General features: G+C 43.3%; 1 protein-coding gene across 2 annotated transcripts; it reads right to left on the bottom strand.

Moving 5' to 3' along the window:
- Positions 1-4,439: 4,439 nt before the first annotated feature.
- Positions 4,440-85,176, bottom strand: PASD1 (PAS domain containing repressor 1). 2 transcript variants are annotated; one of them, XM_075573311.1, is made up of 21 exons: positions 84,704-85,176; positions 45,459-45,515; positions 42,873-42,929; positions 40,973-41,127; positions 40,767-40,858; positions 38,623-38,712; positions 37,298-37,418; positions 35,487-35,600; positions 32,656-32,774; positions 31,919-32,001; positions 24,716-24,822; positions 21,603-21,750; positions 19,287-19,368; positions 17,699-17,822; positions 16,473-16,579; positions 15,207-15,293; positions 14,296-14,454; positions 10,305-10,493; positions 8,317-8,609; positions 6,759-6,966; positions 4,440-5,360 (listed from the first exon to the last, which is right to left on the bottom strand). In XM_075573311.1, the coding sequence occupies exons 3-21, from the start codon at positions 42,902-42,904 to the stop codon at positions 5,205-5,207; spliced, it is 2,466 nt and encodes an 821-aa protein (XP_075429426.1). In that variant the 5' UTR covers positions 42,905-42,929; positions 45,459-45,515; positions 84,704-85,176; the 3' UTR covers positions 4,440-5,204. The 2 variants fall into 2 exon arrangements, with proteins under 2 accessions (XP_075429426.1, XP_075429428.1); XM_075573313.1 differs by lacking the exons at positions 40,767-40,858; positions 40,973-41,127; positions 42,873-42,929; positions 45,459-45,515; positions 84,704-85,176 and having other exon boundaries at positions 37,298-37,414.
- Positions 85,177-122,260: the final 37,084 nt, after the last annotated feature.

Genomic DNA, 122,260 nt, shown 5'->3' with positions numbered 1-122,260 from the left:
ATTTATAAATGCATCTTAATTTGACATCCTATAAAATAAACTACTTTTCATATATAACTCGAGATTTGTACATGGAATATATTACAATATTTACATGAAAACTCACTGGTTCCACCAGATGAACAAATAAGTCTAATATGTACAAATACTCTAAAAGTGCAAGGCCGTAGTAAAGCTTCATCAAACTCCAGGGGTTTAGGACAGCGATTTTTCTTTCTTTGTAAACAAAATGTAATGCCCTGAAAAATGAAGCAAGTGTTAAATAATTTGTAGTTTCTTAAAATTAGCTCTTGTTTTTTGGGCGGGTTAAGGTTCAAAATACAAGTACGTACCATGCCTGCAAAACCCCAAACTATGATAAATTTGAGATCTATTCTAGAGAATTATAAATACTGATTCTAGTCCTAAATCTTGTTGGGATATTAAAAATACCCCTTCATTTTGACCCCACCAAATGGCAGCTTCAGACTAATAGCCTAAACATATCATTCAAAATGATACAATTCAAACATAAGACAACACAACATTGCACAAGAGTGAAACAATCAAAAAATCAACCTGAAAACAATTCCGTTTTTTTTTTGTATTTGTTACGATTGTCAACGCTCGAAGGGGGAAATGTATCCAAAAGGTGCAGTTTGTTCCAAACCACAGAGCAAATATTTGTATAAATCTTTCTAGTTTTCTTCAATTGACTACAAATCTCAGGCACAGAGGTCAACGCCAACTGAGACCTGCCCGATTTAATAAGCGTGAAGAGAGAGGACAACTATGCCAGGTATAGGGGAAACCTTTGATCCATCTCGTTATAATATTGCACTGACCAGTCCCCCAGAATGCTTATGGTGCAAGTGGAACAAACAATGTAGCAAAGCGCCAGGACGCAGTCAGTGTTAAAATGACCCAATTTGCAACGGTGTTGGCGCAATGCCAGGGGTGGGCAACACCAGCCCGCAAGGGCCACCAACAGGTCAGGTTTTAATGATATCCCTGCTTCAGCACAGGTGGCTCAATCAGTGGCTCATTCGAAGACGGAGCAATCCATTTCTCTACAGCAAAGGGATGGGGTTTAAAATGCTTAGGAAATGTTTGATCTTTTGCAAAGCAAATGATCTTTTTCCACTAAAATCACTATTCCTAATTTTCGAAATATAAGATCCCTTTGTATGCTCCATATTTGGTCTCAAACTTTGGCTGCCATAATTCGGCAACAGCGATTTTGGATTTTTCTTTTTGAAAATTGAGAGTACATTGCATTTTCGTTGACACTGTTTCAGGTATATATTAACATATTACACGCAGTGTTGTATGTACCTTTGCTACACAATTCACTCATTAAATAGGTCTAGATTAGTTGCCATCTGTATTACAAGGAACCTGAATGACATTTTTAAAGCTGGCGGCCTATGTTTACTTAGCGGTGCTATTCCATAAGGCGCCTTGTCCCGGAGACATCAAATCGCGATCCTCTGTGTTGCGCTCAAACTGGCAATATGTGCCATTAACTTAAATGGCAGATATCGAAGACTAATGTGCAATACAGCGGATCATGCTTAGATATCGCTGGTGCCTTGAATTCAAGTGAATGGTCTGTAAGGGCTCATGGAAGGTGTTATATGCAATAGCACTGCTTACTAAACATGGGCGGTAGTGAGCACAAGCTTAAAAGACCTAACATATCTTCTTATTTATTGCATTAACTACTGTATACCTGTAGAAGAGATTTGTGAAGTTTCACAAGCTTATATATAATTAAACCTATAAATGCTACTTATGCTGGTCCAACAGAATGTATTCTATAACCAGCAACAAATCTACAACACAGGCGGATATTGGATTTCTGCACTTAATGTTGCAATTCCTGTTCGTTTATTAAAAAACAAACAAAAAAAAAACCACATTTTGGAAACGACATATTAGTGGAATTGTTTTCCTACATAAACAGAATCAAACCTACAGCAAACATATGGCTGTCTAGGTTTCTTCCTAAATTGTTCTGTCCGGATCTCTATTTTTTCCCCTGTATTTCTCCTTAACAATGAATTACAACATTACAATTTACAATAATTTAATCCAGGGGTGCTGAACTCCAGTCCTCAAGACACACCCCCCCCTCCCCCCGCCCCCCTCCAAACAGGTCAGGTTTTCAGGATATCCCTGCTTCAGCACAAGTGGCTAAATCAGTGGCTAAGTCGAAGATTGAGCCACCCGTGCTGAAGCAGGAACTGATTGGACCACCTGTACTGAAGTTGGGATATCCTTTAAACCAGACCTGTTGGGGGGGTCTTGAGGAGTGGAGTTGAGCCCCCCTGATCTAATCAAATGTGCAAGTTTAGATTAATAACTTACAATGTTAAAAGGCAAATATTCTCATAGTTCTCCAATGTAACTTTGTTTTCATTTTAAAAGTACTCACATTTTCCAAAGGCAGTTTGGTCTGAGACTTTCCTCTAATTATGTACGTGTGCAAGTCTCTTGTATTGTGTGCAGCGAGTGGAAAATGAATTGTGCAAAGGATTTTATGGCTAAATTGTCTTTCAGAGCAGAAAAATTTAAAACCTTTATAATTAGCTAGTTATTTTTTAACTTAACAAGAGCGTATCTTATTGTTCATATACAGTAGCCCTTTTCAATGAACTGGTATTGCTCTGTAATGCATAAGTGTACAGATCAATGCATTTTTTTGCATCTGCACTCTGAGCAGGGGTGTTCAACTCCAGTCCTCAAGAGCCGCTAACTGATCAGGTTTTAAGGATATCCCTGCTTCAGCACAGGTGGCTCAGTCAGAAACTGAGCCACTGATTGAGCCACCTGCACTGAAGCAGGGACTGATTGAGCCATCTGTGATGAAGCAGGGTTATCCTGAAAACCTGACCTGTTTGGGGGGGGGGGGAGGTCTTGAGAACTGGAGTTTAGTTTGGTGAAATGTCACAGTATTGCTTTGTGCGAAATTTCCCGAAAACAGCAAACTTCGCCAAAAATGTTCCACGTATTAAAAGTCAATGGGGCGGGATTCACTAAACGCCAAAGCGCGGAATCGCCAGATCCACTGGTTACGGTCTTTAACTTAAATGGCAGTGAACTCGGCATCGAGGGGCGACACCTGCGCTTAGCGGCACGAAAGCAGTATATGTTCCCTTTTACATTGGGCCATTTGGGCGAGATTCGGGGAAAAAAGGCGCAAACTTTCACGGTAGTCTGGTAACAACGTTGCACCCCCAAGTCTGTGTTTCGGGCCTCCCTGTGCAATGTGAACGGTCGCGAAACTTGTGGCGAAACCGCTAAGTCTAAGCGTCAACCGCAAAAAGAATGTCGCAAATGTGAACATTCGTCCAACTTCACTGCGCACTGCGTCGGACGGGAATCACCGCTACAAACTATCATTGTATCTGTCTTCTTGTCTCCCAAAGCTACCCCTCCATTACCGGAATTCGACATTTGGTTAGGCCATCTTGCCGCAGGCGTTTGGCCGCCGAGGGACCCTTCTCCGCGCCGGGGGTTTTAGGGTACCGGTAAGGTTCGGGGTTTACCTTGGTGGCGAAACAGCCGGCAGCGATATGTCACCGCAGTGTGGTGAGTGGCGGCTAAACGCCGGTGGCTACTCGGTCACGGCAAAAACGACCACGACCAAATGTCCCACGCAGCCCGTTACTCCCTGGCACCGATAATGAAGGAGCCACTTCCTTTGTTTAGAAACACAGGGGCATTTACTTGATGGATAAATGCTTCATAAATACAACGATCAAGTTTAGACGCTACGAATGAATGACCCCATGCTGCCACCTCTCGGTGTTAATCACCTCCGGCCGCACCATCTCAGCTGCCGGTTTCCGTGGCTGGGGAGAGATGCTAAACTGGCCAGGTTAGGGATGCCTGTCCAGATGTGCAGCTGCATCTGCCACGCGACAGACTCCAGTAATATCTCCCCAGTGGCACATAACATTGTCTGCAGCAGGGGCGGCCAACTCCAGGCCTCAAGGGCCACCAACAGGTCAGGTTTTCAGGATATCCCTGCTTCAGGTGGAACTTCAGCACAGGTGGCTCAATCAGTGGGCCATTGATTGTGCCACCTGTGCTGTCTTTTACTGAGCCACTGATTGTGCCACATGTGCTGTCTTTTACTGAGCCACTGATTGGGCCACCTGTGCTGTCTTTTACTGAGCCACTGATTGGGCCACCTGTGCTGAAGCAGGGATATCCTTAACCTGACCTGTTGGTGGCCCCTTGAGGACTGGCGTTGTCCCCGCCCCTGACCTGCCACTTCCATCTAAAAACAAATCGGCCCATTTGCTGAAATCATCATTTAGTTAAAAATAATAACGTAAAGAATTAAAATCAGAATGGACAGGTGCACGCGCGTTAACACCTTCACTGCCAGAGGTTTCTGCAACGCATGCAGCCTCTGACAAAGAAGGGATTTAACACTATTCCTTGCTATATTTTGGCATAAAACTCCTCGCTGCGCCAGCAACAAGTTAAACGGCGTTTTGGCGCTGGCAAATGTATTTCCGTTTTTTTGTTTTTTTTTAAAGGTTAATGCAGAACTTGTAATATTTCCGTGTAGACTTTTTGTTTTCCGCTCCAGGTTACAGAACCGTAGTGATTTAGAGGTTTCGTTAATGTGGGTCGTTTAACCCTTCATCGCCAGATAGGTCTGCAGTGCGCTTTCACGGGTAGCGGCCGCCTCAAAAACCGCGACGGCATCTGCAATGCCGCGGTACCTCTGGCAGTAAGTGCATATTAATTACATAGTCTTTAGTCACTAATTGGATGAGCTTTGGCAGTAAAGCCCAATAAACTTGTGACGTACACTTTGTGTATGTGTTTGTTAACACTATTATACACAGTAAGGTGGCTACTCGTTAAACTGCAATAGTGCCGATCGGGGAATTATCACACAACCCCCCCTTTTACGTATTATTTACGTCTTCTGACCTACTTAAAGGCCGTTGGGAATGTATCGTATGGTGAAGTGGTGGTTTTTTGGTCGCGCTCTGCTTCATTGAATTGTAACAGACAAGATGCAGCTGCAGTCCTCCTCGTTGGACGCTTTGTCTTCTCAATGTTCCCTTTTCACCTCCCGGTTTAGTCCCACGGGCTGGGCACGCTCTCTCTAGGCGGTGCCCTCCGGGAAGTCCATCCCTTTGTCATTCCATAACACACCTGCTGTGTCTAAAGTCTAACATTCTCTCCGGCCCGATCCATCACGGCAGTTGCATCTCCGGCAGGTCAGGCGCGTTCCCCGACGGGTTCTGTTGCTGAGGGTGTAGAAAATAGCCCAAGGAGTTTGGCTGTGGGATATGAGGCTGCTGGAACATGCGCTGAGACTGTCCTCCCTGCATTGACTCAGGTGCCGGCATCTGCAAATACACGAGATGAGGTATGAGAAACCCAAACAGCAAATGTGTCATTCCAGCTCCTAAAAACATGTTGCATTAACGTGTTAACATGCCTCTCTGTTCAATTCTCCATCCTATTCTACAGCTTGGGCAGAAAGAAAGAAAAATGTGTTAACATTGGTGGCACCTAAACAGCATTTACATGTTGAAGGCTGGTTCTTATACGTTGAAAGCTTCCATTGGTTTTGGGAGGAACGCTGCCCTTTCCCCCCCTCCCCCCTCCAGAAAATCTCGCACCCCCCAGTTTGCACACCCCTGGGTTAAGACACGGTCTTTGCATCTCATTATCCCTAATGAGTGTTACAGTTATTGCAATGTTCTTTACGGGAGAAAACTGGCCTTAATGTGACAGTATCGGCGTAGCAGATACGCAGTAAGGTTTAACCTGACGTTGCTTCTCTGAATGGTGCTTTGCAGATCTAGGCCTTGGAAAGCCAGGTATCAAACCCAAAATCCACGTCAAGCTAGAGCAGGGGAGGTCATCTCCTGTCCTCAAGGGCCACCAACAGGTCAGGTTCCAAGGATATCCCTGCTTCAGCGTTGACAGCCACCAGTGCTGAAGCAGGGATATCCTTAAAACATGACCTGTTGGTGGCCCTTGAGGACAGGAGTTTGCTTCCTCTGAGCAGGAGGAGTCAACAAAAGATGTTTGGAACATGTGTCTTTGCATCTAGGTACCAAAGTACTGTGCAATCATGCACAATTTCTAGACAAATCTACATAGAATTTTTCTCTAAATTAGTGTTGGGATAGTCGATTGCTAATAGTTGGGTTTTATAATAAACTTGACATGTAACCTGCTTAATTAGTTTTGCAGCCAGAGGGAACATGAGCTCAGCGGTGCAAATTCTTCTGAGAGTCGAGGGGTTAAGGCAGGGGTCCGCCAAAGCCTTCTGTGGGTCCCCGCGACTGACATTGTAAGGAGCTATGTTCTAGGTAAGGCATTTACAAGATAAGCCGAGACTCGTAGAATCTGCCATGTTTTACATCTCTGATTTAGATCTCTGCTCTTTTTTTTTTGATAAGGAGGGGGGGGGGAGATAAATTAATCTCAATCCAGAGATTCCATATTCCAACATAAACCACTAGAGGGCAGCACGTAACAAAATGTGAAGAGCCTCTTCTGCATCTGCTGGAGGGTACGACTCTGCTCTGGGGGAATCCCCCGCAAGGTAAGTTTGTATTGTGTGAGCGTGCAGGTGAGCGTGTGTGTTCATTGGTTGGTGCCCACCACTCTCTCCCGAACTCTCAAACGTTGGGGACCCCAGGGTTAAGGTTATGACCCTGTATGCGTCAAATAAATGATCTTCACCATGGTCACCTCAGACAGTTGGAAAAATGTGTTCCTCCGAGCGTTACCTGAAGATACAGCTGCTGTGGCTGGACTTGTTGCTGCTGACATTGCTGGAGATGAACCGTGGAAAGTGCCTGGTGCGGGGTGAAGCTGGGATGAGGGATCATTACAGGAGGACTAAAAACCATGGTAGGCGGAGCAGCTATCACTGTGCTGCATGCGATTGGTTGGATCTGTAATGAGGCTGGCCGCATTGGTCGCTCTTGGACAAATCTGTAAAGAAGAGAAATGAAAGACGCATTGGTAACAAGGACCATTATTAAAACATCAATGAATGCTTGGAGGTGAAGGCCGAGTGAGATCGTCTTATAATGGTTTTGTTTTTTGGGATGGGATATTTCCCATGGATGATGTTGTGTGGGAGTTTTGGGGCAATAAAGAAAAGTTTTACTTATCCACAAATCAGCTTTATGTTTTTGCTAGAATTATTATTTTATAGTGGTTTCCAACCTTTTTTTGTTAAGGAACCATAAATGAAATTCTGGAGGAACCCCAAACCTCTCTAATAGCGCGTCTGAGATCAGATGCACTGTAAGGAACCCCAACTTTCTCTAATAGCGCGTCTGAGATCAGATGCATTATAAGGAACCCCAACGCTCTCTAATAGCGCATCTGAGATCAGATGCATTGTAAGGAACCCCAACCCTCTCTAATAGCGCGTCTGAGATCAGATGCATTGTAAGGAACCCCAACCCTCTCTAATAGCGCGTCTGAGATCAGATGCATTGTAAGGAACCCCAACCCTCATCACATGACGTTGTGACATCGGAGAAAAGGTAAGGGGGAGTGGGATGGGGGGGAGTGGGATGGTGGGAGGTCGCAGACAGGGGGGCGCAGTCAAAACTAAAAAGTTTTCCTACCCCTGCCTTAAACCATGTACACTTAGCTACACATTATCAGATTAAACAGATCTGATGATGAGGAGCCAAGATCTCAACTAATCTTGTCAAAGTAACAGTACAAAGTAAGAACAAGCTTACATGGGTAAACACACAGATAGAACAGCACTAGACAGAGATAGCACCAATACAGGGCATATTTAGTAAGCAGTCTTCTGCCGTACCACGCTGGAAGACACGTTAAAGCCCACTCGTGTCACCAGGCTGTAAGAGGTGTCCCGGTGCAGGAAGGTCTCCCAGGGCAGAAGACTGCTTAGTGACTATGGACCATCATCTGAAAACACCGAAGGCTACAAAATGGTTTGAACTTGCACCCTGTCAAACACTTTCTGCACTTCGTCATTCCATAAAGCTTGTAGTCTCCTGGGGCGCGGGTCCCAAACCTTCATCACTGGCGAGTATAAACATGCAAACTGTCAAATGGACCAACCTGACGAAGGGCCCAGGAACGTAGCCATTTTTTTGTACACAGTATGCGATTCTATTTTGTGCCATACCATGCCCTGCGTTAAACCAACAATTCAACACGAGGAGCATGGAAGATTTTTTCACACGTGTCAGATTTGTAACCATAGGACAGTGTGCATGCTCAAATAAAAGCTGTCCTACATTACAGAGAAACATTATTTGGTCTCAATATGGCCACCAGGAACTCTTTTACTACCTTAAGTGCCTGTCTTGGCTGTAATCAGAAGACTGTTGGCGGTCACCAATCTCAGGAGGCATCCGTGAGGAACCAGTAGTGGGCTGAGTTTGGGAGAACATCATGGTGTTGCTATATAGAGGCATTGCAGTACTGCTGTGGGACTGGGCAGACAGAGGAGTTTGCTGTGCTTGATTTCCTCTCATTTGCCGCTGATGCCGCTGCTGATTCTGATGATGTAGCTGCTGCTGCTGCTGCTGTAGCTGTTGCTGCTGCAATTGCTGCTGGAGCTGCTGGAGCTGCTGCTGATGATTCTGTTTTATGCAAAGTAACATGTGACAGAGTCTTATAATGTGTCAACTCCACCAAATGTATGTATTGCGTGAGGAAAAGAAAGTGTGACATGTTGTGTACCTTAAACTGCAGAAAATGAAACAGAAACACCCTGTGTTACAATGTCCATGCAATGACCACAGATAACACACACTATTTCATCAATGCTACTTTTTATAAGTAGGGTTTTGGTTTATAAACATGAGAACGTAACCTCAGTAATGTAGCCCTGGCTTCCATCTGCTTGTTATTAAACTGTTGGATTTGTTGTCATGTTGGTCAAGCCAATAAATACATGTAAAATAGCATTTCCCTTTTGGAACTATATTTTATGCCTGGTGCTATTATCTCTCCCTGTGCATCATATTATCGCCTATATTGGCTGTGACGCATTAAGTTCTAATAAGGACTTCCCTCCCACCCCCCTTTCTCTGAGATATCATTAGATGATACAGTATGTCACTGGGGTTTTGTGTTTGCCGTCCTCTGGATCAGTATATTGTAAGTACAGATATAGGATAAAGTATCTGTCGTTTAAAGCTAGCATAGGATGAACTTGATGGAGGTATGTCATTTTTTAACCTCATCTACTATGTAACTACGTTATTATGTAGCTATGCAACTATGTTATTATGTAACTGTGTAACTTTGTACGTAAGGGGATATCATACTGTATCTATAGCTCTATCCTGCATTCACCGCCATTGACTTAGTGAATCCTGCACATATATATGCATATTTGCATGAAGTATTACAAAAACAAGTGGTGCTGTGCCCGATTTAAAAAACCTCAAACTCCCAGTCCAATGATACCAAAAAATATATTTTTTTTGGTGACCTACTGCTGTTTTCAGGAGACCCCCGGCAACATTAATTTCTCCTCAGTAGTTGTTTGTGGTTTAAACCTTAGTAGAATTTGGCAACGAAGCGAGTAATGAGGATTTATATTTAGGCTGATTTTTAAAAAAAAAATGATTCAGTCATCGGGACCCGTTTAGCGCTTAAACGCATGGTCGCGGGGAGATTTTTTGCCAGACGAGGGTTGGGGGATGTTTTATTTTGTATTATTTCCGCTCTGTTGGTCGCTTGGGATTCTGTTACGTGATGTCGCCAAGTTGAGTGCGGAATGTAAACAATGATTCTTGTGTGTGATTTTTTTTTTTCTTTAACCGCTTTATTAAACTAACAAATCACAATAGGTCAGTGAACCAGCCAGGGAGAGAGCCGTTTTTTTTTTTAATAAATTCCTTTTCTTGAAAAAATAGTGTTACTCCTGTTTTTTTTCTTCTTTTTAAAAAAATAAAAAGTACTGGTTCTCTGCAGCCATTGTGCTGTCATTTCAGCCACTGTTGTAGACATGGTTATCGCAAAGCTATTAAAAATCAACCCAAGATAATGTATATTATAGGAGGAAACAAGTTCTGCTTCAACTGCATCATTATTGGGAGAGGGAGAGGCTCAGCGAGTAAAGGCACTGTCTGGCACTGAGAGTTTGAAGCCTGGGGTCAATTCCTGGGGTCGGCTCCTTGTGACCTTGGACAAGTCACTTTATCTCCAAATACATAGATTGTAAGCTCCACGGGGCAGGGACCTGTGCCTGCAAAATGTCTCTGTAAAGCGCTACGTAAAACTAGCAGCGCTATACAAGAACATGCTATTATTATTATTGTTATTACCTGCGTCCCATACTGGTTCTCGGAGGAGTTCTGAGACCCGCAGAACCGTTTGGAACTCATCGTCGCCTGAGACTTCTTTCCCACATCCACACCTTGCCTGCTCACCCCACTGGGCTGAAGGGACGTCCTCCTCGGGTCCTGCTGCTGCACAGCATTAAAGGCCACAGGTCTCGGCTGCTGCATTATCATCTTCAAGAGAGAAAACATGTTATTATTTATTAAGTTCAGTGTTAATTGGACACACACACACACACACACACACACACACACACACACACACACACACGTGTGTCTTAGCCAGGTCTGCAACCCTTTTTTTCTCCATTATCACCTAGCATACAGTGCTTCCACTGTAGCAAGGGGTTCTGGGAAATGACATGAAAATGAGCACACAGTGCCACCTTTTGTCTCAAGTCCACATTGCATGGAAAACCCTTAAGCCAATGCATGCTGATTTAAACACAGCTTTTAAACGTAGCCTGGGATGAGATGCAAAGCCAATAAACCCACTCACACAAACATACATACTTTCATATACTATATATATATATATATATATATATATATATATATATATATATATATATATATATATATATATATATATATATAGCAACTGTAAATATTACTGTATGTTCATTTGCATGTCTTAGACAGGTCTGCAACCCTGCCTTTCCCCATTGTCACCCAGCATACAGCGCTTCCACTGCAGCAAGGGATTCTGGGAAATGACATGCAAATGAGCACTCAGTGCCACCTTTTGTCTCAAGCTTGTATTACACAAGCCAATCCTCAAGCCAATGCATGCATCCCAGCCTCTGTCTAAAAGCTGTGTTTAAAACAGCATGCATTGGCTGAGTGCTCATTTGCATGTCATTTCCCAGAATCCCTTGCTGCAGTGGAAGCGCTGTATGCTGGGTGACAATGGGGAAAGACAGGGTTGCAGACCTGTCTAAGACATGCAAATGAACATACAGTAATATTTACAGTTGCTTTATGCTTTACTGTGGAGGGTTTTTGTCACTTTTTTTTACCCACCATAACCTAAATGACAGAGTATATATATATATATATATATATATATATATATATATATATATATATATATATATATATATATATATATATATATATATTTATAATATAATATATATATATAGTATATATATATATATACTATATATATATACTATATATATATATATATATATACACTGAGTTAAGTTATGGTGAGTAAAAAAAGTGACAAAAACCCTCCACAGCAAAGCAAATATGCAAATGTAAATGCAACTGTATGCTCATCTGCATGTCTTAGGCAGGTCTGCAACCCCGCCTTTCCCCATTATCACCCAGCACACAGCACTTCCACTGCAGCAAGGGATTCTGGGAAATTACATGCAAATGAGCACACAGTGCCACTTTTTGCTTCAAAAACCATTTTTAACATGGTTCCCTATAGACTTAAGCTTGCTGCATGGTCACAGCTTTGAGCACAGCCAGGGTTAAGGTGCATACCCAGAAAACCACCCACAGACGGCTGTTTCGACCTTAATGGGTCTCATTAGTGTGGGGTTGATTAACTGGGTATGCAAAGAAGCTAAAGGATAGGCCAACCATAATACTGAGTTAAGTTATGGTGAGTAAAAAAAGTGACAAAAACCCTCCACAGCAAAGCAAATATGCAAATGTAAATACAACTGTATGCTCATCTGCATGTCTTAGGCAGGTCTGCAACCCCGCCTTTCCCCATTATCACCCAGCACACAGCACTTTGCATACCCAGTTAATCAACCCCACACTGATGAGACCCATTAAGGTCGAAACAGCTGTCTGTGGGTGGTTTTCTGGGTATGCACCTTAACCCTGGCTGTGCTCAAAGCTGTGACCATGCAGCAAGCTTAAGCCTATAGGGAACCATGTTAAAAATGTTTTTTGAAGCAAAAAGTGGCACTATGGGCTCATTTGCATGTCATTTCCCAGAATCCCTTGCTGCAGTGGAAGTGCTGTGTGCTGGGTGATGGTGATAATGGGGAAAGGCGGGGTTGCAGACCTGCCTAAGACATGCAGATGAGCATACAGTTGTATTTACATTGTGTGTATATATATATATATATATATTTGTAAATGTATATTTTTTTTTATTTTTTATTTTTTTTAAATAATAGGTATATTATTATTAAACAACTCATTTTTTTCATGCGCAGGATGTTGATCCAGGGAGAAATCTGATTGACAATATTTGGAGTCAGGAAGGAATTTATTTTTCCCCGTATGAGACGTCATTAGATGATATTTCACTGGGGTTTTTTGTTTGCCTTCCTCTGGATCAATATGCTGTAATGTAGAATAAAGTATCTGTCATCTAAATTTAGCATAGGCTGAACTTGATGGACACATGTCTTTTTTAACCTCATCTACTATGTAATTATTTAATTGTGGTTTATTACCAATCAATATTAGATGATGCCACGGGATGGTAAATACATATCTTCTGTCATTTGGTCAGATAAGTTGCTAAAATCTAAAAGTATAGTGACTTTTACTAATGTGACCAAATTTGCTATGAAAACGTTTCCTTTTTTTTACCACCCACAACGTTTTTGCTGAAGTTCACATTGCTCGGAATTTCACCAATTTTGCTAATATTTTGCCAGATTTCACCTCCTTTTGACAGAATTTAGCAGAAATGGCATTATATTAAGGGCAACGCGACCCTGATTGCATTGTGAGCTTCTTTGCAAACCTTTCCATTTTTGTAACTTTTTTCCTTAAAAAATGAAAGAAGAAAAAATTGCCGGATTCGCAAACGTCAATGAAAATGTTTCACATCTCTAGTGACTTTAAAGGTGCTCAGCTAAGGGGTAGGGGCGCCAGGCGTCCCGTATATATGGGATTGTCCCTTATTTCTTGGACTTGTCCCAGAAAGGTCTGTTGGGACGCATAATTATCCCGTATTGTTGCGCCTTGACGTGAAATGTCTGAACGTAAAATTATTGTAATGAAATCAGCCAGAAAAAGGTAATAGCTTTCTACTTGAGTGTAATATTTACTTTTTACGGTAGATGTCGTCTTACTAAAATAAAGTTAGGACACTGCCTGCTCATCCCATATTACCCTGACACCCACCCCTATAGGCGTTACTTTTATACCCTGACACCCACCCCTATAGGCGTTACTTTTATACCCTGGCACCCACCCCTATAGGTGTTACTTTTATACCCTGGCACCCACCCCTATAGGTGTTACTTTTATACCCTGGCACCCACACCTATAGGCGTTACTTTTATACCCTGACACCCACCCCTATAGGCGTTATTTTTATACCCTGACACCCATCCCTATAGGTGTTACTTTTATACCCTGACACCCACCCCTATAGGCGTTATTTTTATACCCTGACACCCATCCCTATAGGCGTTACTTTTATACCCTGGCACCCACCCCTACAGGCGTTACTTTTATACCCTGGCACCCACACCTATAGGCGTTACTTTTATACCCTGACACCCACCCCTATAGGCGTTACTTTTATACCATGACACCCACCGCTATAGGCGTTACTTTTATACCATGACACCCACCCCTATAGGTGTTACTTTTATACCATGACACCCGCCCCTATAGGTGTTACCTTTATACCATGACACCCACCCCTATAGGCGTTACATTTATACCATGACACCCACCCCTATATCCGTTACTTTTATACCATGACACCCACCCCTATAGGCGTTACCTTTATACCATGACACCCACCTCTATAGGCGTTACTTTTATACCATGATACCCACCGCTATAGGTGTTACTTTTATACCATGACACCCGCCCCTATAGGCATTACTTCTTCTCCCACCGCTACTTATTATCTCAGCGCGCGTCTCTCCCCGCCCGGCCAGGCGCATATTGGATTTCGGCGTCCCGTGTAATAAAAATGCAATGTAGGGACCCTACTAAAGGGCCCCAGAGGCTGAGAGAGAGAAAGCTCCGGTACCTGCATGTTGGAACCCTGCACCAGCTGTAGCTGCTCTTTAATGACGTGGAGCTCTTCCTGCTGCGTTTGGATGTCCGCTTGTAATATGCGGGTTCTTTCTTCCAGCTGCTCCTTGAAGTGGTTCACCATGTCTACTTGGGCAGGGTAGTGGTACGCAGGCTGCCGACCAAAACACAACCATCCAATCAGAACGTCACACAGGCAACACAGAGGACCAATCAACTGCTTATCCCGTTCCCCACCATGGGGCCTGCAGTTCGACGTGCCGTCAGCCTCTCTGGCATGGAATGGGTTAATACAGAAGGGCAATTTATGTATGGCATGGAAAATATTTGAGTATGCGTGGCGTTAAACGGTGTCGCATCACTAATTGTATCACCTGCCGTTTGTGTGCCATGTAACACACCTAGAATTAAGTTGGGATAGCCACGGTTCCACAGTAAGTGGTAGGAGTAGAATTGGGCCTGAGAGAATATCAGATTGGGTAGAAGTTAAGCAGATACGTACATGGACCAAAATGAGAGTGTTTCATTATTTAAATTCGTGTGCACAACTATTTTAACCTTCCTGGTCTCCCCACGTGGAATTCACTAACCAGGGGATCTCAACTCCGATCCTCAAGACCCCCTAACAGGTCAGTTTTTAAGGATATCCCTGCTTCTGCACAGGTGGCTCAATCAGTGGTTCAGTCGAAGACTGAGGGATATCCTGAAAACCTGATCTGCTGGGGGGTCTTGAGGACCGGCGTTGAACATCCCAGCGCTGCTAACAACAACAATTCATTTGTCAGCAGACATATTTAATATACTTTAAAATATATCTGCGGACAGTGAATGTCCAGAATCTTTACCGTGCCTGTCTCATGGATGTTTTCTTAAATAAGTGCACCTCGCGTATTTGCGAACACTTACCAAAAAGTTCTGCTGAGTTGAAATTGTTGTTTGCGGCACGTGATGCTTGGACAGATGTTCAGACGGAGTTTGAGGAGTTACTACAGGCTGGGGGGGGGGGGGGGGGGTGGTGGGAAACACAACAAATAAAGGGATTTACATCTCGTGCACTGTACAGCTGAGCATCCTAGTTCCAACCCAAGGCAAGGTACAAGGTTGCTGGACAGAATCTTTTGTCTGGAATCGGTTGTGCCTTTTAAACTTGAGATAACCCAACTTGAAGGGCACTTAACATGATGTAATGGATCCAGCAGTAATGTTTTGCTTCTATAAATAATTCATTTCTATGGAGTTCCAATACATTGTCGGTCTCTTTTCATTACTCCAGTGTTAATAAGACACATAATTACCTTCCTATTCAGTACTGGAGGGGTGTTCAGATCGAGGGCGTACGCTGCTAAGAAGTACAGCACTGACCGGGGTATACTTAGCATGGCAGTGTTTGGCTGTACAATGGACATGCTTTGCAGCACAGCACTACATTATATAGAAGTACAAAACAGACCTTGAATGAGCTAGCTGCTCTTTATAAGGCTCGCTTTATAATCTTAAAGGAGCCCGCCACTCAGCAATGAAAAATAAATAAAGGTGGCCTTAGAGGGTGCACCTAAGGGAAATAGGGAGAAAGCAGTGCATTCTTGCTCTTTATAAGGCTTCCCTATACAGTTCTTTGGGGCTATATTAGAAAGCGAAATAACCTTATAAAGAGAACCAAGCTCGTTTTTTGGAACTTTCCTTTCCTTGCTGACTGAACAGAGAAAACATGTTTTAAAGGAACAATTCATGCACATTTTTTATTTATTATTATTATTATTATTATTGTTTAACATAGGTTTGAAGCAGGGGGTCTCCAGAGATGAGCCCCATTAATTTGAGCTCAGGGGACCCCCTGCTTTCCAAGATACAGACATCCGTAGGGGTGCCAGGATCTTGGCAAAGTTTAAAGCTCCAGCGTATCACGGGCCAATAGGAAGCCGCTCCTGATTACGTGAACCCTGCTAGCCCAGCGGCTACTGGCACCCCCCACGGAGGTAAGTATCCCTGGAAGCAGGGGGTCAATGGAGCTGAAATTAATGGGGTTCTGCTCCAGAGACCCCCTGCTTTAATCGTATGTTAATCAAAAAAAAAACATTCACAATAAAACTCACCTGCTTAGATTGCCTCTAAATAGACATTATTAAAGGTAAAAAATAAATAAATAAAATGATATATATTGCATGAAGATACCTGGTTTGTGTTTGGTGGCATTCTCATTGGGGTTTTATCTGATTGGTTCACGGGCAGCGACGCCCTGGAAGGTGTGCTAGCTTTTGTAGGTCTCATAGATGATGCGGCTAGAAGTTAAAGTCACGTTAGGAATAACTGCGTAACAGAGCACACAGCAATCAGCAATACGGAGCGGTGTGAAGTACTGTCGCGGCCCCTTTTAATCTCCAACATCCCCGGAAAAAATTCGGGATGTTTTCCGTCTCTCACGGGCCTTGTCCGCGCGGCCCGAAATCGCCTGATAGCGGTAATAGCGCTAGACAATGAAAGCGCTTAGCGCTACACAACGAAAATGCCCGCAGGCGCCCAAAACTGCCGAAAACGGCCCACATCAGCCCGCGATTTGCCCGCGATTTTTAAAATCGTGTGGAAAGGCCGCAGGAGGCTAAAGGCGGCCGCCACTGTATGCAGAAAACATAGCAAAGCATTTAAAACTAAAAGCGCCTTTAAAGCAACTGTCTCCTTTTTTAAATGACTCGTTTATTTACATCTCTTTAATTACTGTAAGAGTCAGCAATGTATTTAAAATGTTCTCACTTTGTGGGAACACGTAAGCGCTATTGATGAGCTGATAATAAAGGCAATGTGCGTGTGACAACAGCAGTAAAAAGACAAATTAACGTACTATTAACAGACCCCTGTTTCAGAATAAAAACAAAACTGCAATGGTAGTCACTAATACAATGATAATATTTTTAATGCGCCTTCGAAAGCAGGTTCTTCCCACTTCATGTCAGCGTAATCATGGAAATCTGGATGTGCGCCAACGCATGGTGCGAATAATCATACTGCAATAAGCAATTAGCAAGTTGGGACACAGGGACGTAGACCCTGGGAATATGACATGAAGCCATTACGTGAAAAGGAGAAGACAGCTTCACACCATACATGGGTTAGTACGGGCGTCACGTACAGAACGTCAAACCAACGCATGCCACGACAACACATGCCACGACAACACATGCCACGACAACAAATGCCCATGTATTTAGGGGTTAATTCTATATGCTCCAAAGTGTCCGTTCTGGCATCAGAAAGTTGACTTGAAAACAGCCCCAATGACCTCAGAGAATATAGAATGTACCCCTTGGCATTAACAGCAGCCTGCGATGCTAATAGGTCAGGCTCTATTTACAGGACTGGTTAATGTATTGTTAATGTAACACATAAAGTCATGTTATACATACAGGCAGAGTCAGAGAGAGCCGTGTGGGAGGATTTACAGGAGCTATGTGATGAGACGGACATTCTTTCTCTGCTCGTCTCTTGGTTAGTTGTGCACAGTCTGGGGTCTAAGTAAGTGTTTTGGCTCTGTAAGAGAAGATGCGGAGAACAGAAGACAAGCAGCATGTTAGCGGTGGGATACAGAGAAGCAGGGATGGTGCCACACAGGGGAATGTGATAGCAGAGAACAGGGCATTTCCCATCACTATCTTCAGATCTTTTCTTCTTAACCACTTGCTACACACTTCCAACCCTTTTAACGGAGGACGGGCAAGTTTGCAGGTTCCACATCGGAATTTCGAGTGAAACTTCAGAACAAACATTCGAATTCAAGCAAGATTTGATCCAAAGCTCGAATAAAAAGGCTCGTCCGCAGATTCATTGTTTTTTATTTCCAGCAAAAGAAAAACACAACATTTTTTTTTTTTTAACCAAAACACTTGCAGGTCAGTAGGAAAATTTAATCATATCTGATACTGTACTAACTGCCACTCAGCTCGCTACAGGGACATCTCGCCACCGGTTGCTTCCCCACCAAGGTAAGCCCCTAACCTTAGCCCAAAAAAACCCTCAACCTAAAAAGCTTAGCCCTGGTCCCCTTACCCCCAAAACCCCTTACCCTAAAGTTATCCCCTAATACTAATAAATGACAATGCACGTAACTTAGCAGCAGCGGCGAGATGCCGGCGGGAAAGATGTCCCAATCAGTCCCTACACCACATTCCCAGATACCCCAGTGTCCTAGGTTACTGTATATAGGGTTTTCCAGGGGCAGGGATAGAACAGCATAGGGATTATTGCTGTTTCCCCCTCAGACACCACAACAGAAACTCAGAGGGATATTTATTAAAGTCTTCTGGCTGCAAACGTTTTGGGGAAAACAGTACAATTAATTTCTTTTCCTGTATAAATAGGGACCGGTTTTGCTGTACTTGTCTTGCTTTAGGTTGGCAGCTGGGAGACTATATAAACCTTTTATTGTGGTGAATAAATAATGTGTGTGATAGGGCAGCCTGAGCAGGGACCCCTGTATGTGTATATTGATGCGCATTAATATACAATATAACATGTCCCATATTTTCAGGAGAGGTGCACACATGCATGAAGCGCAGCTTTAAAGCACCAGTCCAAGCTGCCGGTTTTTTCCCCCTTTAATATGTGCATCAATACAATCCACACAATGATAAGTAATTAGCTAAATTGCCGGTTAATGAAAATTCAGCTCAGGGGTTCACTAAATGGCTGTCTGTGCAGCAGAAGAGGACCAAAGATGCAAAGTTCTGTGGGGAAGATCATGTGACCAGGCAGTCATTAGATACAATTGGTTCACTGCTGGAGAGAGGGCAGGGCTAAAAAAAGGGGTGTGCCAGAGCCTGTTTCAGAAGAGGAAGAGGGTATGACTTTGTAAAAGGTTGCTATAGAAACAAAACATGCTTGTTACATGCTACAAGTATTTTATCATAGTACAGAACTGATTTATTTAAAAAAACATAAATGTAGGCTATTGCTTGGGCTGCAGCTTTAAAGAAAATGTTGGCCATTGGGTTGTACCTTTATCGACGAATCGACCATTTCCAGTGACGTCTCTTCCAAACCGAGGTCACGCCGTCTCTCTGCTCGAACCTCGGCATAACTACAGAAACATTCAGCATATCAATGAAAACTTAATGTACAACCCTATGGAAATCATGTATCCTTCAAGATCCCATGAAATAAAAACACAGTCAAATATTGCTGATACGGGTGAGATTTACCGACCCGTTACTCCACATATCTCTCTGGGGACACAATTGGTGCATGATCCCAGAGGACCGTTCTGGGTTCTTCTAATATTTGAATCTCTATAGCAGAGATTAAGAAGATCAATAACAAGGCAATGTGTGGTTTACCATACAGCCCCTCAGCAGAGAAACCTTAAGGTAACCCCACTCTTCCAGTATGAACAGGAGGGACAGCGTAACTGACATTTTATTTGAAGATAAGGAAGACAACTTTACCGAGTGGGGTTAGTTTGTAACCTCGGTCTAAAATGCAAGGCATGAAATATTAGGCAGATGCCTCGCACATGTACGTGACAATCTGTAACTAATAATATTAAGGAGTGGCCAAGTCGGACGGACCTTTGTGTGTGTGTGTGTGTTTGTGTATGTGTATATATATATATATATATATATATATATATATATATATATATATATATATCAAAGATACACAAAGAATATATATATATTTCTCCTACTGGAGTAAGCCCTGGTAAGGGCAGGCGCCAGTAGTAATCATGGGTCCACCCCCCCCTCACCAAGCCCTGCCTTGAGTGATAGAGGTAGGTCCCTGACTCTGTGGCAGGCCTGAGACAGAGGGGAGGTCCTGCTGACATCATAAGGGGCAGGGCTGTATCTATTTAGTGGGCTTTCCTGTGTGTGTGTGTCTGGTTCAGTCTGTGGAGTTGGAGTGTCTGGCTGGTGTGTCAGAATCTGGAGAGCAGAGTGTCAGTTCTGTATGGTGACAGAAGAAGTCAGTCTGAGAGTTCGGTTGGAGCAGAGAGATAGAGATGTTCTGGGAGCTGAGGAGTGAAGTGCTGGTCTGAATTGGAGTAAGACCTAGCCGAGCGGAATGTCTGACCGGAGAAGCCAGGCTTAGAGTGAGAACGGTGCTTGGAAGAGATACTCAGAGCCCCTTTGAGTAGAGCGGACAGAACTATAGAGGTGGACTAATGCCCCTCACCCTGCTCAGGGGGTGAGGGGAAGAACATCCAGCCTCACCCAGAGGATATACTCTTTGGGTGGGTGCAAGGGGTATTGATGCCCCCCTACAGCCCATCCTGCTAGGGTACAACTTGGAGGAGAGGAGGGAAGACCCCTGTATACAATTGGAGTACACTGCTGATATATGAACTGCTGTGTGCCGCTGTGCATAAGTGCGTTGTGTCATTGCTAAAGGACAATAAAGACTTGCTGCTGTTTTATATAAGACTGTGTGAGATTGGAATCTCTCGCCCTGGGACCAGGCCTTTCTCTGGGAAGATTCCAACCTATCCCCTAGGTTTCGCCAGAGAATGGAGGCGCTGCACCACAACCACTAAAGAATGGAGGCATCTACCCCAGAAGCCTGGCCCTGTTATCCCCCACACCAACGCGGGAGACTCAGGCCCTCCTGTTCCAAGCAGGTATGCACCACCATACACATGTAGCCAGCCCTCAATACGCCATAGAGGCACGATCTGTGTCTGGGGGGGGGGGGGACATGGACTACATATGTATATTCGTGTGTATGTATGCATGTAATTCTTTATTTATATAGTCCCATCTATGTATATAGCACTTCACAGCATTAATACATGGACCATAATAGTATAACATAATGGGAATCAGCGCTTTAGACATAAAAGTAACATTAGGAAAAGGAGTCCCTGTCCCGAAGAGCTTACAATTAAAGTGTGAAAACCTAGTATAAGTGCAAAGTTTTTGGTCATCGTGGGCGCACCATCTTATTTACTTATGCACTAAAATATATATATATAAATGGTAAGCTGTGCAGGACAAGTTTTTCGTTGTTTCAGACGATTCCCTAAGTGAATAATATATCTGCTGCAATAAGAGCCCAAATATTACCACTAATAAAACTGAAAAGGATGCAATGTCTGAGCAATGCCACTAGAGGGAGCTATACACTGCAGATGGAAACTGCTATCTTCAAAGACAGAAATACCTTCAGGTTGCTTATTTAATAAAGTGCGACAGTGACTTACACGGCGCAAGCTGGACAGTCTAAGTGACTTGAATGGGACTTTCCGTGAGGTTGTGCTGAATTGTTGCGAACGTTACATCTAGAAAAGTATGTATAATATAATGGAATAGAAAGTATTACCTAACAACCGTGTGTGTGCACACAATGAACTCCGGCTTTGAATTCCACTGGTGATATGTGATATAGTAGTGAGTCTGGAGCCAGATCCACTGCTGGCCCTTGGTTAGGAATCTGTAATTGCAGGACTTTCCTTTCCCGTACTGCATCACTGAATTACAATAAAAACAAAAACAAGATGAATTATTTATTTATTTATTTATAAAATATTTTACCAGGAAGTAATACATTGAGAGTTACCTCTCGTTTTCAAGTATGTCCTGGGCACAGAGTTAAGACAAATAATACATGGTTACAAGTACAGTTACATAAATGAGCAGAGTATACATTATAGACAAGACATTGCGGGCACAGTTAACGATAATATATATTATGGGCGTATGAAACAGTTACAGACCAGATTAAAATGTGTGACAGCCTTAGATTTGAAAGAACTTAAACTGGTGGTGGATGTAAGAGTCTCTGGTAGGTTGTTCCAGTTTTGGGGTGCACGGTAAGAGAAGGAGGAGCGGCCGGATACTTTGTTGAGCCTTGGGACCATGAACAGTCTTTTGGAGTCTGATTTCAGGTGATAGGTGCTGCATGTGGTAGGGGTGAGGAGCTTGTTCAGATAGCTTGGTAGCTTGCCCATAAAGAATTGAAAGGCAAGACAGGAAAGGTGAACTTTGCGCCTAGACTCTAGTGATGACCAATCTAGTTCTTTGAGCGTTTCGCAGTGATGTGTGTTATAGTTGCATTGGAGAACAAAACGACAAATTGAATTGTAGAGGGTGTCAAGTTTGCTAAGGTGGGTTTGAGGTGCTGAGCCATATACTATGTCTCCATAGTCAATAATTGGCATTAGCATCTGATGTGCGATACGTTTTCTGACCAGGAGACTTAGGGAGGATTTGTTCCTGTAAAGTACCCCTAGTTTGGCATAGGTCTTGGTTGTCAGGGTATCAATGTGCATCCCGAATGTTAAGTGGGAGTCAAACCATATGCCCAGGTATTTAAAACTTGTAACAGGAGTTAGGGTGCTGTTAGTGTTGGTTCTAATCAGGAGCTCAGTCGCTGGAAGCTTTAAAAATTTAGTCTTGGTCCCAAACACCATTGTTACAGTCTTGTCAGTGTTTAAAAACAGTTTGTTTTGGGAAATCCAGTTTTCGAGTCTGAAAAAGTCAGAGAGGCTATGGCTGTGTGCATATAGGATTGTGTCGTCTGCATACATGTGTATTGAGGCTTCCTGACAAGCTGTGGGAAGATCATTGATGAACACTGAGAAGAGTAGGGGCCCCAGAACAGAGCCTTGCGGGACGCCACAGATGATATCCAGGGGTGTCAGACGCCTTAAAAAAAAAAGTAGCCCACAATACAGAAGTGTCCTGAAGAACCCCCGGTGTACCGGATTGGCAATATGCTGCCAACGCCACAATACTATGCTGCAGGCCCGCTGGTAATTAACAGGTTAAAGACTAATGTGGTGGTTACATTCTCATGGGAATTTCCTTGATTTCTTTTTATTGTGATGTTGCTTTAATTAGAGACGGGCGAATCCGCCCAAATCCGCTTGGCTGGATTTTCTCGCATTTTCAACCCGAAAATCCGTTCTGCGGTGTAAAATCCGCAAACGGATTTGGTCGGTTTTAATCCGCGCGGATTCATGAAAAAAACGCCATTGGACACAACCCGCGGACGGATTGGTAAAATCCAATCCGTGGATTCAGCAATTCCGTTAGCGTGGTTCTTAAGAAGTGGTAATAATAATTTAAAAATCTGCAAAACGCGAATCGCCCTTTTTGATAATGATCCGCTGAAATCCACGGAATCAAAGGAACTGACCGATCCGCTGCGGATTCAAATTCGCCCGCAAAAATTCGCCCACCTCTAGCTAAAAGTCCTAAAACATAGGGGCTTATGCAGAGAGGAGCGTGATTTGCTTTGAAAACGGCAATAACATAGCCACATATTTGGCATAAATTATGGCCGTATGCAGAAAGCGCATTTACCTTCTGTTAGCAGATAGTAGTAAAATTGCCAACGTTTTCTGGCGACCTGGAACACGCCATATTATAGGTCAGAATGGCGTGTTCCAGCGATTAGGTCCTCCTTGCATTGCACGCTATATTAGAATGGCGAGTTCCAGGTTCTCGCCATGAGTTTGGCGACTTTTACACCTCTGAAAAAATTTCTGGCCACTTTTAAAAATCGCGCCATTTTCTCCCGAGTTTAAGGATTTCTGGCTAGTTTTCTTCGCCAGAAGATGGCGCTATTTCCTTATCTATGCTCTCTGCATAAGCCCCATAATCTTTTTTTAAACTATTAGATTCATAATGAAGAACTTGACTCAAATGTGTGTCCAGCTGTTTGGGTTCAAGCTGGTGAGCGTCTGATGTGTAGAATAAGGACTTCTTAGACTGCGTATAATTGTCAGCTCCTCAGTAGGCTGGTAGCAATATAAATATTACCGACCGGTACGCATGAAATGTCTCCCACCCCCCTTTCATTTTTAAGGATAGGAAGGAATCGGGAGGTCCTCGAAGCTGAAATGTGCTATATTTGCAGCCAAAGCATTATGAGTCTGCTGCCACATCACGACATGACCAGTATGCAGGTCCTAAGGAAATCCTCAGTTACCTCTGCTGGAGGGAGAATGGTCCACTGGACCAGTCCTGCTCAGGAACATGAAAAAAAACAGCTACTTAAAAAGTGGGTGGGGGGAGGCTTATAATGCTTTGGCCAAAGGGTTTAACTAAATGACCCTTACTCATGAGAATACTAACATTGAAGTATTTAATTACTATGTATTTTGTCATATTGGATGTAGCATTGGGTATTTTTGTCTTTTGTTGTATACAATTAGATTGTAAGCTGGTTGTGCAAGGACTCGTACCTGCAAAATTCTGCAGGACGGAATACTGTGTAAGCAGCAATATGCTGCTCCGTGGAGAAGAGGCGTTACAATATATTGAGCCGAGACCTAAGTGCTGGATATTTACAGGGATACCCGGTTTCCTCTGTGTTTCCCCAAATCTATTCCCGAAAGGACTGAAGCTTTACTGAATACAATGTAAAAGTAGCACAATCTTATTTCTAAGTGAGTAATGGGGGGGGGGGGGGGGGGGGGAATGACTTACAGTGTACATGGCACCTCGCTAACAGCTCCAGGTCATCTGCATGGTAGTAATCATAACCTGATGTCCCAAGGACCTCAAAGGGTAAGTAGCCGATTATAGGTGGGGCCCTGGAACATAAAGGAGAAAGGTCAATGAACACAGCAGCTGTTCATAGCACTGCCTGGAACGTGGTGTTCACACGAAAAGAGACTGTTTCCAACGGAAAATATCAAAAGGGAAGTTCGGACGAACCGTCGAGCTGTTTTTAAAAATCCAAGCAGCTTTAAAATATATATATTTTGTTTGAGTATATGCGGCATTTCATTACCTTTATTGAAAATTAATTACCTATGCTGCCGATCGATTAGTTCTCCCGTGATCGATCAGCAAAGATCCTGTTTCTCAGGGTTCACTAAATGTCTGCCTTTCGGTGTCAATCAATCCTTCAGTCAGTGTAACTCAGCAGCAACAATGTATCCTTATATTACTATGGTGACATTATCTATTGTTACAGTTTGCAGATCAACTGCTGGGAATGTTGGCAACAAATTATCACAAACAGGAAAGTGTTACAAAGATCTTGCACTGCTGGGGAGGTGGGCAAAAACCTGCTGGCTGCTCAGTATAAAGACTCATTAAAAATGGCATTAAGAGTTCAATTTAAAAATTAAAAAAAGGTAGTAACTATATCTAATACTACAGAACTGATTTGTTTAAAAGAAAAAAGACACGTAGAATATTGCTTGCATTCCTCCTTTAAGCAAAGCAAGAAGAGACTGGTTGTCAGCACAATGGATGCTGTCCCGCAAGACAGAGGAAATGACTTCTTCTGATTAGCATCTCTTTGTATGTGCCACTTGAAATATTAAGATGGTTATTTACTGGAAGAAACATGATGTACCTCACAAGTCTACAAACTATTATGCATCAGCCGCTGAGGGAGAATACTGCATGATAAACGTGCCATGAAATCAATACCAACATCAATAGTCGGCTAATCCATCAAACGCACTCCCCAACCGCGAGGATACGTTTGAAGTGGACAGTGTTTTAAGCGCTGATAAAGTCTATCTAAACGAGATGCGGGGATTAGGGAAGCATCACATAATCCATCATTAGGTGATCTGACTTGCGCAGTGTGTCCATTCATTTTTAATGGATTACACCCGGTGTGAATGCCTAACTTCTATATACAGATGGAGCAGTCGTTACCGCTCCCGTTACCGATGGCGCTTTAGTTAAGAGTAGCACTGTTGAATACAGTGGTAAAAGAGATAACGCATGCGTTGTGAAACAGGTTATTCTGCTTGTTTTTTCGCCTTAAAGGAGCAATTCATGCAATATCCCACGTGTTTTTTAAATAAATCTGTTAAATAAATCTTAGTAATACATACTACATTTTATTATTATTATTGTTATTATTATTATTCAACTTAAGTTTTAATATTCTGAGCATCCTTTGATTTCTATAGCAGGAATTAGCACACCTCCCCAGCAGTGCAAGATCTTTGCAATACTTTTCTGTTTGTGATAATTTGTTGCTAATATTTCCAGCAGTTTGAGCAGCACACTGTAACAATAGATAATGTTATCGTAGTAATATAAGAATACATTGTAGCTGCTAAGTTACACTGACGGAAGGATTGGTGAAACTAAAGGCAGCCATTTATTGAAACCTGGGAAGCAGGATCTGTGCTGATCGATCGGCAGCTTAGGTAATTAGTTTTCAATAAGGGTAATCAAAGGCTGTACATATAAAAACAAAAAAATTTTTTTACTGCCTCTTGGATTGCTTCTTTAATGGAGGTCGTATCTGGATAACCGGCTATTTGGGGAAGATTTAGCAAGTGCAAAATCCACTAATAATCGTTAGCGCCCGGTCGTTTGAACGTCTAATTGTTAAAGCAGGTACAGTATCTGTACACAGCTGCTAAACAAAATGAAATAAAAATGAAAATGGGGCTTCAACTATTTTCTCCCAAGAGGTCAGGGGATTTGTTTTTAATCCTTCGCCTGCAACTAACGGCCCTTTTACCTCCTTTACCCACTAATTAACCGCCATATTTATTAAGGATTATTAAGGCTTAGGACAGGTTTGCATGGTAGCAGAAAGCAGGAGAATTATTAACAATTCACACAGGGGCAGCCAACTCCAGTCCTCAAGGACCACCAACAGGTCAGGTTTTCAGGATATCCCTGCTTCAGCACAGGTCTTTGACTGAGCCACTTGTGCTGAAGCTGGGATATCCTTAATACCTTGAGGACTGGAGTTGGCCACCTCTGCTCTAATTTTTCAAGTTTAAATGACGACACAACAAAGAGGTTCCGTTTGGTCATTTACATATGTATACATACATGTTATGTACAGGTTAAGGCTACATATGTATACATATATGTTATATACAGGCTATGGCTACATATGTATACATACATGTTACACACAGGTTAAGGCTACATATGTATGCATACATGTTATATACAGGTTATGGCTACATATGTATACATACATGTTACACACAGGTTAAGGCTACATATGTATACATACATGTTATATACAGGTTATGGCTACATATGTATACATACATGTTACACACAGGTTATGGCTACATATGTATACATACATGTTATATACAGGTTATGGCTACATATGTATACATACATGTTACACACAGGTTATGGCTACATATGTATACATACATGTTACACACAGGTTAAGGCTACATATGTATATATACATGTTACACACAGGTTAAGGCTACATATGTATACATACATGTTACACACAGGTTAAGGCTACATATGTATACATACATGTTATATACAGGTTAAGGCTACATATGTATACATACATGTTACACACAGGTTAAGGCTACATATGTATACATACATGTTATATACAGGTTATGGCTACATATGTATATATACATGTTACACACAGGTTAAGGCTACATATGTATACATACATGTTACACACAGGTTAAGGCTATATACAGGTTAAGGCTACATATGTATACATACATGTTCCACACAGGTTAAGGCTATATACAGGTTAAGGCTATATACAGGTTAAGGCTATAATTGACATTTTATTTTTTTAATTCGTGAAAAGTCAGGGAGCCTGTTTTGCCAGATTCCAGGTAGTGAAGAGGTTAATAAAATTGTGGCCTGCTGCCAATGCCAACTAAACAGACAGAAGGATGGTGAGCAGCGCTAATTATCATATGATAACAAGAATTATAGGCAGGGAACAGGAAGCGAAAAGTGATGAAATGTGTTTGGGGAATTTTTTTATTTGCTTATACGGAAGAAAATATCAAACACCAATAACGTGTAATTATGGCGCCCTTCCCGGGGTCTCTGTTATCAAAACACCCGCACTCGTAAAACGCCATCGGTTGGGTCAGTTTCCGCTCTTTATTTGGTTTTCGCAAAATATTGTTAAGCCCTTTGCTATCAGACATGTCTGCAGTGCTTTGAGAGGGGTGAGGGGGTGAGGGGTAAGAAGGGGGTGAGGGGTAAGGAGGAGGAGGTGAGGGGTAAGGAGGGGGTGAGGGGTAAGAGGGGGGGGGTCGAGGGGTAAGGAAGTGTGGGTGAGGGGTAAGGAGGGGATGAGAGGTAAGGAGGAGGGGGTGAGGGGTAAGGAGGAGGGGGTGAGGGGTAAGGAGGCGTGGGTGAGGGGTAAGGAGGCGGGGTGATGGGGTAAGGAGGGGGTGAGGGGTAAGGAGGGGCTGAGGGGTAAGGAGGAGGGGGTGGGGGCAAGGGGTAAGGAAGAGGAGGAGGTGAGGGGTAAGGAGGAGGGGTGAGGGGTAAGGAGGAGGGGGTGGGGGTGAGGAGGAGGTGAGGTGTAAGGAGGGGGTGAGGGGTAAGGAGGAGGGGGTGAGAGGTAAGGAGGGGGTGAGGGGTAAGGAGGAGGGGGTGAGGGGTAAGGAGGAGGAGGTGAGGGGTAAGGAGGAGGGGGTGAGGGTAAGGAGGGGGTGAGGGGTAAGGAGGAGGGGGTGAGGGGTAAGGAGGAGGGGGTGAGGGGTAAGGAGGCAGGGGTGAGGGGTAAGGAGGCAGGGGTGAGGGGTAAGGAGGAGGGGGTGAGGGGTAAGGAGGCAGGGGTGAGGGGTAAGGAGGCAGGGGTGAGGGGTAAGGAGGAGGGGGTGAGGGGTAAGGAGGAGGGGGTGAGGGGTAAGGAGGAGGGGGTGAGGGGTAAGGAGGCAGGGGTGAGGGGTAAGGAGGCAGGGGTGAGGGGTAAAGGAGGAGGGGGGTGAGGGTAAGGAGGCAGGGGTGAGGGGTAAGGAGGAGGAGGTGAGGGGTAAGGAGGCGGGGTAGGGTTATGGGTAATTCCAAAAGCCATTGTTCTCCAGCTGCCATCTATTTTTATTGACCAATACCTTTGCTCTGGCATTCTATACCAGACCCTTTCAGTGACAAAGAGGTCTGTAGTACTTTGCACAGCAAGGACCTGATAAGGGGGTTACTTTATAGGAGATTAGAATATAATCTAACCAAGAAATCAAAAGAGGAAGGGAGCAGAGTTCTAAGATCTGCAGGACACAAACCGAAACCCAAAGTTACACAACTCTAGTGAAACGCTTCTGCCAACAATATTTGGGATTTAGAACTTGGACAACCAATACTGTAATTGTTGATGAGGTCATGGAAATACTTTCCCCAAAACACAGTTTCTCCCATTAATAATATGGCTAGTGTTAGTGTATGTATATTTACATTCCATGAAGATATAGTCATATTAATACCGATATAATAATAATAATAATAATAATAATAATAATAATAATAATAATGCTGATTACCCCTCAATATGTATCCTTTGTTAAACAATGGTGTCAAGACACCATGGACCATATTTACTTAATGGGGCTCTGCCAAGATACCTTCTCTCCCGATATGTGAAGCGTGTACACGATATATATTTATTAAAATATATATATACTTCTTTTACTTTTTGGCAGCAAAAATTACTTTTGAAGCATTGCGTCAACAAATTTGCTGCAAAGCGAAGTCAATATTTAAAATGGGCTACCAGCTAAATTGTACTTTTTAGTTTTTTTTCTAATAATCAGTTTATTTGCTGTCTGAACCTTTTGTTCTTTTTCTTTGCAGTAATGATATGTTTACGTGGACATTACTCAGCGTGCCACGTGCCATTTTCTTTTATGGACAGACGGTGAGCCAATTATTTGTAGTGAGAGGCAATACCAGCATATCGCTCTGCATTGTGGGTGCTTCTGGCAGAGAATGGGTTAAACAGGGGTGCGCAAACAGGTGGCGTGAAATTTTCTGGGAGAGGGGTGGGCAACATGACGTTACATGACCCTTCTGCGTAATCTGACGCAGGAGCCGAGCAAGGGCGAAGGACGCCAGCAGGGGGCGAGAGCAGGCAGGGGGGCGCAAGGAGAAGAGTTTGAGCACCCCTGGGTTAAGGTAAATGGCGTAAAAGAACGTGTGAATGTAACAAAGCAAAGGTATTTGCAAATTACATATCAACTCTCAATGTTACATCTTCCTCAGAGAAAAAGACTTGCTGTCGGAGAAATCTGACAGGAGGTGGGCGAACCATGTGCAGACAAATAAATACCCATGAGGAAAATAAACCCAGCGTAGGTTTCACCTAATACATAGTGTCATTTCCAACAGTTTGACGGAAACCGACTGTAAAGCAAATGTATGGACAATAAAACCCCAAGAAATGGTTGGACGAAAAAGCAGGAATTCTTGAAAACAATCAACTTTCACATGTATGTAGGTGAGGGAACCGATGTAGGGGGTTTCAGACTGATGGTCCTCTGCAATGCCGAGTGAGGAGGTCGTCTGAGCCATTTACACCATTCAACATAATTAACCCTTTTGCAGTAAACGCAGAAAGCCCTCAATGGAGCATCCACAGAGATGGGTGAATCCACCCAAATCCATTTCTCCGGATTTTTTCGCATCTTAAACCCAAAATCCACTTCGCGGTGTAAAATCTGCAAACGGATTTGGTCGGGTTTTAATTCGTTCGGATTCATCCATTGGACACAACCCGTGGACGGACTTGGAGACCACGAATCATCCGCGGGCTGCGGAATCCACAGAGAGTATTGGTAATAATCATTAGAGAATCTGCAAACCGCGAATCGCCCCTTTTTGTGATTGATCCGCGGAAATCCGAGGAACAATGGAACCGGACGTTCCAACTCCGTCCAAAAATGCACCCCTCTCTACACAGGCGGCTCCCCCAGCTTATTGAAGTCTCACATCCTGCAGGTATCCAGATTGTGATTGTAAATATGCTCCTTACTGGTGGGGTCCTTCAACTACAACTTACTTTTATATTGGCACCTAGCAATGATAAAATAATACGGCAAACCTAAACTATATAGGAGTGCGTGAAAAACGGAATGCCGACGACCCAAACATCTTGGTCTGGGGTGGTGTACACCCCAAGACAACTGCAAATAGAACAGTGACAATGCTTAAAATAGGTAAAGCTAGTATCTGTTTATTATTGGAGAAGAAGTCCCACATGTTGGGGGAGCACGCTGATATTTAATTTCTAGAACAGGCTGTTCAACTTTTGTATGGTTTACACCAGGAGTGGCCAACTCCAGTCCTCAAGGGCTCACCAACAGGTCACGTTTCAAGGATATTCCTGCTTCAGCGCAGGTTGCTCAGTGATCTGAGCCACTGATTGAGCCACATGCGCTGAAGCAGAAATATCCTTGAAACCTGACCTGTTGGTGGCCCCTGAGGACTAGAGTTTGGCCTCGGTCCCAGTGTGAAGTGCTGCGCTCGCTACGGCGTGCCCTGCAGGAACAAGATCCGCCCCTCAGTGGGGGCGGTCCCCAGTAGCTGCCTGCAAGCGCATGTAGCGAACGCGATGCGCGACCAGATTTTCTGCCATCAAGATTTTTGTGTTTTCTTGTGGCGACAGAGCGCTGTCCACGTCACCGGCAGCGGTTCAGCCAATGAGGGCGAACCAGTCGCGTGACGTCATGGCCGCGCCCCCCCGCCACGCCCTCTTCTACGTTGGATCTGCTGCTCCTCACGGAAAGCTCAACCAGAGACCGCAGAGCGCGGCTTTCACACGTGCACGCGCCGCCAGCCCGCCATGCGCGCGTGCAGCAGCGTACACAGGGGCCACAGCCGTTGCCACCTCTGGCTTACACCATTTTCACTATATAGCATCAAAATGATGATGCACAAAAAAAATCCATACAAAATTATGTCAAATTTTACCTGTGATCCAAGAAGAGGAATTTCCATTCCAAACTGTGCCTGGATGTGAATTCTTCACAGGGTTCTTCAATATTGCACAGTTCCTGCAAACCAACCGAATGAGAGGTTTTGTAATGTAATTTCAAGAGGGAAACACTGTCCAATGTCTGTAGTTGGCGTTACCTTTTAAATATAACTAGGAGTCAAGTTTGGGTTCCAATGGGGCGGACAGCTTTTAAAATGCGCCTGGAAGACGCCTTTATTATTTTTTACACACTGCGCAGTATTTGAGAAGCCGCGGGATACAAGTCAAACTAATTCAACTGTACATTGGATGGGGAGGGGAATGAAGACTGTACAATGATTGTATGTTATATGTACAGTATCAGGGGCGGCCTGCATGAAAAAATGTGATGTAGAAAAGGGGTGGCCGACCCCAGTCCTCAATGGCCATCAACAGGTCAGGTTTTAAAGATATCGCTACTTCAGCAGAGATGGCTTAATCGGTGGCTCAGGCGAAGACTGAGCCACCTGTCCTGAAGCAGGGATATCCTTAAAACTTGACCTGTTGGTGGCCCTTGAGGACTGGGGTCGGACACCCTTATTCTACATCACCTTTTTTATGTTAATTTTAGCCCTGATAGGTGCTATTGCTAATCATGTTATGAGTACATGTTAACGTTAATGCTATTCCAGGTATTTGTAGGGGCTGTTATTTTACCGTATTATTATTATTATTTTAGTGTTGCTGCACTCACCTTTAGAAACTGCGGAGTAACCAGACGAACAGTGGCTACCAGGCATATCTGCTCCCCACTGGTTGTCCGGAATGCCCTTGCAACAGCCGACTCAAAGCCATTACATGAGGGTGAAGGCACTGCAACAGAAGACAGCAAAACTCCGACATCAGCACATCTTAAGATTCCGTGTTCTGATCATGATACAAATGTCCTTACCTCAGCACTGCAGGTACACACAGATCCATGCTCTGTGTGACCTTATCATGCTTCCACACTGCACCAAAGACAATTTCTTAAAGGGCCACTACACGTTCTGGTCAACTATTCCATGATGGGTAATGTCACTTCCTTGGAAACACCCCTCCTTGTGACCTTGGACAAGTCACTTTGTCTCCCTGTGCCTATGAGGTCTTTGGGATACTGTGCCCTGTAAAAGAACTGTGTACTGTACATTGTCACCGATATGGACGTGCGACTTCTAGTCTGACTGCTCATAACTGGTGCGTAGGATTTGGAAGTGAGCGATTTAAACACTCCATTAAAGTTTGGCTAACAAGATATTTTAATGCAGTTTGACTTGCTGTACGTCCGCCAACCAATAAAAGGTTGGTTGGACATAGAGACGGGCGAACCTGTCCAAATGTGTTTCCCGGAATTTCCATTCAAAATCCGTTCCGCGGTGTAAAATCCGCAGACGGATTGTTCCCGTTTCTATCCGCGCGGATTCATCCAAAATCGCGATTGGATACAACCCGCTGACGGATTTTAAGAATCCAACGATGGCGGGTGGCGGAATCCATGGATGGATTATTGGTGTAAAAAAAATCTACAGAAAGGCGAATCACCCTTTTTGAGACTGAGCCGCAGAAATCCACGGACCAACGGAACCGGCCGATCCGCGACAGATGGAAATCCGACAAAAAAAAATTCACCCATGTCTACTTAACTATGTTGCTGAGCCGTGTAAAGAAGAACCCAGAATATGAAGGGATTAGATGCCGGTGTGGAAATTAATTAATTAGTGGAAATTAATTTGATGCTCCCTCCGTTAGTCAAAATTTACGAAACTAATTTGATTTAAATAATTCAAAGGTAATGTAATATAACTGAGAATTAACTGAAAAGGAATTATAATGTAAAAAGAGACCAGCAGCGCAGGGGTTAACAGCGCAAACATTTAGTAGCAGATACTGCTTTAATTCTCTCAATACCACAGGGGCCGGGGTCACAGTCCTGGCACAGGTAACAGGGTATTTCATACCGTAGTAATACAATTACTGGGTTTTATTAGGGAAGGAATAGTGACATTAGTCATAGTGACATTAGGAATAGGGACATTAGGAATAGTGACATTAGGAATAGTGACATTAGGAATAGTGACATTAGTCATAGTGACATCAGGAATAGGGACATTAGGAATAGTGACATCAGGAATAGTGACATTAGGAATAGTGACATTAGGAATAGTGACATTAGTCATAGTGACATCAGGAATAGGGACATTAGGAATAGTGACAATAGGAATTTAGGAATAGTGACATTAGTCATAGTGACATCCGGAATAGTGACATCAGGAATAGTGACATTAGGAATAGTGACATCAGGAATAGTGACATCAGGAATAGTGACATTAGGAATAGTGACATCAGGAATAGTGACATTAGGAATAGTGACATTAGTCATAGTGATAATATGCAGCAGCTAATTAACATATTGAATACATTATTATTATTTTTTAAAAGGTCTTGTTTGCAACCCTCCACATAGTTATTTGCAGTTACATAGTTATTTGCACAGTTAAATAGTTATTTGCAGTTACATAGTTATTTGCACAGTTAAATAGTTATTTGCAGTTACATAGTTATTTGCACAGTTACATAGTTATTTGCACATGTACAGCTCCGTAACGTTGTGCAAACAGTTTCACATAGTAGCTGCACACGTAGATTCAGGAGACTGATCATATGAATGCAGTTAAAGACAGTGGCCCATATTTCCTAAGCGGTGCTACGCCATCAGATAACTTCGGCCGCTGGAAGACGCCTTGGGGCCAAATTCAATCTTTGACTGAGCCAGCGATTGAACCACCTGTGCTGAAGCTGGGATATCCCTAAACCTGACCTGTTGGGAGGTCATAAGAACTGGAGTTGAGGACCCCTGGCTTAACAGCACTACCTAAGGCCGTGCGTATAGTGCCGGCGACGGATGACATCACCCGTCGCCACCCGTGAAAGTTGTATTTCGCTTTGCAGCGACGTCGCAAGCGAACTGGCCATTGATTGGTTCAGAGGCTGTCACATGTGGTGACAGCCTCTGAAAAATCAAATTTGACCGGCTACCAAATTTTTGGTCGCGACGTTGCTCCCGTTGCTCTATCGTGTCGCGCTTACTATAAGCGCTCGCGACGGAGACAATGCATTTGTTTTGGAGCGACTTCGCGTCGCCAGCACTATAAGCGCAGCCTAATGCTAGCTTCAAATAACAGGACTTGCGTTAAGTATGTTTCATCCAAAAGTGAAGTTAGCTCCCTCCAGACCCTGAAATGAATGAAAGAGAGAGAAAGAGAGAGAGAGAAAGAGAGAGAGAGAGAGAGAGAGAGAGAGAGAGAGAGAGAGAGAGAGAGAGAGAGAGAGAGAGAGAGAGAGAGAGAGAGAGAGAGAGAGAGAGAGAGAGAGAGAGAGAGAGAGAGAGAGAGAGACCTGTTTTACCATCTCTCCCGCTGTCTTTCTCCCCCCTCTCTCCCTACTGACAAAATTGCACACGTCCAGTAGGCAGGTATTAACCACATGTGACTAATTTCCTCAATTCCGGCTTTGGATCCCATCATGGTAAAGATTTCCATTACTCACCGTGAGTAAAAAACTTAAAATCTACAACAAATTTGACATATTCATAAGTCGGGGGCTCGTTCGGATCTAGGCTTCCTCGGGCTAAATGACAGCAAAACTCCACTTGTTTTTCAGCTACAAGGGAAGACAAAAAAAAACAATTAATATTTGCAATCAGGTTTAGAAGCTATTAACCCATATATTGCTGGAGCACCCTGACAAGCATTGTTGATCTCTCCACCACTACGTGGTTAAGTAGTTTTTCGTTTGTTTTGGTTTTTTTTTAACTTTTTCTAGCATTCCTAGTACTTACGAGATTCTGGTCCATCAGCTGCCCATCTGCTGAGCAGACACAAGGGAAGATGGCGTCATGGAAGCCAAAGAGGTTATTTGTAACTTACTACTGAAGTTGTCCTCAGTTCATTGCCAAGAAATGTGTGCCCGGCAGAGCAAGTAAAAGCAATTGCTTCCAGCTCAATAAATAGCTCATGTGCGCCCCGTTTATTGAAGTTGCTATGTTGCATTAACTGCAATTGAATCTCAGCTTCTTGTGGATCAGACATTGACTCAATCACTAAGCAGTCTTCCAGCAGAAGACACTTTGGACTCTCTGCATTCCATCCAATTGAAAAGGGTGCAAGAGGTGTTCCGGCACCAGAAGACATCTCATGGCAGAAGGTCGCTTATTCAACATGGCCTACTGGAGTTATATAGATGTAGCCAACGCCATTAAACTCATTGGCACGAATTGATGAGATGACACTAGTTGCGCCGTGAGCGCCATTGAAAACAATGGTAGCGGGTATGTGATCTCCTTAATGTAGGGGTTCTCAACTCGAGTACTCAAGAACCCCCAACATGGCAGATTTTAAGGATATCACTGCTTAACACACGTGGCTCAATCAGTGGCTCAGTCAAAGACTGAGCCACTGATTGAGTCACCTGTGCTGAAGTAGGGATATCCTGAAAATCTGTTGGGGGGGAGGGGGGTCTTGAGGACTGGAGTTGAGACCCCTTGCCTTAATGCATGTGATGTTTACAGCTTTATTTTGTGTGTTATTCTGTATATTATATTGAATATACTCTAAAATGACACTATTTACCTCTGGGTTTCCCAAAGCCCGTGTACAAAGTCCATTTACATTAGATTTGATATATTTGCATTAGGAAAGTGCTGCAAGACAGTAATACAAATGCAGTGCTCCTTTCATTTGCTGCACGACCCTCTTCACGACCAGAAAGAGTCACGTTTCACCCCACAGAAATGGGATATTTATTGCAGTTTTGAACCAGGTTTCTCAAGTTAAAAAAAAGTATGTCCCGGCTTTCCACTGGCTAATTTACTCGGAATATAATTGTATATTTTAAGCAATATTTGCCAGTTTTTCTGCACAATTATAAAACTAAGAATAACTTGATAAACTGAACCCAAGCCCGTTTCCTGGATTTTCTCGCATTTTTCCCCCCAAAAAAATTTGTTTCGCGTTGTAAAATCCATAAACGGATTTGGTCGGTTTTAATCCAAGCAGATCGATCAAAAACCACGGTTGGATTTTTTAAATTATTAGTACCACTATACTCTGCGGATTCCGTAACCTGTGGACAGATTTTCTAGAATCCAATCCGTGGATTCAGCAATCCGCCAACGGGGTGTGGGATCCGCAGAGTGTATTGGTAATAATAATGGAAAACATCTGCGGATCGCACTTTTTGAGATTGATCCGCTGAAATCCGCGGACATAAGGAACCGGTCGATCCGCTGCAGATCCAAATCCACCCCCCAAAATTTGCCCATCTCTAGGTACCAACACCAACATTGGACCAATACTTACCGTTGAAAAAGTCCGGAGCAACTGGGTCCGTCATGAGGATGTGCGGTGCCAGCAGTTTGTACACCTCGCCGTGCTCCCGCTCCGGCAGAAAGTTTAATATATTTTGGTCCACCAAATCTGACTGGTACAAAAGGGTTCTTTGTCAGGTCCGAGAAAATATCGCTGAACACATAGCACAGAACTACTGCTTAAAGAATAGATCCACCGCTGCCGTTAGTGGCGGGTCAGCAGAACTGCATGGGGTCTATACCCCAAGCTGCAAAGTTAATGCTTCCTTAATGAAACACACAAAACCACAGCAAGCTCTTTTTGGGAACCCCTGAGCCCCCACAAAATATATATGTACAGGCATACCCCGCATTAACGTACTCAATGGGACCGGAGCATGTATGTAAAGTGAAAATGTACTTAAAGTGAAGCACTACCTTTTTCCCACATTACAATGCATGTACTGTACTGCAATTGTCCTATACGTGCATAACTGATGTAAATAACGCATCTGTAACAGGCTCTATAGTCTCCCTGCTTGCGCACAGCTTCGGTACAGGTAGGGAGCCGGTACTGCTGTTCAGGACGCGCTGACAGGCGCATGTGTGAGCTGCCGTTTGCCTATTGGGCGATATGTACTTACTCGCGAGTGTACTTAAAGTAAGTGTCCTTAAACCGGGGTATGCCTGTATATAAGTGTCAAAAAGGAGAGCTATTGAGCGTGGCATAGGTATACAACAAACGACAGAGAAGCCCAATGCTACATCCAACATGACAAAAACACACAGTAAAATACTTCTATATTCTCTTGAAAAAGGGTCATTTAGTTTAACCCTTTGATGATACAGAAAATTCTCATTCGCTGCATTGGGAGTTAACATATTAGCAACAATCTACTGCCTAATGGAGAGATGCCACTGAATTATTGATCCCTCTATAGCAGGTGTGGCCAACTCCCGTCCTCAATGGCCACCAACAGGTCAGGTTTTCAGGATATCCCTGTTTCAGCACAGGTGGCTCAATCAGTGGCTCAGTTGAAGCAGGGACTGATTGAGCCACCTGTGCTGAAGAAGCCCGATTGAGCCACCTGATTGAGCCACCTGTGTTGACTCTGTGTTATCATGAAAACCTGACCTGTTGGTGGCCCTTGAGGCCTAGATTTGGCCACCTCTGATGTTTGGATTGCCACGAATCGGATCATGATTAAATCTTCTTTTGCTGTCCGTGCATGTAGCTATTTTCACTCGAGGCTGGGGGGGGATTTAAAGGATAGAGGTGTTCTGTGTGAGCAATATCAGGAGGATCAGAGAAAATATAAGAATATAAAGACATCTTACCGGTAAATGACCAAGAAGAGAGGAAACACTGTCAGAAACATAAATTATCATCCCGTCCGTGGTAAGGGCAACGATGAAGCCATCCAGGGCCTAATGTGCACAAACAAGGAAAAAATAGTATCTTACAGGTAAATTCTATACGCTCGGCCGAAAACTGTCTCAGACAGCCGTGTCGGAGTATATAGAATTTCATGTGTTAAACGGCTTTTCTGGTTGTGACTATGGCTACAGGCAGTGTACGTTTTTGGAAAATGCAGATGTAATGGCATTTTTTTATTACCTGCATTTACTTGTAGAAGTGAATAAAATAAGATAAAAACAGGATAGAGAATTCCTTCTAAGCCTGAGCAAATGCTAAGCATGCTTAAAAAATGGACTTTGACATCATTGTCAGCTCTACATCATTCTACACACGTAAAGATAGCCGTCGAGAAAAGTTATATGAAAAGAACGACTCAGTCTTATCTTCTGTAAGCATGAAATTAGATATTTGTTCAAGATATGAGATCCCAGCGGTGACCGATGAAAATTCAGCTGTGTATCTACATTTCTTTTGATTCAGTTACAGATTTACAGCTGGACTTTTGCAATGAAAATGCACAAATAAGTATTACAGTATTCTATTTTCCCAATGACAATATTCATGTTCAGTCTATTCACAAGTAACGGACATTAGGCAAATTTAGTGCAGTTGACAAACAACTCCAAATGTCCAATTGGAGACATAGCGTCTCCTCTTCCGTTTGTCTCTCATCGTTCTTTTTGGATTAAATTGGTAACACCCTTCGGTTAGGATTGATTGGATTGAGGTATCTGCATACCACAAAAAGACTGTTCCTATCTAAGCCTAAACGAAATAGAGAGGTCACTCCCTCACATGGCAACCAGGCATGTGAGTGCCAAATGGTCTTTATCTGGATGCAAGAGTGGTTTCCCAATTGTAACACACGGGCAGTAGTGCTACCCTAACACAAGGCAACAAAACTGAGCATGACACTTAATCACGGGTTTGAAGCAACTCATAATGCTGCAAGATGCCCCGAGTTCGGAATGTGAACCATTCTGCAAAATGCCCATGTCTGATCTCCCTATCCTGGTAAAATTCCAAAAAACACAGGAGATGACCCGGTCAGATAACTTTTCCATCCTTGGTCTTTTCACTCAGCTTTTCTTATAATCAGTCCCTATCTTCCTTTCCTTCCTTCTTCCCCAGGTGCTGCCAAGCCAGTATTTCCCCGCAGGCCAACAGCGCTGGTAGACCAGCTTCGTCAAATGCTTACGCTGCTACCATTTTAATTGCAGCCTCACTGATGCCAGCATTACCCACTCCCTTTTCCACAAAGAAAATAATAATTTCAGTCGTTGACAAATTGTGTCTCCACTTGCCCAGGTGGAGACAACAAAACGAGCGGATTAGAGGTAGTAAAGGAAATACTGCTTCTTGGAACAAATTGGCCTGATGACAAAGGAGACACTGGCGGCGTATACATGAGCCCCAAACACAGACAGTAAGACTAGGGAAAGACACTACTGACGTGACGGGGTTTGTACAACGGTATTTAACGTTTATATTTTTATTCACCTTCTTTCTTTTTTTATTTCTCGCATTAAACATACCAACAAGGTTTCAATTCCAGTCAACTTGAAACATGCCCTTGGAAAATGCCTTTGAATTAAATGCCCTTGATTTTTCTCTTGGTTTATGAATGTTAAAATACACTTTTATTCTGTGTAAAACAAAGTATTTGACATTGGTGAAGAGCCACAAGATGCAATGTCTGTGCACTTTAGCACTTGATGCATACGGTTTGGGGCATATTACCCAACTAATACATTTGGAATATAACCCTTTAGGTGAAAAAACATGAATATATGACAGTATATTAACGTGATAGATTTGCTATTATTCCTTTTCTGCCAAGTTACTGTCAATATCATGTTCAAAGAACCGGGTATCTGTTTTTTTGTTGAACAAATCCAACTCATAGGCCCTACAATAGGATTTATAATAGAAGTATATACAGCATGTCATGGCACATACAGGTGTCTCCATTATACTTTATTCTTATTCTTTGCATTGCCTGGGCAAAGACATTATATTAAATCCATGTATAGGTGCTCGGTAGGGTCGAGATGTTTCTTACCTCCAACATCAACTGGGTGAACTCTTCGTTGCCCAGAAATGAGGGCTTCCAGTCTTGTCTGATTTCACTGGCTTCAGTCTGCGCGGTGATATCTGTGAAAAGCACACACCAATGAATGAATTTGACACGTGACTGCTAAAGCAACGAGTACAACATGTCATTTCTTTTCTGGCTGCTAATTGGTAATTAATGGCTCCACGGTTCACCTTTCTGCTTCTGCAAGAAATCGATGGTCCTTTGCAATATCGTGGATTTGTCCATCTTGAGCGGGTGCCCGTGACCGTGCAGCATCGTGCAAAGTTCCTTAATAAGAACATTAAACTGGTCTCTTCTTTTCTTTTCAGATTTGTTGCGTGACGCCCTGATACAAGAACAATGGGAACACAAAATTCAGGAGGTAAGCACAGAAGTACGTCATTTGTCAAACAAGACCCTCCATCTAATAAGCCTCTCTGAACTTGTGGGTGCCAAGTAAGGGATTCCACATTCAATCACGTGGATAATGCACATCAGTCACTGGCCATATATTGTTCTTTTATTTCTGTTGTATGATTAAGGAGGTTTATCTACTTTGGGGGATAATTCTATATACTTCAAATCAGCTGTTCTGGCAGTTTTTTTTTGCCGAAAATCACGAGACCGGCATTTTGGGCGAGAACAGTCTAAACCAGGGGTGGCCAACGGCAGTCCTCAAGAGCTACTGATTGAGCCACCTGTGCTGAAGCAGGGATATCCTGAAAACCTGACCTGTTGGTGGCCCTTGATGACTGGACCTGGCCACCCCTATTTATACAACTATATATAGGGGATGGAGATAATACCAGTGGAATTGTGTTGATGCAGAATGTTTGTAGTCTAGTTCAGGGGTGCTCAACTCCAGTCCTCGAGAATCCCCAAGAGGTCAGGTTTTAAGGATATCCCTGCTTCAGCACAGGCGGCTAAGTTGAAGACTGAGCCACTGAATGAGGCACCTGTGCTGAAGCAGGGAAATCCTGAAAACCTGACCTATTGATGGCCCTTGAGGAGTGGCATTGGCCACCCCTGGTCTAAATGGAGGATATAGAATGACCCATTTGTATAGGTCTGCTTAGTTGAAGCTGCATAGAACATATTGGGAGGGACTTTGGCCAGACAGTCTGATGAATACAAATGTGACAGTCAATACTAGTAAGTAGGCAAGAAAGATCATAAAAGTGGATGGTTATTCATTTCCGGTGTCAACGAACCCCACTCCAAAATGCATTAACAGCAAAATTCCCATTTTAAGGCAGTAACTTTTTCCTTTTTCAGGAATCCCAAAAGACGAAAGTTATTTATTATAATTTTTGTGCCATTCGTTTTATTTTAATATCTATGGTGATCTGGTGGCTATTAAAGTGACCCCAGTATCCCGGGGAAAGAATAAAATAAAGACTCCTGGTTACAAAAATGGGGGGGGAATCATACACATATATATATATATATATATATATATATATATATATATATATATATCTGCACGAGATTTATGATAGGCATTTGAAGAGTGCCAAATTAAAGAAAAATCAATTTATGAAAAGAACCATACTGCTGCTTTAAAGAAGAAATACAAGCAGCTTCAAAAAAATGTAAATATATATATTTTTGTTTTAATATATGCAGCCTTTGATTACCTATATTGAGGATTAATTACCTAAGTTGCAGATCGATTGGTTCTCCCATGATTGATCAGCAAAGATCCTGTTTCCCAGGGTTCACTGGCTGCCTTTCAGTTTCAAATCAATCCTTCAGTCAGTGTAACTCAGCAGCTACAATGTATCCTTATATTACTAAGGTAACATTGTCTATTGTTGCAGTTTGTAGCTCAAACTGCTGGGAACAGTGGCAACAAATGATCACAAACAGGAAAGTGTTGCAAAGATCTTGCACTGCTGGGGAGGTGGGATAAAACCTGCTATAGAAATCAAAGGATGCGCATTATATTAAAACTAATAAAAAAATGGCATTAAGACATGAATTTAAAAAAAAGTAGTATAATCTAATACTTCAGTATTGATTTATTTAAAACACACATGTAGTATATTGCACGGATTACTCCTTTAACAGGAGGGATTGCTAAAATCTCACCTCTTTGCTCTGTCTTTCTCATCTTCATCCATCAGCTCGTCCGGCCAACACAGGATTCTAGGATATAAAAGTATATACGGCAGACATAAGCTTATAGGTATCCGTGTCAAAATGGACATGAAGCAAAAGGTGACACTGTGTGCTCATTTGCATGTCATTACCCAGAATCCCTGGCTGCAGTGGAAGCACTGTATGCTAAGAGATAATGGGGAAGGGCAGGGTTGTAGACCTGTCTGAGACATGTGAATGTGCTGACACGTGGGATTTGTATCTGCTGTAGAATATAAAAGAAGTCGCTTGTAAAGGGGGGGAAAAAAAGTGAAAATTGAGTTTGAAAAAATCCATATTAATTTACAGCTAAAAGTTTAAACAAACATTGGTGTCACCACAGCTGTGTCTAGTCCCGGAGGACAATTTCTCAGTAATCACTTATGACTAATAAAGGCATTATAAGCACATCTGCATCCACAGGAGCACGACATCATGCATGTCCATGTCCCCCAACTTCACTGAATGGACATAAGCTGAGAATGTGAAGCGTCCAAGACTGGGTGTAGTGAAGAACAAGAAAGCAAATTGGTAAATATTCAGATAACCAATGGGTATGAATTATTGTGATAATGAACGTGGTACCATACAAGCAGCACTTACAATATATATATTTTTTTTATGTTTTAATATATGGAGCCTTTGATTACCTTTATTGAAGATGAATTACCTAAAATGCCGATCGATTAGTTGTCCCGTAATCGATCAGCAAAGATACAGCTTCCCAGGGTTCACTAAATGGCTGCCTTTCAGTTTCAATCAATCTTTCAGTCTGTGTTACTCAGCAGCTACAATGTATTCTTAAATTACTCTGGTAACATTATCTATTGCTACAGTTTGCAGCTCAAACTGCTGGGAATATTGACAACAAATGATCCCAAACAGGAAAGTGTTGCAAAGATCTTGCACTGCTGGGGAGGTGGGTTAAAGCCTGCTATAGATATCAAAGGATGTTCAGTATATTACAACTCATAAAAAATGGCATTAAGAGATGAATTTATTTATCATTTTTTAGTATTTTATTAGTAAGTATTGGCTAATACGATACTACAGAACTGATTTATTTAAAAAAAAACACACACTTAGGATATTGCTTGGATTGCTCCTTTAAGATGACAGAAATATAAGGGACATCAAAATAGCATTTTTTTTGGAGGATAGGAGATGGTTCCTCGGATTTTAAGCAATATTACCATAACATTGTGAATAGAGAGAGAAATCAGAGGGGTCCCTAGATCACTAACACAGAAGGAAATCCAACAACCAGGACAACGATTAATGACAAATTTCAGCTGTCGTGTATTTGAATACATTTGTAACAAAACAAAATATAGAGGTAAAAAGACGATTCAAAAACAGACTGAGAACAATGACACGAAGTGTGAAGCAGGGGAACATGGTTCAATTCCCAGTGCCAGCTCCTTGTGACCTTGGGCAGGTCACCTTATCTCCCTGTGCCTTTGGCACCAAAATTAGATTGTAAGCTCTACGGGGCAGGGACTGTGTCTATAACAATCCTATGTGCTGCGTACTGAGCGCTATATTGTAATTGTGATGCGCTTTGAGTCACATTGGGACAAAAGCAGAGATATCCTGAAAACCTGACCTGTTGGTGGCCCTTGAGGACTGGAGTTGGCCAGCCCTACCCTAGGGAAAAGTTATTTTAACCTCCCAGACACTTAATAATTCAAATGTTTAAATCTCCTGATCAAAGCATCAGATTTAATATATATATATATATATATATATATATATATATATATATATATATATATAAAACAGCGTTGAAAAGAGCAATATGAGATCTCTTAAGGAAAGTAAAAAAATTAAATGCAAAAAAAAAATGGTGATCAGCGTGGACGGCGTACTTAAGCTATATTCTACTAAAGTTGTACCTTGTATGGGTTCACTCTGCTATGTTCCCAGTACCCATGCATCATATGTAAAATCCCTTACTACAACAGGACATAGCCGTGAAAGGAACAGCATATACATTCATACCTTCAAACTGTACGGGCATAATCAAAATATGCTCTTCATCGTTTTTCCCCACATTATATATTACATGAATTAGTTACATGTACACATTATTACTTACATGTTCACATTATTACTTACATGTACACATTATTACTTACATGTACACATTACTATTTACATGTACACATTACTACTTACATGTACACATTATTACTTACATGTACACATTAGTACTTACATGTTCACATTATTACTTACATGTACACATTATTACTTACATGTACACATTACTATTTACATGTACACATTACTACTTACATGTACACATTATTACTTACATGTACACATTATTACTTACATGTACACATTATTACTTACATGTACACATTATTACTTACATGTACACATTATTACTTACATGTACACATTATTACTTACATGTACACATTATTACTTACATGTACACATTATTACTTACATGTACACATTATTACTTACATGTACACATTATTACTTACATGTACACATTACTATTTACATGTACACATTATTACTTACACATTAGGGTTCTTTATGAGGTCCGGGACTTTGCACTTCCCTGTTTCTTCTTTGACACTAGATTATGTTGAAGAGCAGAAAATAAACTGTAAGTAATTAATTCACGGTATGACTTTTGTTACATTTATCACTGAATGTATCCTCTTAATATCCAGGAATATAAACCTTTTTGCAAACTAATCCAGTAAAATTGAATTTATGGTTATACTAGATACCTGGCTATACTACACACCTGGCTATACTACACACCTGGCTATACTACACACCTGGCTATACTACACACCTGGCTATACTACACACCTGGCTATACTAGACACATGGCTTTACCATACATTTATCTATACTAGACACATGGCTTTACTATACATTTATCTATACTAGACACATGGCTTTACTATACATATATCTATACTAGACACAGTTATCTACACTAGACACATGGCTTTACTATACATTTATCTATACTAGACACAGTTATCTATACTAGACAGATCAGAATACTCAATGTTCTTAGACCTGGAGCATTGCAGAAGGTTCTACCCTTCTTCATCCACTTACCAGCTTCACGCTGCACAGCCAGCAACCAACCTCACACTGATCAGACCCAAAAGGTTGAAACTGCTGTCTGTGAGTAGGGTTACTGGCTCTGCACTTCGGTAACCCAAGCTGAGCTGAGAAAATACAGCAGACATAAGCTTATAGGGGTTCACGATGAAAGGGATTAAGAAATAGAGTGAAACGCTGCTCATTTGCATATCATTACCCAGAATCCCTGGCTGCAGTGGAAGAAAAGCAAATACACCCACAAGTGGTATTTGTATTTACTGTACACTGTATGCTAGAGGGTTTTTGTCACTTTTCTTTACTCACCATAACTTTTTTTTTATGTCTAGTTATCATGTACATATGAAACTTCAATGAACTTTAGTAAATTAAAGTAGTACGAGGTGCTATACCTGGTAACTTGGGATTTTGGCGCTTATTCAATAAGCCCTCAAATGTCCAGTAACCAACTCCCATTTAAGTCCCGATAGGAGTTTTTGGCCGATCCTACTCTGATTGAATAAGCCCCTTATTGTTGCTCCCTTGTGAGACACTTTAAGGCTGAGTCCATGCTGATGCAGACCGCGTGGAGGCGTCCGCACGCGGCGCGATCAAATGCCTTGAGGCATTGAATGCACCCATAAACCACGCGAGCGCGACAGCAGGAGGGGGCGCGCATTGCGCGAGGAATCAGTTGAAACTGATTTCTCAGCACGACAGGCAGGTCACGTGAGTGGTTTGCCCAACAAGGGCGAACCAGCTCCGTGACGTCACAGACACGCCCCCCAATGGCAGGTCTAGCATGGCCAAAAAACGCACCGCTTCACGCAGGTGACGTCTCAGATGCGCACTTCTCCGTGTGGGTGACGGCAGCATGGCCTGGGCCTTAGATTAGTTGCAGATCAGCAGATCAAATCCACTGAACCAAAATGGTAGCTGGAAACAACAGGGAATACGATGCTAATTCGGCGCTTATATTTCATAATATTATCTTTATTTCATATAGCGCTTTTCTGCCAATGGGACTCAAAGCGCGTCACAATGACAGTATAGCGCGCGTTACGCAGCACATAGGATTCTTACAGACAGTGTCCCTGCCCAGGTGAGCTAACAATCTGTGTTTCTGGTAACAAGACGTTTCTGCTCAGGAGGCCCTACTCTAAGGAGATGACAGACTGATAGTAGGAGGCAGAAGTTAAGCAAGGTCCTGTTTTATGAAGATCTCCCTTTCTCCAGCTAACGCGCTGCAAAAAATCCGAGCACTGCTGCGTCTGACCAAAAATTCAGGGTTTGACTAATGAGCTGGCTCAAAAAAGTTTAATGAGACAACTAACAGATGTAAGACAGGTCCAAAAAAGCTCTAACGCATTTCGCGCACATCAGATCGTCTTTTATGCTTTCATGGTTTACGTGTTCAGACAACTGTGCATTTTTTTATTGGTATTACTATTATTGTTTTTATAATCTTTTTGGCTTGCTTGCGTTGTTCCTCTGGAGGGGATGCTGTTCCGATTGCAAGACACAACGTCTCCTCGTTTGTTTCCCCCTTGGGGCGGGTTGTTGCCCGACATCGCGTCTGTGGTTTCCGCTGGACACAGGAATTTATCTTTTGTATTCCTTCTATACTGAAACTCTTTGAGGAAGTGCTGATGTGCGCAAAACGCGTTGGAGCTTTTTTTTTTTAAATGTTTACACCTGGTAAGCTCACATAGACTGACTCAATTATTTCATACACTCCCAAAAAGGACCTATAGATATTGAATTTGTACTATATAGGGATTACATGGGCAACCATTTGCCCTTCCTGGAACCATAACCGTCTTGAGCACTAGATTGTTGGGTTTATTCACATACTTTATAATGTCTCGTTTTATGATGCTTTTAGAATAGGTAACTTTACTGAAACCAACGCCAAACTAGGCGGCGCATTAAGCCGGATGAGAATTTCAGATGAGTTCTCAGGGTCAAAATGCAAGAGGCATCATGAACTTCAATAAAGCTGCTCACCTCCTGCCAAGAAGTCCTCACAAGCTGCTCTTCAGCCGAGATACACCAGTGCATAAAATGACACGACGGACGTCACAAGGCACACCAAATAATGCCTCTACTTTAAAGATAGTGTCATTATTAGAGCATTTGTTCTCATATGTTACAGACACCTCAGGTTGCCAAGGGATGTACACTGTACAGTTCTAACACACATGCTGAAAAAGCTGATGTTTGTGAGAAAGTTAAAGCTGTTGAGTCTGGCCTCTAAATTGGCAGGTGTGAGGCATTTTTTTAATTTCTATTAATGTCTAAAAGAGACAACAGGTGCTTGTTATTCATGGAAAGCAGGTGGCATCATAATATTCAAATCATGTCTTTCTGATAAAACCATGTAAGTGGTATTTTTCTATTTGTGGATGTGAATGCAGTATATGCAAGAAGACTGACAATTTTGAAACTACTGAATATTAAAAAGGCAATCTTACCCGCACTTAAAAAAAATCTTTATTTTTTCTTTTAATATATGCAGCCTTCGATTAAAAACTAATTACCTAAGCTGGCGATCGATTCATTCTCCCGTGATCAATCAGCAAAGATCCTGCTTCCCAGGCTTCACTAAATGGCTGCCTTTCTGTTTCAATCAATCCTTCAGTCAGTGTAACTCAGCAGCTTATATTACTAAGGTAACATTATCTATTGTTACAGTTTGCAGCTCAGACTGCAGGGAACATTGGCAACAAATTATCCCAAACAGGAAAGTGTTACAAAGATCTTGCACTGCTGGGGAGGTGGGTTATAACCTGCTACAGAAATCAAAGGATGCTCAGTATATTACAACTCATTAAAAATGGCATTAAGAGTTGAATAATTTTTAAAAAATGCAATAAGTTTTATCTAATATTACAGAACTGATTTATTTAAAAAAAAAAACACACATGTGGCATATTGCTGGGGCTGCTCCTTTAAGAGTATGTGATATGATTGGGAACAGCTGCCTAACAACTATGAAAGCGTTGGGGCTATTAACTTGATAATAGGAAAACTATATTTTTAGGCTGTGGTCCAGAATTTAGCTGCAGGGAAAATATTACAATCAAATATAGCATCTAAATCGTATAAAAACCTGACCTGCACATAGAATTGGTATCAGGAAAGAAATACGCTGTCAGCACAGTGTATCTCTGTGTGTAATGGGTACAGAAACCAGAAACATCATAGGAGGTGAACAATGGAAATGATAATTATTTTAGTATCTACTTCAGATTCAATTTGCAGATCGAATTAACATTAATGTGGCTCAATATATGGCACCTGCTTTATCTCTGGTGTATTAGTATGGGCTGAAGGAGCTCACCGACTCCCAAAACAATGGCGCTGAGTTTGAAAGTTGCAATTCAGGCTGTTTTACATTTTTTGTAGATATGTGAAGGTGATTTACATTCCATTTTTGGACACAGGTTTGAAGCAGGGGGTCTCCAGAGCTGTACCCCATTCATTTCAGCTCTGGGACCCCCTGCTTCTGGAGATACGTACCTCTGTATGGGGTGCTGGTAGCCGCTCTGGCTGAGCGGTCTGGGGTTTAAAATTGAAAGCCCCCGCCTCATGCGGGCCAATAGGGAGCTGAACCGGATGACATGTATTGTGTGTATTGTATGTCTTTATTTATATAGCGCCAAAAGTGTACTCAGCACTTCACAAAGAATACAGTACAGGAAATTATAATAATACAATAAGTGCAGCAAAATCAGAACCCCCCCATTATTATTAGAAAGACATTTATGAAATACATATAGGAGTAGCTAGGCAGGAGTTACATTACATGATACAGATGCATCAAGCTCTTTCTTTAGCAATCATTTCCCCCCCTTTCGGCCATTAAAATGGTGGTGGTGTAAAAAGCTCTGGCTTAACGAAACATAATTATAAGTTCCTTACATTGGGCACACATGCAAAAATAAAACATGAATAGAATTTTATTTGTATGAGCTTGATAGGTATATATATAATAATATGGGATAGGCTAAACCATAATACTGAGTTAAGTTATGGTGAGTAAAAAAAGTGACAAAAAACCTCCACAGGAAAGCAAATATGCAAATACAACTGTATGCTCATCTGCATGTCTTAGGCAGGTCTGCAACCCTGCTTTTCCCCATCATCACCCAGCATACAGCACTTCCACTGCAGCAAGGGATTCTGGGAAATGACATGCAAATGAGCACACTTTTTGCCTCAAAAACCATTTTTAACATGGTTCCCTATATATATATATATATATATATATATATATATATATATATATATATATATATACTGAGAGAGAGAGGGAGAGGGAGAGAGAGAGAGAGAGAGATACACCTGACCTTAGTAATAGCCTGGCGGGCCTGCTATTGTACACTCTACACACGCACAGTCGCGAGCACACGGGCGCACATACACCTTAGAGATGGAACTTTCTGCTGTCCAGGTCGCCCAAACTGCAGAAATATCTTTGGGTTGGCGAAGTTTGCTGAGACTCTTCTTTCAGTCCCATTGATTCTACAGCTCTCTTCTCTTCAGCAATGACAGTGCTTGATCCTCAGCTTTATTCTCTGCTCTGAATTCCCTAATGCACGGCCTCATACCCCTATTACTCCTTCATCCACCAGGGTTTTTATCTGCCCTTTAAGGCACATTTTACCTCTCTCTATGGTTCTTATTCTATATAGTGGGAATGTATGTATACGGTATCTTTATTTATATAGTGCCCCCTACAAAAGGTATCTCCAGAAGCAGGGAAGAACTTAGCACTTGCAATAGACACAGTACAGGGAATTATAGTACAATAAATGCAACAAATAAGATAAGACAATAGGGAAGGGCATTCCTGCCCCGGAGATCTTACAATCTAAGTGGTATGATGGGAGACTTGCAGAGACTGCAGATGAGGGAATAAGTGCAGTAGACGGCAGTCATTGGTAGGAGCGACTGGGGATGTGGGACAGTAGCCAAAGGTCCAGGCTATTGGAATGGTTCATTTAAGAGGTGAGATTTAAGGTTAGTCTTAAAGGTGGGGACAAAAGGTGCTTGGCTGAGTGTGAGGGAGTTCAGTAAGGAAAGGAGACGTTATGGCAAGAGTGCAGGAGACGAGCAGGGGCATAGTGAGAGATCAAAGCTGATATGTAGGGAGGAGCACATGAGCGGAGAGCCTTAAAGGTAAGGAGGAGAACTTTGTGGTTAATCTGAAACTTGATGGGAAGCCAGGAGAGGGATTTAAGGCACAGATGAGCAGAGACTGTTTTCAGAGAAAAGGAAATGATTCTAGCAGCCGAAATTTGGACAGATTGCCAAGGAGAAAGTTGTGAGGCAGGGAGGCCTGTTAGCAGTATGTTACAATCATTCAGACGGGAGACGATAAGGGCACGCATTAGAGTTTTAGCAGTAGCGTAACAGATGAAAGTGCGTATTTTGGCAATGTTAAGGAGGAAGAAGCAACAAGTCGAATGTCACTCCTAGGCTACATGCTTTGGTGACAGGATAGATGTAGGATGCAAATTCTGGTCTTGCCAGAGCCTGCCTCCTCTACTCCACTAACTTCTATGGTTCGGTGCACTCTACAAGCATTCTCCCTTGCTTTACCTAGCTCCGGATCTCCCAAACAATCAATATTTTCCATGCATCCACTCCGTACGAAGATCCCACTTCCACAACTAAAGCTAGGAGCTAGAAGTTCCAAGTTGAGCGCCCAGAGTCTGTGGGAGTCGAAGGTATGAAGGCTAACAGAGGTTAATTGTTGGTTTTTAAAATGCTGATACAAGTTTAAAAAAAATATGTTTAATGAATTTCACACGTGTGATTACGCTTCTGCTCCCCAGACCAACAACTCATGAATCACTTCTGCACCTCTTATTTAGAGACAGAATATTCATATTACGTCAATGAGATGCTCAGTCTGTTAAGTGCAAAGGGAAGAAGCCTGTACACATCTTTAAATGCTCCAATTACCAAGGCAAATAATAGCGCACCATGAAAACAAACGCTGTGACTCTTACGTAAATTAACATGAAAAAAATATTTATATTCATCTCATAAGCAGCTTTGGCATTCAAATAATTAAAGGGACGATCTTGATTCCTACTGTATATCCAGAGAAGTTTTAATTGTGTTTTCAGTAATTAACGCTTGTGGGATTTGTAAGTCTTAACTGATTACTCTTTTGTTTTAATCTTTTTTTTATTTAATTTTTTAAGAGATGCCCAAGTTTGAGCATTAATTAAGCACCAGTGGTTGTTATAGCTGTGTGCTGCTTGGCATGTCACATGTAACATACTATCCTCTTCCACTCTACATTTTGCAGTCCAACTTACTTCTTAACCATAGAAACGTTCAAATCTTGGAGAGCTCAAACTCTCTCACTGCTATTCTGGCCTCCCCCTCCCTCTTTGGATTTTGGCACATTTTCTCTTCGGTTAAAAATGATGCGCGGATTAGTGAGAAATAAAACAAAACAAATTGTGAAATATGGGTAAGAGATCGTATCTCATTACATGAGTAAAGCACGAAGAACTGTGACTACCACCTACTCTATAATTATAAATACTTGATGAAAAATTCCTAGTGAAACACCCAGCGAGAGGTAGTCACACCCTTAAGGACAACATTTATTAATGTGTGGAGAAATACAATAAGCCAAATGAACGTATATATATATAAATATATAGTCAAGAAAGATACAGTTGGTACTCCTGTAGGGGCTGGTTAGCTGTAGGTGCATGTCCCATATAAATAATATGTCAATACGATACCGTTCCGAAGTCTGCTAATCAGGAGGCAGCACTCAGTAGGGATGCACCCCCTGAGGAAGACCCCGTTTTGGAGGACCGAAACGTTGTTTTTTTTGAAGTATCACCTTTGTCACTAATACACTTATTTTTGATGAACTACCTACTGAGTGCTGAATTCAGATTACCAGACTTTGGAACGGTATCGTATTGATTATATATATATATATATATATATATATATATATATATATATATATATACACACACATACACACACATAATTTACACACACATCATTTTGTTTATACCAGTTGTAAAGGGTGTGTGTGCCAAATAATGCATGCAAAGTAATATATTTGTATGTCGTCACAGGGTTGTGCCGCTGAATCTCAATATGTAAATTCATGCCAATTATTGGTCTGGTGATTCATAATTAAACAGAAACTGTGCTCAGCGATGGGCAAGTTTCCATCCCAACACTACATCTCTGTACACAAATTAGACCCCCGCTCAGTAGTGCAACCAGGAGGGGTGCAAGGGTGCATGTGCAAGAATATATTTGACTATACTCAGTATTGATACGCGGGCTGTGGGCCCGTGCTCTGCATCGCGGTTACAATGGCCCCGCGCTCTTCCCCACAGCAGTGAAACTGAGTCCCTGGGGAGAGAGTGGAGCCTCTGTAAGGCCACGGCCCCAGTATTTACTGCTGCCCGCGTGCCTGGCGAAGCCGCGATCTGCCGTCTGTAGGGGAGCGAAGGGATGGGCGCTGGGGCCATGATGGGGCAGATCTTCCTGACCATTGGCTGCCCGTCGACACCTGATCGTGTTGCAGCATGGGAAGACAAAATTATTTTCTTCCCTGCCAGTGTACGCATCATCGCGCTTTGCGCGCCCACACACACACACGGCCACTGGGGCCTGCCCCAGAGAGGGCTGTGCTGTGTGACGCGCACAACGTAGCGAGCGCCGCAGCGGCCACTGGGGATCTGGCCTAAGAGAGCAACTTTCCTCCATCGATATCATGGCGACACGTTGACAGTGATGTCATGACGCCGCAGGATGAGGGCCAGCAGGTAAAAACTTTGCACCCCCCAATATTAATTTCTGGTTGCATCCCCTTCTACCACTGACGATGTCAGGGGTGGTCAACTCCAGTCCTCAAGGGCCACCAACAGGCCAGGTTCTCTGGATATCCCTGCTGCAGCACAGGTGGATACTCAGTGGCTCAGTTGAAGACAGTCCAGGTGGCTCTTCAGCCCAGGTGGCTCAATCAGTGGCTCAGTCCACCTGTGCTGAAGCAGGGACATCCTGAAAATTTGACCAGTTGGTGACCCTTGAAGACTGGAGTTGGTCAACCCTGATCTATGTAGTTATGGAAACCAATTATGAGCAATTAACAGCCAATAAGGTGCAAGCTATTTTCCCTGTAAAAGAGCATGAATCCATACTGTGCGTGCTTTATCCGATCTCTGTATCCCCTGGTTCTTGAGTTCGTTTTACGGCCGCACTTGTTCATTGGAACATGTCACAGATTTCTAATTGCTGATCTCGGCATGGGGAGGAGAGGGGGAGGAGAGGGGGAGGAGAGGGGGAGGAGAGGGGGGGGAGATAAAAATCCCCAAATTTACAGTATGTTTGCCAGAGGGCGGGCCCAACATTCACGTCCAGTTGCTGGGCCCCAGTTCCTCCCACCCCCTCCCCCCCCCCCCCACTGCAGCGGGTCCAGCCTCCGGTGCAGGCTCGGCCCCCACATGCTGGACGTTGAGCTCAGCTTCTGGATTAGCACCGGAGGCCTCCCCCAAGGTAAGTGTGTGTGATGTGTGGTATGGGGAGGGGGGCGGATATTGTGTTATGGGGGGGAATTGAGAGAGAAGTGGGGGCGAGAGGGAGAGAGAGGTGAGGGCAAAAGAGGGAGAGAAGTAGGGGGGGCAAGAGAGGGAGAGAGAGGTGGGGGGGCTAGATGGGAAGAGAGGTGGGGGGGCGAGAGGGAAGAGAGGTGGGGGGTGAGAGGGGGAGAGAGGTGGGGGGGTGAGAGGGGGAGAGAGGTGGGGGGGTGAGAGGGGGAGAGAGGTGGGGGGGTGAGAGGGGGAGAGAGGTGGGGGGGGTGAGAGGGGAAGACAGGTGGGGGGACAAGATGGGGAGACAGGTGGGGACATAAGAGGTGGGAGAGAGAGGTGGGGGGCATGAGAGGGAGAGAGGTGGGGGCATGAGAGGGAGAGAGAAGTAGGGGTGTGAAAGGGAGAGGTTGGGGCATGAGAGGGAGAGAGGTGGGGGCAAGAGAGGGAGAGACAAGTAGGGGTGTGAGAGGGAAAGTGAGAGGTGGGGGCAAGAGAGGGAGAGAGAGGTGGGAGTGAGAGAGGGAGAGAGAGGTGGGAGTGAGAGTGGGAGAGAGCGGTGGGAGCGAGAGAGGGAGAGAAAGGTGGGAGCGAGAGAGGTGGGAGCGTGAGAGAGGTAGAAGCGAGAGAGGGAGAGAAGGGTGGTAGCGTGAGAAGGGGGGGAAGGCTAAACAGAAATTCTATTCCTGGGTCCCAGGAAAGCTGTCTGCTGCCCCGAGCGTAGTTATGTGTTTCACCACTAGAGGCGCCCTGCCATGGTTATAGGTTATAGATTGTGCAAGTTCTATTTCTAGTGTTAGAATTGGCTGTTGTGCAGACGGAGTTCTTTTTATGTAAACCGGTTAACTTGCCACAAAGGGGCAGCCTTATTCAAGAAGGTTTTTTAAAAATAAAAAAATTATAATCCAACCAAACTAAATTGGTGTTGGGTCAGCTCAGCATGTGTTTTACAACATGTGAAACAATGTCTTGTAGGATTCACACGAGTAGCAGAAGAGAAAATTGCAGGAGGCTTTTGTTCCACATCTTCCTTTGTTAAGGATGGAAAAATATAGCTTATAAAAACAGCTCCTCCATAGCAACAATTTCTGAGGTTGAAAGATGCTTTGTGGTCACAATGTTGCAATAATTACACAACATGTTTCTTTTACTAGGAAACCTCACATTAACTCGACACTCCTGGGAAGTGGGGTGAACCATCCACCAAGAAGGGACTGCAGCGTGTATCTTTAAGACAGGGGTGCTCAACTCCAGTTCTCAAGCCCCCCTCCCCCCACCTCAACAGGTCAGGTTTTCAGGATATCCCTGCTCCAGCACAGGTGGCTCAATCATTCAGTCGAAGACTGAGCCTCTGATTGAGCCACCTGTGCTGAAGCAGGGTGTATATGGTACCCTAGATCAGGGAGAGTGGGGCTCAACAGGGTAAAAGATACACAGTCCAATGAAAGAAAAAGGTAAAAAAAATGTCAATTGATCTTTTCCATCAGATGAAATGAAATATGTTATAAAGCGATGTACCCTTTGCACAGTGTCCTTAAACGGTCCTGAAGCAGGGACTGATTGAGCCACCTGTGCTGAAGCAGGGATATCCTAAAAACCTGACATGCTGGGGCAGGTGGGGAACTCCAGTTCTCAAGAGCCACCAACAAGTCAGGGTTTCCAAATATCCCTGCTTCATACTGAAAACGAAAAAATACACTATTTATATATTTATATTTATTTATAAAATGTTTTACCAGGAAGTAATACATTGAAAATTACGTCTCATTTCCAAGTATGTCCTGGGCACAGAGTTAAAACAAATAATACATGGTTACAAATACACAGTTACATAAGTGAGCAGGGTATACATTATATACAAGACATTGCATGCACAGTTAAAGATAATATATATATTATGGGCGTATGTAACTATTTATTTATAAAATATTTTACCAGGAAGTAATACATTGAGAGTTACCTCTTGTTTTCAAGTATGTCCTGGGTCCTGTAACAGTTACAGACCAGATTAAAATGTGAGACAGCTTTAGTTTTGAAATACCTTAGACTGGTGGTGGCTGTGAGAGTCTCCGGTAGATTGTTCCAGTTTTGGGGTGCACGGTAAGAGAAGGACGAGCGGCCGGATACTTTGCTGAACCTTGGGACCATGAACAGTTTTTTGGAGTCAGATCTCAGATGTTAAGTGCTGCATGTGGTAGGGGTGAGGAGCTTGTTCAGATAGGCTGGTAGCTTGCCCAGAAAGTATTTGAAGGCAAGACAGGAAAGATGAACTTTGCGCCTAGACTCGAGTGATGACCAATCTAGTTCTTTGAGCATTTCGCAGTGATGTGTGCTGTAGTTGCATTGGAGAACAAAGCGGCATATTGAGTTGTAGAGGGTATCAAGTTTGCTAAGGTGAGTTTGGGGTGCCGAGCCACATACTATGCTCCATAGTCGATAATTGGCATTAGCAACTGCTGTGCGATACGCTTTCGGACCAGCAGACATAGGGAGGAGATATTCCTGTAAAGTACACCTAATTTGGCATAGGTTTTGGATGTCAGGGTATCAATGTGCATCCCGAATGTTAAATGGGAGTCAAACCATATGCCCAAGTATTTAAAACTAGTAACAGGAGCTATTGTGTTATGAGTGTTGGTTCTGATCTGGAGCTCAGTCATTTGAAGCTTTAAAAATTTAGCCTTGGGTCCAAATACCATTGTTACAGTCTTGTCAGTGTTTAAAAACAGTTTGTTTTGGGAAATCCAATTTTTAAGTCTCAAAATGTCAGGTTGAAGTACGTGTTCAAGGTCGGAGAGGCTATGGCTGTGTGCATATAAGATTGTGTCATCTGCATACATGTGTATTGAAGCTCCCTTACAAGCTGTAGGAAGATCATAGATGAACACTGAGAAGAGTAGGAACCCCAGAACAGAATGGTTGGAGTTAGAGCCTGAGATAGACACATGTTGGGATCTACCTAATAGGTAGGAATGAAACCAGTTTAAAGCATGCTTCCCTGTTCCAGATCACTGGAGTTTGTTAAGCAAAATAACATGATCAACAGTATCAAAAGCCTTTGCAGAATCTAGGAATATTGCACCAGTGAGTTGTCCCCGTTCCATTCCACACTGGATTTCATTGCAAACTTTTAGCAGGGTAGTTACCATGGAGTGTTTGGGGCGAAAGCCAGAAACTGTTCTGGGTTAAAGTTTCTAAATGTTCTAGTGAGGAGAACTTTAGGGCTTGATTTTGGTGTTTTAATTTTCCTTACACAGTACACTATTGCATGGTCACTTAAAATGTCAGGAAGGATGCCAGTGGGTTTGATTCTGATGGGATTTGAGGAAAGAATCCAGTCTAGCAAGGAATGGTTGTGAGATTTCAGGTCTGTCCATGTGGGTGGTGAAATGAGATGCGTTAGATTAGTGACTTGAGTTGTATCTGGATTTTGTGGTTTTTAGGGTTGAGCCAATTGAAGTTGAAATCCCCAAGAACTAGCAGCTCACTCTTCTCAATCAGAGAGGAAATGGAGCCAAGAAACTGGGTGATATCAGTCAGGGATTGTAGTGGGGATTTAAGGGGCGGATGGTGCCAGCAATCAAGACGGGCTTAGAAAAGGGGAGGCAGATTTTGCCAACTAGGATTTCAAAAGAGAGTGGGCCTTGGGGGGCAATTTAACAGTGTAAATTTTAAGGTGTCTGCTATATAAAATAACACCCCATCTCCACTCTTTGACCTATCTTTCCTAGAAATGGAATATCCCTGAATGGCGATATTTGCCTCGAGGGTTTTAGGGGATAGCCATGTTTCTGTGAGAACGATGGCTTTGGGTTTATGCATATGGAACCATGACCTTAGTTCATCCAGTTAGGGCAGCAGGCTCCGGATATTTATATGGGCGACAAATAGACTTTTTGGAATTTGAAGGGGTATTCTCAGGGGTATGGGACAGAGTTGAGAAGGGAGGGCCTGGGTTAAGTTCAATATCACCTGATTTCCTTTTGAAATGTTGGGATTTCCATGCTATGTGTTTAACGTTTTGAAAAGTCGATTCTAACCTTTCTCATGATGTGTTCATGAGAATTCCGAATGTTAGACCACCTGTCTCTTACCCCACCAACCCCGAATCATCCGGTCCTTATTGTGACAGAACTAGCAGTGAAATCAATTGATGAATTCACAGAATTGGGGCGAGGCGACGCTGAGAAATAGGGAATAAAATAGTGCAGACATTTTATGTGAAGCTTACAATAATGAATCCGCTGTGCTTTTATTGTAACGTACCTTTTCATCTTTGTATGTAATCTCATGGAAGGGACAGGGGTGGCGGGGGAGGAGGCGGGGGAGGGGGTTGGAGGTGGTTTTTGAAAAACATATTGTCTTTTTATCTCAGCCAAGAGTAAAAGCAACTTTAAAACTATTGTTTCATCATCACAGCTTAGCAAATGTAAATATATATATTTTATTGCTGCCTGCCTGCCAGAGACTAGTTACCTATGCAAATATAAGAATTAGAAGTTGGAATTGAGATCCCCCTCTTTGCCAAGAAGCCTCCATTGCATTTTCCCAATATATAGCGAGTCTTAATGCAGGGTTCTGAACTCCAATCCTCACCCCCCCCCCCTTCCTCCCAATAGCTAAGGTTTACAGGATATCCCTGCTTCAGCCCAGGTGGCTCAATCAGTCCCTGCTTCAGCACAGGTGGCTCAATCAGTCTTTGACTGAGCCGCCTGTGCTGAAGCTGGGATATCTTGAAAATCTGACTTGTTGGGGGGGCTTGAGGACTGGAATTGAGCTCCCCCCGTCTTGATGATACTGCCACTACCAAAGTGATCCTCCAAATAATACATGAGCTTATTATAGTGTTATAAACCTGCAAGACCACTTATAACATGTAATATGTTAGTATCCCATAAAGTTTACAGTTGCAGTAGGGAGGGGGTGGGGAACTATGGGGTCTGCATATCAAGGACAGTTTGGGCAAAACGCTGACATTTTCATGCTGCACCTATGTATCAACGCATTTTGCTCCAATGTTGCCCTGTCTGTCCCTGCTTGCACCCTGGGGAGAGTCAGTAGAAGACGTTACACGGTGCACAGATTATAGTGAGATGCATCCCAGTCTGCGTCTCTGTGCCATTTTTGCTTTTTTTTTTGCCCTCCAAAAATCGTCCATTCCTGAAGTTGTGTAAATCTAACATTCTGCATCCGATGTAACACACTGTTCACTTACATCTCTGCTCCGAATAATCGTGCAGTGTGTCTAAACAAGCAGCAAAGATCGACATAGATATGCCTGCCTATTAAATTGACAAAACTAAGATTTTTTTCATAGATCTAGTTCAGGGGTGGGCAACTCTACTCCTCAAGGGCCACCAACAGCTCAGGTTTTTAGGATATCCCTGCTTCAGCACAGGTGGCTCTTCCACTGAGCCACTGGTCGAGTAACCTGTGCTGAAGCAGGAATATCTTTAAAACGTAACCTGTTGATGGCCCTTGAGGACTGGAGTTGGCCACCCCTGGTGTAGAATGATACATATAACACACTTCACTGAACATACTGTTCAACGTATCACTGCCTGCAGAAGCAGGACAGGATCTGTTCTTACAGCAGAAGTTTTTCTGAATGCCCTATGCTAATTGTCAGACCGAGAGGAGACCGAAGGCATGTTAAAGACCCGTAGCCAAAACTCTAGTGAGTTCCTGGGCCAGGATACTGACAGTTCCCGACTACTCCACCATCAACTCATTCACCTTTGAGGATAATATTAAACAAACCCGAACATATAACAATAATCATATCATGCCGTGATAAAAACAGCAGAAAACCATACACAAAAAATCCTATTCATATACAAAAATGGGAATTCCACCCACCGATCCATTTGATACATAATTGTTCATTTGAAGTTCAAACCATACTACAACATATAATCATCACATTTTCTTTCCATGCATTTTATTTTTATAATTATTCTTTTGTATATTTATAGAACAGCATTGTATTAATTAACTGAACATTGCAGCCATCAACAGTTATCTTAAAAAAACAAGTACATATCATCGTCAGGCTATATTATTTTACTGTAACATGCAGTAATGTGATCATCTCTAGACTCTCTAATAGCATTTTCAAGTACTGACAATTTTTGCAATGATATAGACTGATTGAGCCACCTGTGCTGAAGCAGGGATATCCATAAAACCTGGCCTGTTGGCGGCCCTTGAGGATTGAGTTTGAGATCTATGATATAGACAGATCTCATCATTTGAATGAGCGGCTTAGTAAGTAAAGACACTGAAACTGTAAACAATGACACCGAGTTTGAATTAGGGGAACCAGGTTCAATACCCGGTGTCAGCTCCTTGGGCAAGTCACTTTATCTCCCTGTGCCTCAGACACCGTAAACATAGATTGTAAGCTCATCTGGGCAGGGACTGTGTCTGTAACATTCCTATTTGCTGTGTACCACGCGCTCTACAGTAATTGTGACGCGCTGTGTGTCCCATTTGGGAGAAAAGAGCTATATGAAATAAAGTTATTATTATATCCTCGATAACATTCAATATATTTAGCCACTGAGATTTTGGGCTAAATATTTAATGTAGGCACGTCAGATCTTGTTCCAAATGAAAATGGTCATAAGGTAAAGAAACCAAACTCTCTGTTCATATAAAATAATCCATTTACTTAATCAGATGTCGCTGGATCATTAAATCAAAGTGCTCCCTCAAAACAAATAAAATATTGGCAAATTTGCACTTTTTAATAGGGGTGTACTACGCTTTGGTAAACAGCAGTAATCCAATAACAATACCACAAATTACTTTCATGAGTGAGTAGTGACTCATATACCATGTGGTTTAAGTAACATTCCAAATCAGTTTTATTTATTTTTTATTTTTTTGCAGCGCCCCCCGGGGTCGACCTAGAGAAAACTCAATATGGCCGCCAGGTTCTCCCAATAGGAGGCATCATGTCCCGATGACCTCACAGCTTTCTATTGGCTGCTGTTATGGAAGCAGCCATGTTGTTTCTCTCAGGCAAGCATGCATTGATTGGTGCTTTGACACATTTATTATTATTATTTACAAAGCACTTTAACCTCTCATGTTCTACAAAAATCCTGCGGTTATGCATTGTCCTATATTTCAGCTCGCATATGGATTTGATTATTACACATCCTCAAAAATGGTTTCATGGGTGAGTACAATATATTGCTTTGTCATATGGGCTCTTTATTGCAGCATTAACAATGAGATCATCTGAAATGCAGCACGTGAAGCAAATTACATGATTCAGAGTATCTCTGTATACAATTAGCTTAGTGGATAAGATTATACCAAGGGGGAATACTGTATGTTTGTCAATCTATGTATTACATTGTATCCCTATTTAGTGCATGAGAAGCTATGTAATATCTGAAAAAATGAAATTTGAATATGAAGTGATGATGCTATAATCTCTCTTCTCCCAATACTATCCAAAGCCATGGAAAAATGTGTCAACTCCCAATTAAGTGACTACTATTCCAAGACAAATTTCCTTATCGACGCCAATCTGGCTCTCACCCAAAGCACTCCTCGGTAACTACCCTCCTGAAAGTTTGCAATGAGATCCAGTGTGGAATGGAACTGGGACAACTCACTGGTGCAATATTCCTACATTTTGCAAAGGCTTTTCATACAGTTGATCATGTTATCTTGTTAAACAGGCTTCCGTGCTCCAGAATAGGGGGAACACACTTTAAACTGGTTTCACTCCTACCCATCAGGTAGATCCCAATACGTGTCTCTCTGGCTCTAACTACAACCCATTGGATGTTAGCTGTGGGGTCCTGCAAGGTTCTGTTTTGGGGCCGGTACTCTTTCAGTCTTCATTAATGATCTACCTACAGTTTGTAAGTGACTGCACATGTATGCAGATGGCACAATCTTATAAGCACACAGCCCTAGACTCTCTGACCTTGGACACGTACTTCAATCTAATGTACCTACGACTGAACTACAGATCAGAACCAACTCCAACACCATTCTATCCCCTGTCACTATATATCTGGGCATATGGCTTCACTCTCATTTAACATTTGGGTTACCAAATAATATGACATCCAAAACCTATGCCAAAGTATGTGTATTCTATAGAAACAAATCCTCCTTAAGCCCACTGGTCAGAAAGCGCACCTCACAGCAGATGCCATTTATAGCCTATGGTACAGCACCCCAAACTCCCCTTAGCAACCTAGACACCCTCTACAACTCAATATGCCGCTTTGTCCTACAATTTAACTACAACACACATCACTGCAAAATGCTCCAAGAACTAGAGTGAATATCCCTTGAATCCAGGTGCAATGTATATTTTTTCTGTCTTGTCTTCAAATACTTTCTGGGCAACCTACCCATCTATTTGAACAAGCTTCTCACCCCTACCATATGCAGCACTTATCACTGGAGATCTGACTCCAAAAGACAGTTCTCGGTCCCAAGATTCAAACAATCCGGCCGCTCCTCCTTCTCTTACCGTGCCCCTCACACCTGGAACTACCCACCAGAGACTCTCAAAGCCGCCACCGGTCTAAGTTATTTCAATACTTCAGCCGTCTTACATTTTAATCTTATCCGTAATTGTTACATACGCCCATAACATATTATTTCTAACTGTCCATGAAATGTCTGTAAATGTAAATTATAACCTATATTCATTTAATGTAACCAAGTATTGTCATCATAACTCTGTGCCCAGGACACACTTGAAAACAACAGGTAACTCTCGAACTATTTCCTGGTAAAACATTGGATAAATAAATAATAACAGTGAGAGATAGTGTATGTATGTACTGTATGTATCTTTATTTATATAGCGCCATTAATGTACATAGCGCTTCACAGCAGTAATACACATGACAATCATATAAATAACAAATAATACAAAAACAGATCATGGGAATAAGTGCTTCAGACATAAACCTAACATTTAAGAAAAGGAGTCCCTGCCCCGACAATCTAATTGTTAGGAGGAACATACAGATACAGTAAGAGGGTATACTGGTAAGTGCATCTGCAAGGGGCCAAGCTTTATGTATCAGGTGTATAGTGTTAGCCAGGGAGCTATTCATATGCTTCGTTAAGCAGGTGTTTTTTATGGTGGGTCTTAAAGGTGGATAGGGAGGGTGCTAGTCGGGTATTGAGGGGAAGGGCATTCCAGAGGTGCAGGGCAGTCAGTGCGAAAGGTTTAAGGTGGAAGAGGGCTTTAGATATAAAATGGGGAGAGAAGACATCCTGGAGCATAATGCAAGAGTCGGGATGGTATATAACGAGAAATTAGGGCTGAGATGTAAGGAGGGGCAGAAGAGTGTAAAGCCTTAAAAGTGAGGAGAATTTTGTGCGTGATAAGGAAGTCAGGAGATGGATTTCAGCAAGAGAGACTCTGAGGCAGATTTAGGAAAGAGTAAAGTGATTCTAGCGGCATCGTTTAGGATAGATTGAAGCAGAGACAGGTGAGAAGCAGGAAGACCGGACAGCAGATGGTTACAATAGTCGAGACGGGAGAGAATGAGGGCCTGCGTTAGAGGTTTAGTGTAACTTTGCAATGTTGCAGAGGAAAAAATGACAGGTTTTAGCCACATTTTGAATGTGAGAGAGGTGTTGAGTGCGGCCCCTAGGCAACGTGCTTGTGATACTAGGTATATGATGGTGCTTCCAACAGTGATGCAGAATGGGGTAAGGCCAGGCTTGGGAGGAAGTATGAGGAGCTCCATCTTGGACATGTTTGAATCGACGGAGGGTCATCCAGGATGATATAGCAGAGAGACATCCAGAGACTTTGGCAGCAGGTGTAAGGTCAAAGGTTGAAAAGTAAATTTGTATGTCATCAGCATAGAGGTGATATTTGAACCCAAGAGATGTGCTAAGGTCACCTAGAGAGAGTGTGTAAAGAGAAAAGAGAAGAGGTTCCAGGACAGACCCTTGGTTTACCCCCACAGAGAGATTGATGGAGGAGGTGTTAGTAAATGAGACACTGAAAGTATGATGGGAGAGGTAAGAGGAGATCCAGGATAGAGCTTTGTTACGGATACCAAGAGTATGGAGAATGTGAAGGAGAAGAGGGTGGTCCACAGTATCAAAGGTTGTAGAGAGGTTGAGTAATATGAGCAGAGTGTAATGACCTTTGTCTTTGGCAGCATGGAGGTCTTTAGTTATTTTAGGAGGGCTGTTTCGGTTGAGTGAGCAGTGCGGAAACCAGATTGTAGAGGATCTAGGAGAGAATAGTAGGTGAGAAAAGGGAGCTAGCGAGAGAATACATGATGTTCAAGGAGTTTAGAGGCAAAAGGCAGGAGGGAGACAAGACGATAGAGAGACAGGTAGGGGCAAGCTGGCTGTTTATGAGTAATAGTATAACTGTTGCATGTTTGATGGAGGAGAGAAAGGTACCACTGTAGAGGGAGGCGTTGAAAATATGTGTGAGCATAGCGATTAGATTAGGAGCAAGAGGTTTGGGGAGAAGGGACAGAATGGGGTCAAGAGGGCAAGTGGTAGAAGGAGAAGAGGAGATCAGTAGCGACATATCCTCCTCTGAGACAGTGGAAAAGGAGTTGAGGAAGGCAGGAGGAGAGTTAGGAAGGGGTGTAGAATGTAAGGAGGATACAGAGGGGATTCCTTGACATATGGAATTCATCTTTGTCTTCAAATAGTCAGCAAACTCCTGGGTGAAATGGAGGAAGAAAAACAGGAAACAGATGGTGGACTTAGTAGAGTCATAGACAGAGAAGAGTTGGCCTGGGTTAGACTTGTGCGTGTTGATTAGTGAAGTAAAGTAGGGTTGTTTAGCCTGGGAGAGGGCAGAGTTGAAACCGGATAGCATACATTTGTAGTGAAGGAAGTTTGCAAGAGTATGAGATTTCCTCCAGAGCTCAACTGAGCCACTAATTGAGGCAACTGTGCTGAAGCAGGGATATCCTAAAACTTGATCTGTTGGGGGGTCTTGAGGACTAGTGTTGAGCACCATTGCAATAGGTGATCATATCTCTGAGATAAGCATGTACATTTCTTAGAAATGTGTCTAAAAAATTGTCGCCATTTGTCTTTGTAACAATGTGACACAGTATATACACTGCTGTTACTTGTTTCAGAAGTTGAAGTCTTTAAAGTAAGCCTCATACAGTATCTGGAAATAGTCTACAGTATATTACATGTGTTTATCAGTCTTTATAGTTTTTTGGCAGCCTTAAAGCCAATTCTTCTCCTTTATCTACCACTGTCTAAAAAATAAACCCCGGATTACAACTGCTGTTGTCTCTTGAAATTTGCCATGTCATCTGTGTCACGTTGTTCCAGACAAAGTCTTCTTGCTGTGTCACGTCTACTTCACAGGCCAAATCTTCAAGAGAAGTCACTGACCACTTCCTCAGATGCGGGAGGAGGCAAAGTATATAATAACCTGAATCACCCATTAACAATTTGGGAAAAGCCACATCCGTTCCCCGTGTTAACCTTGTTGTCACGACTGAGGAGGTTTACAATATGAAGGTAGGATTGATTTGGACTGGTTAGGGGCAAGTGTGCCCAATAAAAGATATATTGGCTGAGCAGTAAAAGATGGTCTGTGGGGGTTATTTAGTGAACATGAAGCAGGGTCACAAACAAGGTAGCAGCACACCCCTGGCTGGATGGGCAGAAGGCCATTATTTTGGTTGGGTTTGCTTTATTACGGGGATGATGAATGTTGAACACATTGGTACATTGTGTGTATGCATGGTCTTTTGAAGTCATCATTCAAAGGGGAGGTCCACGTCATGGGGTCTATGCATTAATGCAGACAAACGGTATTATTCTGCGCACTGCACCATGGGTGCAAAGCTATATCGAATGTAAGAACAGTTCTCCTAGAAGCTTAACCATCTTAAATTTGGTGGATTTTTTTTTAGCACAGATGGAAGGGAGAAAAAACGGAGGCAAGGAACCACACAATTTAATACATCTCATATGCGTGTCCTCCCAAACGCCAAAAATGATTATATATGGGAAGAAAATCCTAAAATCCACTACAGATTTCCCAAACTAAAGGATTTCACAGAAGATTTAGGATGAAAAATACAAACTATACACGAGTCCCCTACCCGTTCATTGCCCCTTATTTCTTTTTAAAGCATTGGAAGGCAGGTGGGGGGTGGGGGGTGGGGGGAGGGGGGTTCGGGGTACAGCAACCCCTAGTTCTCAAGTTACTTACCAGTGAAGTTATTTGGCTTAAAATCTCCCTCCAGGCGAAAAAGTGACTGCTATATCTCAGGCGGTTTCCTATTGGACGGCTTTTTAAATCCCCTTTAAAAAGCAGGAAGTAATACCAGTAATTTCACCCCTCCCCTCCCCCCCTGCTTCCCATACCAAAAAAAACGGTTTGTTTAGTGAGTTTCTACGTTTTGTACAAAACCTGCAATACTTAGCAACTTCTTAATTGCTGAAGAGCATGCTGAAAGATGGCGGTTTTATTGCTTTGTACACAACACAACGCCTTGGTTTTATTAGACTTTTGCCGAGCTATCTCATTGCCAGTTTACCCGAATTGAGCTTTGGGGATATTTACATTGGTTGCAGAATAATCCTGCTCTGTGAGAGATACCTGAAGGTTGAGTACCTTTATGCAATTGCAGTGGGAAATAGGAGCATCGGAGGGAGAGAGTAATGGAGAGTATGCTGCTGTGTAACCGGAGTAACCCATGTAGTATGTGCAGCACGACCGGATCAGCCTGGAGTAACCAATACTCACGATACAGCTATCCTAATCAGTCCTTGGCTCTCACTCTCTCTCAAGGAGGAGGCCCTTCTCTATTTTTGTCCGTCCTGAGTGTCTTTTTTAATGTAACTCCAATAAACATACCTTTGTAACTTTTTCCTGGTGAGTCCCTGTGTCTGGATGGCTGCGACATGGATCTTCTCTCCCTATTCTGTGATGGATCGCCTGCACAGACCTACCCTCGCGGCCCAGAGAAGCAATTACAATTTGGCAATTGTGCGTCACAGAGTGGAATCTTGTTGTGTGTGCTTGTTTAGGGACTTAAAACATTGTATGCAAAAATACAGAATTGCTGTTTAATGTTCATTGTAAAGAGTACAACATGTTGTACTTACAGCAGCATTGAAGGTGCGCGGTTCTTCATACTTGTTTTGATAAAGAAGTTCATCCATATCTCTGGATTGTCAATTCCTAAAAAAGTAGACACAGGCACCAGGCTATGACTGTGACAGGTTTAGGGATCCCTATCACCCTGTCACCCTGCCATACATCTAGAACAGGTGTAAGCCAACTCGAGAGCTTCCAACAGGTCAGGTTTTCAGGATACCCTTGCTTCAGCACAGGTGGCTAAATCAGTGGCTCAGTCAACAACTTATTGACCCACCTGTGTTGAAGCAGGGACTGATTGAACCACCTGTGCTGAAGTAGGGATATCCTGAAACCTAACCTGTTGGTGGCCCTTGAAGACTGCATTGGCTACCCCTGTATTACAGGTTGAAGGCAGGTGATTTGCACAGGTGGCTCATTCAGTGGCTCAGTCTCCAGCTCCTGTTAACACGTATAGAATACAAGTTCTGGTTAGCACGCTGGCAGGATGCTTCAGTGGAAGGAAGAAATGGAAAGTCTGGCCACCTTAACTTTTCCCTGGGCCAGTCTGCCTCGGGTACCCTGCCCTAGGTCAGCACGTGAAGGTGCAGAATAAGACAGTCGCAAACAAGGGTTGTGTCACTTCAACCCTTCCGTACCTGAATTCCAACTTACCTTCACATAGGTGCAGACAACAAAAGAACAGCAATTTGTGAAGGCGAATAAATCACAGGATGGAATCGATTAACCAGCAGAGCCCTGGTTAGCGGCACTCTTATTCTGCACCTACAAACTCCTGCTAGTAAGCATTGAAAGTTGACCATTAATTTGGTTTATTTGCTGTGACCTATTTAGAGCTCTGTTATTTATATATACAGCTCAACCCCCTTATAACGCTGTGCTTGGGGTCCAAAGAACCACATCGTGTTATAAGTGGATCGCGTTAGAAATAATGTGCAATTGTATGCATTGTACAACAAAGTATTTAAGATACCAACAATCGTGTTGTAAATATTCATAAATACGAAAATTGGGAGCCACGCTTGCATCGCGTTATAAGCGGATTCGCGTTGTAACGGATCGTGTTATAACGGGGTTGAGCTGTATATATATGCAAACGAGCATACAGTAATATTTCCATTTGATATATATGTATATATATATATCAAATGGAAATATTACTGTATGCTCATTTGCATGTCCTAGACAGGTCTGCAACCCCGCCTTTCACCATTATCACCCAGCACACAGTGCTTCCACTGCAGCAAGGGTTTCTGGGAAATGACATGCAAATGAGCACACAGTACCACCTTTTGCTTCAAAACCATTTAACATGGTCCCCTATAAGCGTAAGCTTGCTGCATGTCACAGCTTTGAGCACAGCCTGGGTTAGGCTGCGTCCCCGCTAGCACTGAGCGCGCTGAGCGGGCGGCGCTTGCGGGGGTTACTTACATATATAGATATATGTAAGTCTATACTATACTAACAATCCAAGTCTTCAGTGTTAAAGGGAAACTGAATTGTCAAACCAACATCTGGTCTAGTGGTCAAGTCTTAGCTAAACCATGAAATATATATACTGCATTTCCATTTTTCGCTTGGATTTAGTCTCACCTGCAGAATCTACTAAACGGCAGAATTTATTTTCCAGGCGATTTGGTAAATCCAGCCAACGTTCTGTTTGTTTGCTCGGTCCCCATCTGTTCACTATGAATACGCCACCTCTCCAGAATTCCCAGGATGCAATTCATGAACAGGATACAGGCATACCCAGCATTAACGTACGCAATGGGACCGGAGCATGTATGTAAAGTGAAAATGTATTTAAAGTGAAGCACTACCTTTTTCCCAATTATCGATGCATGTACTGTACTGCAATCGTCATATACGTGCATAACTGATGTAAATAACGCATGTGTAACAGGCTCTATAGTCTCCTCGCTTGCGCACAGCTTCAGTACAGGTAGGGAGCCGGTATTGCTGTTCAGGACATGCTGACAGGCGCATGCGTGAGCTGCCGTTTTCCTATTGAGCGATATGTACTTACTCGCGAGTGTACTTAAAGTGAGTGTCCTTAAACCGGGCTATGCCTGTATACCAAAACATTGGTTCGTCGGATCAGAAGGTTTTATTCAGGCTATGGGGATATAGACCTGCCACTCGGGGATGAAGGGACATGCATAGATACAAGTCACTAATTCATGTCATTCAGTGTCATGGCATTCAATGCTTCCTGCAGCTCCGCTCATTTGAAAATACTTTCATCTTGCATTCACTCCATGTGTATATTTTTTGAGCACCAAATTCTATAAATGCAGGAAGCCTCCTATTGCTCAAGCCCCATAATATAATATGTGATGTCAGTTTTACCATATCTATGAGCAGTGGTCGACAAATCACCAAAAAATCTACTCAACGAAAAAAAAATCTACTCGCCACCTAGTACCACACGTGTGCTGCTTGGGCCAATAGGAGCCCGCCACGATTTTAAATCCACTCGCCCGGGGCGTGCAAATGTATAGGTTTGTTGAACACTGTCTATAAGTATAAAGGTTGGCTGCCCTAACTGGGCTCCCATTTGAGGTTACCACCCACATTGACAATGATCAAAGAGTGGCTGAGAACATGGCATTGTTGCTCAAACCCAAGGGTGCCCAACTCCAATCCTCAAGGGCCACCAACAAGTCGGGTTTTAAGGATATCCCTGCTTCAGCACAGGTAGCTCAATCAGTGCCACTGATTTTGCCACTTGTGCTGAAGCAGGGATATGCTCAAAACCTGACCTGTTGGTGGCCGTTGAGGACTGGAGTTGGCCACTGCTACTTTAACCGCTCAATTATGGAATATTTTCGTGCCACAATGCAAACTCCCTAAGACATTGTTAAAATGCATTGACAAGATTCAGTTTAAGCTTAAAGCATCCATATTAATTCCCAGTGATCTAGAATGGATAACAATATACAATGTTACTAAAGTTAAGGACTTATTACCCAAATAAACACTATTTCTTTGGGTATTCTGCTTTAACAAAGTCGCTTTCAATATGTAGGTTATCTGGATCTGGGGAAATGGTGCAAAGAACTGTAAATAAGGCCGTATGTAGACATCACGCTGTTGCTACGACATTGTACTTTTTTTTTTTTAAATCCCATAGACGAAAAGATTTCCAAAACCCAGAATATGCAGCCAGACTGTTCTCTAAAATTCCCGTGCAGATCGCCAACGCCATTATTCCCACAAAATAGATCCCGGGCTATTTGTTTTGTTGTGCTGCCCTAATCATTATTTCTGTCTATCACAATCCATACTTCCTTCCTTAATGTTCAACGTTTCAATCCTGTTTCTCCAGTTCTGGTGCCAAGCCACAGATTCTAACCTTACCCTTCATGGAAATAAAGATCGAAGATGGAAGAGAGGGTGCGCTGCATGGGAGAGGCCGCTCTGCATGGAACAGAGAGGGTGCGCTGCATGGGAGAGGGCTTGCGCTGCATGGAAGAGAGGCTGCGCCGCATGGAAGAGAGGCCGCGCTGCATGGAAGAGAGAGGGTGCGCTGCATGGAAGAGAGGCCACGCTGCATGGAAGAGAGGCCGCGCTGCATGGAACAGAGAGGGTGCGCTACATGGAAGAGACGTGCGTTGCATGGAAGAGAGGCTGCGCTACATGGAAGAGAGAGGGTGCTCTGCATGGAAGAGAGGCCGCGCTGCATGGAAGAGAGGCCGGTCAGCATGGAACAGAGAGGGTGCGCTAAATGGAAGAGAGGCTGCGCTGCATGGAAGAGAGGCCATGCAGCATGGAAGAGAGGCTGCGCTACATGGAAGAGAGAGGGTGCTCTGCATGGAAGAGAGGCCATGCAGCATGGAAGAGAGGCTGCGCTACATGGAAGAGAGAGGGTGCTCTGCATGGAAGAGAGGAAGCGCTGCATGGAAGAGAGGATGCTCTGCATGGAAGAGAGGCCGCTCTGCATGGAAGAGAGGCTGCGCTGCATGGAAGAGAGGCTGCACTGCATGGAAGAGAGGCTGCACTGCATGGAAGAGGCTGCGCTGCATTTAATTTAATTTAATTTATAAAATATTTTACCAGGAAGAAATACATTGAGAGTTACCTCTTGTTTTCAAGTATGTCCTGGGCACAGAGTTAAGACAAAAAATACATGGTTACAAATACAGTTGCATGGAAGAGAGGCTGCGCTGCATGGAAGAGAGGGTATGTGGCATGGAAGAGACGGTGCGTGGCATGGAAGAGAGGCTGCACTGCATGGAAGAGAGAGGCCGCGCTGCATGGAAGAGAGAGGGTGCGCTGCATGGAAGAGACGGCGTGCTGCATGGAAGAGACAATGCGCTACATGGAAGAGACGACGCTCTGCATGGAAGAGAGTGTGCTCTGCATGGAAAGACGGTGCTCTGCATGGAAGAGAGGGTGCACTGCATGGAAGAGATGACACGCTGCATGGAAGAGACGATGCGTTGCATGGAAGAGACGACACGCTGCATGTAAGAGAGAAGCTGCGCTCCATGGAAGAGAGAGGCTGCGCTGCATGGAAGAGACTGCGTGCTGCATGGAAGAGACGATGCGCTGCATGGAAGAGACGACACACTGCATGGAAGAGAGAGGCTGCACTGCATGGAAGAGATGGCGTGTTGCATGGAAGAGACGACGCGCTGCATGGAATAGCATCACCAATTCGGTAAAACCATATTTACCACATTGAAGATGCAGCAAAATAGTAGTCTATCCACTCTAAAAAGTATTGTTGGTCCACACATCCGTAGAAATGAATATAACAAAGGTATGTACTACTTATCCTAATCTGATGTTCAGATTTTGCAGCTCTATCTTCATAAAGGGTCATTAACAAGGGAACAGGTACAGCAAACGTTATTGTACTTCATCATGCATTTGATCCTACAATATAGCAACAAATGTATATTTAACAAGTGATAACGGATTTCTGATCTGATGCAACATTAGGTGAGAAGACCTTTCACAAGTAATTCTGATATTGCCTAACGAAGAGTCTCTATGCACTGACGTTAGTGGTTACCAAGTGGTCCATTAAATAAATATCTGTTGCTTGGGTGTCCTTTTGTACCGACCCCATTTTTATTTTATTTTTGCTTTAGTGGGGTGTTCTAAGCAATTTGACCATCTTCTATAAATTGTATAACGTATTTTAGATTGCACAAGCTCCATTAATTCTACCTATTTACAGGAAAGGGCTGTAGTAAAAGTGTTTACAGAATCCAAATTCCAGTTATCTCAACACATTAAAGTGTGCACACACTGAGTGTGCAAGCTGTGTACACACTAGCTGATTGTTTTAGGCTCTTTTATGCACTCCTGTGTAAATCCACATTTCCATCACTATTTAAAACTGAATCTGGTCTAGATATCAGTTTCTGTCTAGAATTCCCATATGCTAAAGAGTAGAGATGTACGTGGGTTTTTTTTTGCGGATTTGGATCTGCCTCAAATCGGGCAGTTCCTTTGGTCCGTGGATTTCCGCTAATCAGTCTCATAAAAGGGCAACTCGTTTTTCTGGATTTTTTTTCTATCAGCAATCTGCAGATTCCGCAAACAGTCGGAGGATTCTAAGAGTAATATCCGCAGATTCCGCAATCCGACAGAAGATTTTAAGAGTAATATCCGCAGATTCCGCAATCCGACAGAAGATTTTAAGAGTAATATCCGCAGATTCCGCAATCCGACAGAAGATTCTAAGAGTAATATCCGCAGATTCCGCAATCCGACAGAAGATTCTAAGAGTAATATCCGCAGATTCCGCAATCCGACAGAAGATTTTAAGAGTAATATCCGCAGAATCTGCAAAATGTTATGGCTGCACGTTTCACATCATATACAAGTTATTTAATACCTGGCCTCTGCAGTTGCAGTTCTTAAAACCTGCTGCCCACTTTGTGTAGCCACTGACAAGTCAATCAATCTTTTGTTATGTCAGATAACAATACACTTAATTAATAAGCTGCGCAAAACACAGATCCATTGTGCTTATATTATTCTGCTGTGTGTGCTATGTTTGGTAGTAATGGATATTTGGAAATGATGTCAACTTTTAAATAAATAGGATAACTTATTTTTGTTTTGGAGTAGAGACAGACAATTAGGAAACGGACAACTACAGTTTTTATAGACCAAGTGTGAATTAAACGCTTCACTAATAATGATGAGAGGTTTTTGTGGACAGCTTAAGTTTACAGTCTGGGCCCTGGAATAAGACATAATATCCTTACTGACAATATCTGTGTTGGGACCAACAATGCTCAAACAAGGCAAAGTCACCTTCATTGGGATGTATGTAATAGTGTCAGTGCACCATTCAATTCACACCACCCAGAAGTGCCAGACCCTGAAATACGGAGGGAGAGAGAGAGGTCCTATTTTATATGCTGATAGGATATGCAAATAACTCATATTTGCATATATCCCAGGGGTCTCTCCCCGAGTTGTTTGAAGGGATATAGATATAACAAAACAGAAAGAGAAAAAATGTGCAGGAGATTAAAGTGAATGGAACCCACTAAAGATGAGAGAAATACTAACATAATATTGCCAATATACAAAATGTTAGCTCTAATAGTGCTGAAAGTTATATAATACTGTATACAAAAAGAAACATGGGGGAAAAGAACCTCCAACATAAGCCTTAGGCTGCGCTTATAGTGCCGGCGACGCAACATTGTGTCAAAACAAATGCATTGCCACCGTCGCATGCGCTTATAGTAAGCGCGACGCGATGGCGCGACGGCTTGGTCGCGATCGCTGGAAGTCATCTCAATTTGATTTTTACCTGACGTCGCCGGCAAAATAAGCGCAGTCTTAGGGTATACCAAAAAATACAAAAACGTTTATTAAGACAGACTAAAAAATTAAAAAACACTTAATAAAAACCGTGCACGCCTGCAAATTATTCTCTACTAATCGTCTCTGCGTGTTCCAGTCCGTGGCAATTAAGTTTCTGTATTAAGAAATCGAATTTCAACTGATGTTTCTCATACCGTTGAACTTGCCTACACGTCTGTGTACATATTGAGTGTATTTTCAGTGCTGATATCATTTCTACGTGTAAGGTTCTTTGTGTGATATTGTATATTGTATTTCTAGATCGGCCGGACCAGACTTTTGCAGGGAAGAATTGCTTTTTTTACCTGCTGAGTCTTTATTTACTTTCAGATAAAGATACTCTTTTCTATTGAATTTACCATGGATTGGGACTGTTTTAGCAGTTGAGTTTATTATGTAGATTACTCTGTCTCCTATTTTGTGTCAATTAGAGGGTGTCTTTTTTTTTAGTAAGTGTTTTTTATTTTTTAGTCCATCATAATAAACTTTTTATATTTTTTGGTGTACCCTGAGTGCTTATTGTGGAAGGGAGAGAGAGAGGAGAGAGAGAGGACAGAGGAGAGAGAGAGAGAGAGAGAGAGAGAGAGAGAGAGAGAGAGAGAGAGAGAGAGAGAGAGAGAGAGAGAGAGAGAGAGAGAGAGAGAGAGAAGAGAGAGAGAGAGAGAGAGAGAGAGAGAGAGAGAGAGAGACAGACAGAGAGACAGAGAGACAGACACACACAGAGAGAGACAGACAGACACACAGAGAGAGAGAGAGAGAGAGAGAGAGAGAGAGAGAGAGACAGAGACAGAGACAGAGACAGAGAGACAGACACACACAGAGAGACACACACAGAGAGAGACAGACAGACACAGAGAGAGAGAGAGAGAGAGAGAGAGAGAGAGAGAGAGAGAGAGAGAGAGAGAGAGGAGAGAGAGAGAGAGAGAGGAGAGAGAGACGAGAGAGAGAGAGAGAGAGAGAGAGAGAGAGAGAGAGAGAGAGAGAGAGAGAGGAGAGAGAGAGAGAGAGAGAGAGAGAGAGAGAGACAGAGACAGAGACAGAGACAGAGACAGAGACAGAGACAGAGACCCGTATGCAAAGGAATGGGTATTGAATAGAGGTTGGTCTGTTTAGTGACATTTGCTCAAATGATTTTTTGCACTAAATAACCACAAAGGCATTATACTTTCCTCAAAATTCATCTTTTATGAGTTCACACAGCGTAAAACAAATAACAAAATGTAGCCAAACTTAAGGAAAACTAACAGAGGGAAAAGAACGTTTACAATGAAATATGAATGTTACAATGGCTGATTTGATACAACTGATATAATACTATCACATAATCACATTGACAATACAAAATTAAACATGAATTATGTGCTGTAATGAAATATTGGAGTTTTGAATTTCTCAAAACTATTTTACTTTATAAATCCAATAAAATATAGTCCTTTGGTTCTACATAATCAATATTACACTTGTGTTTCCATACCAGAACAATGTTTTCAGAATTTGTTTTTTTTTTTAGTTAAGTTGAACAAAAAAAAAACAATTGCGTTTGGATCAAAAAGGGTTGTTTACATCTGAACAGCTGGGTTTAGATTAAAAGTGTATTTTGTGCAATTTAGCGTGAAATTACATTTTCCAATTTTATTTTGTTTGAAATAAAAATGCAGACGCAGTAATTGAGGATGCCGGTGAAATGTAGCTTATCAATCACTACAAAACAGCCCAACATCAGCACAGGGCATGCTGGAAACCAAGAAGGAATGAGGCACATGTTCCTAGTTTTTAACTATATAATGGGACTGACCAATGGTTAACCGTTTCACTGCCTGAAACACAACTGCAAACTTACATGAAGAAAGTGAAAATACTTTTGCAATACATCCGCTAAATCCCAGGACTCTCAAACTAGTTTAATGCTGCTCTAGATCCCAATCTTCCAACTACACTTATTGTAATAATTTTTTGAGAGATATTTCAGCCTCTCTCTATGATTCAGCCTCTCTCTATGATTCCACCAACAGATTAGGGGACACCTGGGAGCCCTGGTTCCCACATTTCAATAAACAAATAAGATTTTAGGTTATATGTAGATCTGTGGATGTCCCAATACAGCAACTGCAATGTCAAAAATCCCACGACTCTCTTTAAAAATGTATACATTTTAATAATACAGTAACACCTTATATTCTGTATTTACGCCTCTTTCCTCATACCATCCCCCATATTATTTAACCTTCATTCTTTGTTCTGTAAGACGTGATATATGTTGTGAAACGGTCTTGAAAATGCTAAATAAAAAGAAAAAAACCCCACACATTTAACAATAGATAATGTTGTGTTACTGGGCAGTTTTAGGTCCTATGGAAACCTTCAATAAAATATGCTGTGATGTGGTTCTGCACCTAATATCCCACTTAAACACAGACCATGTGTACAAGTTTCACCCACACAAGGTTTAAACAAATGAGTTATTATGCAGTTGCCTTAGGAAGCTTTGGTCAAAAGATGCTTTAAATGCTCAGTCTTATTCCAGAACTCAAACCATTAGTTTATTGAATATTGCTTTTACAAGTTGGAAAAAATAGTACTTCTTGCTGTATTTCTATGATAACTCGTAACCCTGATGTAACCTACGTATTCTATACAATATCGTTACTCATTGTGGCACTCCCCAATGCCCACTAAGGCGGCGATTATAGTAGGCGTGACGGCGTGTGCAATTTGGCGCGCTGCGAGAACAAACTGCAGCAGCCATATCAGGTCGGCCATAGTGCGATGCTGAGCGACCCGCGCGGCAGATTTTTCAAACTACAAATGATTTCGGGGGTTTTTTGCACGGCGGCCGCGTCACGTGAGCGGTTCAGCCACTGAGGGCAAACCAGCATCGTGACGCGTCCACCGCGCATCACCAATCACTCCCTCGCAGTGCACCCATCGCTCGTTCGAGAGGTGCGCGTGACACCATGCGCTCCTACTATAATCGCCGCCTAAGGGAACAAAGCAGAGAAAAACCAAAGGAAGCCTTCATCTCATTAATGTCATTAATGTATTCTGTACTTACTATTCCTTATTATGGGCTAAAGCTGGTAAATTCAAGGCATTATTGAAATCCCTACTCTCTGATTGGATAATGGCCGGAATTTTAACCAATCAGTAATGGCCCGGAATTTTTGGCACCTTGCCAAGTTTTTCAGCCAATCAGCTTTCAGTTCTCATTCACAAAGAGTGAGATCAGCTCTTAGACAGGGGAGGTGATTGGACAGGAGGCACCAGCAAGGCACTGATCCCTCCCCCCCCCTTGCCTGTAGCCAGGCACTGACTCCTCCCCCACCCTGCCTGTAGCCAGGCACTGACTCCTCCCCTACCCTGCCTGTAGCCAGGCACTGACTCCTCCCCCACCCTGCCTGCAGCCAGGCACTGACTCCTCCCCCTCCCTGCAGCTAGACACTGACTCCTCCCCCTCCCTGCAGCCAGGCACTGACTCCTCCCCACTCTGCCTTCAGCCAGACACTGACTCCTCCCCTCCCTGCCTACTGCCAGGCACTGACTCCTCCCCCTTCCTGCCTGCAGCCAGGCACTGACTCCTCCCCCACCCTGCCTGCAGCCAGGCACTGACTCCTCCCCCTTCCTGCCTGCAGAGAGCTCTACACAGGTGTTTTGTTTGTGTGTGTGTGTGTGTGCGTGTCTGTATCTGTAGTGTGTGGGTTTACAGGGGGGCTGCAGTGGGTGTAGAGGGGAGCTGCTGATGTATGTTTTGTGGATGTAGAGAGGGCAGCAGTCTGTTTTGTTGGTGTGTGTGTCTGCAGTGTGTTTTGTGGGTGTAGAGGGGGGCTGTAGTGTGTGTGTGTGTGTGTGTGTGTGTGTGTGTGTGTGTGTATCAGTGTGTGTGTATCAGTGTTTGTGTGTGTGTGTGTGTAGCAGTGTCTCTGTATGTGTAGCAGTGTCTCTGTGTGTGTCAGTGGGTGGAGGGGGTGGAGGAGGGCTGCAGAGTGTTTTGGTGTGTGTGTGTCTGCAGTTTTGTGGGTTTACAGGGGACTGTACTGTGTTTGTGGGTGTAGACGGGGGCTGCTGTGTTTATTGTGTGTTGTGTGTGTTTTGTGAGTGTAGAGGGTGGAGGAGGGCTGCAGTGTGTTTTGTGGGTGCAGGAGGGGGGTTTCAGAGTGTTTGTGTGTATAGAGGGGGGCTGCAGTGTGTGTGTGTGTGTGTGTGTGTGTGTGTGTGTGTGTGTGTGTGTGTGTGTGTGTGTGTGTGTGTGTGTGTGTGTGTGTGTGTGTGTGTGTGTGTGTGTGTGTGTGTGTGTGTGTGTGTGTGTGTGTGTGTGTGTGTGTAGAGTGGGGCTGGTTGTATGTACAAACTAAGCTGGCAGTAAAAGCAAAAGAATGTAGACAATCATCCGGATAAAAATCAATATGACTACAAAAGTGTATTTTTTCTGAAAAATGTACAAATAAAAAAGTCTATAATAGTAATAATCCCCTCAGAACAGGGCATTACTGGCCAATAATGCCCTGGTTGGTTAAAGTCCCTCGGCTTCGCCTCGGGCCTTCAACTCTTCCAGCCCGGGCATTATTGGCCAGTAATGCCCTGTTCTTCTGGGATTATTACTTAATTGTACAACTACTCTTCTCAAAATGCACATTTTACCCTAGTTTGACTGTAACTGCCCATATTAAGGCGAGTCATCGTTATTCCTTATTCCCCATCATCTGAACAGCACCAACAACAAAAAAGGATTGAAATTACCATTAAACTTTACAATCTGATGTTGCTGAGACTATTACCATGATTAGATGTTAAAAATAGTCTAAGTAGTTTGTGTAACAGAATGATGCACAACCTGGCTAATGGATTAGATGTATATGCACACTATATGAGAAGCCACTCCTAGTGTGGCCACTATAATTGAAAAGCAATAAAGAAAGCTTAAAGTAACTATTATAAATGACAATCTGCATTTACAAGCTCGCCCGCTTTGTGGAAAATTAAGTTACGGTTGAACATTATTTTGCACAAAATATTGCACCATAGTGTTCATTTGCTATAAAATGCATGGACTAAACAGGTTTTTTCCAATTGCTCAAAAAGTATGGATCGAACAATTACATTCAAATACAGGAGTCTACACGCCCACCGATCACTACAAGGTTTTACAGTTATATTCTGAAAAATGTGTAGATTTAAATGAAGTATTTGAGTTTAACCTACACACAAAAAAATACACCCCCTGTCCATTGACTATTCCACATTTATGTAGACAGAGTAACACAAGACACAACCGTTACATTAGACAAGTCTTTCAAAGACTCCGTGAGCAGACTGTGTGGGCCAGGTGGCTCTTTTTATGTCTGATACTCTACACCAGGGGCGGCCAACTCCAGTCCTCAAGGGCCACCAACAGGTCATATTTTCAGGATATCCCGGATTCAGCACAGGTGGCTCAATCAGTGGCTCGTTCTTCGATTGAGCCACCTGTGTTGAAGCAAGGATATCCTTAAAACCTGACTTGATGGTGGCCCTTGAGGACTGGAGTTAGCCACCCCTGCTCTACACAAACTAAGATGCATACAGCCCTTCCAAACTCATCGAAACCTGAGAACAGAAAGAGTTAAACCAACTCTTAGATTGTGAGCTCTTCGGAGCAGGGACTCCTCTTCTACAATGTTACTTTTATGTCTGAAGCACTTATTCCCATGATCTGTTATTTATATGAATGTCACGTGTATTACTGCTGTGAAGCTCTATGTACATTAATGGCGCTATATAAATAAAGACAGACAGGCATACATACATACAACTCAATTTATTCCATGATAAAGTATAAATTATCACACCAATCATCAACATAGTGATCCATATTATCGAAACGAGTTATTCGAAATTATGTGGGACGTAAAAAAAAAAAACATGTTTCACACTTGGTAGAGATAAGTCTACTTCATATTTTCCTAAATTCATATTTGAATCATATGGCATATGGGGTCTATGTATCAAAGCAAAAGTGGGGGAATTATTGGGCAAACCCAACTTCACTACGTATTCAAGAAATAATTTCATTGAATTCAATTATTATTTTATTTAATGCATTTGGTGCATGAATTGCATGACTTTTGCCTTGATACATATGCCTCAATGCACTTCCTGTTCAGGAAATAAGAAAGGACGTTAGGAGAATATTTCCCAGTGGCCCACTCAATAATGGTGATGTTATTATGATAGCATGTGACGTCTCTCTTCCCATTCACTTGCCAACAATACTGGCAACTATTACATTTTCTGAAAACATCAAATGGGGTGAAACATTTCAAGATCAAACATTCTCCAGTGGGTAAGATTGGGGTGGTCTTGCTGTAGGTACAGACCACAGCAGATACAGTAGACATCAATGCATTGGTCACAGGTACAGTAAATAATCCTTAAAGTTCTTGCACCAAGAACAAGCAAGATGGTCTTAACTGTTACCAGTTAAACATCTAACCATCGGTCTATTTTATCCAGTACTAAAGGGATTGATATTTAACATATACTCATATTTCTACTGGTTTACCAGAGAGACTCCATAGTTTTTAACCCAAACGATATAATTTCTCTCATTAAATATAAATCTCTTCTTCCAAGTCAATGGAAATGTAAGAAACCACCCACATGTTTAAGAGTAGCTTTCATGCATTGGCCAGGCTGCCTCTATTACTATTCAAACACATGATTAAAATAAACATGAATGAATAAAAAAACACAAGACACTAGAAGAAGGAAATTTGGAGACACAGTTATGGTTTGGTATTGCTGATCTCTGGCAGAAGGAGTTTGAGTTGGCCCTAAGGCTTTGTCCATAGTAGGGCAGCCCGCGCTCCTCCGCGCTTCCGCTGAGTCTCATCTGCTCAATCAGGAGCGATTTCATAGACCAGCAGGCGAGTCAGCGTGCGCGATCGGGAGGCAGAGCTATGATGTCACGGGGTCAACAGGGGTCGAAGCGCCGACGTCAACGTCACGCTGCTTCACCCTGATTGGATGTTGCCAGCCACGTGATGTCCTCAGCGCGGTCTGAAAACATTTTCTCCTGTTGGATGAAAATCCCTGCGCCTCAGCACGCCTGCGGACGCTCGCGGAAGCCCCCTCTCAAGACAAGATGACGGAGCTCATCGCGGAGCGTCCGCACTGCTCAGCGCTGTCGGTCCTTCTATGGACCCAGCCTAATGCTGCGTCCATAGAAGGACGTGCGGACGCTCCGCGCTGAGCCACTGCATCCTCAATGAGGATGCCTTGAGAGGGGGCTCACGCGAGCGTCCGCAGGCGTGCGGAGGCTTTGGAGTTTTCAGCCGAGCGCCAAGCTGTTTTTCAGCGCGCTGTCGGCTGAAAACATCCAATCAGCCTTAAGCAGCGTCAACGTCACGGCGGCGCCATGACATTGACGTCAGTGCGTCGCGGGCGATTGGCCCAGCGATGTCACTGCCCCGCCTCCAACCACCTCCCCCCGGCTCCCTTCGCGCACGCTGGCTCGCCTGCAAGTCCGTGGAATCGCGCTGACTTAAGCAGGCGAGCCTCAGCGTTAGCGCGCATCCGCTCTCCTCACCCCTCTATGGCCCGGGCCTTAGGGTGTGTACATAAGCTACTCAATATGGTTTTGTATCACATTTTCTTCCATTTCATGATTCTCTAAAAAGAAGTGTATACGCTTAACAAATAATATTTAAAAAAACACATCACAAAGGTGTCTTTAAATTCTCAGGTATGTTTAACTTCCCCAAAAATACTTTTTCCCCTATTATGGTAAGGAGAGCACGCCTTAGCAAAGACCTGTTACACCCTGCTGTGTCATGCCAACCCATGGGCAGAGACTGCACATATCCAATACTTTGAGGCCCCTAGTTAATATGCCATGAAGCCATCATCCCTTTGCTCAAGAAGATTGCTTCACAGCACAGCGAATACAGATCTGCACGTAACACTCCATTCCTATGGGTTATTCTAAAGTAGCATTGCTGGGTTATACCATCACACAATAAATCTATCCAAGCTATCAAAAGATTCAAGTGTTACCATATATACACCAGTCCAATATTTCCTTTGCAAATAGAAAATAAATGATTGCTGGGTATTTTCCAGTAACTCATCCCATTTGTCTGTAAACCTTGGAAGATGTTCTATGTCTATGATTGGAACAGCCATTGGGAACAAGGACATTACTTTCACTGGATAGGGTAGGAGGATGAAACGTTCCAGATGCTACAGGAGGTGACTTGAAAATACCAAATGGATTCCGTGACACATTTCTGTATGAAAACCTTTGCGCAGATAGTCACCAGAACATAGTGTATACACTTCACTGGGCAACTGAGCTTGGCTGAATCCTTGTATGGATCCTGTCATGGTTCTCAAGGGGAGTTTCCATTCAGCTTGAACCCCAATTTGAAGGGAAATGTCCCACAGTTTTGAAACAATGCAAACTGTGATATAGTATTTTTGTCTTAGATATCTCAACGATAGAGATGGGAAAATGTGTAAAATATTTCATTCTTTTTTTTTTTTGCATACCTACATTATAATTTTTATTTTATTTTTTAATTCTGTAATATTTTTATCTTTGCAAAAAAAATCACTTTTTCTGTGTGCAAATTCTCCAATTTTTCAAAGATTTCATTCTTTTGCCAACTCTTTAATGTTCTCCAATTGTTAAATTTTTATTATTATTATTTTTTTTTTATTACAGTGGCGACATTTTTTCAACTCACAAATATTCCAAAATGAAAAAACAAAACAAAAAAACCCCATTTTTGTCCAAATTTGACATTCGGCTAAATAATTGCCCATCGCCACTCAACGCCGTAGTTCACTGGTATACAGTGTTAGTACCAGCTCAATATTGTAAGTTGACTAATCAAAGACACCAAAATACATAAAACCAATATCAATAAGTTGGCAACTCTCATTGTACATTTTTCACTTTTACTACATAAAATATGTCTCCATAAAACCATGCAAATAAAACATTTGAAGTCAGCCGTCTGTCCTCTGTTTGCAGGTTATGAGACCTGGCACATTGACACCTAATTAAATGCAGGTACTGTACACAGCCAAGTGGAACAGAATTATTTCACAATACCTATTACAGCTGAAACTATATTTCCAAATCAACACTTTTTTCTCATGGCAAGTTAAGGTCAAAATGTTATCAGCTCTACTGATTATGAGGATCTTGATATTAACACCAGTGTCTGGGATGAAGGATAGGAGGATATATACTGTACTGTGTGTCCCAAACCTCTCTCCCCTTCCCCCAAAAAGTTCAAATGTAATATTTATAGGAGTCTTGTTGTTGAATGGAAAATCCCAAAAACCAAAGGCGAAAGAAGCAGTACACAAGACACTATGCTTTCTGCATAGGCAGCATACTGTACAACAATGCTGAGTATGACTATGCATACCCCAAACATCTTAAAGTTGTTCATCTTACATCACCTATGTCCAAGAACATAGCTTGCCAACTGTTGATGCCCACAGCCTGATGCCAGTTCTGCATTATTTACCATCACAAGAACTAAAAGGGGAATCAATGCTGTGGAGAAGGAGTTTCTTCCTTGTGAATAATTATGGTGGATTACAGGGCAGGGTTGGGCACCACAAAAAGAAACCAACAAGGCAGACCTGGCAAGGTCCGGTGGGTTTTGAGCTACCTGAAAACACATTTCCTTTAAGAAGAAGCCCTTCTGAGTGACTGCAAATCTGTAGAAGTAATGAGTATGACTGTCAATACATGGGATACATGTATATGTATATGATTTAAAAAAATCTATATATATATACAGACACGTGAGCAGTACAGTATAATCCATTAAAAAGTACTTTTCTCTCTCTTGATTTTCTCAAAAAGTTTTCTGAATTCCTGGCAACTGGTATCCATGTGTTAAATTAAATGCTTTTTTCTTTTTTTTCACAGCACATAGAAAACACTAATAAAAAGTATTAATAAAAACTATATTATATATATATATATAATATACAGATGACATTATATTTAAATATAAAGATATATGTAACATAAAATAGAAGTATTAATAACAGCATAATACAGTAATTTAATAAATAATAGAGTTACAGTACAGTATATGCTCCCCTGGGACCCCCTAATGCATCTAACACACTGAGAAGCCCCTGCCTGTTACCAGTGGCAGAGCCTGGACACATACCCTGATTTAAGAGGATGACTTGGCCAAGCCAGGCTCCCGGGACCCCACTTCTCCTTCCCTGTGCAGGATGATCAGATCCAACAGCCACCAAGCCAGGAAGCCCAATCTCAACATGTCACCATCATTCTGTATCCAAAAAGTATCATCCAGGAAAGAGGAAAAACAAAAACAAAAACACCAAACAGAAATCACAACAGCCAACAATCCCAAGGAGAGTGGGGCGAGTGCCTTGAAAGAAGCCAAGGAATCCGATCTCCAAAAACCCCACTGCCAAACGTGACTTGTGCAGGACAGGCGGTGTAACTCACAGCTGGCCCCTGGGTGGGACTGGGAGAGATCTGCGGGCAGAGGCAGACACAGGCAGAGAGCAACTCTCAGAAACTAGGTCACCCAGTAGCAGCCTAACAACATCATTAGCAACCGGCTACTGTACATAGCTGGGGAAGGAGGGCTGGAGCTGGCTAATGCTGCCAGCATGTTAGAACCTCCTTCCTTTCCTTGCTGGATCTTTTTCTCTCCCTCCCTCTCTCATTTGTTGCTGTTCCACCCCTATTTCTGCATCTTTCCTAGCTATTTATTCTCTCTCTCACATTGTACTGTTCCTCCCCCATGCCTGTCTCTTATCTCTCTCTTATCTCTCTTCCTCTCTCTCTCTCTCTCCTTCTACTTTTTCTCTTTGAACTATATATAGGATAGTTCATAGGTTGTAATACCCTTTAATGGACCAATATATAAATTGTACTGTACAAGGTGTTCTTTTTCATAAACTTGAGACTGCAGGGCTTAAAGTGTAAAATTATGTACAAGAAAACTTGGCACAATCCATATGTTGGTCTATCAAATGGATACATAACGTATAAAGTGCAGTGTATCCAACTCTTTCTGGGACTAATACAGCTGCTAGCCCCCTATATACAGGGGTGTATATATGTGAAGCATACATGTGTAAACACGCACAAATTCACCATGTCACAATATAAAAAAAAAAAAATTATATATATCTCAGTGGGTGTATACACACACACACACACACACACACACGCGTGTAAATAGATTCCATTATTACACAGTAGGTGCAGCATGTGAAAGTTCCTCCACTTTAATGTATTTCTGCTCAGAGAATAATGCTTGAAATAATTTACTAATGTAGTAGCAACAATACCTCTTTTTGGCACAAAGTATCAAAGTCTCCTGGCTGCAAAACCATAACAAGAAAGCTGCATAATATAGTATATTAAGACAGACACCCGTGGTTTTCAGACTTTTGTGTTAAGGAACCCTATAATTATATTGTGAAATTCTGCGGAACCCCAACCCTCTCTAATAGCGCGTCTGAGATCAGATGCATTGAAAGGAATCCCAACCCTCTCTAATAGCGCGTCTGAGATCAGATGCATTGTAAGGAACCCCAACCCTCTCTAATAGCGCGTCTGAGATCAGATGCATTGTAAGGAACCTCAACCCTCTCTAAAAGCGCGTCTGAGATCCCATGCATTGTAAGGAACCCCAACTCTCTCTAATAGCGTGTCTGAGATCAGATGCATTGTAAGGAACCCCAACCCTCTTTAATAGGGCATCTGAGATCAGATACATAGTAAATTCTTCTGTTGTTGGTACAATTTTTAAATTACCTGAAAATTGCAGGTGACACTTTAGGCTGCGTCCCCGCTAGCGCTGAGCTCGCTGAGTGGGCGGCGCTTGGCGAGGTGACTTGCATATATATATATATATGCAAGTCCCCGCTCATGCGATGCGCGCCCGCGTATACGTGGGCACACACGCTCACCGGCGCTCTGCGCTTACATAAACAAATTTTACAGACTTACAAGCACGCTCAGCTTCCCCTGCATTGTCCCCCCCGCCCCCTCCCCCCCCCCCGCAAGCGCTTGCGAAAATTTAAAGGACACCGTGCTCATGCTTGGAGAGGTCTCCAAGCATGAGTAAGCTCCGCGCCAGCGGGGACAAAGGCTTAGGCATGCCCGGGTACAGGACCGCTGACAGATTTCCCGGGCCCAGGACTAGAGTTATGTCTGCTCCCCCTTGGCAGTATTGCGAGTGCCTTCCCCTATTTCACACCTCACGGGCCCCCTCTTTTTCCCACCCTCTTCCCATGTATTTCTCTCCCCTCATCTCACTCCCTCTTCCTCACTCACCCCCTCTCACCTTGCATGTATTTCTGTCCCCTGCGTCTCACTCATACTCTCTCTTTTCCTCACTCACTCACTCCCCCCCCCTCTCCTCTCACTTGCCCCCAACTTTCGTCAATTACCCCACTGTCACTCAATCCCTCCCTCACACAAAATACATACCAATGTACCCCACCCTCTAAATACATAAAACCCCACCCCCACAAATAATAAAAATACACCACCTACACAATAAAAAATACACCCCGCACATGTAATAAAAATACACCCCCATCCATATTAAAAAAGACACCCCCGGCCCCCAAAACATATTCAAAAGTACATCCCCGAGCCCCCAATACATATTAACCCCCCCACCAATACATATAAAAAAACAGACTTACCTTGTGGATGGTCAGGCTGGGACCGGTGGCTGAGGGTGGCGTGGCCATCACTGCAAGTTAGGCCCGACCCCTGGCCAGACCCGGCTGCCGGTCCTGTCGCAGACGGTCTCCGGCTCTCCCTCAGCTGCAGGCACCTATCCGTCTGTCCCACGGCGAGCTTCCGATGTCAGCGCTCACGCCGGAAGCTGGGTCAGAGAGGCCCGATGTGCAGCAGAATCGGAAGCTCAGTGTGGGACCGAGGGATTGAGGCCTGCAGCTGAGAGAGAGCCGGGTACCGGCCGCGAGAGGACTGGCAGACGGGCCCCAGCCACCGGGCCCGGGGCAGCTGTCCCTTCTGTCTCCCCCCCGGCGGCCCTGCCCGGGAAACCCAAGGGTTCCTAGGAACCCCTGTTGAAAAACACTGACATACACATTAGGTCACAGTATATTAAGGCAAAAAAATATATGTTGATTTCATTTGCCCTGGTTTTGCAGACTTTACATCAGCAGTGCACAAACTGGGGGGGCGCCCACCCCAGTGGGGGCAGGAGATTCTTCTGAGGTCTCTGCAACACTCCACTTACCTTGTTTCAGCCGGTTGTGTGACGTGTCGCCATGGCAACGCGGCGTCAAATGACGCCGCGCGGGCCATGTGACATGACGTCACATTCTTCAAATTTTGCCCCGGGTCACGTGACATGATGTCACAAGACCCCGCAGCGTCATTTGACGAGGATGTAAGGTGGGGGGAGGGGGGGAAAGAGCGCCTTACCGGGGCAAGCTAGACAGGGGGGGGGGGGCGCAGCCGGAAAAGTTTGCGATCCCCTGCTTTACATCATATCCCACAAAGTGACACAATTCGACGAAGGCCAAAGTGATACAGTTTTGGGGGGAAATCGTATCAGATGTATCCAGCTTATCAATTATTCCGAGCTGCAGAACTGGAACAAAGCTAGAGCAAAATAATTGCTCCTCATTTTTTTTAAAATTATTATTATGGTTTTTGTGCTCTAGCTTTGCACCTGGGACTTGGATGAATTGATAAATAGACCTAATTCTATTGCCTGACATTGGGTGCAGAATTACACCGGTTTTGCTGAGAAACAGACCCCATAGATTGTGCACAATATTGATGGTTGCTAGTTCAGTTAATTGCTCACAGTCTGAGTCACTAGATTTAATGTTTCCCATTATCTCTTACTGCAATCAGAATGCTGGAATCTATTGTGCCAGTTTGTTAATTAACAAAAGGAACAGTGCTAATTACCATTAAAATAACACTTTTTGTACTGTTTTTCCAGTAAACATGTAGTGCTCAAAAAAAGTGACTATTCCGTACTTACAGAGTAATGTCACGGGCATGTGGTTTATTGTTGTTAATTAGAGTCTGTGTGGGGCAGATTCAAAGCAGTTTAAGGCATGACAAGACTTCGGATACATTCATGGGAAGATGTATTAAAGCAAGGGTGGCCAACTCCAGTCCTCAAGGGCCACCAACAAGTCAGGTTTTCAGGATGTCCCTGCTTCAGCACAGGTGGCTTAATCCGTGGCTCAGTCAAAGACAGCAACGGTGGCTCTTCAGCACAGGTGGCTCAGTTTTTGACTGAGCCACCTGTGCTGAAGCAGGGATATCATGAAAACCTGACCTGTTGGTGGCCCTTGAGGACTGGAGTTCGTCACCCCTATATTAAAGTATTCCAGCTGCAAAATTAGGGCATAGGCACCAACACAGCACCAGAATGAACCAATAAAATATAAGCACCTTTCAAGATAACGGGATACTTTGCACTGATATGCAGTTTATTGCCCTCCTTCTGCCCTAGTTTTGCAACACATATACATGCAAAAACTTACTAAATGCAATTACTTACTTGGAATTTCTTGCTATTTATATTGAATAACTCATTAAGTGCCTATTTATTCATAGTTCAGAGTTACCAACACATAAAGCTCATTAAGTATGATTTTGAAATAATGTCAAAAAGATCAATGAATCACATTTTCCTCAGGATTCAAAGAATATAGTTAAGGATTTTTTTTTAACCTCTACAACTATATACTGTATATATAGTACATTCAGATGTCTTAGACAGGTCAGCAACCCTGACTTTCAACCATTATCACCTCACATACAGTGCTCCCACTGCAGCAAGGGATTCTGGGAAATGACATGCAAACGAGCACACAATGTGTCACCTTTTGCCTGGAATATCCATTCACATGGAGCCCATTTAAGCTGATGCATCGCCGTCAGGTTTTCTGTCGCCTTTTTCACTCACCATAACTTAAAATGTATATATATATAACAAATATATATATATATATATATATATATATATATATATATATATATATATATATATATATATATATATACAGCTCAACCCCGTTATAGCGTGATCTGCTATAACGCGGATCCGCTTATAACGCGGTTTTGAGCGTGGACCCGAATTAAAAAAAAAAAAAAAATTAAGTTTTTTTTTTGCACACACACTGCACACACTCACTGCACACTGCATACATTCACAGCACACTGCACACACTCACAGCACACTGCATACATACACAGCACACTGCACACACTTAGCACACTGCACACATTCACAGCACACTGCACACACTCACAGCACACTGCACACACTCACTGCATACACTCACAGCACACTGCATACACTCACAGCACACTGCACACTCTCACAGCACACTGCACACACACACACTCACAGCACACTGCACACACACACACTGACACACACACAGCACACTGCATACACTCACAGCACACTACATACACTCACAGCACACTGCATACACTCACAGCACACTGCATACACTCACAGCACACTGCACACACTCACAGCACACTCACAGCACACTGCACACACACACTGACACACACAGCACACTGCACAGCACACTGCATACACTCATAGCACACACTCAGCACACTGCATACACTCACAGCACACTGCACACTGCACACACACTGACACACTGACACACACACAAACACAGTCTCACACAGTCAAATACACACACACACACACAGACACACTGTCTCTTTAAGGGAGCTTGCTCTCGCAAGACATAAGCAGAAGCAGGAAGCAGAGACAGGGTGAAGAGCTGCCAGATGCTGGGTAAGTGCTGTGTGCTGTTGCCACTGCCCCACCGGGGAGAGTGCTGGGAGAGTTCTCAGCTTTCCCCCTCCTGCAAACACGGTAATGCCACAAAAAAAAAAAACTTAAAAAAAAAAAAAAAAATCTGTGGCCATTTTTTTTCCGCGACCCTGTTTATAACGCGGTGGTCGCGGGTGGCCCCCGAGGACCGCCCTTTAACGGGGTTAAGCTGTATATATATATGTAAATATATATATAATCAAAAAATAAATAGATGATACCGTTCTGTGGCTAACGAAATGCTTTTATTATACCTCTACATGTGTATATATATATATATATATATAGGTATCAGTACCATGTTAGCTGAGCTTCAATAATCAAAAAATAAATAGATGATACCGTTCTGTGGCTAACGAAATGCTTTTATTTGTGCGAGCTTTCGAGATACACTGATCTCTTCTTCCGGCGATGTTACAATGAATGAAGCAAGCAAAGGGAATACTTAAAAACAGTGTCTCTTGGAATGTTATCTGTGCTTGTCCTTCCCCCGGTGTGGATGAGATTTATGGCTAGAGTTGTTAAATGGTTCCTGAAAGAAAGTGATGTAAGAGTGTGTGTGTGTGTGTATCTGTGTGAATATAAATGAATGGAGAGCCCACAGTGTATACAGTGCTTTACAAAAGGGGTGTGTGGAGTGGGAGTTAATAAAACGGTGTGGGTAGGTGTGGAAATGTGGGAGATAGTGGCATAACTAAAAGTGTGTGTGGATACTATGTGGTCCCTATTGGTGTATAGGGATGGAAAAACAAGGAGTATTGGTATGTGTAAGAGACAGCTGTGTGTGCATACATATAGCACAGTATGTACAGACATGGCCTTTAGCGCTCATAGGAAGAGAGTTCACTTGTGTCAGTAATGACTCATAAAATTTCGATCTCTGTTTAGGCCACCGTTAAGTGTCCCGAACAGTTGCATAAATTTGTATTCATGCAACCGTCTCTCTTTCGGTGTTTTAAGATTACCTTTGAGTATGGCAACCCTCAGATCGTTCATCTTATGGCCAGAGTCAGAGAAATGTTCGCCGACAGGACTGTCTCTTGTTCCGCGTGTGATGCTGTGGCGGCGATGCAGGTTCATTCTCTTGTTTAGCCCCTGCCCCGTCTCACCTATGTAGTAGCAGCCTCCTGGGCATTTCATGCACATGATGATGTACACGACATTGCTGGAGGAACAGATGAACCTTCCTCTGATTTTGTATTCCCGATTCCTGTGTGGTATTTGTATTGTGTCCGCTGTGTAGAGCATGTGTAGAGGGTCCTGGCATGGTTTCGTCCCGCATTCAATTGTACTGCTGAATACTTTACTCCTCACCATAATATTCTTGAGATTATAAGGTTGTCTGTATGATAATAAGGGTGCTTCAGGGAAGACCTGTTGCAGTCTTGTATCTTCCTGGAGGATGGGTTGTAGTTCCCTGGCGATCTTGCGTAGGGCTCCTAGGTGTGGGTTATATGTGACCACCAAAGGTACCCTGGCTCTTGTCTCCTTCTGTTTGTATTCAAGGAGATCACTTCTTGGTATTCTGGTGGCTTTGTGAATTTTGCTGGTCTACAATTCTGTGGTTATATCCACGGTTTATAAAATCTGATCTCAAGGCTTAAACCGCTGGTCTCTGTCTGCTGTGTCGGAGCATATCCGGTTGTATCGTATGGCTTGACTGTAGATGGTTGCATGTTTGGTGTGTTGTTTGGTGTGTTGTCCCTCAAATAGCTGGCTCTGTCTGTAGGTTTGCGGTATACAGAAGTCTGTAGTAATGGTGGTGCCTAGGAAATGTACTTCATCCGGGGAATGGGTGAGTTTGAGGTTGATGGTCGGGTGGAACGTATTGAAGTTGTCATAGAACTGTAGGAGCTCCTGTTCGCCAGAGGTCCAAATCAGGAGGATGTCATCGATGTAGCGAAGGTATGTAAGGGGTTTCAAGTGACAGGTGGAAAGAAAGTCACTTTCCAGTTTTGCGCAGAACAGATTGGCATACTGTGGCGCCATCCGAGTACCCATAGCGGTCCCGTATCCCTTGGGGTTCATGGAAAGTCTCCCGCCACAGAAGTGGACCATAAAAAGTGCACCAAATTTATAAAAGGAAAAAATCTCCCAGTTTCCTACGGCATATTTCTTTTAATGATTAAGGTGCATTTATTTTCTCCAGTTTTGGTCTGCCTTGTCAGCCACCAGACTTCGATACATGACTGACCCTGCCCCCCCGCCCCCTGTTATTTCCCCAAAAAGAAGGATATATAGTATGAAAAAGGACAGAATTGTAAAGCAAAGCCCTTCTTCTTTATTTAGATTGTGTAACTGAGCCTTTTTTTATTGCTGCCAAACCCCAATTTCCACACCCAGTTCCCTCTAACCCATATTACAGGGCCACAGGGAAACCAAAACTGTTGGAGAAGGACTGTCATAATGATTACTAATTAGGCACTAGCATTTTGATTCAGAAAGAAGCAGGCAGGTGAATGACAAGTTAAAAACCATTCATCTTTTCTGACCACCTCCCCCACCAAAAAAAAACACTAAAAGAAGACCGCTATCTCCCCCACGTGCCATTCCTGGAACCAATGGTCTTTCATATTCTTGTACCGCCATTACTATCATGCAAAGCACTGCATGAAACAAAGTTGCAACCCTCCTTTCCAAAGTAGGTCACTGCTCTTATTGCTAAGTAGTTATGACCTTATTAGGGGCAGGGCAGACTAGATCAGACTGAATTGCATGACAGATGAATGAGTCATCTGTTTCTTGCTCTCTCCAATACTAACTTTCACAGCATGCATGGCACAGCAGTTGTAAGGCCCTTGGATGGTTCATCCCTGGCGCCCACAAGTAATTAAAGTCGTCCCGTGGTGCGATACTGACGTTCCTTCTCTTCTATTCACATAAAGTACCTGATTGAAGCGATGAAGGTGTCGACTGTAGAGTATAGCAGGTGTAACATTTCGGACCCGTGTTTATCGAAGGATAGGAAGCCCACCCGAAGCGATGAGACCTTTCCTTTAAGGAGGCTACTTTAGTTCCAATTTTGCAGCCAGAAGACTTTACTACATACAGTAGACCTCCATGAGTTTTCTTGGACTTCTATGAGTAACTTGTTTGCAAAACTGAAAGGGTCTATAACAAGGGTGGGCAACTCCAGTCCTCAAGGGCTCCCAACAGGTCAGGTTTTCAGGATATCCCTGCTTCAGCACAGGTGGCTCAATCAGTGGCACAGACTGAGCCACCTGTGCTAAAGCAGGGATATGCTGAAAACCTGACCTGTTGGGGGTGCGGGGGGGGGGGGGGTATCTTGAGGACTGGAGTTGAGATCCCGTGGCTTAACCCTTTCTCTCCCTGAACATAATGCAGTGCAGCTCCCAAGTCTACAGACGAGTTTAAAATAATGAAGACGAGACTCTCGCCTTTACAGTTGCCATCTCAATGTAGCTCCTCTGTAATTACCTGCATTTAGGAACTTAGGATGTCAACAACATTTGTAGTTGATTTGAAACAGAAATAAAAATTGGAAACTCAGTAGGTTGCTTTTAAAATCCAATAATATATTACTGGTGTACTTGTGGACATGGTTTTCTGGATAAGGGTCCTCATCAAAAGGCAAATCAAATAGTGCACGGAGGAACTGTTGCTTATGCACCTGAGAACATAATTAAAGCGCCAACCCAAGCAATGACGGTCTCCGGAGCTGAATCCCATTAACTACAGCTCTGGGGACCCCCTGCTTCCAGAGATACTTACCTCCAGAGGGGGTGTTTGTAGTTGCTCTGACTGGGCTATCTGGGGTTCACGTAATGGCGGCTTCAACGCTCCCGCATTACACGGGCCAATAGGAAGCCATGACATCATCAATTACGACTTCCTATTGGCTCGCGTGACCAGGACCTTTAAACAGCACCAAGATACTTACCTCCATAGGGGGTGCTGGTATCTAGGGAAGCAGGGGGTCCCCAGGGCTGAAATGAATGGGGTTTAGCTCTGGAGACCCCCAGTTTTCATCCTATTTTTTTTTTTAAACCACAAAAACACATACAGTGGCGGCCGCCCTGAGTCTAAAGCGGCTGCCACCGCGGGTAATTTAAAACCGCGTGCAGGCACCGGTTTTTCCCCGCTGCCTGGCGCGCGGCACTGGTGCCTCCGTTGTCTCCGTTCCGCCGGCATCCCGTAGGCGTCCCGTGACGCTGGGGATCAGCTCTAGGGAAGCAGAGCAGAAGCAGACGCTGGGAAGCAGAGGGGGAGCAGCCAGGGGTCGCAGACCGGATGAAGGGAGAAAGGGAAGATGCGGCTGGCGCGGCCAAGTTCGGCGCCAGCTGGAAAAAGCCCCGGAAAATTATGGGCATTTGTTAGATTGAAGTTGGCCGCAGCAGTATACAAAAACTGCGCTTGGATTGCCCCCTTAAGCATTGATCATCTTAAAATGAAAATGTCATATTCTAAGTTTGTCCAACGACTTGGTTTAACTGGGTCATCTCTTAAGGTTGGAGGAAAAGAGATTTCACCAGCAACAAAGGAAAGGGATCTTTACAGTAAGGGCAGTTACAATGTGGGATTCATTACCCATGGAGACTGTGATGGCAGATACAATAGATCTGTTCCAAAAAATGGTTGTACATCTTTTTAGAAAGGAAATGTATAGAGGGATATACCAAATAAGTAAACATGGGAAGGTTGTTGATCCAGGGGGAAATCTGATTTCCATTTTTGGAGTCCGGAAGGAATTTATTTTTCCCTTTATGAGATATCATTGGATGATATTTCCCTGTATCAATATACTGTAAGTACAGATATAGAATAAAGCATTTGCTGTCTAAATTTAGCATAGGTTGGACAGGTTGGACTTGATGGACGTATTTCTTTTTTCAACCTCATCTGCTATGGAACTTCAGCACCTTTGTGAAATACAGTTCCTGCGTGCACCTCAGTGTCCTGTACAAAGAATTTCCTCTTTAGATACTTACAATAGACATTGGAATTTCTATGTTAACCCATTTTATCATTAATTTAAAGATGGCACCTGGGTATTTATTTATATATGTATAAAAAAGTCCCCCCACTGCAAAAATGAGGCAAAAAATACTGAAAACAAAAACGTATGAAGAAAAAACTTCTCCCTGAAAGCCGATAGGATTTTCTTGTTTGATAAATGTGGTGCAATGGGTGTGTGCTTCCGTTTGCAGCTGGGAGATATTGATACAGAACCATTTTAGGGGGCTACAGTATGTATCAATCTTCTGGCTGCAAAACGGAGGCAAAAATGACTGCATTAGGTTTATTAAGGAAAAGCCTTCTCATGCAAACCAACAGGATTTTCTAAGATAAATAGAGGGAACTTTTGCATGGATTTTGTATTCGTTCTCCAGCCGGGAGACCTTGGTAAATGAACCCACCGCTGTTATTCGACCCGAAGACAAAACACTTGGGGAAAAAAATAAACTCTCATCAAAATATGGGAGAACAGATTTGGTCAGATATAGCTGCTACATGTCTTCAAATGGTTTCAAAGTGTTATTATTGATTATTAAGTTCATAACATGCCAGGCAGTCTGCATTTAAACCATATATTTGGGGTAATTTCTCTTCAAGGCGTAGTCCTCCCTAGGACTAAAAGGAGAACAAATGGCATGATATATATTACAGCAGGGTAGCCAACTCCAGTGCTCAAAAGCTGCCAACAGGTCAGGTTTTCAGGATATCCCAGCTTCAGCACAGGAGGCTCAGTCAGTGGCTCATTGATAGACTGAGAGTGGTTGATTCTATACGCTGCGAAGCCATTGAAATCAATGTGGAATTTCGTCCGACATATACAAATCAGCCCCTTAATCAACTAATTAGGCTGCCATCCTTAGCTACAGTGATAGAGGGGGAAACAGCATTTACCATAGAAGATTCAAATGACTCAGGACCTGGAGAACCTAGAAACTTATTCCCTTTTTCACAGGTAAAAAAATATATTGAACATTTCACTGCAATGGTTATTAAAACTAAAGCGATGTGGAACTGCCTTTCAATATAACGGACACAAAATAAAGCATTACAAACTAGAACTCATGAATACTTTAAAAATAATCTAATTGGCTGTCTGCAATCTGTAAATACTTTATGTAACAGTTTATGGTGCCGTTGCTAAAAGGTTGAAGACATTTCTGGTGAACTGGTTTAAAAACCATGATATGAAACCCATAATGTGAGAGAATAAAACTCCCTCTAGTGTTATACAATAGAAACGAGTGTCACATTTGTGTAACTTTGCTCCTTCATACGTAAGACACTTCTTTTTTTTTTAAATTAGAATAGGTCTTCTTAGATTCACGTTAACCAGGTTGTCCTCATAACTCACATGTTGCTCTCTGCACGATGTTCCACATGGTACTGGAAGTTTCACTGCTAGAGAGACCTTTATTAGGCCTTGCCCCCGCTGCCTGCTACAGCGTCCGCTGTGGCGGACACTGCGCTCACGAGAGCCCTCCCCGCAATGGCGCCGGGCCCGCTGCGAGGGGGGGCTGCAGCGCTCGCGCGAGAGCTACTCCTGCTCTCAATAGAATTGAGAGCAGGAACTCGAGTCGAGCGGCTAGGCTCCCCGGCGGTTCAGCCAATGAGGGCGAACCTGCCGGGTGACGTCATGGCCGCGCCCCCGTCACTCCTCCGCCACGCCCCCCCCCGGTCTCTGCTCCTGCAGTGAGCTGCAGACCGGGGAATCGCCGGAACGCGCAGCCAAAAGCGCGGGCGCGCATTAGAGCGCCGTGACCGGGGCCTTAGCCTTAGCTGCAATGCTTTGGCATGTTTCAATTAGATTGTAAGCTCTTCGGGGCAGGGACTCCTTTACCTAAATGTTACTTTTATGACTGAAGCGCTTCTTCCCATTATGTGTTATTTGTATTATTTTTGATTTATATGATTGTCACATGTATTACTGCTGTGGAGCGCTATGTATATTAATGGCGCTACATACATACATACATACATAACATCGATAAGATTGGTAAATACTATGGGCTCTATGTATCAAAGGGCCAGCAGCCTCCGTGTATCAATCTGAGTTCTGCCATTTTCAGGTATGTCTGCCTGCAACGTGATGAGGGAATTATAGGTAAGTGGGAGGAGTTAGGGGCAGGTTACATTTGCGTATCAACACAGGTCTGCGTGTTAAGAAATGTGTGACGAGTGTTACTTTTCTTGGCGGGTTTCTGCTTTTGTTTTTTTAGCGCAGCATGCGGCTAATTTGAGAACAGAAGAAATAGACTTCATAAATATGTCGCATTTCAGGCAGAATTTTTTTTCACTTTTTTGGACACAACAGCTTCAGCGTCAGCGCATGCGTACTTCATGGTACAGAGCACCATAGTTTAGGTGGTTACATCTTAGCAGGAATATTTATAACTCCTGTAAAGTGAGATCAGTTTATGCATCACATTCTGCTTTGAGGTCTGTGACTGAATACTTATTGCCAAGGCATTGACACGACAGAGCAGGGGTGGGCAACTCCAGTCCTCAAGGACCACCAACAGGTCAAGTTTTAAGGATAATCCCTGCTTCAGCACAGGTGGCTCAATCAGTGGCTCAGTTGAAGAATGAGCCACTGATTGAGCTACCTGTGCTGAAGAGCCACCTGTGCTGTATTTGACTGAGCCACTGATTGTGCTGAAGCAGGGATATCCTGGAAACCTGACCTGTTGGTGGCCCTTGAGGACTGGCGTTGCCCACCCCTGCAATATAAACATGGGCAAAACAATACAAGAAATTCATGTGGATGGAGATCAAATCAGGACACTGGTAATAGTTGTGATTAAAATCACATGATTTTGTTTGTAGATGTGACAAAGCAAAATGACTCACTGGCCGTCCCCTCCCTTGAGTTTATACAGTTCAGAGTCACTGACAGCATGTTGTATGATTTATAAACAATGCAGGTCTGAGTACGAAGCACATCTCTTGCATTCGTAGAGACCAACAAGGTTTAATTATTTTTCTCTTTCTGTTGTCAGAAGACCATGAATGTGACAAACAGTTGCGATTCCTTCATTTCTGTACTCGCAGGGATGCCAAACCATTGCAGCAGAAGGTCCCATTATCAGTGAGACTTCCAGTACCATCTTCAGTGCTGGATGGACCTGTGTGACTACAGTAAATGTCCACAATGCACTGCAGGCTGTAACGCCAACCCTGATGGTATATGTTTAAAGCTGCTCCTACAGTAGCGACATTGCTTATTGAAGCAAAAGCCGCCGGCTCCATGCGGCTGGGAAGCGGGTAGCCGCGGCGCGTGGCGGCGCACTGTGACGTCACAGTAACATGCGCGCCCGGCTTCCCCGTCTTCCCCGGCTTCCCCAGGCTTCCCCGACACCCCTGGAGATCAAATGAAGGTAAGCGGGGGTGCGGGGAAGCAGAGGGGCAGAGCAGGAGCCGGGTACGGGGTCGGGAAGGGAGGTAAATTGCGCGCGAAGTGGAGGGGGGGTGCGTGGGGGAAACGCGGCGGCGCGCGGTTGTTACTGGCGGCAGCTGGGGTAGATCTCGGCGTGCCGTCGTGATTTAGTGCAATAAACAATGTCGGTGCTGTACATGTTTTAAAAAATCAATATCCTACATGTTTTAAAAAATCAGTCCTGTACTATGAGAAAATACTTGTAGCATTTTTTTAAAAACAACTCTGAATTACATTTTTAATGTATTATAATGTAACAAGGATTTGTTTTATAGCAACTATTTACAAAGTCATATCCCCTTCCTCTTCTGAAACAGGCTCTGACACACCACTTTTTGAGCAGTGCCCTCTCTCTAGCAGCGCACCAACTGTATCTAGTGACTGCCTGGTCGCATGATCTTCCAAACAGAACTTTGCATCTTTGGTCCTCTTCTGCTGCACTGACAGCCATTTAGTGAACCCGCGAGCCGAATCTTCGCCGATCGATCACAAGAGAACAAATCGGTAAAATATACCAGTAGATATTTATCCTAAGTGTGACCAAGTCACGCTTTTGTGTCAAATAATAAAACAGAGTCTATTTCAATGAATGTGTCTTTTGTTTGCATTCATGATTACATTTCCTGAAAAACTGCCTGGGAATTCCCCCGCCTAAACAGGAATTACAGGACCCACAGCTATGCCCATTTCGTATAAAGGTTGGGCATACCAGGAGTGTCAGAAGTATTATTATCCAGGACTATAACTTGATAAAGGTTAACTTCAAGGTTCGCGTAAGGTAACAATATCTCATTATTCGAGCAATGCTCTAAAGTATGCATCATAAGGTTAAATCCTCTGCTACACTGTGTTATGGGTGCCTCATGCAGGATAAAGGGTTAATATAAAAAGGTATGTTACCTTGTCTTTAAGTGAGCAATGTGGCCAGATAATCGTCTTACTGAAAACACTAGGGAGCATTGAAAATATTCATTCGCTCTCTGCATTTTTCTACCACTAATATCAGTATACTATGGATTTTTATGTCATTTCTCTATTTTTTTACATTTTCCTTTCTACAGGAGCAAATGAGTTGCAGACACAGGAATTAAACAGATTGCAGTCACTATACCATACTATACTAAATCCATTGTAACTACCCTGCTAAAAGTTTGCAATAAGATCCAGTGTGGAATGGAACGGGGACAACTCACTGGTGCAATATTCCGAGATTTTGCAAAAGCTTTTGATACTGTTGATCATGTTATCTTGCTTAACAAACTCCAGAGCTCTGGAATAGGGGAGCATGCTTTAAACTGGTTTCATTCCTAGCCATCAGGTAGATCCCAACATGTGTCTATCTCAGGCTTTAACTCCAACCCCTTGGATATCACCTGTGGTGTCCCGCAAGGCTCTGTTCTGGGGCCCCTACTCTTCTCAGTGTTCATGCGAGTTCACTTTCTGCAGTTTGTAGCATTTATTAATTTTAAAATAAAGTATTTCTATTCAGTAGGACTCTGGCAGATGGCACAGTGAATATTTTTGTCCCTGTTCTGCTATACTGTAGCCACCTTTGTGCATATCCTTCATGCAGCAATAAAATGAGTGCTCAAACCTCTAACAGCTCCCTCCCCCTGGCTTCCTTTAAAAGCAGGCCACGTCCTGTTTGACAGTTTAATCTTCCTTTGTGGAGCACACCTGAGATACCTGTGAGATAAACTAAGAGCTAGATTAGCTACATGTGTGAGCATCTCAAAAGTATGATGTAAACCAGCTGGTTTAGCTCACACTGCTAGAGCTGTAGTTTAGAAAAGCTGTGGTTTGAGTTCTAGTCCTTTTGGGGTTGATATCTTTCCAGCTGATGTCTTAGGCTTACCAACTCTATATAGTTGTTATAAAAATATTTTTAGGAAGTGTGAGAGGGGACACATTTAAATATACATTGCACAGCCATTAGCATAGCTCCCAGCCAGGTGTGCTCCTTTTTAGCACGAGCATGTCTCCCTAATTTGTTTGGAGGGACATTTGAGGGGATATATATATACAACTGGAAATGCTTATTACATTTGAAATCTTTAAAACCAGGGCCAGAACATGAAACACAGACAGAGCCCAGTGTTGCATCCAATGACACAAATACACAGTACAGTGCCTAAATATATATATATATATATATATATATATAGATATTTTTTGAATAAAATGGTCTTTTAGTTTAACTCTTTGACCAAAGTGTTGTAAGCCCTTGAGCCCCTCCAATATGAGCTTATAGGGGTCCTGTATGTTTTGGGTTTTTTTTACATTTGAAATCTCTTTCAAAAATCCATCCGGAAATAGATTGCTCTCGGTCTGTGGGGGAAAAAATCCGAAATTGTGGATTGATCTGCAGACCAAAGGAACCGGCCAATCCAAAGCGAATCCAAATCGCCCAACAAATGTGCCCATCTCTACTCGGAAGATGTGTTTTCATTAGACGTGATATTTTAGAAATAGTCCAGACAGGCGTGGTGCTCAAAAACATAGAGAGAAAAATATTGTGTACTGTATATTGAAAATATTTACAGATTTCACTAGGGGAATACCTTTTTAATAAATGTATTTAAGTAAGGCTTGCATGGGAAGAAAGTAAGTAACGCCTGCCTGAAACCCCTCAAATATCACAATTGTAGAAGGCTAACACGTCCAGTGTCTGGATATACTGTAGAAGTGTATCAGACTATATGGCCAAATGTCCATATCTTCCCTCAGCCATATGATAGGAACGGGTACACTGTGGAGTGACTATAAGTGAACTTCCTCACATAATGAAAAGTCCAAGCCTCCGTCCTCTCGGACTTTGGGTATTCCGTGTACAGTCCCGCTCAATGTAGAAGCAGAAGACGGAGTGGAAAATGCGGTGGACCACAAAATCGGAAATCAGGAAAAAAAGATCCAGAGAAGTGTGCTCCCATAAAAATGTATGTCTTTAATTGGTCATCTAAAAAACGGAGGTGACAGCCCACTTATACGTTTCACGTCATAGCGCTTTATCAAGGTGTGATAAAGTGCTATGGTGTGAAATGCGTTGGTGGGCAGTAACCTCTGTTTTTTAGATGACCAATGAAAGCCACACATTTTTTTATGGGCACGCACCTCTCTGGATCTTTTTTTTCATGATTTCCCATTTCGAAGTGCACCGCATTTCCTACTGCGTCTTCGACGTGATATTTTAGAAGCGGCAAATCTGTTAGAATGCGGGAGGTCAGACATTTATTTTAGCTACAGGTGCGCCAACGAGTATTCCAAAACTTGCCTTGGAAAATCTGGGGCAATCACCAACAAGACACAGGTACATGCTGGGTACATGCTGCAACATTTCAGTGACATTTCTGCAGAAAGACTAATGGTCCATCGGATTAACACAGCAGGGGACCCCCGCTGTGTTAATCCGATGGGCCATTAGTCTGTCTGCAGAAATGTCACTGAAATGTTGCAGCATGTACCCAGCATGTACCCAGCATGTACCTGGGTCTTGCCCCAGATTTTCCAAGGCAAGTGTTAGGATACAAGTTGTTAGAACTGTACTTGTTGCCTTGCCAAATTGCACGATTTCAATGTGGCCATCCATAGCCTTTCAAGCAATCTAACATGACAGCTGTGTTTAACAATGTACAGTGTACAGGTGCTAGTGAGGAATATATGATATGAGAGGAATAAAGCACCTTTTGCAATTCTATTATAGTATTAAGACCTTTCTCCAAGATTATTTAACGCAGAAAACACTTATGAATGCATACAGCTTTCAACATAATAAACCATGTAACATAGAATTGTTTGTATTACATGTATTTTAACTGCATAAGTGAAAATCCAGCTTTAAACCAAAAAATATTATTATGTTGGTTAATCTGCAATTCGGCACTTTCCCCCGATAATATATATATATAACTCAAAATTCAGTGAGCTTCTGCAATGTTTATTGCACTTACTGTTTTTAGTAAACACAAGGGAGACAAAGCTTTCTCATTGCAAATCCGTCTTCAATTAATAGTCTATTAGTTTGATCGGATTGTGGTAAAAAATAAAGGTCACACGAGGGCAAAAGCAGAGTAAAAGGGTTTTCCTTTCATTTAATTGACCATGTTTCATTTTCAAGAGAAATTAAGTGTTCGTTGTAAGAGGAGTTCACTCATTACGCACCAACAAGTGTTTGTCTTGACTGGGGAAGTTTGACTGTAATTAGATTTTGGTATCCAGCCCAGATAATTGTGTACATAAAATGAACGATTAAAATGATTAAATGCAATAATATAATTTATAAGCTATTGTCACTGTGACAGTACAGCAATGTTAACCTTCTCAGTGCCATTAGGAGGACGTAGGGGTATGGAAGGGTCCCTGGCCCGCCAGGAACGACCGCGGGAAGTGGAAGTGCGGCTGGACGACCAACCCTGAAGAGGTTAAGATAGCAATGCCATGCCTAGTTGGCAATATCTTGATAAGTGGCAGAATAAGTGGCACTGTAATCAGTCAGTTCCTTAATACGAGGGTGACCAGATGTCCCGGTTTATCCAGGACAGTCCTGGATTTGCAGCACGTGTCCCCGGTTTTGGAGGTAGAGAAGGAGGGGCCGGGGCCAGTATCATCAGGGGGTGGGGGCAGTATCATTAGGAGGTGGGGCCAGTATCATCAGGGGGTGGGGCCAGTATCATTAGGAGGTGGGGCCAGTATCATCAGGGGGTGGGGCCAGTATCATTAGGGGGTGGGGCCAGTATCATTAGGAGGTGGGGCCAGTATCATTAGGGGGTGGGGCCAGTATCATTAGGAGGTGGGGCCAGTATCATCAGGGGGTGGGGCCAGTATCATTAGGAGGTGGGGCCAGTATCATCAGGGGGTGGGGCCAGTATCATCAGGGGGTGGGGCCAGTATCATTAGGGGGTGGGGCCAGTATCATTAGGAGGTGGGGCCAGTATCATTAGGTGGTGGGGCAAGTATCATTAGGTGGTGGGGCCAGTATCATCAGGGGGTGGGGAAAGTACCATTAGGAGGTGGGGCCAGTATCATCAGGGGGCGGGGCCAGTATCATCAGGGGGCGGGGCCAGTATCATCAGGGGGCAGGACCAGTATCATCAGGGGGCGGGGCCAGTATCATCAGGGGGCGGGGCCAGTATCATCAGGGGGTGGGGCAAGTACCATTAGGAGGTGGGGCCAGTATCATCAGGGGGTGAGGCCAGGATCATCAGGGGGCAGGGCAAGTATCATTAGGTGGTGGGGCCAGTATCATCAGGGGGTGGGGCCAGTATCATTAGGGGGTGGGGCCAGTATCATCAGGGGGTGGGGCCAGTATCATCAGGGGGGGGCAGTATCATCAGGGGGCGGGGCCAGTATCATCAGGGGTCGGGCAAGTACCATTAGGTGGTGGGGCCAGTATCATCAGGGGGTGGGGCCAGTATCATCAGGAGGTGGGGCCAGTATCATCAGGAGGTGGGGCCAGTATCATCAGGGGGCGGGGCCAGTATCATCAGGGGGCAGGGCAAGTATCATCAGGAGGTGGGGCCAGTATCATCAGGGGGTGGGGCCAGTATCATCCGGGGGCAGGGCAAGTATCACCAGGAGGTGGGGCCAGTATCACCAGGGGGCGGGGCCACTATCACCAGGGGGCAGGGCAAGTATCACCAGGCTGTGGGGTCTGTATCATCAGGGGGTGAGGCCAGTATCATCAGGGGGTGGGGCCAGTATCAGCAGAGGATGGGGCCAGTATCATCAGGGGGTGGGGCCAGTATCAGCAGAGGATGGGGCCAGTATCACAGGGGGTGGTGCCAGTATCAGCAAGAACGGAGCGGCTGTGCTATAATCAGTGGCAGATTTCGCATTAGGTCCGATAGGCCCGGGCCTGAGGTGGCAAAACTTGGAGGCGGCAAAAATTTCCACGCTCATACACAGAGGCCCTGCTTCAGCACAGATGGCTCAGTCAGAGGCTCCGATTGAGCCACCTATGCTGAAGCTGGAATATCCTGAAAACCTGACCTGTTGGGGGGAGGGGCTTGAGGACTGGTCACCTGTCACAATGCGGTAATTAATGGAACAGTGTTGATCAAATGAATGGAGGATGATGTGAGCCGCGGTAAAACAATGCGCGCTTTGTAGCAGTACAACGTAAAAATAACACGTCTTTTTCTACAATACCTGTTGCAGGCAAAAATGTGTTATTTTTATTGTGCAAGTCATCAGCGTTGCACTGTTACAAAGAGCGCATTTTTTTACCGCGGCTGACATTGCCGACCCCCATATGATCGCGACGTGGCTCCATTAATTACCGCGACTCTTATTTTTTCCCCCAGGTGCAATTTTCACGGCGTTTTAACAGAGTTTGATGACTCCTGGCTATTGGGTCATATTACTAAGTGGTAATAGGGCTCAAGGCACCATTAAAACCTATTCATTTGAGTGGCTCGTAAGGTGCTTTATGGTTTTTGTTTTTTTTTTTAAATATTGGCTATACTATTTAAAAACTGTACGCCATTTGAGTAAAGGGAACAGGTGCCAAAGAACATCAGCAGTTCATAGACATAAGAAAAAGGACTTTAGAAATGTTACAGAAACTCACTGATTGAGCCACCTGTGCTGAAGCAGGGATATCCATAAAAGCTGGCCTGTTGGTGGCCCTTGAGGAGTTTGAGACCCCTGCTCTAGAGAAAGCATTTTTATAAATAACAATGTTGACTTTACAAGTCTTTGCCCAGAGCCCTATTATTATTATTATTATTACTATTATTATTATTATTATTATTACTATTATATACCATATTTGTACGTTTGGAGATGCTGATTTAATATAGTTCTAAGCGCCCATTTCGGATATTTTTGGACGAAAGCCCCCATTGGGGGTAACATTTCAGTCTTTTAAAATAAAAGTTGCAACCAATTAAGACAATTGTCAGAGATGTCTATTGTGCACTATTAGGGTTTGTTTCTTTTGTTAATGTCAATTACAAATGGAATTATTGAATCCACTTCAAAACAGGCAGTATAGACCATACAGCTATTGCACACACCATGGTTAGCACTTTGCATTCAGCCCACCCTGTTAGGCGCAGTTCCATTTCCCTCTATGTATTGTGGCCATTAGATACGCTTACTACAATCTAGAAATGTTTCATATCCATCTGCAAAACCCATTACATACACGGATACAGAGAAGATTATGTATGATTATCTTTGGTAGCACAAATCACAGAAAGAGAACCCAATCTTTGATGAATCTAGTACATTTTTATGTCTTTTTTTAAAAACAGAATTACACAAATTTCCCCCAAATAAATCTTAATGCATGGCCCCTATAACGGTTCGTATACTGCATTCTGTCTCAATTCACACAAAATGTTCCCTACATCGGCCTATAGTCACTAATGCGTGCCAATCTACAGCACGCCTTAAAGCTGCAGACCAAGCAATATCCTACATGTGTTTTTTTTATAAATAAATCAGTTCTGTACTATGAGAAAATACTTGTAGCATTTTTTTAAAATAACTCTGAATTACATTTTTGATGTATTATAATGTAACAAACATTTTTGTTTCTATAGCAACCATTTACAAAGTCACATCCCCTTCCTCTTCTGATACAGGCTTTGGCACACTCCTTTTTGAGCCCTGCCCTCTCTCTAGCCGTGCACCAATTCCAGTGACTGCCTGGTCACATGATCTTCCCCACAGAACTTTGCATCTTTGGGCCTCTTCTGCTGCACTGACAGCCATTTAGTCAACCCCCGAGCCGAATCTTCGTCGATCGATCACAGGAGAACGGATCGATCGGCAACTTCGCTAATTACTTATCATTGTGTGGATTGTATTGATGTACATATTAAAGGGGGGAAAAAACAGCAGCTTGGACTGCGGCTTTAATTCCAATTCATTTGAACGGTGTTAGGAAATGCTAAAGCTTAGCACGCTTTTGTGAATATGGACCATAGTATTTTGTGACACGGTTAGCTGGCTCGGTATTCCAAGGACATGTTCAGTTCTAAAGAACACGCCTGCAGTTACGTATTAGTGTAGATTGCATTTGGATTTTATTAGCTTTCTTTTAGCTGAATACAGTATGATGAAATATAGTTACCAGGTTTGGCAGCTGTTTTCAATGAGGAAATCTGCATGACCGGGGAGGCTGCGAGGAAGCCCCCCCTTCCCTCGGTTCCCATTACCCACACAGAACATACAAATAACGACAGACTCGGTCTGGAGATATAAAAGGCCCCGGCTTTGTTTATTATATATGTAACGGGTATTCCCCCACCCCCAATCGCAGATACAGTGAATGTGGGGGGAACCTATATGTTACCAGGTGTGGTGCGTTATACCTGTCAGGCTCACAGGAGGTCTGAGCCTCCGCCAGTGAGAGCCTGGGGTGAATCCTCTGGAACGTTCTCGGTTTCAGCGCCTCCACCTGTGTAGGGTTCTAGGGATGTAGAAGGTTGCCTACACAGGACCCGCATATACAATAACCACATACACAGGAATGTATATAACCAGTTTATATATGCAGGAAATAACACACTTAATAACATACACTACTAACACTCCCCCCTAGAGAGTAACTCCACAGTCACCGTATATCCTCACACTGAGTCCACAGCCCAACCCCCTTGTCCCGTGGTCAGCGCTGCCACTATGTGTAGTTGGGATATGTTAGGATACGTTGGTGCACTTATGGGGGTACCTGCCGAGCGCTCCTGCACTCGGGCCTGCAAGCGACTTCGAAAAGGATCTGCCGCTTGGTGATCCCGTCTGATCCGATGTTTCCTCGCATGGGTCCGCCAGGGGCGATCCCACCCTGGAGATAGTCTCTGTCTCTCTGGGCACAAACTTGAGCCCAAGTCTCTTCACGGGGAGCGCAGCGTCCGCTGTGTCCCTATCTAACACTAGTACTACTGTGACAGGGTCCCTAACCTAGGGCCTGTCCCTGTAGCACCACAAGCTGGGGAGTGAAGACCTATCTGGGGCCTAGGGGTTACTGGCCTAATCCGTTCCCCTAGCTCTTCCCGGTCCTGACTGCTAACTAATACTCCCAGCACCTGCAGCAACCCACTGCACTAAATGTACCTGCAGCAACGCACTGCAACCAACGCACTGCAACCTGCTTGGTACCTGCAGCAAACGGCTGCACACACACACTGGTACCTGCAGCAAACGGCTGCACACACACTATGCCTTCTTGTCAGCACTCACAGCACTGACAGCCGTGACACTGACAAGGCTGCACCTCACACGCACCTAAGGGCAGGGTCCCTAACCTAGGGGCCTTCCCTATGAACTTACCCACTAACCTAGTGGGGAGTGGGGCCTACCTGGGGCCTGGGGTTGCTCTGGCCTAGTACAGCAGAGCCCTGCTTTGTGTACACTACCTTCCCCAATCTCTTCCTGGATCCAACTGACAAAACCCTGTCTGCACACAACATTGTTGCAACTCTGCAGCATGAGAATCTGCCAGCTCTATTGGCTTCAATGCTGCCTGTGACCAGGGTGAAAGTGCAGTCCCCACAGGCTGCTGGGAATTGTAGTCCTTGGCACAGCTCTTTCCTATGGGGACCGCGTGCGCGATCTTTACTGCGCATGTGCGACGCTGTAATGGCCGACGCTACGCTTAACTGCGCCTGCGCAACCTCCCAGAGCTCCGGCACACTGGCGATGGCCACCGCTATCCTGGCCAACCTCTGCGCATTGCGCGAACCTCGCGCCGCAACCAAGATAGCGGTGCCTGCCGGGAGAAGTCGCCGTCCCCTTCCCCCAGTGCCACAGGGGTAAGGCAGGGGGCAAAGGAAGATCAGGGGAACCGGGGGTGACCCCCTTACATATAATAGCGTAACTGCTCGTCCCGGCCAGAATGTTCGCTTACTAGGTTACGTTGCAGGTCAGCCGGGCCTTGACCCCGTCAACCCTCGCCGTGCCACCTTGGGCCGGCTGTTATCGCGAGGGGGCTCCCATAAGTTACGTCCTGGTGACTCTGCCCACTCGTCTCTACCCCCGGCTTAAACAGCCCCGAGCCCCTTCTGCCAAGGACAAGCACTTACCCCCCAACTGCCGCCGCGACAGAGGCAACCAGGTCAACTGACCCCTCCTTTAGGAACTTCAGTCCTTTGTTCATAAAAGTATTCTTGGGTTCACCCTGAATTAGAAAGGTAAACGTTAACAGTATTCACAAGCCATATAGAGCATAACCCACCGTAAGTTTCTTCGACTTGTTTAACAACGAACGCCTAAGGATTCATGATGTGCCAAACTTCCAAATCATAAGGGATGGGTGGGTGGAGATCCTTCGTGGTCAGAAGCAAAGTGACTGAACTCGCTCATAGCCACAACTCATCCCCTTCTGCTCCTCCCCTCTCCCCCCACTGACGCCTCAGCGGCCAATCACCAGGAAGGGAGGCCACACCCCCCAGGTTTTGGCACTCCGTCACCTAGGCAGGCTGGAAGGGCTGCTGCAAGGTTGTCTTCTCATTTGTCTTGCATGCTATTGTAACCCCACCCAGCCCGGCTGAAAAGGAGAGTCACATCAAGGTGTCTTATATACAGTGATTCTCAGAGTCTTTCATTACTTTCTCAGGGTCCTGGCATCCGGACTGGCTGGAATTGTAAGCTGTGATGATAAAGGATGAATGGGTGCCAGGAACTTTTCTCTTTCAGACATGTTTAATTTACATATGACAGAATACAGACGTCTTTGGGTGTACGTCCAGTATACCTAAAGAGACTTCTTTCTTGTTATAAATGACATAGCTCTTATTCTAGCAATCTCTTGCATAGCGGGGGGTTCTCCTACGCCCAATGGGACCCCGCGGCAGGGGTGCAACCTTTCTCGGGGACCAGGGTCCCGTCACCCTCTGCCTATCGGAATGTAACGATGCGCGGAACACGCCCCCTGCGGCGTGTTCCTTCCTTACCTGTTTACTTCTGATCGCCGCCCTCTAGCTGCGAGTCAAGATCCTGTGTCTTTAAGGATTCTGAAGCAAGCAACGCCATTTTGCTTTCTGGCAAACCCTGCCCTTTTCCTCCTGACAGGAAGTAAGCCTCTCTTTGACTTTCTCTTTGCATTTAGTCTTTTGCGGCCTGCCCTGGTGCCTGCTAGTACTCATCGCATACTGTTCCTGTCTGGACCTCCTTGGGACCTTTACTTATTTCCTGTGTTTTCCTGTGTTGGTTCCGGAAGACTGGGACAGTCACTCTTATACTACTGAGGTTAGTTTATCATTGGGTAGTGTAGGTACCTGCTTAGTAGGGTTCACCTTGACGTGGTAGCAGGCTTACAATTCCTTGGCCAATGGATTAGACTAAGAACCCTTATGTTATGTTTAGTTTCGCTGCACTTTGCTGTTTTTGTTACTATGCCTTTAAGAAGTCTGGACGTTCTCCAAGAAGCAATCCTTCTCTGGATGTTACCTTGTGCTCTGGACTCCATGCCCATGTTCCATGTTCCTGGTTTCCGTTTCCAGACTCCCGTGCTGAAGCGTTGGCTTCCTGCAACCCCCGCGTTGGTGCCTGAGAGCGCGCGCACTCCCGCTCTGCTGTCAGAGCGTGCGCGCGCATGCAGCTGGATCACTTGTGTCTCTGAGCAGGCACCGCACCTCCGGACGCGTCGCGCATTCTCATACGCGCGGCGCGGTCACGTGACTGCGTGCGCCGATCCCCAGCTGCACGGCAACTTACTCCCTTCGTATCCCCTGCGGCCTCCCCACCTCGCTAGCGGGTCCTTCCCTTTCTTCCCTGCGCTTGTGAGGAGAGCACAAGCGTGACACGGAATTAGGCATGATTATGGACCTAAGACAGTTCAATAAAGTGCACTCCCTGCTAGATCAAAGAAACTGACAGACAGACAGACAAACTCACGGGTAACAGACATGGTAGAGATAAAATGAAAAAAGGGACGAGAAGAGAACGAAATAAAACAATTGTGACATTTGTTTCAAATGTTCAAATTTTCAAATGTGTATTGACAAACACCCAAATGGTCTCATTTACATTTGAGATGTTCCTTAAAGCATTGAACAATGTTTAGGGGTTTCTCCTGCAGCGATATTTTTTAATTTAATTTAATATTTAATGCTTATGGACCTGTTGCCTCAGTATCTCCGGTCATGTGCTCGGAAGCCTATGTTTGAGGGACTTCACCATGAGTACATGGTCCGCTCCCCCTTTATCTTCCGGGGACCAGATGGTCCCATATCATGGTCTTATCTATCAAAACAATAAGGTGACAGTTCTCTTATAGCTCTATAATAACTACACACAGTGAGGCTCCTCTTTGTGCAGGGACTGGCTGTTCCCTCCTGTTTCTCTCTTGGGAATGGGAAAAAGCTTCATGCCTATTTGTTTGTATTTTTCCTTAAATATTGGTCTAGATAGTCCCCCCTCCCCCCCCCTCGCATTTGCTGGCAAGAACCACCTCAATATTAACCTGGAACAAATGGGGAAGAGTTTTCCATTTTTGAAAAGGATAATCAGAAACAAAATGGATCAGGCTATTTATCAGTCTGAATCCCTCTAAATTCTGTATAGGCTAATAACACAACATAAGAATACTTCCCCCACGCTGGTAATCAGTGCAAATGCAGCAGAACACTTGTATTTGATACTTATGACTAACCAATTCGACAACAACATTCATGAAATATATAGGTCAGAATGGCGATCATGCGCATAGCCACGACCCCTCTCACCTTTCCATTGTCCCGGCTCTGAATGCAAGCTTCAATTATACTCAAGGAGGCCAGTCAGTGACGGTACCTTTTATGCCTATTTGTGCCCATTACGCCTTTTTTTATTCCATTCCCTTTTCCTTAATCAAACGAAGCAAAACGGTACAATTGTTGTGCTTCTAAATGAGGGGATGGATCCACAAAGCACTGTTAATTCCGGGCTCGGGATGTGGCCGGAAACAAAAATGGACGATATGATCTCAGGGTTAATGTGTGTCCTCAAAGCTAATTGGGTGCAAAAACAACAGCTGCTCTACATCTCCTTGGCGCAGGCTTAACATCATGTTGTTGCAGCGGAACGTTGCATTCATTTCCAGTAACGTGACATTAATTACGTCAGGACGTTACTCTGATCCAGGCCCTGAAATTGGTGTTCAACTCAAGTTCAGAGAGAGAGGATAGGGAAAAAACGCTATGTTCGTTAACTAATGCTCAGCCCCCCCCCCCCCCCCCCCCCCCCTCAGGTGCATAAGCAGAAATTCTGATTGGGTAGTGCAGTTTTTTTACCAGCCCTCCCCATCAACGTGGCATCGTCATGATGTCACTGCGGCATGTGACAGAGCGTTGTCATGGAAATGCGTTGCCATGGGATGTCGCTGAGGAGGGCTGCTCTTATACTGAGGCCTCCCTCTCTCCCCCAGTGAAATATCATCTAATGATATTTTATAAGGGAAAAATAAATTCCTTTCTGACTCCAAATATTGGCAGTCAGATTACTCCCTGGATCAACATCCTTCCTATGTTTACTTATTTGGTATATCCCTGTATACCTTTCCTTTCTAAAAAGATGTCCAACCTTTTTTTGAAGATATTTACAGCATCTGCGATCTGTATTGAAAGATACTTGAGCACTAGAACTCTATATTATATGAGAAATACATATTTGCTTAGACTGGAGCTTTGTCTGGGAGCTGATTAGGTTGGCCAAGTAATCCATATCTTGTGTCACACTCTATGGGGCTTATTCAATAAAGTCAGATAGTGCCGATCTGGTCTCGCATTCAAGTCAGTGGGATTTTCCATGCGGTAGTCCAAAATTAGCACTATCACCTTTTTTTTAAAAGGCCCCTACGTATCCATGTACATAGCCTTCGACTGTTCTAAATGAATATTATTACGTATTACTTATGTATAAAGTGTTAACATATTTCACAATGCCATGAAAGGCTAAGAACAGAACATGCAGGTAGTGTGGCATATATATTACATCAATAACACTCACTGGTACAATAGGCAAGGAACGTATAATCTAAGAGAAAGGGCCGAGTCAAACCTCAAGGCATGATGGTGGAAAGAGATCGGAGTGGTTCCAAAGGCTGCTGGCCTGAAACGAAGACTTGGGCCATGCGTTTCTCGAGCTCAGATGATAAGTGATGTGGTACAGGCCGGTGGAAGAAGAGTGTGGGCATTTAGGAGTTAGGTAGGCTTCCCTGAAGAAACACATTTTTCATGCAACTTGATTTCTTTTTTTATCGCACCGATATTTCACACTCACTATAATAGTGCAGACAGAAACACTCCTAGCAGAGCACATTACATGTGTCCTACAGAAACAAACACCTATGTAAAGTGTGTGTGTGTCTTTGTGTTTGTGTGTGTACACGCACACGCTATCTTCACTATACCCTCAACATTCCGTTGACAATTTTCTGTAGCCAGTAACTTACCTAGAAGAGATTTGGGTCGATTCTTTTTGGCGGATTTGGATCCGCAGCGGATCGGCCGGATCCTTTGGTCCGCGGATTTCCGCGGATCACTCTCAAAAATGGCCGATTTGCGTTTCGCAGATTTTTAAAAGTATTATTACCCATTCTTAAGAATCCGCCAACGAGTTGCTGAATCCGCGGATTGGATTCTACAAATCCGTCAACGGACTGTATCCAACGGCGGATTCTGATGAATCTGCTTGAATTAAATACGATCAAATCCGTCCACAGACTTTACATTGCAAAATGGATTTTGTGGGGAAAATGCGAGAAAATCCGGGAAAATGTCTATTTTTTCTTTTACATTTAGCCATATCAAAATGTGTATATTGATTTCAGTGTCAAATCAGACATTTTCCTCATACACTAATAACTCTAGCTTTGTAGCTATTTCAGTCTGTGTAGATATTAATTTTTTTTTTTTTTTTTTTTAAGTACTGTACTCTAGAATAGATTACAGTATTTACTTGGCAAGAGGGAATAGAGCACATTATAAAACAAGGGCAATATTTCAGTTTATTATTGATTGTTCAAACAGTACCATGTTAAAGGACTTTAAAGGAGCAATCCATCCTAACTAACCTCCATTTTTTTTTTACAGGACTGAAACCAAAGGGAGTGTCCCAGAGATTAACCAATCCAATTTTCAGCTCCGGGGACTCCCCAGTTCCCGAGATACTTACTGGTCAAGTTACTTAATGGTTTTTAATGGGGATTTAAATGGTCATCCAATAGAAAGTACACCAATGATGTTGCAGCTTCCTATTGGCCCGAGATTTGGCAGCCATTTTATTAACCCGGTAACTTCACTAGTCAGTATTGTGGGTCCCTGCAGCTGAAAATAGTGACGATTGGCTCAGAGGGAGTCCCAGTTCCCCCTGTAAATGGGGGAGGGGGAACTAGGAGGAATTGCTCCTCTAACATTGCATTAAAATGTAGAAACAAGTTGGGACCATTTAATCCGGATATGCTTTTCCCACATGACCACTTTTTAAGAGCACCTATTAAAGTTAAAGAAGCATTATAGGCAACTATGGCACTGGGTCAATTTAACATGAGTAGTATGATACCATTAGTAAAACATAAAGCATTGTGGGTATTGGGACTAACAGGAATAAATAAGTTTATTGCCCATTTCAAACCAACACCTGCCTTTGCTTGTCAGTTTGTGCTGTAAGTATTTGTTTGTATAGAATGGATTGAGCAGTTGAATGAGATTGCTGCTAATGTGTATTGTTGTAACGCTTGTAATGTGTTTGAATGGTTACTATCAATGATACAGTAATATCCACTTCTGATAGTGTTTGATATTAGTTGCACTATAATATTCCATCGGTGTAATTTCCATTTAACTATGTGTGTGAGATTATCTGCCACGCAGGCTTATCTGCCTTATTTAGGAGCTTACCTTGAGCTGGAGGCTTAGTTCTGATGTCACAAGATATAAACACAAGGATGTCAATTAAAGAAGTCTAATGGAAAGCTAGTCCTACCATCTGTCTATTGACTGCATATTTATCTGTAGGTGAAGGTTACTATACAATAATGCACATCAGTAAGTACAATACTGTACATCCAGTAGAATACACTGTTCCATGCAACGTCAACTGAATGCTATTGTGGGATTCAAATATGTTTAGGACATACATAAAAAATACTATTTGGGTCGCAATCCATGCACCGGGAAACATGTACTGCAATTCTAACCTCAGCTAGCATATTGACAGTTATATTTTGGTGACAGGTATAAATTGTACCCCTGCTTTAAGACATCTGAAATTAGGCAACTGTGTTTAGCAAACATTGAGAGTTATTGTCAATCCAGTAATGGCATTGTCCTGCAATGCAGGAGAGAGAGACTTAATAAACCAAATATAAATTTTGATGTCAATATGAACCTACCACAATTGTTGTTTGTAAGAGGTGGTATGGAAATATGTAGCTATCAATACATTTTTTAAAATTATTTCTTCAATGTTGAACATTTGATTAAAAAATAAAGTTATTGATTTAGATTTGAGATTCAACGCTAGTCCTCAAGACACGCCAACAGGTCAGGTTTAAAGGATATGCCTGCTTTAGCACAGGTGGTTCAATCAGTGGCTCAGTCAAAGACTGACAGTCAAGGTCAAAGACTTTGTTCTGAAGCAGGGATATCCTGAAAACCTAACATGTTCTTGGGTCTTGAGGACTGCAGTTGAACACCCCTGCATTAAAGGTTGTGTTAAAAAAGAAATATCACATGATCAACGTACCATTTTCATCATCTTCTCTTTGAAGCAGGCAGGTGCAAGTATTGTGTAATCTAATCAAATCTCATTTACAGAAAGTGGTTTCAAACAGTAAACAGACATCACATGCAGTAAATAATGAACCATTCGAATTCCCGAAGCATACCTGGAAATAAGCCCTTACTAATATCACATCATGTTTCCCGCACATCACTTGCAGCTGTGTTCTCATCTATCCACAAACTCATTTTCCATTATTTTTACTTTCTTTTCTTATTTGCCTTTTCCTTTTACAATAGGCCTGCATTTTGTACAGTAAGTAAAAGACAAGTACAAACACATGGTGGAATGTCAATATGGCCTCTTCAGTACCATGGACAGCAGCTAAACGTCCTGGCCACACCATTGGTTGCTAGTGATGAAGCAGGGTTGCATTTTTCACTAGATTCAAGTATTGATGCTCAGTGTTGGAGCATCCTTGCAAGTTGTTTTTCAGTGACACTTAGTGAAGACCTATAGAAAGATCCTGCCTTGTGTTTCCCGTTCTACTTTGTCCAGTTCTTGTCTGTCTGTACCTTGCACAGTCTCCGTATTAGGCCATGAGAACATCTGGATGTTCCTGCCTAATGTACTTTTGTACATTTTCTCTTGTGAGACCGTTATTGGAGAGTGGACTTTTTAAACCCAGTGTCCATGCCCCCAAGTCTTCTGCTTACTGCCTGGGGCCTACTTCTACACGTCATTCTATAGTATGAGGCCTGTTAATGAACACTGAATTCATGGAATGTTCATTTTGGAGATATGTGAAGAATTGTAGAAAACCTTCTCCCGACCTTTAATAATCTGTTCCCTGTATCCAGTGTTAAATTCTGCGTACACCGTCTACAGCAGGGGTCTCAAACTCAGTCACAAACAGCCCAGCTTTTATGAATATCCCTGCTTTAGCTCTCTTCGACTGTGCCCCTGATTGAGCCACCTGTGCTGAAGCTGGGACTGATTGAGCCAAATGTGCTGAAGCAGAGATATCCATAAAACTTGGCCTGTTGGTGGCCCTTGAGGACTGAGTTTAAGACCCCTGTTCTACAATATCTGTCCTCATCCAGTGTTCCTCATGTGCTCTACCTCCTTCCTGGCCAAGATTAGAGATGAGCGAATTTGGCAAAATTCGATAATTATTTGCAGAGTTTTAGACAACATTTGCTTCACGGACAAATATTCCAATGAGAAGATGTTGTGAAATTCTGTTAGCGCACTTTAATTCGAGACACCAGTCCAGGGGTGCACAAAGTTTCTCTTAGACGTCCCCCTGTATCCTCTCTCCTCTGGCTCACGCCCCACCCAGCCCCCCAACTCCAGGTAAGTGATAAGTGACAGAGGCCTCACACAATCCCTGGCATTTATTTTAAATGCCTTCGGGGAAGAGCAGGGCCTGTGTAACAGCCGTGCCTCCCCCTCCCCCCCAGAAAATCTTGCACCCCCCAGTTTGCGCACCCCTGCACTAGTTCATTTACTGTGTAGTACTATCCGGTCCGTCTGTCACAATTTCCTGTTTTTAATGCTATTAATTATTTAATTATTACTTTTTGGTTACTATAAATAAAGAAGACAATATGCTTGAAAGAAATTCTATACCGGGGGAGAGGAGGGGGATAGGACGGAGAAGAGGGGGATAGGACGGAGGGGGGAGCGCACAGGGGGGTGGGGGGAGCGGAGGAGATAATCTCCTCAAACATGGGGTGAGACCTGTGCACAAAAAGGAGCACTCCTGAGATCTATGCTAGAAGGATATGCAAGGTATATTTAAATGACTCCTGTTAGCATATATACAAGGCATACTCCTTTTTGTTCACTGTAATGCTGCTATAATGTACTTTCATCTTATATTTATTGGAATATAACATGGTTAGGGTTATATTAAGCCAAAATATATTTTAAGAAAATATAGGAAGACTATAAATTGGAGATAACATACATTTCATGCACAACAATAATTAATCATGGATGGTTACGTCTTGTATATGCAGCAGAAGCTGTTTGAATAGTCAATTATTCAATAATCTTACTCATACTTCCCATTAATCATCTGCAACAATAACAAAAAGCTTCAAGGACTGTTACTGACAAGGCAGCATCACTGTTGCAAATAATAATTGCGCACACAGGGTTGACATTTGCACAGTACACTTCAATGTCTCCCACAAAGAATGATTTCTCCCTAATGACATCTAACTAAAACGAAGGTTCAACATTAATATTGTATACTACACATTCTTCCATGGTTGATTTCATTTGCACAAGTAGAAGTCATTGTTTTCATTTAGAATTTCTAATGCGCCTTTCCCCATTGGGGATGGAAACGTCGATCACCGTCTAAATAAATTCCACCCTCACTTCTGGGACACCTTGGTATTGTGTATTATAGGAGTGTTCTACTTTCCCTGATATATATATATATATATATATATATATATATATATATATATATATATATATATATTGTATATATACTGTATATATATATATATATATATAGTGCAGAATAAATGAGTTCTCCAGTATTCGGTGATACCTTTTTTATTGGACTAACAATTTATGTCATAGGACAAGCTTTCGAGAGTTATCCTCTCTTCTTCAGGTCAAGCAATACTGATATACAAATGAATCTATGGCTAAAACAGTGTGGAGAGAGGAAAAAAAAAAACAACAGATATTTACTGTAGATAAGGTAGGGTGTTAAGTGTTTGAAGCCAGGGGACAGTGTCAAAGAAAGGTGGTATCCCTCCCCCTCCCCCTCCCCATTGGATTTTCACAGTACTGAAGTGTGTTTCATTTTGCCACAAGAGGTCCACATTTTAAGTTTTGCTGGGCACTCTTTACTTGGATGGGATCGCCTACACTATTTCAGATCTGCTTCTCCCAATATGCTGGTCTCTCTCTCTCTGCGCATGCCCATCACCATGTATTTCTGAGAGTGCAAGACTCCTGGCATATTGTTGTAGCTCCGTCAGTGTTATATCAGACTTATATCAGAGCAGGTCTGCGCAACTTGCCAGATGTTCCGAATGCAATGAACTGCTGCTGCTGCCGCTCGGTGGCATCTCCAAGATCATAGAACTGACATGTCTTTCCTAAGATTCTCAAACTGGCAATATATTCATCAACGGACTCGTTTTGTAGCTGCATAGCCATTAGGAAAATATAGCTTGCATGGGATAAGCTGCATTATGGGACACGTTAAGCAGTCATGACATCTCTGCATTTGCTATATTCTTTCGTTTCTGTCTCAGGCATGTTCTCATATAATTAATAAATGTTCGGGCCAGCTGTGATTATTGAGAATAATGATTTTCTTCTTACTGTTAGAATTAACCCTATTGCTTCTATGAAATGCGTAATGGAACATTTTTCCGCAGCCGCTGGAATCCCCTCCGCAGCCCGCTTCTAAGGTAAGTTTTATTACGGGTTAGGGTAGGTGTTAATTTAAGGGGTTTTCGCGGTTAGAGTAGGGGGTTAATTTAAGGGGTTTTAGTGCTTCGGGTAAGGGGTTAATTTAAGAGGTTTTAGCGGTTAGGGTAAGGGATGATAGGGTAAGGGCTTAGGGTAGGGAGTTTAAGGGTAAGGTCTTACGGTAGGGGGTGTTAGGGCAAGGGCTTAGGGTAGTGGGTTTAAGGGTAAGGGCTTTTGGGTAGGGAATTTATGGTAAGGGCTTAGGGTAGTGGGTCTAAGGGTAAGGGCTTTGGGTAGGGAGTTTAGGGTAAGGGCTTAGGGTAGTGGGTTTAAGGGTAAGGGCTTAGGGTAGGGGGTGTTAGGATAAGGGCTTAGGGTAGGGGGTTTAAAGGTAAGGGCTTAGGGTAGGGTTTTCAGGGTAAAGCATTAGGGTAGGGGGTTTAGGCACTAGTCTTAGTGGTGGGCAGCGGCGGGGTATATCGCGGTGAAACGGCAGTGACCAAATGTCCTAGGCCGTACGAAATGATCACATTTTCTAAGTCTCTGGGTCCTATTCTAGTAGCTGCCAGAAGTGCATATTAATGCGGAAATAGCCCTTTTCACTCGGATATGCAAGTCGCCATATTCTGAAAGCCCTTCTCTCCTGCACAAACCGGGCCAGGAAGGCTTTTTTTTAGAAGCAATTTCATTCCGGCTCTGCAAATCCGTGCGGTGTGGCACAAATGTCGCCGTATTTACAAACTCGCTGGAATTCTAGAATGAAGATATATGACACAAGTCTCACGTGTGTGCTCTAATATAGTGCAGAGTGTGTGAGTCCAATGAATGAACAATTGAAAGTAGTGGGAACAGACAGATACATTGTAGGCAATATATAAGTAGCCTATATCTGTGTGTGGTGCCGACAATATATAGACACAAGTCCAAGAAACTCTTTGATAAAGCGCCCAGGAGGCGAGAAACACGTCAGAGGATTTTTGTGCTATTTTAAAGTTGGCTAATATGTCCAATAAAGAAGATTCATTTTTCATACCTACTGCCAGCCTCATTTTTTCATTCGGCAGTGCCTATTCCCTGTTTTTTCAACCTCGCTGGAATTCTAGTCACTCCGTTAACTCAAAAAGGCAAAACTGCTTCAAATAAGTCGCAGGTTTATTCTCGCCAACTCGAGATTCACGAGATCGCCTCAATAGATGTAATTCTGCATCACTCCAAGCGACACCGGCTACCTCAGCTCTGCCGAGCATTCACTTACAATAGTTGATTAGACATATTAAGTATTACAATGTATTTAAAAAAAAAAATTAAATATAAAAAGCATTTGATGTTGAACAGTTTTTTGTACAAAAAATAATAATCCAATAAGTGAAATAATGTATAATAGCGTGCCTGTGCGAACGTGCGTGCCTGTGCCGCATGCTTTTCCCTGTTATAGAGCCGGGAGCTGCAGGTACTGTGTGTGTGTGTGTGTATGTGTGTGAGTATATGTGTGTGTATGTGTGTGTATGTGTGTGTATGTGTGTGAGTATATGTGTGTGCATGGGTTGTGTGTGTGTGTATGTGTGTGCATGTGTGTGTGTGCATGTGTGTGTGTATATGTGTGTGTGTGTGTGTGTGTGTATGTGTGTGTGTGTGTGTATGTGTGTGTGTATGTGTGTGTATGTGTGTGTATGTGTGTGTATGTGTGTGTATGTGTGTGTGTGTATGTGTGTGTGTGTATGTGTGTGTGTGTGTGTATGTGTGTGTATGTGTGTGTATGTGTGTGAGTATATGTGTGTGCATGGGTTGTGTGAGTGAAAAAGTCACAAATAAGATTTATTAAAGAAAAAAAAGTTTAATAAATATTTTTTTATTTTATTTGTGCAATCATTGACACACACATACACACTCACACACACACACACACACACACACACACACACATATACATTTGAGCGCCGGTAGCGGCGTGAAATCATCTTTTCCCCGTCTTTGCCGCTGTCTGTCGGCTCCCCACTCCCTGCCGTGCGCGGCCCTTGTATAGAAGGGCTGGCTGACCTCAGCCATCTATAACTGCCGTGCGCACGCACTGCGTACCACGCCCCGGCAGTATAGAACGGCCCTATGACGTAAGCTTGTGCGCAGTCTGCTTCAAACTTTTGCTGATCTTGTCTAACTCACGTGTTTATCCGGTGCTGGTACAGATGCAGTAACTTGAATTGCTATCCATCTTTATAATAAACACAATATTTTCCTGAAACATTTCCAGTTCTTCCACTTATCAAATTGCAAAATGCAATGTCTTTATATATAATGTACAACCCTGTTCACCTATTGTACCCATGTATTTGTAACCATGTATCTGTCATCATAACTCTGTGCCCAGGACATACTTGAAGCTGTATTACTTCCTGTTAAAATATTTGATAAATAAATACATTGTGTAACTACCACCTAAGCATGTATTGTGGGTCATTGGAGTTTTGTGTTATAAATTTGTCTCAGTTTGATCCTCCCTGAGTGTTCTGCCCAATGTAAATCGTGTAGCACATACAAGTATTGGTGGTATCACATTGTTGCTGATGGTACAGTAGCCTGTCCAACACTATCAAAGACAAGGCTATATCTGATTTTCAAGTCACTAATGAGCGGTTATTATTATTATATGTTGCGCCATTGAGAAATGAAGACAGTGCTTTCCTATGGCATGTAGAGCAGTGTTTTTCAACGGGGGTTCCAAAGAACCTTTGGGTTCCCCAGGCAATTTTCAGGGTTGGGATTCCTTACAATGCATCTGATCTCAGGCGCGCTATTAGAGAGGGTTGGGGTTCCTTACAATGCATCTGATCTCAGGCACGCTATTAGAGAGGGTTGGGGTTCCTTACAATGCATCTGATCTCAGACGCGCTGTTAGAGAGGGTTGGGGTTTCTTACAATGCATCTGATCTCAGATGCGCTATTAGAGAGGGTTGGGTTTCCTTACAATGCGTCTGATCTCAGACGCGCTATTAGAGAGGGTTGGGGTTCCTTACAATGCATCTGATCTCAGACGCGCTATTAGAGAGGGTTGGGGTTCGTTACAATACATCTGATTTCAGACTCGCTATTAGAGAGAGTTGGGTTTCCTTACAATGCATCTGATCTCAGATGCGCCATTAGAGATGGTTGGGGTTCCTTACAATGCATCTGATCTCAGGCGCACTATTAGAGAGGGTTGGGGTTCCTTACAATGCATCTGATCTCAGACGCGCTATTAGAGAGGGTTGGGGTTCCTTACAATGCATCTGATCTCAGATGCGCTATTAGAGAGAGTTGGGGTTCCTTACAATGTGTCTGATCTCAGACGCACTATTAGAGAGGGTTGTGGTTCGTTTCAATGCATCTGATCT

Source organism: Ascaphus truei, chromosome 16, assembly GCF_040206685.1.
Source record: "Ascaphus truei isolate aAscTru1 chromosome 16, aAscTru1.hap1, whole genome shotgun sequence".
Taxonomy (NCBI): Eukaryota; Metazoa; Chordata; class Amphibia; order Anura; family Ascaphidae; genus Ascaphus; species Ascaphus truei.
Note: the sequence above shows the minus strand (reverse complement) of the source record. Positions and strands in the feature narration are given on the sequence as shown.

What these genes read in the sequence shown, in the direction of transcription:
- PASD1 (XM_075573311.1), bottom strand. Translation starts at nt 42,904, where the DNA reads ATGGATGAAGATGAGAAAGACAGAGCAAAGAG. An exon ending in TTTTAAGTTTTTTACTCACG is followed by an intron (nt 32,775 to 35,486) that starts GTGAGTAATGGA and finishes CTTCTGTTGCAG; the next exon opens with TGCCTTCACCCTCATGTAAT. An exon ending in AGCGAGGTGCCATGTACACT is followed by an intron (nt 21,751 to 24,715) that starts GTAAGTCATTCC and finishes ATTGTAATTCAG; the next exon opens with TGATGCAGTACGGGAAAGGA.